The sequence below is a fragment of the Amaranthus tricolor genome, chromosome 10, assembly GCF_026212465.1.
Source record: "Amaranthus tricolor cultivar Red isolate AtriRed21 chromosome 10, ASM2621246v1, whole genome shotgun sequence".
In the NCBI taxonomy this organism is placed as follows: Eukaryota; Viridiplantae; Streptophyta; class Magnoliopsida; order Caryophyllales; family Amaranthaceae; genus Amaranthus; species Amaranthus tricolor.
Genome location: NC_080056.1, coordinates 98,149 through 220,044, shown reverse-complemented (window position 1 = coordinate 220,044; position 121,896 = coordinate 98,149). Strand labels below are relative to the sequence as shown.

General features: G+C 33.9%; 10 protein-coding genes across 13 annotated transcripts in view; 4 read left to right on the top strand and 6 right to left on the bottom strand.

Moving 5' to 3' along the window:
• Positions 1-213: 213 nt before the first annotated feature.
• Positions 214-4,201, top strand: LOC130825865 (alkaline ceramidase). The gene is made up of 3 exons (XM_057691312.1): positions 214-516; positions 1,688-2,043; positions 3,463-4,201. The coding sequence occupies exons 2-3, from the start codon at positions 1,790-1,792 to the stop codon at positions 3,974-3,976; spliced, it is 768 nt and encodes a 255-aa protein (XP_057547295.1). The 5' UTR covers positions 214-516; positions 1,688-1,789; the 3' UTR covers positions 3,977-4,201.
• Positions 4,202-9,789: 5,588 nt separating this feature from the next.
• On the top strand, positions 9,790-15,163 carry LOC130825935 (O-fucosyltransferase 1). The gene is made up of 9 exons (XM_057691388.1): positions 9,790-10,125; positions 10,220-10,379; positions 11,060-11,138; positions 11,257-11,327; positions 12,148-12,236; positions 12,591-12,714; positions 12,802-13,085; positions 13,360-13,489; positions 14,122-15,163. The coding sequence occupies exons 1-9, from the start codon at positions 10,118-10,120 to the stop codon at positions 14,737-14,739; spliced, it is 1,563 nt and encodes a 520-aa protein (XP_057547371.1). The 5' UTR covers positions 9,790-10,117; the 3' UTR covers positions 14,740-15,163.
• A 1,008-nt stretch (positions 15,164-16,171) lies between these two features.
• LOC130825937 (DEAD-box ATP-dependent RNA helicase 10) lies at positions 16,172-28,447 on the top strand. The gene is made up of 13 exons (XM_057691389.1): positions 16,172-16,501; positions 16,641-16,770; positions 17,838-17,907; positions 18,105-18,167; positions 18,356-18,430; positions 21,222-21,341; positions 21,665-21,706; positions 21,789-21,863; positions 24,568-24,711; positions 24,855-24,992; positions 26,569-26,680; positions 26,753-26,841; positions 27,828-28,447. Exons 1-13 carry the CDS (start codon positions 16,363-16,365, stop codon positions 27,972-27,974), a joined length of 1,344 nt encoding a protein of 447 aa, XP_057547372.1. The 5' UTR covers positions 16,172-16,362; the 3' UTR covers positions 27,975-28,447.
• Positions 28,448-28,863: 416 nt separating this feature from the next.
• On the bottom strand, positions 28,864-40,507 carry LOC130825938 (uncharacterized). Its single transcript, XM_057691390.1, has 9 exons — positions 40,073-40,507; positions 39,900-39,992; positions 39,710-39,814; positions 39,422-39,574; positions 38,918-39,016; positions 38,711-38,839; positions 31,170-31,349; positions 29,895-30,011; positions 28,864-29,336 (listed from the first exon to the last, which is right to left on the bottom strand). The coding sequence occupies exons 1-9, from the start codon at positions 40,358-40,360 to the stop codon at positions 29,172-29,174; spliced, it is 1,329 nt and encodes a 442-aa protein (XP_057547373.1). The 5' UTR covers positions 40,361-40,507; the 3' UTR covers positions 28,864-29,171.
• Positions 40,508-42,332: 1,825 nt separating this feature from the next.
• LOC130825517 (uncharacterized) lies at positions 42,333-48,490 on the bottom strand. The gene is made up of 12 exons (XM_057690786.1): positions 48,046-48,490; positions 47,806-47,953; positions 46,896-46,991; positions 46,624-46,700; positions 45,791-45,870; positions 45,315-45,375; positions 44,505-44,572; positions 44,294-44,375; positions 43,196-43,279; positions 43,032-43,109; positions 42,821-42,940; positions 42,333-42,715 (listed from the first exon to the last, which is right to left on the bottom strand). Exons 1-12 carry the CDS (start codon positions 48,211-48,213, stop codon positions 42,539-42,541), a joined length of 1,239 nt encoding a protein of 412 aa, XP_057546769.1. The 5' UTR covers positions 48,214-48,490; the 3' UTR covers positions 42,333-42,538.
• A 175-nt stretch (positions 48,491-48,665) lies between these two features.
• On the top strand, positions 48,666-49,841 carry LOC130825520 (small ubiquitin-related modifier 1-like). Its single transcript, XM_057690788.1, has 3 exons — positions 48,666-49,241; positions 49,317-49,463; positions 49,536-49,841. The coding sequence occupies exons 1-3, from the start codon at positions 49,134-49,136 to the stop codon at positions 49,644-49,646; spliced, it is 366 nt and encodes a 121-aa protein (XP_057546771.1). The 5' UTR covers positions 48,666-49,133; the 3' UTR covers positions 49,647-49,841.
• A 187-nt stretch (positions 49,842-50,028) lies between these two features.
• LOC130825519 (PLASMODESMATA CALLOSE-BINDING PROTEIN 3-like) lies at positions 50,029-53,968 on the bottom strand. Its single transcript, XM_057690787.1, has 3 exons — positions 53,533-53,968; positions 53,396-53,429; positions 50,029-50,689 (listed from the first exon to the last, which is right to left on the bottom strand). The coding sequence occupies exons 1-3, from the start codon at positions 53,879-53,881 to the stop codon at positions 50,434-50,436; spliced, it is 639 nt and encodes a 212-aa protein (XP_057546770.1). The 5' UTR covers positions 53,882-53,968; the 3' UTR covers positions 50,029-50,433.
• Positions 53,969-57,364: 3,396 nt separating this feature from the next.
• Positions 57,365-64,491, bottom strand: LOC130825748 (ubiquitin carboxyl-terminal hydrolase 2). Of its 2 annotated transcripts, none has more exons than XM_057691141.1 (3): positions 64,255-64,491; positions 61,043-63,939; positions 57,365-58,047 (listed from the first exon to the last, which is right to left on the bottom strand). In XM_057691141.1, exons 2-3 carry the CDS (start codon positions 63,823-63,825, stop codon positions 57,798-57,800), a joined length of 3,033 nt encoding a protein of 1,010 aa, XP_057547124.1. In that variant the 5' UTR covers positions 63,826-63,939; positions 64,255-64,491; the 3' UTR covers positions 57,365-57,797. The 2 variants fall into 2 exon arrangements, with proteins under 2 accessions (XP_057547124.1, XP_057547123.1); XM_057691140.1 differs by having other exon boundaries at positions 61,043-63,855.
• A 4,775-nt stretch (positions 64,492-69,266) lies between these two features.
• Positions 69,267-97,975, bottom strand: LOC130825169 (uncharacterized). The gene is made up of 23 exons (XM_057690252.1): positions 97,426-97,975; positions 97,286-97,347; positions 96,601-96,738; positions 96,240-96,515; positions 91,496-91,582; positions 90,597-90,698; positions 90,402-90,467; positions 87,458-87,562; positions 87,325-87,386; positions 86,648-86,692; positions 83,700-83,773; positions 82,577-82,644; positions 80,504-80,572; positions 80,318-80,418; positions 80,160-80,241; positions 79,977-80,055; positions 79,816-79,903; positions 79,578-79,731; positions 77,407-77,586; positions 77,264-77,323; positions 73,971-74,284; positions 72,002-72,095; positions 69,267-69,531 (listed from the first exon to the last, which is right to left on the bottom strand). The coding sequence occupies exons 1-23, from the start codon at positions 97,868-97,870 to the stop codon at positions 69,478-69,480; spliced, it is 2,805 nt and encodes a 934-aa protein (XP_057546235.1). The 5' UTR covers positions 97,871-97,975; the 3' UTR covers positions 69,267-69,477.
• Positions 97,976-105,447: 7,472 nt separating this feature from the next.
• The window catches only part of LOC130825953 (uncharacterized), a 21,485-nt gene continuing 5,036 nt past the window's right edge, over positions 105,448-121,896 (bottom strand). For 2 of the 3 annotated variants that reach the window (XM_057691406.1, XM_057691408.1), the window contains 8 exons: positions 119,158-119,276; positions 118,858-118,898; positions 115,751-115,839; positions 113,242-113,419; positions 113,046-113,162; positions 111,190-111,234; positions 107,623-107,745; positions 105,448-105,908 (listed from right to left, as the gene is read on the bottom strand). In XM_057691406.1, the coding sequence (XP_057547389.1) occupies positions 105,771-105,908; positions 107,623-107,745; positions 111,190-111,234; positions 113,046-113,162; positions 113,242-113,419; positions 115,751-115,839; positions 118,858-118,898; positions 119,158-119,276 (850 nt within the window). In that variant the 3' untranslated portion in view covers positions 105,448-105,770. The remainder of the gene's footprint in view (positions 105,909-107,622; positions 107,746-111,189; positions 111,235-113,045; positions 113,163-113,241; positions 113,420-115,750; positions 115,840-118,857; positions 118,899-119,157; positions 119,277-121,896) is intronic. The other variant, XM_057691407.1, reaches the window with a different exon arrangement.

Here is a 121,896-nt window from a genome sequence, read left to right as displayed (position 1 = left end):
TTTATGTATGAGACGCATTTTAATATAAGACCATATAAGAATTTTTTTTTAATTTATAAGTGTAGTAATTAAAAATTTCAAGTAAAGTTAGTGTAATTTTAAGATCAAATAATTGTACACAAAAAAGATATCAAATAATTCGAACTTAAAAAATTAATTTTTATCTGAAAATAAATTGAGTTAGATGAGTAGATGACATCCTCAGATGTGAGATGACGTCCTTAACTCCTTATATGATTGACAAAGACAAAAGGAGACTAATTAAAGAATTAGGGTTTCATCCGATCCCAATCTCAATCCCACTCGCTCTCCACTCTTCATCTATCTTCATCTCTGCTTTCTCGCCGGCAAAGTAAATTTAGTCGCCGGCGATTGTGCAGTTGATTCCCTCCATTGATTTTTCTTCATCCTCCTTTCTTTGCTTGATTGTTAGTTTTTCTATTTCATAGAGATCCATCTTTTAACTATCGGTCATTACTTCTTTAGAAGAAGATCTGAAATTCTACCTCATTCTAGGTATTTCTCTATGTTTACCCTTCTTTTGTTAATTTCTGCTTAATTTTGATTTTGCGTAGATCAATTTAATGTTAACTATTACTGAATTGGTTAAGGCGACTTATTTGAAAAAAGTATTTTCCGTTGTCTTGTATAATTTGGTTGATTTAGTTTTTTTTTTTTAATTTAAACTGGAATTATAATTTGTAATGTTAGGAGGTTTTAATCTTTGTTTACTTTTTTAAATGAGTGAGTAGCGAAAACTGACAATGTGTAGGCTGCTAACGCTTAACTGTTCATGTGTTTTGTTATCAATTTGTTAATGTGCAAATATACAGACTTGATTGGAAACCGAACAAATGAAAGATCAAAATTTTGAGTGCGTCCTAGTTAATTTCTGATGATGTATTGGCTAATCATTTAATATCATTGATTTATAATCTATTTATACTTTTATGATGAAATAGATAGATTTAGATTTAAGATGCAAATATGCCTGTATGAAGTTATGAGGTGTAATTTGGTCTTGTAAAAAGAAATGCCCTAGATGCTCAAGTGAGGTAGTGTGACAGATTGGGAGTTACGAAGTCCTAGTGTATATATTTTATGTGTAGTATACGCAACACTCCATTACCGCAATGCCGCGATGCAGCCATTAAGTGGCTCCTATTATGGCGGGGTTTGGGGACCGGATGTATGCAATTTTACGCTTGTTAGGAATATCAAAAAGGTTGTTTTCGATTGACCCTCGGTAGCAAAATTTCATCAGCAACAATGTTTTAAATTTTGCTTGTTTCAATAAGCAATTTGTACAATTGTACTTTGCGGATTATAAAATTGCATAGCAGTGGTACTTTTGTGATTATCACTATTATTGTTGTCCTTCAATGTGGTATTATTGTTGTCTCAACCTACTAGTCCTGTTATAGTGATGTTTCGTGCTTGTTTAATGCTTCAAAACCTTGTAGGCAGTTGTCCACGGTACATGATTGGGCTTATCATGGTAATTTTTGATTTTAACATCAGTTGACTAGATTGATGTGAGTTGTATTAGTATTTATGGAAATCGGAATATGAATCTATTTAATGAGATAGATTTTGGGAGTTATGCTACCGTCCCCATCTGATGGTATTGAGGCTTTGGTTTTCAGGTATTCATTTATGAGATTCTTACCTGATAAGTTTGTTGTAGGTTATCGTAACTACTCGAGGAAAGGATTGATTATTCATATTAGTTTGGGGGAGCAAAGTACCTATTTTTGCACATTTTCAGGGACCATCTAATTATTGAATTATGGACGATGGAATTTCAAGCTTCTGGGGTCCTGTGACATCTACCACTGAATGCTGTGAGGAGAATTATGTTTATTCATCTTTTATTGCTGAGTTCTTTAACACAATCTCAAATTTTCCTGGCATCCTTTTGGCACTTTTTGGTCTTATAAATGCCCTGAGACAACGTTTTGAGAAGAGGTTCAGTTTCCTTCACATGTCCAACATGGCATTGGCAATTGGTAACATGCTTTATCATGCTACTCTGCAACGTGTGTAAGTCGAGCTTCAATTTTTCGGTTCTATTTGTGTTGCTTAATGTTTTTTTGGTTCTTGAGCTATGGTAGTTGTTGCTATCAATTTTGAGAGCAGTCCTGTGGGCTGTGTAAATTTCATTTTCTATTTGGATTTATCTATGTGAAAATCCAGAATATAAAATATGTCATTCAACCATCCTATGTGCAGGTTTCTTAAGATGATCCATAGATGATTAACAGTGAGATATCATTTATGTGGTGTATGAAAATGATTATATGTTAATTGTTGCCTGTGTGTTGGAAGGTGGTCGGTGGAACTTCTTGTACCATTTTATCTCCTCTTTGTACTTTATAGCTTATGTTCTGTTTATTTTAAAGCGTCTTGACTACTTTGACCTTAGAGCCCTTTAGTTTCTCTAACAAGTAGATAAAAGTTTGAAGAAAAATTCGATGAGATTAGAGAGATGTAGGAAAATTGACACAATTTTTATCTTTCCATTATAAGCGGGCACCTGCTTTGAAGATTGAGGTGGATTGGGGTTTTGATTAGTGAGATGGGGTGGCCATAGAAATTTACATTTTGGTTGCAACTTTAGGGCTTTGTTACAAGCTATTTGAGGAATGGTCTTCATGTTTCCAAATGAGAAAATCTTTCTTAGTTTGAGTTCAAGCATACCTTAATTATTTGCTTTGTGTAAAGTTATTGAAGGATCTATAACAACACCAAACATGGACCCTAGTCACTCCCAATATCTAGGGGGTCAATATGTAATTAATTCAATAGTGCAAGTCAAAAGCCTTATACACCACTTGTAATCTCATGTTTCCAAATTTCAGCTAAGTGTTCCCTCATTAGTGTGATATATGATATTGTTGATCAAAGGAATTATGGGTTCATCCCAGCATGAGCTAAAAATTACATAATGAACAAGCAACGTATAAATGGTGTGAGTAGACTTTGAAATTCGTGGGCACTAGTAGAGTGGGAGAATGCACTTTGTTCTTGGTCTATTACCTTAGATCATTTATAAGATGCGTGGATAATTTTTATCTTGTACACTTATTTATGTGAAGTTGCATATGATGTTTGCTACCAAAAGTCAATAGAAAATAACCTCTTGTCAGTGTTATTACTAACAAGGGTGAGTTTGCGTATATTCAACCCCTCCAAACCCCATTCCGATAGTCATTTAATGGCATCGGGGGTAATGGAATGTTGTGTTGTGGTGAATAATTTTTCATTCTTTTTCCGTAAATAACCTTGGGTTCAGAGGATATAGACATGTGTTGTAGTTACCTAGTCCATTAGGTTTTTGTTGAGGCATTAGAATCACATTTTAATACTTCTTTTTTTTGAACAAGTAATAAATTTTGAGAGGTTATTGCTTTTAAGTTTGATACTGCTGGTATTTATTTATTTTGCATGATCTCCTGGCAGGCATCAACATAGTGATGAAACACCAATGTTTTGGGAAATGCTACTTTATCTTTACATACTCTACTCACCGGATTGGCACTATAAGAGCACAATGCCAACTTTCATATTTTTCTATGGTGCTGCATTTGGTCTTCTGCATCATCTAGTTGGGTTTGATATTGTCTTTAAGTTGCACTATATGTTACTATGTCTTCTTTGCATCCCTCGAATGTACAAGTATTATATCCACACTGGTGATTTCTATGCTAAACGGCTGGCAAAGTGGTACTTGGCCACATTACTGTTGGGTAGCCTGTGTTGGTTTGTGGATCACGAGTTCTGCAAGAAATTTTCTAGCTGGGGTTTTAACCCGCAGGGTCATGCTTTCTGGCACGTCTTCATGGGTTTTAATTCATATTTTGCAAATACATTTTTAATGTTCTGTCGGTCGCATCAATTAGGATGGGATCCTAAAGTGGCCTATTTCATGGGGGTTCTGCCTTGTGTGAAGATTCACAAACCGAAGACCCAATGAAAACAAGCTGTGGAGATAATAGATTTAGCATAGTTGTGTGGTATTGCATCTTTGAGGCTAAGACAGTGACTAATTTTTTGTTTCTTTGTAGGCATTTTCCGTTGGATGTAAATGATATTTTTTTTGTTTTGGATACATGTGAGAATCGTAAATGTATACCCCTAGTTCATGGTCTTGTACCATATCCAGTTGTTCCTCAGTTACATGCAGTTTTGGAATTACTAATTGCACACTCTGAACATGGTCTAAGTACGGAAATCTTCTTGTTGATAATATTGAAAACAGGGCCTGTAAGTATATCAACATCTCACCATGTTTTGTTGAAATGATCTGACATCTGATGTTCTCTACGTCATTGTTGTGATTCCACTACAGTTGTGAGCTGGATGAAGATGTAGGATTTTTGTATCACCTTCATCCTCATCCTGGTTGCAATTCAACTTGGTATCTTGACATCCTGCTGTAAACATTACTAGGGAATCGACTCGGAGCCAGGCCAAAATAATGATTTCGATGATCTTTTTTGCAACTACTTGCAAGTTGCAAGTCTACACCATCACAAATAAGCTGCTTTGTTTTCTAAAGTACAATGTTTTGATGGGATAACATTGCTCCCAATGAGTTGTATGAGGGGCATTTGGAATTTTGGATTGATATAAACCTCCTTACGCAAGTATTTGTCATTATATATTTTTTTGGAGGCCGTTTATGCTTTCGTAGTGCATATGGGTTACTTTATGTGACCTTTTTATGTTGCCTTTTAACAGTCCTTGGGTTGTGGGAGTGATATTTTGATGGATTGAGCTCCTCTTAATCAAGTCAAATTGTCCATACTACCTCTATATGTGTCTATGGAGACGTATTAAGGGGTATCATGGGTTCATGTTGTATCTCCTCTTATTCAATCAAGTCAATAGTTAAATAAGGTTTGTGATGAGCAAGTAAGATTTTTCATTTTTTCTTTTCATTTTTCATCCACGAAAGCGTTAATTGTAGCGGTTTTTACTTCTTAGATCTATTTTAATTGTTGACACAAAATCCCCAAAACTTTTTCTACCCTTCATTTGGGGAAAAAGTGAAAAAATTAAGACATAAAATTAATTCCCAAAATAAGCTTCGTAAAAACTTATTTTCCAAAATAAGCGTCTGTACATCTAGACCAGAGCTTCGGATAAGTCGCTGTTAGTAACAGCGAAAGAAGGAAAAAAAAAATTAAAATGCCTTAGTCGCTGTTACTAACAGCGACTTAGGCCCTTTAAATTTTTTTTTAATGAAGTAAAGTAGCCGTTGTTAATTAGAAAAATAGCCGTTAGGAACTTGAAAATAGCCGTTATAATGATGTTTTATAAATAGCTCCATCATTTCCCATACTTCATTATATCAATTCTACATCATTCTTCTTCTCTTAGTTTGTAAAGGTAACATCATGTATTATGTTAGTTTTACTTTTAATTTTAAAATGTTAATATAATTTTTGAAACTTCACTTACGTTACTATATTATATGTATTATGTAGATGTCAAAGGGGCATTGTATTGAAGAGCTTTGTGATTGTGGTTATGAAGTTGAGATTAATACAAATTGGAGCGACTTTGATCCAGGGCGTGAATTTGTTGCTTGCCCTTTCTACTTGGTTGACGGATTAGGATGCACATACTTTAGATGGATTGCTCCGGAGGGTACAAAATGGCAGAGAGACTTAATAATACGGCTTAAAAAGGAAAAAAAAGAGCTTAAAGATGAGGTATTTAATCTAAAGAGACAAATGGATGATATGACGCATAGGAAAGAAGAGACTGAAAGGATTATGAGAAAGTTTAAGAAGCCTTCATAGTTAGCGACGGTAGTTTAACTTAACGAATGAAGTATGTAATTTGATATGAATTTGTTGAACATGATTGCAATTGTGTTGCATTTCCGATAGCAAAATCCCTATTTGAATATGATTGGTTGTTTGTTTTTGATTAAATTCATACTACATTCTTGGCGGAATGATTCATCGCCGAAAAGACTGAGTACTTAACATCAAGACAACGATAATAAACGTTTGCTAATACAATTAAAATATATACATGTACACATATATTACAAAGTATACACAAAAGTCAATATGTTACAAATTCTGAATATGTACAAGTGTTGAATATATACAAAATGTCACTAATCTTCAAAATATACAAAAACTATTGTAATGATTCGCCTGCATCGTAAGGACACTAGGGTCGAGCGGGCCTGGAGCTGCTAGATCCATCTCTCCTGCAATTCAACAATAAGTAAGCGTTATGTATTCTAAAAATAATTAAGAAGTACTTAAATTGTTTACTTATGTTATTTATTTGTTTGATAATCTTTAACGTTTATATAATCAAATACAGGTACTGTTTACCTTGACGTGCAAGTTCTAGTGTTGTGACCGTCACTACCACACCGTCGACAAGCGTTGCGTCTCCGCGATCCTTCGTCCATTTCGTTCGTGATCCTCCTGGACTTAGGTCTTCCTAATCCACGCATGTGATCTGGATCGTGTAGCACCTCAACACCGGTGTATTGAGGCCATGACCTCTTATCAATCAACGGAAAGAATATGGATTCATATGTGTTGACATAGCTCTGGGTCGTGTAGCAGAAGTCCACAAAACGCTCGTAGGATAAGTGTCGTTTAATACATACGGCAAGAACATGAGAACAAGGTAAGTGATATATGGAGGGTTTGTTACAAGTGCATTGCATCTCTCTCATATCCACACTTTGTATGTTACCACCCTTAGCGGATCCTCTATTACCGCGTCCAGTCTTAACTTGAAAAAGGCCTCGTCTGTAGTCAAATGCGATGATCTCATGGTAGTTTGCCTTCTCGGTGTTACGAGTGATAATTTTAGTCGCGTGTGAAGTGTACTTACTTCCCCCAATTAGCCATGCATTTGCGTTCTCCCGTCTTTTAACAAAGTAATCATTAACACGATAGAAGGTGAACTCCACAAGAGTAGTTATGGGCAAGAAACGTACACCCTTCATCACGTTGTTAAATACTTCCGCTAAGTTGGTATTAGTAACACCGTATCTATATCCTCCATCATGACATATTGACCATTTGCACATATCACCAACTTCATCAATCCAAAAAAGAGCCTCTCGGTTAGCAACACCAATGGCCTTCAATCCCTCGACGACCTTATTTGGTTGTCTTTGCTCAGCAGTCCTACCATACATTTTCTTCAACTTCACATTACCCATTTGACGATTGAAGTTGCTTAAAGAACCACGCGTTGGAAAGTTCTAATACTAGGACGGACATACACACCGACATCATTATCTTCCTTAAAGAACCACTCAACTACGTTCCCGGGGTTTGAAATTTGCAGTGCCTTCAAGAAGCGTGGAAGAAGAGAATAAGAATCTTCCCATGTACCATAGATGGATAGAAGGGCTTGCTGTTTAGCACACCATGCCCGCTTATAGGTCACTTCGACACCGAATTGGTCTTTTACCATTTGACGCACAACAGAGACCTTAATTGATGGATCTTGAGCAACACAATTTCTAATAAGATTGTTAATCACGGAAGATGTCAAATGAATGTGTCCAGCTGACGCATTTTCAGTACTTAATACACACCCCCCATGCTTCCCCTTATATGTAACAATCTCCCATGATGGTGAATAGGAGCTCTTTCTAGCCCTAAGCCTCCAACCACACCCTCTCTTACACTTCAAGGTGAGCACGGTTTGATTTGAAGTCTCAGTTCGGTACTCAACGTTTCTACGAATATGATACAATCTAACAGCGTCCAACAAGGCATCCTTGTTATCAAACATCCATAACCTTTTGAAACTCTCCTTCGTCGGTGTAGGTTGTATCACAATCCCAAGACCTTCAACAGTTGTCCTCAATGTGTTCATCTAGAGGGGGAACCAGTGCATAGGATGTAGGGGCAACGATTGTTGGAATGTTTTCTAAAGTCATGTCATTAGCTAGAGCCTCCTCGTCAACACCCACATCATCCTCAGAAGGAGCTTCAACGAATTCATTACTCTCACTAATAACATCATCTCAAGGCTCATTTGTATCTTCTAAGTTACAAGTATCATCATTTGTGACTTGAAATTGACTTTGATTGGGTTCATTAGAAGGATAAGAGGAAGATGACATAAAGGGATTTTGGGTTTCTTGGGTAGGGAAGGGCGTATGAGAAGGAGCAGAAGGAGTTATATTCATGAATGCATTTGTTTCCACAACATTGATATCTTGATTCCCTAGGGGTATCTCTTCTACATATAACTCTAAAGAAGGACTAGGGGTAGACATTGAATATACCCACATTGCATCTATAGCCTCCTCATCCTCAAGCGGAAAAGCTAACAAATCTCCACTAAGATTGTACTTAAAACTTAAATTGACAGTACTTCTTGTAGTGTCAATGCCAATCCTAGAACATATAAAATGTTTAAATTCATTCAAATCCATGTATGAATTGCATGCAAACAGTTTACGTCTTCCCCCAACATACTTAACATTGTTACTAGTTGATCGAATTGAACCATTCCAAAAGCATACAACAGTCACACGAAATGAATCCATTTCTACAACAACACATACAAAATCAACATCACCATCATGTTCATAAATATATGACCACTATACATTTTAAATTCAACAACAAATTCTCGAACAAACTTTTAATTATGAAGATCAAATTCGAATAACAACTACATTCGACATATTCGTAGAGTTTAAGTGTAAACGACCACTATACATGACATACATTTTAAAATCAACACCAAATAAAAAAATTTATAATAAAAACGTACCTCAATAAGCTGTAGATCAACAAGAATTAGTAAATTGCAAGTTTATGAACCTACATTAATGTAAAATTTGATTAAAATTCAGCAAAACCAACATTGAAAAATAAACCCTAATTTTTCTAAAATTGAAAAAAAACACAAAAAAAATACCTTACGTCGATGTAGGAAGCTTACAGAACTAATTAGTGGTACAAATTTCGAATTTCATGACTTTAGTTGAAGGATTGAATGTGATTTTAATGGAGGAAAAACGAAGCAAATCTCGTGAAGGGTTTTGTGAAACTGGAAACTGGAAAGAGGAAGAAGGAAAAAAAAATATAAAGTCTCAAAGTCGCTGTTACTAACAACAACTTTGGGGTTTTCTTTTTTTTTTTCTCTCTTTCGCTGTTACTAACAGCGATTTTATCCGAGGCTAGGCTTGGATGTACGGACGCTTATTTTGGGAATTAAGTTTTTACGAAGCTTAGTTTTGGAATTAAGTTGATTATTTGTCTTACTTTTTTCAAATTTTCTCATTTGGGTCCCAAAAGAGATATTAAGATGAATATAACATTACTCAAGTCATACAAGCTCTTCTCCCTGTGATTTTATATGACCTTTAATCATTCTTGATTTTAAGGGGTCTAATTTATAAATGTACATTGAGGTGTTGGACTGGCTTTGGGCATGACATTTTAGGTTAGATCATTAAAAAAACTTATGCGTATGTAAATATCTTTCAATTCTAGTTTCATTTTCATCCATAGGATCGAGTCAAATTATATTCCATTTCAATCGATCAGGTCAAATTTAAATACCCCAATCAAACTATACCCCAATCAAACTCATAGTAGGTGAGTTTATGCCCCTAATATTCCATATTAAATTACTAGTTATGATATGAATGAAATTAACCCAAAAATATTTGTTGAATCTTAATTAAGTTTAAAGTAAAAACCATTATAATTTTAGATTAAATAATGAATGTCAAAAATAGAATCGGTTAAATAAGAATTTTAGTGGGAAACTTTAACTTAAACTAGACCCAACTTTCTTCAAAAAAAAAAAACTAGACCCAACTAGAACCAAAAACTAACCCATGCGCCTCGGCTTGGCACAGCGAGCGACGCTCTTATTTCTCAGTTCCCGCGTCTAAAAGAGCGTGTATTACAGAGATCACCACCGCACCGACAACACGCATCGGTTCTCCGCCAATTCCTACCCGGGCTCACTTGTATCCCCACTTTCTCCGACGCTCTTTAAACCTAGCTGCTAGCTCACCCAACTTGTTCGTTCAGGATTTCTGCATTTGATTTCGATCTCCTTGAATTCTGCGCGAAATTGCACAATCGAAAGTATGAGAAGGTATTTTAGCGCATCAATGAATGTACTTTTTTTGGTTCAGATCTCCTAGTATTTTCTGCTTAAGCTGTTTCTGTAATTCCAACTATACGTTTAGGACTGGAGAAATGGGACAACGAAGACGGCAACTGAAACAGTGGAGTGGAGGAATGAAGGGAATGGTAGGGAAGCTTGCAGTTGCCGCATTTGTCCTTGTTTTTTGCAGTTTCTCTCTCTTTTCTTCGAGGTCCACAATCCGATCTACCACTAAAACTGAGGTCAGTTTCAAGTGATTGATTTTTGTCTAACATTAAATTCTGAATTCAAAGTATTCGTTTAGTTGTGTTGTGTTCGCTGGGATTGTTTATGATTTTCACGGCAGTTGCTGGAAAGTGATACAAGTATTTAGGAAGTGTCCTTAATAACACAGATTTTGCAAAGTGATAACAAATTACATGAATAGTTAACTGGTAACTGCTTTATTTCCTTAATATAATTTGCAAAATTAGTATGTGTCATATTGACTTGGATTATTCTATCTCTTAGTGTGTGTTTGTGCGAAAATTAGAAATATTAGGTTCCATGAAATCCACTAGAAAATTTGTTATACTCTCTTGATTGTATACATCTAAAACATCTAAGAACAACTAAAGTTCAGCTGGAAGTTAATGAGTAGCTTTAGGGATTTTTTAAACCCTTAAAAGTTGTTGATTTCTGCTTTCTACTGATCTGCAAACTGCTCCGCAAGTTAATTTCAAACTTGAATTTTTCGGCACAAAATTAAAATTTCCAAAAGAGCAGGATTTCTTCTATTTTAAAGTTTTTAGAGAAAAAATTGAGGATTCAGGCAATGTTGGCAATCTAATTTTGCGCTATTTAAAAGTAACGCTTCCTTCTTTCATTATATTATATGATAATTGTTGCTGGAACTTTGAAATTATGCTGCTGCATCTGTCAGGTCAATGTGGAGAAACTTTGGCAAACTGCGCCTTCTGATGGCTGGAGGCCGTCTTCTTCACCTCGTTCTGATTGGTCTCGTAAGCTTCTTTTTCTTGCGAGATGAGCTATATACTTAGATTACTACTATCATTTTAAGGTTTTAATTTTGTTTTTCACACTGACGCTTTCCTTTTCACTTCTATTTCAATGCTGCAGCACCTCCGACTCACACTAATGGTTACCTGCGTGTTCGATGCAATGGTGGCCTGAATCAGCAGAGGAGTGCAGTAAGTTCCTTCAATAACTTTCTTTTTTTCTGAATTTCGTCTATGACCCTTTTGGGAATTGCATATGTTCCTTAATTTTCTTGTTGATTACTTCTGCAAGCCCTAGGTTGTGTTAAAGAGTCAAAAGACTCGAAACATGTTTTAAAAATACTCCCCCCCAATTGGCGATTGCTTGCCCAGTAAATTTTGTCATTCACATATTTATCTTAACTCACGGTTCATTTTAATGCTTTCGGATAGCAGTGTTGAGGTTCGAATGGAAATATATACATAAAAAAGTTAAATTGCTTAGTGTTCATTTGGAAAATAGGTAATAGACTAATTGATCAGGCTATGAGCTACTTGATTTTTTCCATGCAGTTTTAGGAAGATGGTATGTTACTGCCAGGTATCTTAGGTTCCTAACTGATTGATTGCTAAGATTCTCGTAGCATTTTCTTGGTTTTGTCTTTCTCCTGTTGGCTTGAAATGAGACATTACCAATGACTTGTACTGGCTTTTAGTTTTTCCATGAAATTGAAGGTGCTAACTACAAGTTCTCATCATATTTTTTATTACTATCATACTATGATATAAAAGGTTTGGTTATGCCATCATATGATATTTTCTGTTGCAAGTTTGTTATTGGATGGGTTTAGTGCTTGTGTCGTTGAATTCAAATGTTGTACATATTTTGATTGCTTATTCATTACGACATCAATACAATTGTGAGTTTGGCTCCTTGATCACAATGTATTCTCTTACGTAATCTTGAGTACTTTTTTTGAACTCATTATAATGTTTTACCTACCCAACTTTCTCTTGTTCTGAACTTCTGTAGATTTGTAATGCTGTTCTTGCTGCTCGAATCATGAATGCCACACTAGTATTACCTGAGCTGGATGCCAATTCTTTTTGGCATGATGACAGGTATATACTTGATTGCTCTTTCTTTCTTATATCTATTCGTGCTATTATTTAGCAGAACATCTAAGTAATAAAGGAAAAGGATGAGTAGAGGAGTATGTCTAAAAGGTATTCCGTTGCTTGGGCTAATGAAAGAGGGAAAGGTAAGGAGGTTGTTTTTTCATGTCTTTCTTTTTTGAAGTATATAACGGAAAGAAAGAAAGGAAGGATGAAAAGGGTTTTCTTTCATCCTTTCTTCTTCCTTACCATATGCTTATGTATGTTTCCATGCTGCTTCCTCTCTGGTTTTGTTGTGTGAATTTTCAAAAAATGAAACACATCTTTTTTCCATGTAATGATTCTTTCTTGTGTCTGTAGTGGGTTTCAAGGCATCTATGATGTGGAGCATTTCATCAGGACATTGAGGTATGATGTGAATATTGTAGAGAGCATTCCAGAGATTCGTAAAAACGGAAAAACAAAAAAAGTAAAAGCCTATCAGGTATGTTTTGTAGTTTGTTTGCATGAAATCTAAAGCAGTAATGTGTATGCTACTCTCATACATGTTTTGCGTTTTTTTTTTATTCAGATGCGCCCTGAGAGAGATGCTCCCATCAGTTGGTATACAAATGTTGCTTTGGAGAAGATGAAGGAGCATGGTGCTATCTATCTCACTCCCTTTTCTCATCGTCTAGCTGAGGAAATTGATAATCCTGAATACCAGAGGTTAAGGTGTAGAGTCAATTATCATGCCCTGAGATTTAAGCCGCATATAATGGAGTTAAGCCATGCAATTGTGAATAGATTACGTGCACAAGGTCGCTTCATGGCAATACATCTTCGTTTTGAGATGGATATGCTGGCATTTGCTGGGTAAGTCATCTTTTTGTGTTAATTTTTGAAATTGTATACAAGATGAATATCATTTTGAGAGATTTCTCATCTCTGTTATTTTGCCTCTATTCCTTACTTAGAGTAGGTTTTTGTTGATGAATGCATATTGCCTTTATTGTTTTAAATATGTGTTTAAAAGAGCAAAAAGGACTTTTTACATTCGTTGTAGGACAAACAACTATTGCTGTTAATGTTTGGCACCTAGAGACTATTTGTTATAGTCTTCATTACAATTTTGGATCAAATTTTCTAGGTGTTTTGATATATTTACCCCCAAGGAGCAAAAAGTATTGAGAGATTATCGGGAAAAGAACTTTGCCCCCAAAAAACTAGTCTATGATGAGAGACGAGCTATTGGAAAATGTCCGTTGACTCCAGAAGAGGTATGTGATAAACCCAAAGTCATTTTTTTGTGATCTAAGTTTGCAATTGATGATTGAAATTTATGTAAAAAGATTAGCTAAGAAATCTGAGATCATTTTCCTGGTCTTTTCCTGATTGTTGAGTGAGAGAAGCCTTCTTTTTGACACTCCTGAGACTTCTTGCCTCAAACTCAAATGAGAAAGACTATATTGTGATACAGAGTCAAAAGACAACTATATTGAACAGAGTAACAGTTGCTTAATTTGTTGGATCACATTCGTAATGGAATGTGTAACCTGTTGAGTATTCTTGTTAGTGTCTTCTTTTCTCACGATTACAACTCAAAGCACTCCCACATGTATATACGTTGGTGTTTTTCATTGCAATCAGAGTAAAATGCCTATGTCCAATATAGAGGCTGCTGGTTAAAACTTCTTTTGGTGACATAGGTTCGTCTATATAATTTACATATCATCAAGTTTCTACTGATTGCTAAGCTTTGCCAAACTTATTGAGTAAAACTGTAATTTTTACTTTAAAGAATGAATTATTTAGCTTTTTCTGACTGTAACTCATCACTTTCTGGAAGAACCTTTCAGTTGATTTTCTAGCCTTTTCTGGTAACTACAGTTCAGCGATCTTCATGTTGTAGGTTGGCCTTATCCTACGTGCTTTGGGCTTTGATAATTCTACCAGGATCTACCTTGCAGCTGGCGACCTTTTTGGTGGTGAACGTTTCATGAAACCTTTTCGGTCCCTTTTCCCGCATCTTGAAAACCATAGTACTGTTGATACATCAGGACAGCTGGGAAAGAACACAAGGGGTTTGCTGGGCTCAGCTGTGGACTACATGGTTTGCCTCCTTGCAGATATTTTCATGACCACCTATGATGGCCCAAGCAATTTTGCTAACAATCTCCTAGGGCACCGCCTTTACTATGGCTTTCGAACTATAATCAGGCCGGACAGAAAAGCTCTTGCCCCAATTTTCATTGACCGAGAAAAGGGGCACTTTGCTGGTTTTGAAGAAGCTGTGAGGAGTGTAATGTCAAAGACAAGCTTTGGTGGTCCCCATAAGCGTATATCACCTGAATCATTCTACACCAATTCATGGCCTGAATGCTTCTGTCAAATGTCAGCGAAAAATCCTGCTCATAAATGCCCGCCAGAAGACACTATGGAAAAATTACATAGCCGATTAGAAAGTGAGGTTTTCGGTAATCTTTCTGCAATGGAGTCAAACATAACTGATTCTGGATCTTGGAGTTAAAGAAATCTTTGATTTTGACATCTGAGGTCATATAACTCTGTGACATCTACTAAATTCTGAGAGGAATAACATCGTAGGCAGCTTTTCATTCTATCACGTTATTAGTGCCGCAAGGAACATGGAGATCCAATTCAGATGCATTGAGCAGGGTGAACGTTTGCAACATGGAGCAGTTGAAAATGATCATCCCGGAGTGTATGGAAAAAATAGGGAATTATTTGATTAGATTTAGAATGTGCAAGCAAATTTGTCAAACTCAAGCGTAATTTTGTTTTGTATAGTAGCAAGCAGAATGGCCATAGGGCGAAAGGGTTTTGTGGATCATCGTCATTCATCGGGAAGTATAGTCTCGAGTGTTTCATTATATTCTTTTCTGAAATCAGCACAGATGGGATTAATTATAGAACTTATTGCTAAGTTGCTACTTCAATCCTAAAATAGTTTAAAATAGCATAAACATGCCTCTTTGGCATCAACACTATCCTTTGGTACCTTCTTCATTGAGGAGCTGCAAGTTGCAGACTTGGAGGTGCTCTCCTTTATATCCTACGTCAAAATATTTGTGTTCATTTCATATGTTCAATTGTTGCTTTTTATCAAATTTCAAAACACATTTTAAAAATTAATAAAATTAATTATTCCTATCTATCCTATATCTGTGTCCATTTGATATGTTCTATTGTTAAACTTTTTTAAATTTCAAAACATATTTTTAAATTTCAGCATGTAAGAAAGAAATGAAATTAATTATTCTTATAAAGAAATGAACTAAAGTTAAAAGTGAACATAAAAGCTCTCGCCCAAAAGGTATGAGTAACATGAGGAAATCTAATGATATGCCAAATAAAATATTCTTTATTTATTAGTCTTAATTCTTTGGCCACGCTCTTCTTTATGCATATGAGTTGCCGCCGTCCTTTTCTTTTCAGATCCCGTTCATAGTTCTCAGTGGGCGGAATACACTGAGTATGACGATAATGAGTCACAATTCTTTTTAATTAAATATACTTTAATATTTCTATTTGTTTTATTCATAACAATTCATTTAATTTTGAGTCTTAAACTAAAAGGTCAGTATATTAGATTTTCAAAACAAATAATAAATAAATAAAAATTAAATCAACAATAAAATAAACTATTAAAATTTCCTTTTTAGACTTGTTTGGAAAAAAAAAATTAAATCCCAACACTTACATCTTTCTTATTCTAAAATTCTCAATATTAAAATATTATTTGTAAAAATACAACATTTTAATGCAAAAACTATATATATATATATATATATATATATATATATATATTTATATTTATATTTATATTTATATAACTACTTTTGAGTTTAAACATATATATATATATATATATATATATATATATATATATATATATTTATATTTATATTTATATAACTACTTTTGAGTTTAAACCGACTAAACTTTAGCTATACTACTAAACGCCTAATTATACTCAACTCCCCTTTTTAACTTATTCTTAATAAAGAGTTTTCAAAACCCTACGCTACTACGACTGTGGAAGCCCTAACCTTCGAAACCCTAATCTTCGAAACATTAAAACTGATTTTACCATTGGGGTCTCTCTCTCAGGATTGCAGAGCAAAGCATAATGGGGGAAGAAAATGAAGCAGAAGTGAAATCATTTACGGAACTTGGTGTAAGCGAGGAGTTGATTGAAGCCTGTGGTGCATTAGGATGGACTACTCCTACCAAAATTCAATCTGAAGTCATTCCTCATGCTCTTCATGGTCAATACTTCTGGGCTTTTTACTTTAATCTAGGTTTTTTTTAATTTTTAAATTTAGGGTTTTATTTTAATTTAGAGTTTTGTTAATTAATTGAATTTGTCTAACTTCGTTGTTTTTTGGTTTATGGATGAATCAACAGGAAAGGATATCATTGGGCTTGCTCAAACTGGGTCTGGTAAAACGGGTGCCTTTGCATTGCCCATAATTCAGTCGTTACTCAATACCATCCCACCTCCGCCCTTCTTTGGATGCGTTCTTTCACCTACTCGGTCAGTTTCACTTTATTTTTTGGAGAAATTGTCAATAATGCAACCTATACTTGATCCGCCGAAAATAAACCCACTTATTATTTATTCTTTAATGAACTTACTTAATTGGGTACATTGCTCATAGCATTCCTAGCAAGTGTATAACCGGTAAAAAACGGTTAAAATTTCTTTTTATTTTTGAACTTTTTTTTTTTTGACATTTTAACCTCCTTCAACTGCATTTTCTTCTACCTGTAATGTACTCCAACTTTCACCATTTTTATGTACTCCATCTCCATTAACATCTTTAAAATCATGATGTACTATTTTGCTCGAAGAAGTAATCAATGGATTTTCTGATTTTTTTACTTATTGCATTTGTTTGTAGCATCTGTCATTATGCTTGCATTACTTCCATTCATTACAGGCCATTATGCAATTTAAAGTAATCAAAAAATTTAAAATTCTCAACATTGCATACTTCCATTCATCTCCCAAAAATAGAATCCAACTTACATTAGTACATTGTTTACATTACATACCAATAGCAAAAGATGAGGCATTACATCATGATTCTAATAGATGTTCAAATAAACATTGAAGGTAATCAAATCAAAAAAATCAATGGAATTAAAATTACTTACCATTTTGCAGAGAGTGAAAGGTTAACTCGTTAGCAGCAACAACAATGGAGTTTTATTGCCTTTAAAAATCCCATTCAGTTGTTAATGTGTCTTAAGAAAATGTCTTTAATTAAGGGAGTTAAAAACTGAGTTCATGATGGTGGAAGAGAGAGCATGAGTTAATGTGGGTGGAAGAATTAAAGGCAAACTCATTTTTTGATAATTAACCGGTGGCAGGTAATCTAGGAGTGCTATGAGCAATGAACCCCATTAGGTGGGTTTATTAAAAAATAAATAATAGGTGAGTTTATTTTTGGCGGATTGAGCATAGATTGTATTATTATTCACAATTTCCCCTTATTTTTTTTAATTTTGATTTTTTAGACAGATGAAGTTTTGTTGGTTTGAGTTAATGGGTTCTCTGTTTCAGCATATATAGTATTGTTTGATGTGCATATGATGTAGGGAGCTTGCAATCCAAATTGCTGAGCAATTTGAAGCTTTAGGAGCTAGCATTGGACTACGAACTACTACGGTAAGATTGGCTTGCTTTTCATCATGTCACAATATGAAATTAGCGAATGTTGCATAGTTGAGTTGATTATTTGTTTGAGGTACCCAATGAAAATTTGATTGTAATGGCCTTCTTTGCATTGGATAGTTTGATATGCTTGAGTCTTTTGTTTTGACGAAGTTATACGACTCCTTGAATTCTAACAGTTCTTTTTACAGCTTGTTGGTGGAGTGGACATGAACCAACAGCAAATTGCTCTCGCCAAACGTCCGCATATCATAGTATGTGCTGCTAACATTTATTTGTTTTTTTGATATTGGAGTACTTGATTTACTTTTGCATTGGATTCATGTATATGTTATCTTGGTTGAAAAAACAATTCAATGGAGTCCCAACTCTAGAGTCTATAATTTTTGGCCTCTTTCTTTCCTTATTAGTTTCATCTGATCTATATTCCATGTGCTTTCAGGTGTCTACACCTGGTCGTCTTATGGATCATTTGACCAATACCAAAGGGTTCTCACTTCGTTCCTTGAAATACCTGGTAATATTGATTTTGTTGCAAGTCCCAAACCCTTATTTGTTTGGATTGTGTACTTTGTTCTCCTCTGTTCTCGTGTTTTATAGCTCCAATTGAATGCATAGATGATTTTTTTTCATGTATTATAGAAATTAGGCATGCATCCATGATCCTATTTGTGTATTGAGCAATACCTTGATCATGTTTCCTCTTGATATCTTGAAGGATGATTGTAGAAAATCACATTGACCTTACATTACTTAGATGTTGGTGCAATATATGATTATTTATAATCGTTTGTTTAAATATATGGTTTTGGGAAGAATGGGAAATTACTATTGACGTTGATGGAATGCGTGTTGTGAGGCTTTATAATGGTTGGAGATTTGGAGTGTGTATATAATGTTGCAATCAACTCTTTAGAAATTTGTAGTTTGTGTTCGTGTACATAGTAACACACTGTCAACTTTCTAACGTCACTGCTTTTATCCCATTAAGGAGAATATGGGAAATGTAATTGGAAATAGATTTTAAATATTTTCTTTTTGTTTTCAAAATGTCTATGCATACCCATTTGTCTTACAATTGCTAAATTTAGTTATATTCCTTGTTTATTTTAAGTTGAATTTTATTCTCATTGAGGGCTTTGTGTTCTTGCCTTCTGGTTTTAGTGAGAAAAATGAGTTACTATCATTGGTGGCCTAATGTTTGATATACAAGTCAATTACAAACAATAATGTACTTAAAAATGTTGTATACATCGACCTTTTTTGATGTAAGAGTTTTGTCTACTTGGACTCGGGTATGGGGGGATCTTAGTATTCTGTACTTTATTTTTGAATATTTTGGATACAAGGACATCATCCTAGTATTGGATACGGGTATTGACATATGCCAAAAAAATTAATTTCTTGAATAAAATGTAAAATATTGAAATTGCCTAAACATATATAAAAAATATTTCATTAATATATATAGTCAATAAAATTTAATGTAGGATCAATTGACCATCCTTATTCTTGATTGGACTTTAGAAGAATTTAAAATATTGAAATTGCCTAAATATATATAAAAGAGTGCAAACCAACAATGGAGAAGGCGTGAAGAATGATGATGATTTCCATAAAGATAAATTTGGTGAACTTTCTTCAATTAGGCGACCATAAGCCCTAATTTTCAACCCTTGATGCTGCAAAGTTGGGGCTATAATTTTCAGATCTAGTCTAGGGATTTGAAAAATTCATAAACGCTAAACATGACAATACAAATCTAATCTATTTCTTTTGGATGTCGTACCTATGTTCGGTGCAGTGTACTGGATGCATATCCAGCGTACTGGCCACCAGTGAGACGGCAAAATTGGCAAGTTTTAGTAACATCGGTAGCAACCAATTTTAAGTAAACGCGAGTAGTAACATTTTTTTTTTCCACATGGTAGCAATTAAGTATCACATTTATAAAAAGCGTAGCAAAATCAGTCAAGTATTTGTTAAAAATGAATGAAAAACCAAATATGCCTATATTATGTATTTTGAAAATAAAAAAAGAAAAAAAATCCCAAACAACCCAACCCCACCCAACACCATCAAGTTACCCACCACCACCCTTGTGCACTGGGGCACACCTAGCACCACAGAGCCTTACCCACCTTACCCCTTCCATTTGCGTCCTCCATTCGCACGTAACCATCATGTTTTCCAACATTAACCGGCCTCGTCACCCATCGCGACCATCACTTTAGCCACCACAAACGCTACAACTTAGGCACCATTATCCGCCAAAAAACTCGACCACTTCTAACAATCCCTTCCTCCATCTCGAACTGGATGCTGCTTAACCCACTTTGAAAAACAAGTTTGATGCTGGTAGCTCCTTGGATGAAGGATGTTTTGGGGTGTAAGTTCAGGTTGAGGGTGGTGTTTTTTTGGTGGGTATTGGGGGTACAATGGTGGAACAATAAGGAAAAACGACTGCACTGGGGAAGGGGTTGTGAGTTGGGGAACTGTGGGGAAGGGTCTGGGTGGATGAGTTCAAGGGTCTGATTTATTAACATAACTGAAAAAGGAAAAAACTTTATAAAACCTTAGAGTTAATGAACAATGCTAACTTTAACCTAATTTGCAATGACTTCTATAAATCTAAAACCTTGCTACTACCATGTGGAATTAACTAAAAAAAAAATGCTACCACTCGCATTACCTTAAAATTGATTGCTACTATGTAGAATTTCCCTTATAATATTTAGCTCTTTATGTTTTTTAAACATTAGTTCATACTATGCTTACTTTTTACACAAAGATGTAAATATTGTCGTGTATGTGTCCAAATTACTGTACAATGTCCTCATGTCTCGAAATTTAACGATTTGAGGAGCCAGAGAGCGTCTTGGATCTACTTTTAACAGACACCAATATAATTTGATGGGGAGCATGTCTTATACCAATAGTTTTCTTTATTTCAATTAAATTTTTGGTATTCATGCTTTACTTGATGTTTCTTTACAATGTTATTCGATTAACATTATTGGTTCATTCCAATGTTTCTTGAATGAAGTTGATGGGCAAAATAGGTCAGAGTTTTGTATTTTGTTTTGGAGTTTTATACATTCTTCAGTAAGAGTTTATATCTCGCTGATCTTTGCCAAACAATGGAGCAATTTGCTTATGAGTTAATTTTACATTTTCATGTTTGGTGCAACTTGCAAATAGGCAAGTATCATATCATGCGGATGTTTTCATTTAGTATCATTGCTTCTTAATTCTAATTTGACAACTAGTTTGCATGTGTACTAATGATTGATTTTCACTAATTGCAGGTACTGGATGAAGCAGATAGATTGTTAAATGAGGACTTTGAGAAAGCTCTTGACGATATTTTGAAAGTTATTCCTCTTGAAAGAAGGACTTATTTATTTTCCGCCACTATGACGAAAAAGGTACGTGACATACCACTTATGCAATCAAGATGTGTATGCTCATTAGTCATTACATCTTTTGTCCATCATGTTTGATAGTTTGTAGTAACTAGTTTTAGTGACAAGAAAGAAAGTGAATGGAAATAAATTTAAGTTGATAGGGGACAGGGTGTCAAAATTTGTGATCACCTATCCTTGATGTGGCTTTCACTTGTTTGTTCTCCCAAATTTTCTTAATTTACTGTATGGGAAAAAGAAAAAGATAGTACAGGTTCTATTTTATATTTTAGGTGATTAGATGAGGCTCTTTCCTCTCATCTATTTTCATGCCTTTAATTTTGCAGGTTAAGAAGCTCCAAAGGGCATGCCTAAGGAATCCAGTTAAAGTGAGATTCTGATGAGCTATGTGAAAAAGATATTCTAAAGCTTGTACATTTTCATTCTCCCTAATGATTTATCTTTTTTCAGATTGAGGCAGCCTCAAAGTATTCTACTGTTGACACTTTAAAGCAGCAATATCTTTTTGTTCCGGCTAAATACAAGGTTTGTCTCCTTCTGAATATCTTGATTGTTATATAATGAGTGAGAAGCTATCTGGTGGATTTCTGGGACTTCCTTTCTTGTTTTGGCTTTGATAATTGATGAACGACAATATGAGAGTATGTTTTGCAACATGTTTGATTAGTATTATTGGAGTATAAGAGAAATTGAGTAGTTATTGTATGAATCAAACACAAAAGCCTCAAATCAGTGTTGGATGTGAAGAGTTATGTTCTTTCATTTTATTATACCGTGACTAGAGTATTGGTCGAGGCCCATTGGGGGGACAGGATTCAACCCTTAGATATGCAAGCTTTGAACGGGACGAGCATTAAATTGGCAGGTCTTTAAACGAGCCCTTTATTTATAAAAATAAACGGGCTATTATTATTATTATTATTACTATTATTACTATTAACGAACTTTTGCAAAAGATCAGTGGTAGCAAATATTAAAAAAAATTCCACAAAATAGCATTGTACTTTTGGAATTTAAGCTGTCGTAACATTAATGCCCAAAAAATGTTAGATTAAACGTTAAGTTGTGAAATTTTGTTTTTACCCTTGTCTTCATCTTCATCCATGGTTGTAAATGTTTTCGCTTTTTGTTTTTGAAACATTTTTGGTTATTCTCAGAATCGTGGTTTGAGCAATGTGTATGTGAATTGCATTTTGTTTTGTTTACATCTTCATCAGTTTTTGTTTGGGTCTTCTGTTATGATATGCCATTGACAGTCTATTTTCTGGCTCTGTTTCTAGACATTTGATCAAATGTTAGCTAAGTTCTAATTAATTTTGTAGTTTCATTTCTGGGTTGATAAAGGAAAATTTTTTTTTGGGAGAATGGATTCCTGTAGGTTTAATGTTTAGCTCAGATGGTTTCTTTTCTTTAGTATTTGGTTGGTGTATTAACTATGAAGAAAACCATTTTGTGGATTCAAACAGATGACCGAGAGGGAAACCATCAACCCATAACAAGCCAACTCGTGGCTATTCCTGATAACGAAATTCCAAGCATTCATAACTCTTTCAAATATCTCTAACAAATTCCAACTATTTCCACCAAACCCAATTCAAAAAAATCTTTTATTTTAATCATAGTGAATGATCTTTTTCTTGTTGATCAATAAGAAATATTCAAAATCTTGAAGAAATTGAGATGAGTTTTTTGAGTACTTTAGTAGGAATTTTGGGTTTTTTCATTTGCTTTACTAATTGGACTTGTTGTGGGGTTTTTCTTATTTGTCTATTCTAAACCTGATGATGTTAAGGTAATGCATTCAAACTGTTTGGTTATTTGATTCAATGAATTATTACTGGGTATCTTGGTTTTGATAGAATATACAACGTATCTTAGATTATTATTTACAACCATGGGTGAAGATGGAGAAGATGGAGTACATGGATGAAGGAGACAAGGGTAAAAAAGAAATTTCACAACTTAACGTGTATTCTAACGTTTTTTGGGCATTTTTGTTACGACAACTTAAATTCTAAAAGTACAATGCTATTTTGTGGAGTTTTTTTTAAGATTTTCTACAATTGACCTTTTGCAAAAGGTCGTTGCTATCATATATAATGTCCCTTATAAATATTATTATTCGCTTGAATCATGATACATTACTATGGAATTATAATCGTCAATAGTCTAATTATAATTGACAAAAACAAGTAATTAAGCTATAAGGTATTTTACACAATACATGTGTATTTTCTATGGAAATTTAGAAGAACAAAATTATAAACAGGCCGGGTAGGGTCATAGAGCATCTAGAGGGCTCTACCCTTTTGAGCCCGTTTTATATTTTATTTGCCGAACCCATTATTATATGATACTTAAAAGGTGTCATCATATAAATATGTCCCATATTTCATATTTGATTTACACCTCTTATAAAGGTGCAATTGTGCAAATATTAATTTGTAGTTGAATGAGACAAATAACAAATGAGGTGAGAAAATGAGTTGATGAAATTTATAGAGAATGAAATTATGGATGAGATTAAAAGAGAATTGTGGGGACCATTGCTAAAAGAAAAAAGGGTGCAAAGTAAGTAGGACAACCTAAAATAGAAATTTGGTGCAAATTAAATGGGACAGGAGTATTAGGGAAAAGGGTGATAATGAAGTTTCGCCACTAGTTATAACTTATTAGGACGTTTTTGAGTGAAAACGTTGATAATGTAATTTCCATGGGTTAAATCATGGTCAATAGGTATGTTTTAGGATAAATTTGTTTGTAGCTTTGTTTGTTGATTTATCTGTTTGGTGTTAAGGTTTTGGCTATGACATTGTTGATGTGCTTGGGTTGTAGCGGTTGTGTTGTAATTTATGTGTTTTTTAATCCATTGTATGGGACATGCTTAGTCTTATTGTTAAGATATTATGTTACTTCTGCTGATTTAAGGTCATATTAGTATATTACTTTGTTTTCTACCTGTGAAATTTTAAACTTTTTTTTTGCTATTTTTCTTGCTCTCACACCCCTTGAGTTTGCCCCTTAATTAAAACTTTCTTTTTAATTTGCCTTTTCGAGAGTGGGTGGAGAAAGAGTGTGTATTGGATAGATAGAGATGCGACGTAATGATCATAGTAATAATAGGGGAAAACACAAACATATACGTTTATGGAATATGGGGCAAACTCAAGGGAGAGATAATATTTTGCTAGTGAATTTCAATATGTTGTATGCTGTGTTATATACCCAGGAGTGTTATCTCGTTTATATTCTGATGGAGATGTCTGGAAGTGCAATGGTTTTCACTCGTACATGTAGTGCAACTCTTATTTTATCTGTCATGCTCCGAAATCTTGGTTTAAGGGCTGTTCCAATCAATGGAAGAATGACTCAGGTTTGCTTCCTACTTGTGTACTCTTGCTTGTTTTTTTATGAAAAATAAGTACTATTAATATTTATTTCTTTATATATTTGTCTTATATTTTTTTAGTTATATCATATTTGTCCTTTCTAAAATAAATTCTCCTTGTGTTGTAGGCAAAACGTCTTGGAGCACTCAACAAATTCAAAGCAGGAGAATGCAATATCCTCATTTGCACTGATGTAGCGAGTAGAGGTCTTGATATACGTTCAGTGGATATGGTGATTAACTATGATATTCCTGCTAATTCCAAGGTTAGTTTTTTCTTGCATGTTGTATGTAGTCTTAAGTTCCGTGAATTATGCCTATTTTCTTTTCCTCCAAATCTCCAATGCTTATGCTGTTATATGGATCCTTGATGGATTAACCTATGTCACATGATCGCTCACTTCCCTAGCAAATCCCGATTTGATTTGACTGTTCTACTGTTCTCGTTTGTGGGTCAAATCGCGTGAATAATCAATTTGAATCGGTAAAGTCTTTGACTTGAAAATGAAGGGGCTTTATTCTGAGAGAAAAGAAAGACATAAGCTGACTTACAAGGAAAGAGAACTTGTGGCATCCCTTGATTTCCAACTATCCCGTCCAAAATCGATATGCTATAATTATTATAATAGGAATTGTGTGGTTGTCTATTGATGCACCCTATGGAAGAGGCGCTTAAAAAAGAGAGAAAGTAGATTCAATAGAGTATTGGCAGCTTCCTTTCTTGAGTAAATGAAATTGGATTAAACTCTAATACCTTCTCCACGCAAGAGTTTTTATGTATTAAAATGAAACAAAACCTAAAAACTTTCTCCCATTCCAAATTCTTTTTTTTTCTTTTAAGTTTTTATAGTTTTTTGTATTGGGAATTTTGGGATGTACATTATTATGTGACAAGGGCCTTTAATTCTTCTATCAGCTTGATTATAATTTTTCTTGCAATCACATTTGTGTAATATGGGGAGCAAGACGGACTCTATTTTCATCAAATACTCTAAAAGCAGAATTTGACGCAGGATTAGAAATCATAATTGCAGGGATATCCTTTGCAATTTTCAATAATATTGGATATTTTATGGATTTTTCTTCAATATTAAAACAATCTTGTGCAATTTAAAATTGATATTAGAGATAAATATTATTTCAACATGTGAAAAGGATGAGGATGAATAAGGTATACAACTATTATATTGACTATTGATTAGTAATGCATTCACTTATCATTGAGTGGATGTTAGGTTTGTACACATGAAAAAAATCTTGCATGATCATATGCGTTTACTATCTTTTGTATACCATTAGCAAGTTCTCATTCTTCATCGGCTATACCTATTTACGACTTTACGTACATTCATTATGTAATATAATTGTGTTATGACGGGATAATATTTAATTGTTTTTAACAAATCATGGGTCGAGATCCAACAGGTTTGACAATTTAACTTCCAATATTTCTTTTTAATATATTTTGGTTATATAAATGTTAGTACCTCTTCTCAACTTGTCCTATCTAACCAGTTAGCTATACTTATGGGATCTAACGCATTATTTTTTAATACATTCTTGTCAATATAAGTGGATTACGTGAGCACCTCATCTTTTTTTAATTAAGAAAAGATATTAAACAAAAAAATCCAAAGTGTACTTAAGGGATAAGTTTCATCCATGAAAGTACTTACAATATAACCGTTAGTTCAGTTCGATAAAGATCCCCCAAATAAACATTCTTCAAAAATCCAAAAGCTTTCATCCATAAAGATTATAAAGATCCCCCAGATAAACATTCTTTAAAGATGTTAGTATACTTCGATTGCATCTAATTGACGATGCCATTATGGATTTCAGGATTACATACATCGGGTTGGAAGAACAGCTCGGGCTGGAAGGTCAGGGGTTTCCATCTCATTAGTAAATCAATACGAACTCGAGTATTTCATCCATATAGAGAATTTGATAGGTGAGAAGCATTTTGAGGTTTGTGATATGCAGTCTTTATCTTTGTGGTCTTTGTTAATCATGTGAGTTACAGGCAAAAAGTTACCAAAACACCCTGCCGAGGAAGAGGAAGTTCTGATCATGTTAGAGCGTGTTTCTGAGGCGAAAAGGATCGCAAATATGGTATATATGTTTACACTGTTATTTTTGATTTCTCTATTGTTTTAAAGTGATGATTTTTCAGTTCCCTGTCTTGTTATGTTTGCCTTCCTGTTTATGCTAGCTAGAAGATATTCAACGTGTTAATTTCTGACCCTTGATCTTCTGGATAGACTGAACTTTAATGAGTTGTAACTAGACTGTTTTTTTATGTTTTGTGTAGAAGTTCTTTTGAAAAACTGCTATGACAATAGGACAATAAAAGAGTAGATGAGAGATGACTAGCATATGGGTGTTTTCCAAAGTTGGGTGACTGGGCAACTAGGAAGAGGCTCCTTGTGACAAAAGTAGAATTTTTTGATTTGGTCTTAGTTTACACGGGGAAGTTTGTGTGGATTGATATCGTGCACATTGCAAACATTGTAACTTATAGGCAAAGTTATGTGATATACAAGTGCTGAAAAGAAAGTGGTATTTTGGAAACCTGGAGGGGTGGAATTAAGCTTTTAATGGAGGACAATGCTTGTGGTTTCTTTAGATTGCTTTGTCTGAGCAGGCTCATATATGTTAGCAAATGATTTCAACTTACTGTTGTAATAGATATAACTTATATTAAACTTTGCATGATGATGACTTCAAAACTTCATTGATACAGCAACTTTGAGATTTGGCGAGGCTGAGGGCCAGCTTAGTTGATGCTTGGTAGCTACTAGCTACCTTTGTTTTCCGTATTATTTGTTTCGGATTATAGTCATCAAACCACGCTGTTCTCTGGGATATGTTCGAGTCATGTGAGGGAGCCTTGATAAAATTACCTCATGGAACTTTTTTGTCTGAATTATTTTCATATTCTCGATAACGTTTATGTCAATTTGACGTGTTTGTGCTGGTCGAATGAAAAATAATGTCACCTTGAGAAGTTCACCCATCTTAAAATTCAGTGAGAAATGTATGCTGGTGTTTCATGACTAAGAAGTGTTTTAAACTGCTCAATTTGTTTTCACTCACAGAAAACCAAGGATTCAGGGCACAAGAGAGGAAGAGAGATGGATGATGAGGAAGGGGAGGAGATTCAGAAGTACTTGAACAAGGGCAAGAAAAGTGGCAGCAGAAATGGCAAGAAAAGTGGCAAACCAGCCAAGAAATTTGGAAGATGAACTTCACCTGATTGGTTTCACCGGCTTTTTTGTTAGAAACATATTGGAGCTTTTAGTTTATTGGCAAAAGCCAGAGATATCTAATGTTATTTAATTCTATGGAACTAAAGAGTAAGATTTGGTTGTTCATGAAGCCAGAGATAACAAAACTGTGCGAAAACTGTAACTGACTTGCCAATGTGCCGCCTATATTTTTTTCGGCATTTTAAAGGCTTCAAATAATCACCGATGCACATAGCCCACAAACATCAAATTATAATTAAATAGCCCATTTAATTTAATTATATTTATGTAGATATTGATTGTAATATAAATATTTGATAATTTTAATTCTTAGAATTAAGGATATTTATTGTGAAGGTTGAGTTAAACAAAGTAAAGAATCTAAATGAGGCAAGTAAAAAATACGAGAAAGGTGCCACTGATCCTAAACCCTCATATAGTCATATGTCCGTACTCTACTTCTGCAATTAGTTCTTCATTCACAGTCGTCAATCTAGTGATTTTAGTTTCTTTAATTTGAGTACTTTCTAAACTGTTTGACGTATAGATATTTTGAGTTTATATTATCTTATTTGATTAGTTGCATGTTCTATGTACAAGCACGTAGTATTATGTCAAAGTAATCTAAATATGAAATTTAATTCAAAAAATATACTTCATATCAAAGTTGTATAATGTAAATATGCATCTCAAACTTGTTCAAGCTAATTTTTTTCCCACACATAAGCTATTTTACACATATATATGTTAAATGTGCAATTGTTCAACTCAATGCACATCTTGGATTCAGTTCCGAGAATTAAGCTCATAAATTGAATGCCACTTTGATAGCCGATTTCCAAGTTGAATGACACTCAATAACAGTTAAGTCAATAGAGAAGAAGCAAAAGCAAAATCAAAATCTCAATAAGAATACATCACATTACAAAGGATAAATCACATGAATCACATTAAATTGTAATCATTTCCTATTTTTGTTTTTCAGGAGCAACAAGTGACAATGAAACTCATGTAAGAGTACAACACTAAGACAATGTTTTAGAAATGCTTTTAAACAGACATTTACAAGGGCGGTAAGGATAAAAACATAAAAAAAGGTGATCTACAATGTGCACAAGTTCAAAAAAAAAAAAAAAAAAAAAAAAAAACAAAAAGAATGTCATGGAAGATGGAACGAAGCATAACCAGAAAAATCTAGCTAGAAGGAAGAGCCCTCAGCTTGTTTGCGACATAAAGCAGATGACTGATATTGGTTGAAGGATAATTCTGCAGGAGCTTGAGATTGGAAGTAAAGTCACCAGCAAGAAGCCGTCTCCGGATGAGAATTAGCATCGCGCAACAGATCCTTAGCAGTGTTTCCTGCCAGAGGTAACTATCAGCTGATAGTCTTTCTAAAGCTACAAGAATATATGTTGCATAATGCAACTTTTAGCAGGGATGATATTACACAAGGTTAATCATCTAAAATGCGCTGGTATGAATGTTAGAAATTGTGGACATACACACATTATTAGCGTCTTTCATACAAGTGTAATTACTATTCTCGTGCTGGTAGATTACAAGTTCAATACAATCGAGCCCTATAATATCGCAACCCCATATTGCCTGTTAAGTTGAATTTATTTCTAACTTTTGCATTTCTTTGCCCAACAAGTCAGCAGTTTATGATTACTCTGCTACAAGACAAGGTAGTTCACACAATAACTTGAAACAGGGCATATCAATTATCTGTTACTTTTAGACCCGCTGATTCATAAAAGAAAACTGGAGAGCACAGTTCATACATGCCACCTACACTATATTAAGTACTTTAATGTTAACAAGACGCAAAAACCAATCTGCTCATTAACTCGAGTGTTCCACTGCAAAATACTACACTAGGAAAAGTAAAATCAAGTATATTAAAAATCAACACACCTGTGGCCCTTCAGAATCACTTAATAGAGTGTCCCAAATACGAAGGCTGTCAGCGAAGTCAAATTCTTGAGTTAAGAGAAGAGTTATCCATCTAAATGCATAAAACTGGGGATTAACCTGTCATAAAAAGAGAAGGCAGTTAAGCATATATTAAATAAGGTTAAGGTGTCGAACAAGCTTGCACATCTAACTCGCAAGTTGCAACATATGCTTTTCCATTCAAGGAATGATTTATGTTCTATGCATTTAAACGAAACACCGGCAGTTGACCTCGTAGGACGAACTATTATGAGATTGAAAGTAGAGTATGAGGTCATAATAATGTCCAAATCACGACATCAAAATAATGTAAACTAATTGGACCATTGGATGAATGCAATTGTTTGATAGATGGGAACGACCAAGTGGGTGTGTAAGTGATATGAACAGAATAGAGATAGCATAAGGAGCAGTGCTAATAAGAACAGGTAAGTGGCCATGTGGGAATGTTGTCTTCAAAGTCTTGGGAGTCTTTGCAAGTCCTTATTTTCACAACCCTTCTTAGAGGATAAGCTTCAATTAGACATGCTGCTGTTTGAGTATTCAGTTTGTTTATCGGAATCATGTTGAAAATTTTCTTTCTTTTGAGAACATTACTCTTCTACTTATATTAAATAAATGTCTTCATTCAGTCTGCCAGTGGCTATTGTCAATCTGGTGGCTAGGCAATATTAACTATTAAGAGTAGTGATCAGCAACAGAAGAACCAGGTACTCAACTCCCATGTATGAGAAAGTGGAAAGCAGAGACATTTTATTTTTAATCTATTACACTGCCTACTTACACCTCGAATAAATGTAATAGAAATAATGAAACCTTGATTCCATTCTCATGTAATAGTGCACTAATTTCTTTCGTGAGATGAGAATATCAGTGAAGTCATTGCTTAAAAATAGCATAAGAATAAATTCAACTACAAGTCTGCAACATCACCACCAAACACAATACGGCTCCACCTCAAATAGTCGATGAAAGTCAATATTCATGTGCATGTATCAAAGATTATGATAATCCTGAGTTATAAAAATTCAATGCAATGCTATAACAACATGCTATGCTATAACAGCAATGGTATGCTATACTAAACATTATGCAATGCATTTTTATATGGTTCCAAGTTGAAGCCCCTTTATAGAAGAAAAAAAACTCAAGTGAAATAAAATTGAAGGATGCATTGGACATACATGAAGCTTGGAACAGCAATTTGACCCCTTAAAAGTTGTAGTTGCATATTACCTTACAAGTGACCTCCAAGTGACGCCAAAGCTCTTCATCGTGTTCCTTTAAAAGCAGTGACAACTTTGTGATTGTGGAGCGGATTCCAACTACACTATTATCAAGTTGCTGACAGAAATTATCCCTGAATCCACTAAGCAACTCGACGAAACAAAAGAAGGTATCTGCTTCAGCAGCAGCCTGCAGAAATACAGAGAAAAAATTCACAGATAACAACATGGAAAAACAAGACAAGAGAGGTGAGCCGAAATCTTGAAATAAAAAGGAATTAGAAACTGAAGAAGGAAAGAATGGACATAAGATGAAGCCAAGGAACAAAGAGAAAAGGAGCTTGGAGAAGACTGCAACTGTAGAAAAACAGAAAAAGATGCAAAGGAAAAGATAAAAGAAAGGATAAGTAAACAATTTAGAGCAGAAGGAATAGTAGAGAAGAGAAAATCCAAAAAGAAGAAAGTCCACCCAAGGGTTTGCACTAACTATCACTTCAGGTTATCAAAGTAGGGATTAAGGATACAACTCAAATCATTAGTGTTAGCTCCAATTCCTTGTATAAAAAGAAGTAACACCATAAGAGCAGATCATAAAGACAAGCATACCACATAAGTGGTTAATGACGCTAAAAAATTTCAAGATACAAGAAGTTAGCAACACGATTATGTTACATGTACATAAATCATGTGGCCCCCGTATAGGTAAGGGAGCATGAGTAGGTCGTTGGATTTGATCTTGTGGAATAAAACATAGCTAAGTTGTTAACTTTATCTTTTACCTCATATTTTAAATAATTTAGAGCCGGCGCCCGATGATCCTGATTGAGTACCCCCCCCTTTTCAAGGATCAACGCTTTTGTGATATATGGGGAGATGAGGAGATTTTCTGACTCCATGATAGCTCAAAAGGACCCTTAGTATGCCTTGGCAGTCACAACATATTGCATATGTGAGCAATTTGGAAACAGTGAGGAGATTTTCAGACCCAAAATATATCGATAGGACCTATAGAGAATGTGGGAGAAGTTTTGGAAAAATTCTGAGTGAGCGCCCGAGAAAGGTAAGATATATCCCATTTTAAAGACTATGATTCACGCTTTCAGGGTGTTTTGACTAATTTTATGACAATGTGAGAATACAATATAACAATAAAGTCAAAACACCCTAATCAGGTAAAAAATAACGCCTTGGAAGTCGCACCACAGTGCATATGAGACCAATTTAGCTAAAGGACTAAGGAGATTTTAAGACACCAAATATCCCAAAAGGACTTACAAAGAGTGTGGGAAAGGATTTAGGAATATTCTAAGCCAGCGCCCGAGATAGGTCATAAGTACCTTATTTTAAAGGCTATAACTCACGCTTTCAGGCTGTTTCTAAAAAATTTTTGACAATGTGAAATTGCCATATAGTTATCCTCATTGGATTTCCACGACCCCTAGAAAACTATGAATGGAAACAAATACCACACGATGAGCTCCAAAAGACCCTTTGTATGTCATGTATGCCTTGACAGTCACACCATATTGCATATGTGAGCAATTTGGCTAGAGTGAGGAGATTTTCTAACCCCAAATATATCGATAGGACCTATAGAAATGAACGGCATCAAAAACTCCACATGATGGGCTCAATAACACCCTTTATATGCCTTGGCAAACGCACCACAATGCATATGAGAGCTAGAGTAAGGAAAATTTAAGACACCAAATATCCCGAAAGAACTTTAAAAGAGTGCGAAAAAGGTTTTGAGAATATTCTAAGCCGGCGCCCGAGATAGATCATAAGTTACTTATTTTAAAGGCTATAACTCATGCTTTCACGCTGTTTCTAAAAAAATTTTGACAATGTGAAATTGCCATATACGATTCCTTATTGGGTTACCATAACCCCTAGAAAACTATGAATGGCAACAAAAATACCACACGATGAGCTCAAAAAGATCCTTTGTATGTCTTGGCAGTCACACTATATTGCATATGTGAGCAATTTGGCAAAAGTGAGGAGATTTTCTAACCCAAATATATCGATAGGACCTATAGAGAGTTTGGGAAATGTTTTTGGGAAATTTTGAGCCGACATCGTGGATCGGTCATAAGCACTCAAATTCAAAGTCTATAATTCACGCTTTTTGTGTATTCTAAAAAATTTCACGAAAAATGTGAGAATGAAATATAACAATCCTCATTGGGTCACCACGTGCCGTAGAAAACTATGAATGACATCAAAAAGTCCACATGATGATCTCAAAAACACCATTTATATGCCTTGGCAGTCGCACCATAGTGCATATGAGAGCAATTTAGCTAGATTAAGGAGATTTTAAGACACCAAATATCCCGAAAGGACTTACAAAGAGAGTGGAAAAGGTTTTGGGAATATTCTAAGACAAAGCCCGAGATAGGTCATAAATACCTTATTTTAAAGGCTAACTCACTCAGGCTTTCAGGGTGTTTCGAAAAATTTTTGACCACGTGAAATTGCCATATAGGAATCTTCAATGGGTCACCACGACTCCTAGAAAACAATGTATGGCCAAAAAAATTGCACACAATGAGCTGAAAAAGACCCTTTGTATGCCTTAGCAGTAATACTATATTGCATATATGAGCAAATTAGCTAGAATGAGTAGATTTCTAACCCCAAATATATCGATAGGGCCTATAGAGTTTGGGAAAAAATTTTGAGCCGACATCAAAGATAGGTCATAAGCACCTAATTTCAAAGGCTAATTCACACTTTTTGGGTGTTTTGAAAAATTTCAAGAAAACGTGAGAATAAAAAATAACACCCCTCATTGGGTTACGACGTGCCGTAGAAAACTATGAATGGCATCAAAAAGTCCACATGATGGGCTCAAAAATACCCTTTTTAAGCCTTGGCAGTCGCACCACAGTGCATATGAGAGCAATTTCGATAGAGTAAAGAGATTTTAAGACACCAAATATCTCGAAAGGACTTGCAAAGAGCGTGGAAAATGTTTTGGGAATATTCTAAGCCAGCGCCCGAGATAGGGCATAAGTACACGCTTCAGGCTGAATCTAAAAATTTTTTGACAGTGAAAGTGCCATATCGGAATCCTCATTAGGTCACCACGACCCTAGAAAACTATGAATGGCAACAAAATACCACACGATGAACTAAAAAGACCCTTTGTAAATGCCTTGGCAGTCATATGTGAGTAATTTGTCTACAGTTGGAAGCATTGTTACCAGGATCAAGATACGATCCGGGTCGCGGAGCGGGATCGGGGACGCAATTCACTAGTGTTAGAAATTTGAGGTGGGAACAAAACGAGTTTGGATCGAGTTTTTTAGGGTCGCGGAACGATTTATTCCGGATCGAGGTACAATTTCGGGTTGATCTCATTAAAATAAAGTACTTTCTACGTTAAAAGTAAGATAATTTACAACTAAAAAAAAGAAAAAGAAAAAAAAGAAAAAGATCCATAACTCACGTTTAGTTTTATTTCCCAAGACTAAGTTTTAATATGTTGGTTTGAAAATGGGCTTTAATCTTTAGTAGTCCAAAGTCCCAAACCTAACACAAAGGAGTAATAATTTAAATCAAAACAAAAGAAAAAAAAAACCTAAGAAATAACTAGATGGCGGCTGAACTGAAAAGGTCATCTTCATCAATGAAATTCACAATCTCTCCATTGATGCCGAGTTAATACTCATTAATGGTAGTTTTTTTTCTTTTCTTATTTTTTTATTTCTCTTTTTCTTTTCCTTTTCTTTTCTCCTTCCTGTTCTCTTCTATTTTTCCTCTTTCTCTTCATTGTTCTTGTTATTTGGTTGCATTTTAAGGCTGAGATTAGATCGACTGACATGACGAACCAGATTGCGTCCTCGAGCGATCCAGATCGTGAATGACCCACAATTGGGATCGAATGATTTGGATCGAGGTATGCCTGCCAAACCTTCGATCCAGGCTACACTAGTTTGGAGATTTTCTTACCCTTAATATCCCGATAGGACCTAGAAAGACAGTGGGGAATGTTTTGGAAAATTCCGAGCCGACATCCAAGATAGGTCATTAGTACCCTATTTTGAAGGCTATAATCACGCTTTCAGGATGTTTCGAAAAAATTGTATGAAAATGGGAGAATGCAATATAGCAATCCTCATTGTGCCACCACGAGTCTTAGAAATCTATGAATGACAACAAAAAGAGCACGTGCTGAGCTCAAAAAGATCCGTCATACCATATTGCATATGTGAGCATTTTGGCTAGAGTAAGGAGATTTTCTAACCTTAAATATATCAATGGGACCTACAGAGAGTTTGGGAATAGTTTTGGAAAATTTTAAGTCGACGCACGAGATAAGTCGTTAGTATCGCTTTTCAAAGGCTAAATTCACGCTTTCAAGTTGTTTTAAAAAATTTCATGACAACGTGAGAATGAAATATAACAATCCTCATTGTGTTACCACGTTCGCTAGAAAAGTTTGAATGGCAACAAAAAGACCACATGAATGGCTCAAAAAGACCCTTTCAATGCCCTTGCACTCGTGTGAGCAATTTGACTACAATAACGACATTTTCTTTCTCCAAATATCTAGGACATAGAAACATTATCAGAAAAGTTTTGGAAAATTCTGAATCGACGCCAAGATAGGTAATAAGTATCCTATTTAAAGGCTATAACTCATGCTTTTAGGGTGTTTCAGAAAATTTTATATCTGTGAGAATGCAATTTAGTAATCCTTATTGGGTCACCACATGCCCTAGAAAACTATGAATGGCAACAAAAGGACCACATGATGAGCTCAAAAAGATCCTTTGTATCCCATGGCAGTCACACTATATTGCAAATGTGAGCATTTTGGCTAGAGTGAGGAGATTAAATGATCCCAAATACATCGATAGGACCTATAGAGTTTGGGAAAAGATTTGGAAAATTCTGAGCCGACATTGGAAATAGGTCATAAGTAACCCCACGTCAAATGCTATAATACAAGCTTTCAGGGTGTTCTGAAAATTTTTATGACAATGTGACAATGAAATAACAATCCTTATTTGGTCACCACGTACCCTAGAAAACTATGCCTGGCAACAAAAAGAACACAAGATGGGCTCAAAAAGACCCTTTGTATGCCATAGGCAGTTATCCCGAAAGAGCCCACGAATAGTGTGTAAAAGGTTTTGGAAAATTCTAAACCGGCCCCGAGATAGGTCATAAGTACCCCATTTTAAAAGCCTATATAATTCACGCTTTCAAGAAATTTCAAAAAAATTGCATCAAAATGTGAGAATGCAATATACCAATCCTCATTGGTTGACCACGTGCGCTAGAAAACTATGAATGGCAATAAAAGACCACATGATGGGCTCAAAAGTCCCCACATTGCATATCGAGCATTTTGGCTAGAGTAAGCAGATTTTCTAACCATAAATATATCAATAGGTCCTATAGAGAGTTCTGGAAAGATTTTGGAAAATTATGAGCCGATGCACGAGATAGGTTGTAAGTACTCTTTTTTGAAGTCTAACACGCTTTCAAAGTGTTTCGAAAATTTTCATGAAAATGTCACAATGAAATATACCAATACTCATTAGGACACTTGTGCCCTAGAAAACTATGAATGGCAACAAAAAGACCACATGAAGGGCTCAAAAACGCCCTTTGTATTCCTCAGCAGCCATATTTGAGCACTATAACTAGAGTAAGGAGATTTTCTTACCCCAAATATCCTAATAGGACCTAGAAAGCCTTTGGGAATTTTTTGGGAAATCTTGAGCTGATGCCCAAGATAGGTCATATAAGTACCCTATTTTAAAGGCTATAACTCACACTTTTGGGTGTTCCGTAAAATTTTATGACTATGAGAGAATGCAATATAGCAATGCTCATTGGGTTACCACGAGCCCTAGAAAACTCTGAATGGCAACAAAAAGACCACAAGATCAGCTCAAAAAGACCCTTTGTAAGCCTAGGTAGTCACACCAAATTGCATATGTGAGCAATTTGGCTGGAGTGAGGAGATTTAAATCCCCAAATATATAGATAGGACGGATAGAGAGTTTGGAAAAAGTTTTGAAAAATTTTGAGTCGAAACCGAAGATAGGTCATAAGTACCACATTTCAAAGGCTAATCACGCTTTCGGGGTATTTTGAAAATTTTCATGACATAGCAAGAATGAAATACAACAATCCTCATTGGGTCACCACGTCCCTAGAAAACCATGAGTGGCAACAAAAAGTCCACAAGATGGGCTCTAAAATACCCTTTGTATGCCTAGGCACCACAATGCATATGAGAGCAATTTAGCTAGAGTAAGGAGATTTTAAGACACCAAATATCCCAAAAGGACCAACAAACAGTGTGGAAAAGGTTTTGAAAGATTCTAAGTTGGCGCCCAAGATAGGTCATTAGTACCCCATTTAAAAGGCTATAATTCACGCTTTCAGGATGTTTCAAAAAAATTGTATGAAAATGTGAGAATGCAATATAGCAATCCTCATTGGCACCACGTGTGCTAGAAGAATGGCAATAAAAAGATCAGATGATGGGCTCAAAAGTCCCTTTGTATGCCTTGGCAGTTACACCATATTGCATATGTGAGCATTTGGCTAGAGTAAGCAGATTTTCTAACCTTAAATATATCAATAGGTCTTATAGAGAGTTTGGGAAAGGTTTTGGAAAATTCTGAGCCGCCACACAAGATAGGACATAAGTACCCTTGTTCAAAGGCTATAATTCACGCTTTTAGGGAGTTTTGAAAACTTTCATGACAATGTGAGAATGAAATATAACAATGCTATTGGGTCACCACGTGCCCTGAAAAACTATGAATGGCAACAAAAAGACCATACAAAGGGCTCAAAATGACCCTTTCTATACTTTAGCAGTCATGTGTGAGCAATTTGACTACAATAAGGACATTTTCTTACCCAAATATCCAATAGGACCTAAAGACTGTGGGAAAAGTTTTGGAAAATTTTGAGTCGACGCCCAAGATAGGTAATAAGTACCTTATTTTAAAGGCTATATAACTCACACTTTTAGGGTGTTTCAGTAAATTTTATGTCTATGTGAGAATGCAATATAGTAATTCCCCTTGGGTCACCAAGTGCCCTAGAAAACTATAAATGGCAACAAAAAGACCATATGGTGAACTCAAAAAGACCGTTTGTATGCCATGGCAGTCACACCATATTGCAAATGTGAGTAATTTGGCTAGAGTAAGGAGATTGAATGATCCCAAATACATTGATAGGACCTATAGAGAGTATGGGAAAAGATTTGGAAAATTTTGAGCTGACACCGAAGATAGGTCATAAGTACCCCATTTCAAAGGCTATGATACACGCTTTCAGGGTTAAATAATTCAATATGATTAACTAATGATCAATGAAGAATGCTCTGCAAAATTATTTTGAAGTGACAAAATAAGCAGACATGTTACTGATTGACGGATTTGAAATTTGTCAACACAACAAACATTAGACAACCAAATGACTTTGCTCTAATTTTATGGGTTTCATCATTCTAGTTCTCATGTTTCCCAGTGACTAAAAGATAATTAAAGAATTATATATACTTACAGCATTTTCCTCATCTGGATCATTTCTTAAAACATAGAAGAGGGGTGCCAATATCTCATTCATTCCTTGTACATATCGTATACCAGGATTTAGCTTGGCAAACACAATCAATACGTTCATCAGTGCTTCCTATAGTAGAATAAGAGACGTATTATTAAATGGACAAAATTTGAAAATTCCACTAAAGAATCAAATAGATAAACTGACCTGGTTTAATTTTGCAGAAATTGTGTCTCCAGAGAAAAATGGCATATCTGGGTGAGTTCTTTTCACATCCCGATCAATCTGCTCAATGATCTCTGTATCCTAAGCACACATTGTAACAATCAGTTTTCTTATCTTGTCGATGCATTTTTTGAAAGAAACTTGATCCGTACAGAAAGAAATTCATGCAAATTTCACGGCATAACAATAGGATGAAACTAAGTTATACAAATGAGCAACTAGCCAGAGCAGGAAAAAGATCAAGTGTGTATACAAAATAGAATCAAAAAAAGAATTGTAATTACAAAAGATATCTTTCAGTCCAAGTACTAAACTCTCTATCTTCCAATATTTACATCAAGTTAATGACTATCTGATCATCAATAAGAAAAGTAGCACCAGCCTCTTTCAATATTTTCTAATCCAGGCTCCAAGTCAAACTATTAAGCTACAGTTAAGTCAACAATGCGAGTAGCTAATGTGATGGTGGAAGTTTAGTGAATTAACCTGAAAAAACTGATTCCAGAGACTTGATTTTCCAAGGCTAAGAGGATGCTCATCCTGATTAATTTCTGATCTTGAAAGTACACAACGACTTTCACCTTTGAGTTCCTGGTTATCAGCAAGTGATGACTTCTCCAGCTTCCTCGAAATTTCAGACTGACTAACCACATAGACATTCAGAAATAGGAAACTAAAGTTGTTCCCGAAAAAAAGGGTGACATTGGATTTTGAACTGGCTATAAAAAAAGTACTTCAAAAAATAGGAGAGGGAATAGGAATAAGGATGCGTACGGGAGACATCAAGAGGTCATCCTTAAAATGCTTGTATTGGGACCTCTTCTTGGCTAATTCAGAAGGCCACAATGTCCGATCACTAGGGAGATACCCTAATAGGAGCTGCCAGTTCAATACAAAGCTTTAATCATTTACATAATTTCATTCATAATTAGATATCCAGATAACATAGTAAAAGGAAACGTACTTTCCAGACAGTAGAGCGGATGCCAGGAGCATCAGGAAGGCCCATGGATGCAAGCCTCCTTACTTCCCTCATATTAATCACTTTCTTTGATAACTTTTTGAAATAGAAGTTGGAATTAGGTTACGACAAAAATTGAAAAAGAAAAATAAAAGGAAATGGAGAGAGAAGAAAACCTCGACTAAGAGCTGAGCTTGACGAGAGATCTCCTCGGGAGAAGGTTGAGAAGTAGATGAAGTGGAAGTGCCATTAGAATGTGAAGAGTCAACAATTGCAGACGGCGGAGGCGGTGGTAGTGGTGGTGGTGATGGTGGTTTGACTGGAGAAGGAGGCCTAACGATGGATTCGGACACAGAGAGATCCAGTTGAGGTTCGGAGATGGAGATAGTGGAAGGAGGCGTAGACCAAAGAGAAGAATTTAACCATTCTGGAACCTTCTTCTTCTTCTCCTTTTCATTCACCATTTTTTCTTTCACTATGATTGATTTGAGGAAGAAGAGAGAAGAAGAAAGAATTTTGAGAAAGAAGAGAGAGAGAGAGAGAGAGAGAGAGAGAGAGAGAGAAAGAACACGTGGTTGTGTTGCGGGGCAGGGCTCAGGGGAAGGTTTAACCAAATTCAAGCATGCATGTTCTTAATCTTACTAGCTTACAGCGCCTAACCTTCTCCAGCCTCCAGAGACCAGGGCCGTCCACCCACCTGCATTATGATTTTAATTTCCACTATTAATTTACACTTTTACTGTTATCAATTTTTAACCTTTTGTTGGTTACACATTCATCAAAAACCTCTTGTAATTTTGTTCAAATATAACCAACAAACACAAATGTACGGTGACGTTTTTTTAAAAAAATTTGTTGTCATACGATAAAGTTTATGAAATCTCATTCAATTACTTATAGCCATTTGGAATTAAAATGTTGTTATACTAATATATTCATAATTATCTTTTATTGTCTAATTATTCTTAACATGCAACATTACTTTTTCTCGTTCTCATAGAGCAAGGATTATAAAAAACGTAACATTATATTAAACTGTCATAAGACTCTAGAGTAATAGTTCTATTCGAAATAAAAACAATATCAAAGCCAATTATTCTTGAAATTTATTTACAAATTGTTACATTTCTAAATTTTTGTTACAAATTTGCCCTTATTTTAAGAAAAATATTATATAATACCAAATAATCATTTGATATGGGCATGATTCCAAGTTCCAACAACAAAAACTTGAACAAAATAAGTAAAAATATAAAAATTCTCAAAAAAGTATGAGGGAAACTTATTTTCCAAAATAAGCCCGTAAATCTTCAAACTTAGGTAAGGAGGTTATTCGTTGTTACTAACAGCGAACAAAGAACAAAGAAAATAAAAAGTAAAAAAAATATTTTACCCTGTTAAACCAAGGCTTCCTTTGTTCGTTGTGTAACTTAGTTGGGAGATTTACGTGCTTATTTTGAAAAATAAGTTTCCCATATCTATTTTAGAAATTTTTTCAATTCAATTTTACTTATTTTGTTTAAATTTTCTTTCAGTAACCGTCTCTTACCTCAAAACAAAAGGACTTATTTTGTGAAATTGTGCATTAGATGCAAATACAAAAGGTGACTCACATAGTCACATTGATATTGCACTACCCTAACTCATTTGTCCCTCTTTGATGTTTAATGATTGCTCATCTTAGATTTTTCACCTTCTTATACACTAGTTTGAATCTTGAGCCAGTACATGAATTTTTATTAAATATTTAAAATTTAAAATTAATAAAATATATACTAATAGTGGCTAGTTCATTCAAAAATACATGTTTCCTATGAGTAAACTAAATTGATTTGATTGAAATTTTTTTGACAAATTTATTGCATTTATATTACGCCAATTGTATGATTGTAATATATCTCATCTCATTTTAAAAAATATTTTTGAAATCTAACTTTTAATATACATAATTGTCCTTTAGCATTTAAATGGAATAAAATAATTTGGAACATGAGACATATTATTTTGGATTTCTCTTTCGGTACTCTTTTTCTCCCATTTAATTTACATTAATTTTTTTTAGAATTGCTCATTCATTTTGCATCATTTCCTTTTTGGAAATAAACCCCACCAAATACTTTTATTCTTAACCACATATTTAAACTCACTTTTAATATTATTCATACAATTTATTCTTTCTTTTCATTTTATAAACAATCTCACATTTTTCCATACTTTTTTTAAATCATTATCTTTCTTTTTGATTCAACCCCGGTAGAACAAAAGGTGTATATTACTTCCTATAAATTAGATAGATTTGTTTCTTTGGTCGTAGTATTTGGCCGTAAAACTCATGTTTAATCATGAAATTCCATTTTACCCGAAAAAAGATGAGCCAACAATGTAAAATAAGTAGAAGTTGTGCAAGAAAGATTGAAAGCCAAGTAAAGAGAGCAGTGAAGCTGGTAAAGTGATGTAAATTTTTGCATAAACAGAATTGTTAAAAGAACACAGCACGTTGGATCAAGTTGTGAGCTGCTACAGACAACCAAAAGATATAGAGCAGAATGACACATACCAATCCAAAGCTAATTGCATTTACGTTATATCAGACTCAAACTAGTATAAAAAGTAAAAACCGGTTGGCTGTGAAAGTAGGACCTTCAGAGAACACCAAAGTGAGGATTCTCAATGGCAGATTGCAATTCTTTCCCAGCAGAATTGAGCACAGCTAAATCAACCTTTTCCCTAGCCAGAAACAAGAATTCTCCATCTTCTGTCTTCTCAAATCCACACAGCTCAAGGAATTCAATGCCTCCCTTCAATCCACCAACTCTATCCTGCAATAACCAACGCCATAAAACAAGCTCATGTTAGACTACTAAACCATTAGCTGGCGGCTCAAATCAGTACAGATACAACCCAACATTTGATCATGCCGTTACCTGAAAAGCCTGGTTGGTAAGTCTAATTTTCCTATATTTTTCCTCGTCTGGGTGCTTCACCACATTGCCTGCGTAAGTAAAAAGTGTCTGGAATGCTTTTTTCACCCTAGCATCCTCGTCCTGGTTCAGCAATTGCAAAAAAAAGACAAAACAGTGTTAAGGATAATTAGGTTGCTCATATCACTATTTTATGCATCAAAGACATACTTACCTTATGATTTTTCTTAAGTGATCGAAGGCATTCTCTCATTTGCTCAGCTTTTGTTACAGGCTTAACAGGCAAACTGATCTGCAGTTCATAGATTTGCACATCTTAACATAGCAAATTCAAATTTTACTAACTTCATAACTATGCTCTTCTAGACAAGTTTCCACCTTTTTCTCCTCAACAGCAGGTGCAGAAGGTTTTGCAGCAACAGGATCCTCTGGAGGCAAACCAAGCTTCCGCCTTCTCTCAGCCTGCGGAAACATGACACTGATTTGGTAAGGTAACTGATAACTAATTATGAGTCCCAGGTATTTGACACAGTCAACAGAAGTAGAACCACAAATAACCAGGCCATGAACTTCAAGATGGTGCTAAGGTACAAGCTATCGCAGTGATGCATCATGCATGATAAATATGAAGTGAATCTCTTTTTTTCTTCTCTTCCATCCTTTTAAATCTTCCCATCCTAGCTTTTATGTAACCTTGGGTCTCGAGCTCACATACAACATTCGAGTGGGTTTGATACAAACAAGCAAAAATCGCAACAACCAAACCTAAAATTAGTTCCCCTGAGGGCAGTAAACCAAGAAACACTGGATACTCATAGTCATATATGAAGTGGAAACTTTAAAAAAAAAAATAAAAGGACAGATAATGAACAACTGCAATAACAGGACTTGAAGGCAGCGCCAAGCCTAGTGCAAAAACACACTTTCAGTCACCTCTGCCTATATTTTGGTTGCATTCAGCTCAAAAACTTTTACAATACAATTGCTTTACGGTGATGTGAATAATATTTTGCACTGAGGCACACTGCGGTGCAAAGACAACAAAGAGGAGAGAAGTCGAATTTTCCTAAAAAAAATACATGAAAATTAAAAAAGACGAGATCCGGAAATACCACACATACACACAAACCCCGGTTATTTAACTGCAAAAGTCGAAAGAATTACTCTTTCGCGCCCCCCCCCCCAAAAAAAAAACTTTCTCTCAATAGCCAATTTTAGACCAAAAATAAAGGACAGTTAAATGTTAATCTTTCACCCCTCCCCACTTTTCTTTTAATAGTCAATTTTAAACGATATGGAGATATGGACACACGCAGCAACAGCAATTCCCTACCTTGAAAGCACCTACCAGAGTGAACAAGTCCACCAAAAACACGTAGATGGAACATCAACATACAAACATAAAAGCTCGTCCAAAACGTTCTGGTTACCTTAAACAGCTAAAGTTATATAATAAGGCAGGTAAGGAGTCAGAACCTTGTCTTCTTCCAATTTCTGGCGAATTTTTTCTCGAGCTCTTCTCTCTTCCTCTTTCTCCGCCTTTCGAAAGGCTATCAAACTGCCAAAGAAATATGCATCAAGTCACACACTGAGCATAAAGGTCCTTTCTGTAGCAGTAAATGAATCAAAGCAGATCATGTAATTATTTTACGAGATGAGAGATATGAGATATCAAATTACTACAAACCGTTTTCTCTCATTTTCTTCTTCAATACGCTTAGCCTCAAGTAGTTCCTTTCCAATTCGAATCCTTTCCTACAAAAACTCCAAACAAATGTCAAAAGTGTGACAATGAGCCAATATATCACTCAAGCTGCAACAGGTTTCATTTTCAAGAAGTTGTAAACTGACATTTTAAAAAATTTTAGGGGACACAGTTTTCAGATATTTTTCAATGCTAAGCTTCGCAAACTCTCACCATAGCATCAGCAAAAAAAAAAAAGGGAATGTATAGAAAATATAGGATCGCAGAGCACTCACTAGTCATTAGACATTATCTTTACTGTGGGCGTGTATATGCAAAATGAAGCACAATAACGAAAAGTACTGGTGTGCTCAATTTATAGTTCCCTTACCATTTTGAGCTTTTTCACCTCTCTAACTCATGTAATTACCTATTACCAACAGCTGAATATACAAGGTATTTCAGGCTTTTGTTACTCCAGTTTCAGAAATTGCCAAAAAAATACTCCAGCTTCAGGTTCATTAAAAACATGGTGTTTTATCATTATCAAAAAAAAACAAAAAATTGTGTTATATCTCAAAGATGGTCAATTCAATAATATTTTTGAAAACCAACTTATTGTAGCTTCCCCTATCACAATAAGAGCAAGTCATTAAATCTGATTATGAACATTAGAAGACAAGCATATTCAGAAAATATATTATTTATTAATAAAATGCTTTGTGGATAGAAACTCTCACCCCCCCTTCACTCAAACATATATCAGCAGAACAATTTATTGTCATAAGTATATCACACCACTAACAGATGTACCTTTTCTTTCTCTCTTTCCATTTTCCTCTCTTCCTCTTCCTTCTTCTTGCGAGCCCGTTCTCTGGAAAGACAACATCAAGAAAAAAAAGTTATGAGGCATATCAAAACAAAACAGATTATAAAATTTATAACAATTTTTGAACTCGCTACAGTCCATTACAAACCTCCTGAAAAATCCCAATTACAAATGCATATTTAACAAATCATATGAAAGAAGACAAATTAAAGATAGCAAGCTCATAAGGAATAGCAACTTGGATCAACCGAGCACTTTGGTATGAAAGGCTGAAAGAAAGACATAGATCTTAATCCTAATTTGGGCAGCTACTGGAATTAAACTACATGCAACAGCTCAAACAAACCAGAGAAAGACAAGGGAAGCAAAGTAGCAAACCCGCTTTCAGTCCAGTGTTAGCCATCCAGTTATCAACTCATTCTAAGGTATAGTATTAAAGGAATGAGAGGTCCACAAATACCTTAGCTCCAACAATTTTATCTTCTTTTCTTCCTCTGTAAGGGAAGGTTTAGGAGGCTCATTTTTACTACTGGCGAGAACCTGAAACCAAATGTAGAACCAATTTATAGCAATCAGTGACAAATATTAAAGTAGTTATTAACTAAAAGGGACGAAAACAGTAATTCCATCTATGGCAATAAGATTCAATGCAATAATATCGAGACAAAATATAACTGAAAGGATAACGGACCCAAGGGGACAAAACTCAAAATATTTAGCAATGTAGCACTTATTGGTGCTAGAGAACCTATCCTCCCAACTAATTAGAACTAATAAGAACCGAGTAATGAGCATGTGAGAGTATTAGTGTTGGGTAGAACAAAACACAATTGAACATGTTCAGAATTATATTGAAAATAAGTTGGGAAGAACAAGCCATAGAATTACAAATAAAACATGAATTACCAGAAAAAACACTTCACATGAGTGGCATGTTCAGGATAAGTCGACAAAAGAACTGCTCGGAAGGATGTTTAGGAACAACTACATTGTTCAGTGTATAATATGCCAATAAACAGCCAAGGAAAGCTCCTACGAATTGATTTTATGAAACAAAATTGAGCTGATGCCAAGAAAACTGTTCTTTAATAAAAGGATAAATGAATACACGACAATCCAGTCTCGAGGAGTTGGTAAGAAAGGCAAAAACATCATTGTGAAAAATGGCCTGAATGGCACGTAAGCTTCCATAATTATCAGCTAATAATATGAAGTAGCAAGAAAAAGAGTATAGGACAGCCAAGACAAAAAAAACACAATATATTTAGCTAATTTAGTTGACGGCATGCGTACCATGGGCATCTGATCTATGTCAGCATCATTCTCGTGTTCAACTATCCAATTTACTGCACTCTCAAGGCTTGAATTACCTGCATTTAAAACAGGTATGTTCAATAATAACATATCACAGCTATATCTCCAACCATACAAAGGGAAGCATATGCCAGCCAAATTATCAATCATCCAAATTTTGACTTTTAAATCTACGTGTAATAAATGTGTTCAAATTTACCGAAGACTGCTCAACAAATCAGGAAGGATGCTTCCCAACTCGTGAATCATACCTGAGCAATGAAGTGCACGGGTAGCTCTTGCAAGTGAAAATCCCATTCCCTCGAGTTCCTCGAGCAGTTTTTTATCAACCTCAGGAACCACCATTTCTGTGAAGAGTAACAAACTGACATTGATTAGATAGATACTTAGATTAAGTTATACAGCACAGCAAGCCAAGAGCAATCTACAGTGTAGTACTGGTACTATATTAAGCACATAAAGTTTAATTGATAGATGTTTGAACAAATTAGGATCTCAATTCTCTTCTAAAAGCTGGTATTAGGTTAACTCCAGTCAACGTAACTAATTCAATGCAAAAATCTGCCTAGAAAACAAAACGAAAAGGATATTTTCTTCTTCTCCAATATAAATCAACATCAAAATCATCCCAAAGCAACAATTGTACTAGCATTGTCTCTTTCCTATACAGCGAAGTAAAGCATCAAGTTTTTAAATTAGTTCCAAGAAAATATTTCTGCACTCATCTCCAATCCAATATCTTTGAAATGTTCATAAACAAGGCAATGGATATCATCAGAAGAAAATACAAGAGAAAATACAAGCTACGAATATGGACAGTCTTCGTTCAAACGATTAATTCCAAGTAAATATCTATCCAAAGAACAAATATGAAGAATTTTTCTTCCGCGCCAAGATGACTCAGTAACGCGGATAGAAAAACATCAATATCGTCCAAGATCAATAGTTATATTAACAATTAACATTGTATCCGGAGTCATTCCGAAGTTCTTGCCATACTTGTTAGCAGAGAAATATCCAAATTGAGTTAATTGGAACTAATGGGGACACGAGATCAGCCAACAATTGAAATTAAAATTGAATTGATCAAATGCTAACTAAAAGGTCCAATACTACATTTGAATAAGGTGTAAATAAAAGAAGAAATAGAAGAGAATGTACCTTCCGATGAAGCACTGGCGCTAGCATCAACGTCCATAGGAGTAGAATTATAAGTGTTGGGTGTTTCTAAATTGATGGGTTTGGTAACTTCAGAAGTCTTATCCACAAAGTCAATATGGCCGGTTCTTTTGGTATGCAAATCAGTCTCCTGAAATTGAATAAAATCGAAATTCAAGATTGAAAAACCCTAAAATTAAAAATCCAAACAAGAAAAGAAAAGAAAAGAAAATAAAAGGTTACAGTTTTGGATCGGCAAGGTTTGCCGCAAGAAGAGCAAACAAGACTAAGAACGGGTTCAGTGGATTCAGAGAAGTTGGAGTGCGAAGTAAGCTCGGCATGTTCTTGAGCTTCCTCTACAGATTTGAGGAGCGCTCCACAGTCTCCGCACTTCAGCGACACGCCTGACATTTTCAAGATGATTCAAGTCTTGATTATGGAAATCCAATTGAGAGCTATATTCCTCCGATGTCGACGATCAGACCTTTGTATAAGTAGTTGTACAATTTAGCGACGTTTGCTTGAGAATTGAGTTTGCTTACCAATCCAGTCCACACCATGAAGCCCAAGGAAGTCTCCTATTCCATAATCTTTAAAAGAAAATTTTTTATTTTTATTATTTAAAAGTAAAAGTTGTTTAAACTTAAAATTAAGTAATTAACCCTATTTCAAATTCTTATTTGACACTCTCTCACCATAAGACATATCATTCAAATAATATTGTGATTTTCTTTTAAGTATATTTATTTATATAATCAATTCATACATAGGCTAATAATATTGGCATATTATTAATACTGTTATTTTAACTATATATGCTAAGATTGTTGACACTATGTCTTTAATTATATTGATTAATAATATTTGTTATTTTAACAGTATTTGGTATTTCTAATTTACCTACTAAATGCATATAAAACATATTTGATAAAACGGATAAAATAGAAAAATTGCTATCGTACCACTTTTACTACCCGCTATATATGGGCATAAATAATTATTACAGTATTTCCAAATATAAAAGTGTGATACTAATTGTATTTATTAGTTTGAGTAGTTGGTTTTGTTAGTGGTAGTGTTAGGCCATAGGTGTGCCAGCTTTTTAATTTCTTTGTATCATTATATGTGTTTTTGATAGTGCCATTATGTAGGAATAGGAAATTGTTGACATAATTGAGCACTACAAATGTTAAAAAATAAAAAAAATAAAAATTTCCTTGGGCCTTTGATCTCTGTGTTCATTAAAATCTGGCATTGAAGCTTGATGTGCACTCTAACTCTAGTCTCTATATATATGAGTGATTCACCTCTACAACATCAAAAAAGCAACAATGAGTGACTCCATTTCAAGCGATAGCGGTTCTACTTTTAAGAAGCTAAAGACAGAGGAAGCTCCTTCTCAAATCTCTAAATTTGTGACTATTAAGTTTATCAATCAGGTCTGCTTTCTTTTCATTATTTTTCATTTTTAAATCGTTATCTCATTTTGCGAATACTTCACATTGAAATGGTAGGAGAATGAGGAAACGTTTATGAAGGTGTCGCGCACAATGAAGCTAGGAAAAGTATTGGATGGTTATTGTCAACACAAACAATTGAAAGAGCAGATAGACTTTATATACAATGGTTACCGTATCAATCGTTCTTTAACAGCTGACCAGGTAACGACATTTTGTTAGTACTCTATGACTAGGATGGATTGATGATCAAAGATGTATGCATGTTTTATGTAGGTTGGCCTTCAGGATGGAGATGAGATTGAAGTCCTAGCCAAAGTTTACGGGGGCGGGTTACCCGTTACCATTTTGTTATTGCTGATGTTGATTACTCTACTCTACTGCTAACTGTGTAGTCCTTATAATTGTTTGCTTTTGCTAGTAGGAGTGAAAATCATATTCCAGATGTAGTAGTACTGACTTGCTGTAGTAGTAATTTGTTTTAGTATAAATCTCAAGTATTGGATGAAAGCATTATTGGTCTTGCTAGGAATTATGTTCTTGTTACTCTCTAGTCTCTGGTAATACTATACAAATTTTGAGACGTGAAAAATACTCTTTTGTCCTTTTAAATATGCTATTAAAAGTAACAATATAGGAGAAGTTCACCACATTATCTTTCACGAAAAGATAAAAATAAAAATGATCCGCCTATAACATGGTAATTTAGCAAGAAAGGAGCATTTCTCATACTTATGAATATGATGGACAAGTAGATGAAGATTTGGCATTTGTGAAAGTTAACATTTAACCATTGCAAGTGATATTCAATCTTATAATTAGGCAATCATTTCCATGAATGCCTACAGTCATCACATCACCGGTCGCCATTCACCATTCACTATTCACCGGTGTAGTAAGCTTTAGCTCCTACATTTCCGAAACTACAATAATGTTGAAATCTTAATCTCAAAATATGAGATTGGCTTTTAGCTCCTACGTATCCAAGACTAAGGAAATAAAATAGCAATAAAAGAGAAATTACAAGTTCATCATTTGGATGGAACAACTTGAAGCTTCAAACAAAATTGTGATGATGCAACTTTCCATCTTCTAAAGATAGATCATAGATCTTTTCAATAAATGTGTCAACACCCCCTTCATTAATATCCTTCCTTTTCTACCCTCGGCCTCGTTAATAGGCTGCAACTCGTAGCAATAGAAACAACAATATCTCCAAAAGAAGTGATGTAGCAACGAATGAAAACTTAGGGGCAGCTGTTGAGTCATCGACTGTAGGAATTGGTGGGGTCATATAGTTGGGATTCACACCATTACCAGTTCCAGGAAAACCACCCAAGGTTGTGGGTGAGGTAGTCATGGGGGTGAGCGGTGATGCTGTTCCATACGGGTTTTTTGGAGGTGAATTATTTGTTATGGTCCCTGCAGTACTGCAAAGATCCAGAACATTTAATTTGTAACACTCCAACAAAGGCAATTACATGCTAAACTGTTTCAATGACATACAACTATAGGCAATCGATGGTAAAAGTAAGCTTGGACAGGCTACTGTGACTTTGTGAGATATTTATATTGCAAGGCTTCTTCTAGACACAGGGCAAAGGAAACACAGTATCCTGCAAATGTGCATATTGGTTTCTTTTTAAGGTAAGTAGGGTGTTTTTGATGCAAAATTATCCGCATCGAAATTATGCAAGGACTAAGCTCAACCTTTAAGTGGTATTAACATTGAACACTGCGGTTAGCCTAGAGGGCATATAAATTATATTGGAAAAAAGTGAGTTTACACCTTTCATCAAGAACATGGCAGTTGAAAAATAAGCTTTAGCACAGGAATTTTAATATTAGTCAATCAATGTTTAGCGTTAATCCCTACACCGCAAACCAAACCATTTTAATATGGTTTAATTCGGCGTGGTTTTCATTTTCCCATTATCACAATACATGTAAAAATATTAACGAAAACAATAAGACAAACCAAAATAACAAAAGTTTCGGATCAAAAACTATTTGACATGTATATTGGACAGGACACGTATTGCAATTTAGTAGAATGAGGTTACAAAATAGAAGGGAGTATACAATTGGGGATTGTGGTTACAAATTGGACCAAACTGCAATTTTAAATAACTTACAAAAAAAAACTGCAATGTAACCACAAACAGAAGAAACGAGAAAGGGTGAATAGTGATATACTCCTACTAGTATTACTCTCTGCTACACACAATGATGCTGTTGCAACTTGCAGTAGTAGAATGTGAATAATGATTATGAAATGAGAGAAAAAAGAAAGTACTTAAAATAGAAAGGACTCCAAAGATGGTGTGATGTAGAAGTACAAGTGCATGCTAAGCAGAGAAGTGAAAACACGCTACAGCCTAAAATGGTGAATGGTCCAATACTACGCAGATGCAGTATCCCAGTACTGCCTGCAACAAGGCATCTGCAACAGGACAGGACACTATTTATTTAGAAGAAAGAGAAACAATGCAAGTGTGACACACCATTTTCTCTCTTCCTAATCTTAAGTGAGCTTATCCACACTAGTCCATTGCAGTTTGTCGGTACTCGGTAATTCTAATTTCTCATATAAAAAAAAAAGGCTAGCTAATTCCAAGGTAAAACAGATTTAATACGGGTAAAAATATCAAATTACAAGTGACCAGACCAATATGCTCCTCAAAGAAAGAGAGTGTCACCCACTCACCCCACCACTGAGGCACTGAGCAATGCAAAAGCTTTTTTTAAAAAATCCCATGAGTTCAATGGTGGATATTCAAGGTACGGGGCCCACTGCACACGCCGATGCCATGCATACCAGGACCCCACCAGACCTTGTCTTTGACCAACATGTGAACGTTGCAGGTAAACTCTAGTGGCTTAATAGTTAGTACTACTACATCCGTTTTAATTTGCATTAGAAAGGAATTGAATTATTTCTAAGAAAACAGTAATAAATGAAAAGGGAGAATAAATTATATTGATGAAATTAAAAGAGAGTTAAAATATATGAATGAAATTAAAAAAAAGTAATAAACCTACATTAGTACTCTATAGTGGATAGTAATACTCTTATATTCAAATTCATAAGTATAGCATGTATTAGGCCTGTAGAAACAGCACTCATAATAAAGAAGCCTAGTTTTCCAATTTCAACTACTATAATTATCCAAAGTCATCAATTCTAAACCTAGCTTGGCTTCAAGTATGAGTAGCTACTAGCTATAGCTACCAATAACAAAGAGGGCTTGTTGGAGTTACTAATTCTCCAATAATGTTGCCGGTATTGTTTAAAGTGATTTAAAATGAGAATCTAATGCCACATTATATAGTATAATAATTAATACCACCTCCTACTAATTTATTAGTCTCATTTAGTTTTTTACATTTACCGAAATACTCAATATCTCTAATTATTCTTAATTAAAAATTATAAAAAATTGATATTAATAATCTTTGTATAGTTATATTGAGATTTGAGACAAATCAAACGAAATTCCACATAATTATATTTTATTTTATAAATTAAGAATAAAATACAAATTAAAAGTGATAAGTAAATAATGATAAAAAATAAATGGAATTAATGGACAAAATAAGAGGGAGTAATATATATATTTGTTTCAATATATTTACTTAATATTCAAAAAATATGAATTTTTTTTGTTTAATATTTATTATTATTATTATTATTATTATTGTTGTTATTATTATTATTATTATTATTATTATTATAAATTCATTGAAATTGCAAGATTTAAGTCTTAAATCTCTGACAAAGAAGTACTAGTAAATTTTTCCGGAGAATGTTGCAATTTTAACGTGAAAGAGTACTATTTTTCAAATATAGAATGACACATGTTCAAGCAAAAACAAAATCGATATTCTATAATCAATCACAAACTACAGGCACAGGACAGCAAACTAACAAAGCATTCCGATTAACACGATTCAATAAGTAAAGCAGAGTCAAAGAGAAGATTCCCTAAACAAATATTCTACTCACAAATAGAGTACTACTGAAACTATTTTTTTTTTTTTTTTAATCAAAACTAGACAACATACTCCAGTTCCAGATTGAATTGGACGCAAAAAATATATATAAAAAAGAAGGGAAAAAGTAAAAGGTAATCCACCTGGGAGAAGCAGGGTAGACACAAGATCCATAACCTGTGATCCAAGCAAGGCAAATATAATAGTATTAAAAAAAAAGAAAAAAGAAAAAGAAGGAGCATTGAAAGAGGAATGTATAAAGAAAAAGGATGATACAAACTCGGATCAGTCTGAGCAAGGGTGGCAGCGCCGGAGAACGAACAAGAAGAAGCAGCCATATGATTCCGCTGGTAAAAACTATTGAAGGCATAAGAGGCGTGTGCTTGGAGTGTATTTGGCAGAAAACAAAGACCGGACTGCTGAATAGGGCCGCAGTCGGCACCAGCAACACAGGCATAATCAAGTGCTGACTGCAACACATCGTCGGTGGCACCACTGCGAGCCACGCACCAAGCAGCTTCCACACCCATCTTTTTAGTTTGAGATATGAGTACTAGTGTTAACACCATTACTTTAACAAAACCAACGCGAACCCCAACCCCAACCCCCTCAACGGGCTCTACCTCCATTTGCCTCTCTTTTTTATTTTTATTTTTTTAAGTTTTAGAGGATGGAACAAGCTAAGGAAGTTATAAATAATCAAGTATATAGTGAGAAACAAAACAACATGCGCAGGCCAAACCGGCTTTTTTTTAAATATCAATACACCCTAAAACTTACCCCATTCTTACCACCCCTCGAATGAAATTACGAATTTACCCCTGAAATTTAAAAAATTACAACTTTACCATTGGACTTAAAATTTCTTATTTTTATACTTATAATAATAATAATAATAATAATAATATTTAAAAAAATAAATTAAATATAATAATTAAAACAAAAATAAAAATTTAATAATAATAATAACAATCATAATAATAATAATAATAATAATAACAATAATAATATTAATAAAAATTTTTTAAAAAATTATGTGCGACTGCACCTAGGTACAGTCGCACTTTTTGCGCGACTCGACCTAGGTACAGTCGCACTTTTTGCGCGACTCGACCTAGGTACAGTCGCACTTTTTGTGCGACTCGACCTAGGTACAGTCGCACTTTTTGTGCAACTGGTATTTTTTTTTTTTTTTGAATTTCGAATTATAAAATTTCTTTTGTTTTATTAATTTATTTTTTAAGTTATTTTTATTTAAATAATAATAATAATATTTAAAAAAATAAATTAAATATAATAATTAAAACAAAAATAATGATTTAATAATAATAATAATAACAACCACAATGATAATAATAATAATAATAATAATAATAATAATAATAACAAAAATAATAATAATAATAATAATAATAATAATAATAATAATAATAATAATAATAATAATAATAATAATAATAACAATAATAATATAAATAAAAATAATTAAAAAAAACTATAAAAAAAATACCAGTCGCACAAAAAGTGTGACTATACTTAGGTTAAGTTGCACTTTTTTGTGCGACTGGTACTAAATTTTTTTTTGTTTAATTAATTTATTTTTTAAGTTATTGTTATTTAAATAAATGTTGTAATAAATTATTTTATTTTAATATAATATTATATTATGATAATGTTATTATAATAATTAGTTTTGAATTAAAATAATTTATTTGAATGTTTAATTATTTATTGATATAATAATAATAATAATTTATTAATTAAAATTCAGTTGTTAATTAATTTTAAATTTTTTTATTAATTTAGTTGATAATAGTGTTATTAACTCCAATGGCAAATTTGTAAATTTTTAAAGTTCAGGGGAAAATTCGGGTGGCGATAAAATAAAAAGGGTGGCGACAAGTAGTAATGCCCAAAACTTATTAGTAGTATCACTTTTTAGTTCTTTTTTTTTCGAACAAAATACATTTTCTAAAAATGCCTTTTTCTTAAGCCAAACTCTTAAGTATTTTCATTAACGATAGTAATATATTTTAGATAAGTACTTAGAAGATGTCTTATGATGAAACTATTTCTATTAGATTGACTTAAATACTTTTAATGTATCAAAGTGATTTTTTACAATTATTAAAATGTTTTATTATACAAATGGAAAATAAAGTATTTTAGTACATCGTTTTTTTCACAAATTCTAGTATGAGATAGTTTTACCATAAAACATGTCTTATTCTTGTATTAAATAGTTTAATAATAGACTCTTTTAGTTTATAGGCTTTTTATTTTTTGTCGTCTCACAGTGAGACAGTCTCATACAAGACTACAGGCACAAACAAGAAATAAAGTGTAGTAATTTTAACAAAAATTGAGTTGTTTGTAGTTTTGACTATTCATCCTAGATTATAAATTTAAAAAGTAAAAGATACAGATATTTAATACTTCTATAATTAATACTCAAGGACTTGATTTGGTAATAGATATTAAATGCAATGTTATAAAATTATAAATCAATATAATTAATGTTGATGTAATTTGAAATCAAAATATTTTGTAATTAAAAATGATTTATAACTTTCAAGGACCGCTCGATGTTTTTTTAAGAAATAATTACCTAGAATAATTCAACTTTTTTATGATTTTTCTATAATAATCCCACCTATTGATTAACCATGAATAATCCCAATTTTAAGGGGTATTTGCCTAGAGTAAATTTGGATAACCCGATAACCTGCTATAGTAGGTAATTCACCAAAAAATTAAATTGAATATTAATTTAAAATTAGAGAAAATTTTTGAAAATTTACATAAGAAATTCTAAATAATAAAAAAAATCATAAATGTTTTATGAACATTTTTAAATATTTTTTTCAACATTTTATTTTAATTTATCTTTTTTTAAAAAAATAAAACTTTCTATAGCAAGTCATCCGATCACTAAGTTTACTTTAGAAAAATATCCCTCAAAATTGAAGTTATTCATGGTTTATCAATAAGTCGAATTATTGTAGGAAATCATGAATAAATTGAATTTATTCTAGGTAATTTTACCTATTTTTATAACACGCTCCATGTTTTTTGTTTTCAAATTTTTATAGTAAATAGTTGACAAATTGATCAATTATTTCATTGACCACTATGCACTAGTTGAGCTTAGTTACATCTACTAATCGGATAAATTATCTACTACACATAGATTTCAAATAGTAGTGATATCCAGCTTACCAATAACAATATATTTTGGTAATAAATAGTTTAACTACCGAATCAACTAAGTTTTTTTTTCTCCAAAGCTCCATCTATTTACATCTCCCGATAATGTGAGATCTCATGAATCTCAGGTAATAATCCGCCTTCCTTTATAAAAAACAAATTCACATAAAAAAAAAAAGAAACACAAATTCACATCATGCACCAATATTTTTCTTTCCTTTTACCCCTTGTCCCCTTCCCATCTGCCCATTTCAATAATCAAAATGTACACTTAATAATGAGTAATGATTAATGAATGACTAAATCCTTCTTTCCCACCTTCCAATTTCCACAAGTAACACTTATGGCATTCTACCTTTTTAACCCCTTTAGACTCTAGTAATACTACTCCTATCTATTTTAGAAAAACTGAGAGTACAACCATTTAATGTATGTTTAAACCAAACAAACTGAGTTGATGACTCTTACGGTGCGGGTATAATATGCCTCATTGGATATGTTCACTACCCTCGTCCTTCAAACCCTAACTTATGCGGAATACTAGCTTGATGACTAAAACTCTAACTCTTAAACCAAACAAACTGAAAAAATTAATGATAATTGTAACTTTACTATAATTAATAACTGAGAACTAGACCTTGTCTCAATTAGAGCTAATACTTCATTTTTCAAGCGAGGTCTTAGAATCAAATTTCACCTAACTCTACCCTTCCCTCAACCTACCCTATAATAAAAAAAAACTAAGTAACAACTAATTGTAAGGCAAAACTGTATAGAACAATTATTTGGTCATTCCTTATTGTCTACTACTGCATTTAATTTGATGATGCATGGACAATTCATAATATCCAAACCAAAATGTATCAATCTCAAACATAATGTATTGCAGATTTGAGAATTAGGAATCTGGAATCTGGAATCTGAAAATCAACAAAACTGGCTCTTACATCGAATAAATTCATCCACAAAAGTTGTGAGCCTTGTGACTAACTAAAATTCACTTGGCTCGTATTTGATCAATATCAATAAATAAATACGATTTTGTATTTGTCTGTAATATTCAATTTCGTAAAATATGTAATACAATTAACTTATATTCAGCGATCAACTAATCAATCAACTTCAAAGTGATGAGTCCCCATCCCAATCCCAATCCCAATCCCAATCCCCATCCCCATCTCCAACCAACACATACCAAATCCAAAAATGGGCATCTTGATTCTCAATCTCATTCTCTTTCATCCACCATTTCTGTCTTCTCTTTAAATTAAATTTCCTCATCTCCCTAAGCGAAAGAAATGGAACACAAATTTTTTAACCAAAAAAGAAGTACCTTCATCAAGGCTTCACTTTCTCGTAAAACAGAATGTAAGCTTCACAGCGGAGAACCTCCTCCAAATTTGTTACACGAACACATGCATCACTCGCATAATACCATACAGAATGACCCTCTCCATTTTCTTCTTCTGATCTTCCTCTTTGCCTATCATTTCCTCGTACATACGCCACATAATGCCCATTTCTCATTGTTCCGGAATGCACCACCACTCCAATCAAACGATAAATGCAATTGTCTCTCTCTGTGGACCTGCAAAGTTTGGTTCTTCCGGTTACACCTCATATTTCAAATTTCAATTCAACACCACACCACATATCCAGAATAGATTTAACATGGGCTAGAAAGCATACACGTAGCATAAATTAGCAGGGTGTAATAAAAACACACAAAATTTAAGTCAGCACTGCAATGTGTGAAGCACAATTTACATGAACAAACAGATGATCCCTTACTCTCCAGTTTCCCGTAGTTCAGAGCCAGCTTTGTATAAATGGAGAAAGAAAGTCGAAAAATACAAGCTAGAGTGACGATAAACAACTGTACATTCAAAAATGACAAACAACATCTGTACATTCCAATTCACAGGGGCACTTAAGTGGAAAGTCTAAAATTTAATCACGCAATGACGATGTCAACGAAGCCAGGCTAACCAACACTAGAACACAGCTTCAGATGCTACTCAAATCCTCAAATTGGTAGCTCCAGCGCAAACATCTCGCAAGGGAAACTGAGAATAACTTGATTTGCCGCTTTCTTCTGCTATGATCTCCTTGTAGTCAGCTTATCCTATCTACACGCAAACAATTGTCTAACCAACAGGGAAACAAAACCTATCATACTAATCTTGCACAAGTTGCCTTCGTGGCCAATATACAGTAGAGTCCTAACTATTACCTCTAGATAAACACAGGCTATAGGGAAATTTGTTTCTGAGAGTGCCTAGAACACGTAACAAAATATTTAGAAAAAAACCAAGCACAAGTTATAAAACTCAGAACCTTGAACTTGAGAATCCAAAACAAGTGCAACAAAAGAACTACATTCTGATAAAGGATTCCCTTCCCTCATCATTACTTCAGGCTGCCTGATCGATGAATTTCAAGGGAACGGACATGTTCCCCTCATTGCCTAAAGATAAGCCAACAAACCTAAAGATTATAGAGAAGACCCCTTTCTAGAATCAAAATAAGATCTAAAATGACTTTAAATAAGAGAAATATGCCAGACCCATCCCTTACCTCCCATCACTAGTTTAAAAACTCGTACTAGAAGTAATCACTTTTTTGTGCAAGAGGGAATGAGGAAAGGTCAAAATTCAATACAAACGCTTCTGTAGGCTATGAATAAACTCAAAATATGCACTTAAGTAAATATTATGGACTTAAATCAACAGGTATCTGAGAAAACATTCAGATAGGATTCTGCTATATTGCTCCACATATTTAGGTTCGTAACGTCCTGGCGTCCTGCTTCACAAGCATATCATATACACAGGACAGCTAGCCTCTAGCTAAACTTTTCTCCTCCTTTATCTCCATTTCTTGAGGGGTTGAGGATACATTGGAAAAGTTGGGATGTTCACTTAGCAATATGGGCCCTAATACAATTCATACATGGAAACATAATAACAAACCATAAGAAAATTCAGAAATTGAGATGTAGAACATCCACAATTAAGTAACTTCAGCTTAAATCTTCCATTCCTACTACCACTAACCCAATGTTTATTTTCACTCACTAATTCCTCACAAAAAAATGAAAACAAACACTCCCTCTATTCCACTCATTTAGCATCATTTACTATTTTGCTCCGTCCCACTTATTTTGCATCATTTCTATATTTGGACAGTAGTCTACCAATTATTTTAATCTTATTCATACATTTTAACTTTCTTTTAATTTATCCTCACAATTTACTCACTCTCTCTTCATTTCTTAGCAAATATTAATCTTTTTCTTAAAAATATCACATTTTGCTTTGCTACAAGGGACAAAGTAGTACAGTCATCTACCTTGATCTTCTTTGTTCACTTCCATTTCATTCTCTTTCTCTGCCCAGGAAAGGTAAAGAAGCATCATCCATCCCGTATTTGGAGAGGAGTTGCTTATGCCATTCTTTATTGTTTTCAAGTTCTCTTAGAAAAATGATTCAAATCTCAGAATATTGTGGCAGTAATAATTGCAAACAGCACAGGCAAAATCCTCCATCCCCCAATCACACACAAAAACTTTCAGTTTTTCCACGGAACCAATGAAAGTTCACCTTATTCCTGTTAAATTAATACAAATGAACCTATTGTATCCTACATCAATCCACACCAACTTATAATATCCCATAAATAATGTTCCCATTTCACATCCTTCAATGAAAGACGAAAATAAATTTCCTACTAAATTAATTCATCAACTAAGAAAACTTCATGATACCCAATTTGGGATTCTCTCATTTGATACTTACTGGGTGCTTTCACTGCAAAGCAGATGTTTATAAATTATGCAACGCCATCATGCACTGAAATTGTCAAAACTAATTCTGAACTACAGTGAAATACACAAGCCAAGAAAGCATTGTAGAGCAAAAGAATGGGGTCTCAGACAGTTGTGTCCACCACAACATCCTAGCTATATGTGCTTCTTCAGAGTCTACAAACCACATCACGGTGTTTGCATTACTTCTAATCAGGTAGTTTTTTAAAATCCGAACGCTGGTAGCAAATCTACCTCCACATATACTTGATCATCGAATTAAGTCTTCTATCTCAGAAGAGAAAGCCTTTACTTCCTCTACCCAAAAGTAGAACTTTCAAGCAAACTATTATATAGCTACAACAACATTCCATTATCATATACACAACCTTATCGTTGTTAGTGAGAACACAAGAACACTAACGAAGACGTTGTTTCTAATTGATCCTTGGCAGCAAACATTATGTGCCACTTCACATTAACTAAAAGTGCGCATGATTTGAACCATTATAATATAGTCCATTATGATCCAAAATCAAAAAACTATAAATCCTTGGTCCCATCGAAATAAGGGACAAAATCTATATAGCTAAAGAATGGAAAATGTCTGGTCAAATAGAATCAACCAAGGCAATTTTATCAAGATCCTAATTGCAAAAAAAAAAAAAAAATCCAGGTGGATGTATAAGGAGCACAAACATACAGCAGACGGCAATACAAAAATTTAACTTCATCAAATCAAGCATGCAAAAGCAAGAGTCTGGAGATAGATGGGCACCTGTAATCCATAAAAGGTCCAACGTCAAGAAATTCCTTAAAGACAACATGGCCATTCAGTTTATTTAGACGGCCAACAGCATCTTGTCGAAATCGTTTTAAGTGAATAGTCAAAATTGAAGGACTCTTGCTGATAAGTATTCGTTTAGTAGCGTCTCTCATTACCTTAACACACTTCAAATCAACTTCCACTCCCTCAACTTCTCTTGATTCATGTTTCTCACCAAGTCCAGAAGGCCCTTCATCAGGCAAATGATTATTACAATGGAAATCAACAGATTTACCAACGGAAACAGCTGGACTAAAATCTGCACATTCTGGCACACATATTTTTTCTTTCCCTTGTGGCAAATTTAGACCATTGCCATTTATTGGCCTAGCATCAAAATTCATCAGTTTCTCATCCATCTCAATGTTAACATCGTTATGATTAACCAAAAAGACATTTGAGGAATCTATAGGATCATCACTTGCTGGCAAAACTTCAGAGCTCCAACATTTGTCATTGGATATGTCTGTCAAGGTTTCTGACCGGTTTTTCTCCATTCTCCCCCTTCGCTCATTAAAAAGTTTTGAACAATTTTCGCAATGCCAAGCATGCTCACCACACAGAAGCTCAGGCTTTATGAAATGTGCTAAACAACTCTCCACAGATACTGATGAAGTTGTATCATCAACCTCATCTGGATCAGACTCGGTATTGTTCCCCACTAGAAAGCCATTCCCCAAATGTTCACCTACCTGGATATTTTTCACACCTGTCTCGACAACCTCAGGCTCATTGAACAAATCACCAAGGCCATCAAAACCCAAAGTATCTTCTCCATAACCTACAACTGATGAAGAGATTTCCTTATCTATCTTCAACCCTTCCCCTTCAGTTGTACCATCTTCCTTGTAGGTAAGCAACAGTATTGCATTGCTCTGCACCTGCAATGGATGCTCTAAAGAGCAGGCATTAACTGTGGATTCCAAATTATGATTCACAGCCCTAAGGTGCACACTAACTTCACCACTCGACTTGGCAGGCTCAAAAACATCTTCGAAATTGTCACCATTTGTTTCAGAATCTTGTGACAAATTAGCTTCAATACTTGACATAGTTGTATCTTGCAAAGAAACAGTGTCGTAATTGCCACCCTCGCTTCTAAGATCTTGAGTAACAGAAAAATTCTCACACTCAACAGCCAAACTGGGATCATGTGACAACAATCCAGGTCCAACAAAATCCAACCAACACAAGCTATCAGTTTTTTGGCGATCATCTCCTTGAGGCACTGGTTCTATAAAATCCAACCATGACATATCATCAGCATCCTGAGAAACACGATGTGGCACTTGAGCACCAACATAGTCAGCATCATTGGAGTCACTACCCTGAGTCACCTTTGAATTTCCATGTACCACACTACTGGGTTCAACAAGGTCTGCTGATGAAGCACAGCCTAGAGAATTACCCTTCAAACCCGAGGAAGAACAAGTGCTGCTTGAAGTGTTGCAGCAACTAGGAGCAATCCCCACATCTCCATTTTTACTCGGTTTAGGGCGAGCTTTACCCCCTCTTTTGGGAGGCAGCTTTTTCTTCGTGCGAGCCACTGGTTGAACCTTCTTTGAGAGAGGTTTCTTTGTTGGCACAGGAAGGGACAGGTCCAGGAAAGGCTCATACACCACTGAAGAATGCCCACATTCAACACAGCAGACAGTGCTTGATGTTTGTCCCCCAAATATGGCATCCACAAATGTTGCACTTGCAAAAGGAGATTTTTCTTGTTCAGGGAAAGAACTTTTTGATTTGTTTGCATACAACTCTTCAGAGGACATCCCATCAAGCAAATAACGCAGCAATTCATGACTATCTTGTTGGTCACCTCCCCTAAACTGAGGAGCTTTTGCGCAAACAGATCCAAATAGTGATTTGGGGTTTATAACGTTTTTAACACCGTACTCAAGGCTAATTTCAACAAAAATTTTCTTTAAAGCATTCGTCAACGGACCCATGGACCCCTCAAATTTCAGTAAATATTCCCGTAATATATTCATTGCCAGAAGATTCTGCATGACAGAATTAAAAAAACAGGTGTTCCCGAGATTCACCAACCCTCTAATCAAATTGAAATCTTTACCATTCGCCACACTGACTACTTTGTTTTCCGATTTTACATCACTGACAACATTTCCACTTCCAAACCAGATATCTTCCACATCAACTGAAGGCGTTTTTGGAAATTTCTTTTTCAATAATTTGACAATATCCAACAAACCGTCTTCCTGCTCAGCTGAATCCTCGGCTTTCTCCACAGCAAGAAGTGTGCTGCAAGAAAAACACCATCTTAAATGAGGATTTTCTACTTGAATCACCAGAGGATGGCGACTCTGTCTCACATGTCTAAGCGCATGACTTTGAGGGCTATTTGGAAAGCCAACACCTCCACACAAAAATTTTCCACATTGTAAACAAACCCACGTGGCTTTAGATTCTGAAGCGCCCTTCTTCTTACCCAATTTATTCTTCCCTTTACCAGGCTTCCGGTCTTTGACGCTCTCTCTGCAATACTCACAGCAAGTAGAGTCGGCAGATTCAATATTGGATAAGACGCACTCGAGATCAACAGCATTCTCAAGATGGACACAAACTCTCCGGTCCTTCTGCACGACGTTCGCATCATCGGCAACTACAGAGCTCTGACTATCTTCTTCATGAATGGGTTTTGGAGAAAGGGCAAAACCACGCTTCTCTTTGTCCTTCTCTTTACGAGCCGCCTTCTTTTTTAACCTTTTTCCCATTATTATTATTATTATATCTTATAAACCACACTACAGAAGAAATGAGGGAGGAAAAGATCAATGCCCAAACCCAAAGGACTCAGGAACACATAAAAGGCAATTAAAATACTCCAACTGTACCAGACCAAAATCAAGTTATTTTACAAACTTATACAAGTCCAAATGAATTATATTAGAAGACTAAAAACAAATAAGTTCATCTATTCTTTGCTTCATACAACAGTAGACAAAACAGACAAAGAAATAAAAATTAAGATAAACTAAAGTGAAGGATGAGCAATTGAAAACCTAAATGATAAAGTGTTAAACAATACAGAGGGTTCAGTATCAAAAAAATCCTATAGATTAGAATCAGAAGGTAATCAGAAGCACAAAAAAAAAAGAAAAAAAAAAAAAGCAACAAAGCAAGAAATAGAAAGCAAAAAGTACCTGCAGAATATGAATAGATGGCGCGGCATAGAGAAGGAAGAAGTAGTCCTAAATAAATTGGGATCCAAGTATTAGTATAATAGTATTACTATGCTAATGAATGAACGAATAGTATTCTTAATCTTAATCTTAAACATTTAAAAGGAGGAGATGAAATAGGAATAAGAGGCGACAAGCCCTAAACAGAAACTGGAATAAAAGAGGACGATTGGGGAAAGGGAAAGGCCGAAAAGGAACGTCATATTAGACCTCAGATGGTTTATTAATCATCCGAGCAAAAAGTCAAGAACCAAATACCTCAAACGTTGAACCATGAGATGATCCCATTCCCATATAATTATCTCGACTTTTTAATAAATCACTTTAAATTTATAATAAATCACTTTAAATTTTATAAGATATCCTTTATTTCTATAAGGAATTTTTATTTGTCATTTTCAGTGTTTTATTTGTTGTTTTCATAAGAAACCTTTTTATTTATATCACAAATTTTAGACAAAAATAATCTTATTTATCCTTATTTTAACAACTTTTATAATGCTTATAGTTCTTACTAGGGATGGCAACGGGTCGGATCTGGACCGGGTCCAAGTGAACCCGAATCCAGATCCGCTTTCACGAACAGGATCCGCGGGTCCAGTTTTGCAAGACTCAGATCCGGATCCGTGGGTACTACGGATCCAGTACCGAATCCGGGTCCAAAACGGGTCTGACTTGTTTTTGCTTTTTTTTTTTTTTTGTATTTTTGAATGTGTTGAGATTGCAATAAAGCGATATTTATAGACTAATGTTAATAATATATATAATTTCACAATCAATCACCCAAAAAAACATTATACAACTTAAAATTGTCTTGAAAATATCCAACAAACACATTAAAGTTGTTTGTTACATAAATAAATATAGCCGATACACAATCTTTTATTCAAAATAACTTAATATAGTTAATAAAAGTCAATCATTCATGTTCTTAGTCATCCAATTTTCTCAATTTGTCAAAATTCTTCAACACTAACATCATCAAGATCCTACAAACCAAAAAAAAACTCATTAAGGGTCTAAATGGGTTGGCAAAGGTTCATAATAAAAGAGGAGTATCCAAGAAGTAAAGTGGTGTATGGAGATTACTACAATGCTTTGTCTTCGGTTCTGAGGGATGCAGTTGCACTGGGTTTTGATGAACAGAATGTGCATAATGCATGCTGTTGTGCCGCAGATCATCCAAATATATATTTTAATATATATTTAATATATATTTTAATATATATTTAATATATATATATATATATATAAAAAAAAACGGGCCTCCAGATCCGCGGGTCTGGATCTAGGTATTTTTCACAGATTCGGATCTGGACCCGTGAAATTTAAACCGATCCGGATCTGACGGGTCCAATTTTTAGGACCCAAATCCGTGAAAACTGATACGGGTCGGGTCCAATACCCATTGCCATCCCTAGTTCTTACATATCTTTCACTAACTTCTTTTAATATTTTTATATTTCTTATGATTTCCAAATGTTTTCAATTAACTTTAAAAAATATTTTTTTATAAGTTATGGTACTCATATTTTTTCATTAACTTTCTTTTAAATTGTTTTTTAATATTTATTGTCCCCACTATTCTTCCATCAAATATTGTATTCAATTAACTCCTCACTATCTAAAATATTTTATTTCTCTTAAATCCCGTGAATATTTTATGTGCGAACTTCATTAGGGAACGAAGGGAGTACTTTAAAGTTGTAAATGATCAGGATGTCCGTGGTCGCTTTAAGAATATAAGTAATTATTTTTAGAATATAAGAGATAATTTTAAGGTTATTAGTTATCAATATAAGGTTGTTAGCAATCATTTAAAGGTTATCATTTGTCAATACACAACCCTTAAAATGATCACTTTAAGAATGTAAGTGTTTAAGGTTCTAAATGATCAATTTAGAAATTTTGGTGATCATTTTAAATGATCACTATCACTAATAACTTGAAATTGTCTACTCGTAAGCAATAAGTTATCACTTAAAAATTTAAAAGTGATCACTTTAAGGATATAGGTGATTACTTTATGGTTATGAATGTGTTTTTAAGGTTATAAGTGATCAATATGAGGATACTAATGATCAGTTTAAGGTGATCATTAACAACCTTTCAATTTTCTACTTGTAAACAGTAAGGAAATATTTAAAAACTGTAAGTGATCACATTTAAGGTTTTAAATAAAGTAATTAGTTTAAGTTTATAAGTGATTAATTATAATTACTCACTTTAACGTTATAAATGATTAATTTAAGGTTATAAATGACCGCTTTAAGATTAAACTTAAGTACTTTTAGATTACAAATGTTCACTTTAAGTGATCAGTGCATGGTTATAAGTGATCCTTTTTATATTGTTTATTGCCTATTTACATATCACTCTTTTACTCATTTATTTATTTATCATCCAATTGTTTTATTTTTATTTATATTATTTTTTTTTATATTTATAATAATTTTGCTAATGGTCCAGCTTCGATTGTACGATGCAGGCTTATGGGTTCAGCTTTACTCAATTATTCTCGTTGCAGGAATATCTCTTTCTGGGGTCTTTCTCGAGCCGAAAGACTCTTTCACCGCATCTTTATTTTTTGGTATGAGTTGCCGTTTTTCATCCCTCTCATATCCTAATTATAGTTCCTATGAGTGGGATATATGACGACTATAATGACGACGATAATGATAATGATGATAAATGTTATGAGTAATCACTTTTAAATTTAAATGTAAAAGTGAATATTCTTATTCTAAATTTAACAAATATACTTGTTTAAATTTATAAGTAATAATTTTTACAATCAAAGCAACTAATTTAACATCCATTTTAATTAAAAAAAAAAATTTCTCTCTTCTATTACATTGTGTTTATTCTTCCCCTTAATACCCATCACCAACAATACCACAACAATCACAAAATATTTCATTGCTTATTCGTCTTTTCAATGTTTTGCTTCTCTCCTATTCTTATTCTTCATTATTAAGGCAATAGGTATATTTTTCAGGTAAAGTCAATGTATCTGGAAAAAAAAAAAAAAAAAAAATCAATTCTTAATACTCATCAGTCATCACCACCGCCAACATCACTACAATAAACACTTTAAATCAATCAATTACAATCATACTGTGATGACTTACCATCTTAATACTATTAAGTGCTCACTATAAAGTTCACATTAAGATCGTAAGTGATCACTTAATGCTTGTAAGTAATCACTTTAAGGTTATTATAACTAACATTTTACAAGTTTAAAACCTGTTAATGCTCACAATAAGGTTTTAAGTGATCACTTTAAGGTTAAAAACATCCAATACCAAGTCCTAAGGTTGGATTGTGCAGATTTGGTCCTATGTTGAGCAACCAAGTATGAGCAGAATCTTACCAATTAAACAAGGTTTTTTTGATCAATGGGTTGTTGGACAGAATATAGTAACGTCAGATGCATTAGCACCTGTTTGTATGCAGAAACATATGTGCACATTAGATTATAAGACGTGTGATAAATGAGCAGGCTTGGAAGAGGGTTCAGCATAGCAGAATAGCAGGTTGTGCAACAAAGAAAAATCAGCTTGCAACATGTGCTGATCAGTCCATTTAATTAACCATAGCAGCAAGTTCATAAGCTGTTCTGATTCAGCAGGCAGCAAGGTGACGTTGGTTCAGTTGTGGGGTATGTAGATCAAGATCATAAATGAAAGGAATCAAAAATGCGTACATACACTTGATAGGAGCTGAATTAATGATGTATAGTTACTAAAATGTATTAGTTGAGTTTCTTCTATTTGTAATTGAACTCTAGGTTTTTAAGAGTTAGAAGCATGTGAGTTTTAATTAGTCACATGTCTATTTTTGTATTTTAAAAGCCATGTGATGTGCATGTGCTTAGTCTTTGATGTTTGCCTATATAAGCAAACATATACTCATTGTAAAATTAGATTTCTAGGTTTGTTATCAATAAAGAAAATCAGAAGTAATTCAGAACAAGGTGTTCTTGTTTTTCAGAAAGTGTTGTGTGTGCAAACTTTCTTCAGGGGTGTGAGTGAAGCATCTCATTGGGATTCTAAGGTTTGTGAGTGAAGCAATCCTCAGTACACCAAGAACCTACGCAAGGCAAGGGAGTGAACCTTGAATTGTCTAGGAGGAAATGAGGGAATTGGTGAGTGAAGCCAAGGCTCTTCTGACCTACAAACACATAATCTGTCTAAGAATCAAATTCTTGGTTCTGATTGTGCCTATCAGTGATTGTATTGCACATTCCATAGGAAACCACATTGGGTTTCAAAGTTGGTTTGTGTGCCTTCCTTGCAATATAGAGGACCTAATTAGCCTCAGTTTTGTATCACCTTATAAGCTTAAAGTGGTCACTTACAATCTTAAGCTAATCACTTAAAACCTTATAGTAAACACTTACGGTTTGAAATTGATCATTTTTAATTTATAAGTTATACTTACAAGATGATTAAACCATGCTTTAAATACAAAAAAGTCGTCACATCACCAGAAAATACACCTTTTCTTATATGGTGGTGGTGTTATGAAATATATATTTCTAAAGGCAAGGTACAACATAAGTAACAACCATTTGCATTATAAAAGCATTAGAAATATATGTATCCTAAACAATTGGAGAGGGAATACGAATGGGAATTGAAAGGGATTGAAAGTAAATAAGAAAGATTTTGTTAATTTTCAATATGAAATATAATTCTGATTTATAATCAATTTTTGAGGGAAGCAGTTTTTTTTTAATTTTATAAATTCCAATCATTCTTATTTCTTAAAATAAATCTGCTTTTAGCCCAACTCATATCAAGTCGTGTCACGATGAAAGTCTTAATAAAGAATTTGCTTGTCACTCTCAGTGATTTGCTTGTCAAAGCTGAGGTGAGGGTTCAAGACTTCAATTCCCTAATTCCGCTTGTTCTCATCAAACGAAGCTTCAGGTTCAGGTTCCCTCTTCCATGATCAAAATTAAAACGTCAAGAACTCGAGGCAAATTGCATATGAATGTAACACCTTTCACATGGTTGTCATACATGATGGTTCAATAATCATGGTCAAAACATCCATACATCAAGCAGTCATGCTACATTTCTTTACATCAACAGGTTCGATGATGCAATAGGTGGCTCTAAGTATGCAGAATAAATGTAATAAGGCATCTTTTCCGAGAGATGTATTTGGTTTCCATCATAGTAGGAATTCACGTACACGCACTGGCTTCTTCACTGCATTTGTAAAACCCTGCAAACAAAATACACGTATGAAGTAATATTACTATTAAGATACATCGTTGCTCGTACAAACAGGACCTAGGTTTAATAACAAAATGTATTCCAAGAACTGAAGAGAGCTACGAGCCAAGAATCATCTCGTTTCAATTAAGTGATGCATTCTGTCATTTATCCTCACTTGGTCCAACCAAACAAAGGCAGCTTTATTTGGTTATAGGCTTAAGGTTGAATTATTGAACATCTCAACCATTGATCCGACATGAACTAATAGAACTCGATAGCATTGTATAGATTGAGAGACATAGGCAGATAAACTATTTATTCATTACACAATACAGAGCCGATTGCTATCAATTAGTCACCGTCTTTTTGGAAAGAAAATATTAAGACATAGGGATCCACAATTGGTTCAAGATGAAGAGCCATGGTGTATGTTTTTCAAATGACAGTCTTGGTTGATGAAACTAAAACAAGTGTCAATTACAAGTAGGAAGTAAGGAGGCATAAGTTAGAATTTTGAGGTTTGAATTGAGGCAGAGTAAGTTGGAGGCTGGAGTGCAAATGTAATACTCAAATAGTCACATGAGAAACAAAATTATGAAAATGTAGCAATTTTAGAGGATAAAGAATCACCGCCGAGTGTTTCAAGTACCTTGGGGTGAATTTTTTGATTATAAGTGAAGTCTTAGTCATACAAATCCAGTGTGGGTGGCTCAAATAGAGGGGATCAATATAGACATTGTGCAATTGAATCGTACCATGAAAAAGGCATAACTCTATAGGACAACCCATCAGACCTACTTTATTACGCTTTATTTATATGTTACAAAATGTTGGACATTCAAGGAGCATATTAAAGAAATAGGAAAAGCTGATATGCTGTATGCATGTGTTGTTCATTGACGTGAATGCACAGTATTTTAAGGGATGAAATTTGAGACGAAGATACAAGACAAATGTTCGGGGTTGCAATGTCCATGGATAATTTGAATGATATTTAACATATCTGGTCTGGACTTTTGTGACAAACATAAGACGCTCTAAGGTACATGGAGAGTTAGATGGAAAGAGACTATACAAGAAGTCGATATAGATCAAAGATGCTTAGCTTATAAAGGTACGACTCACAGGTAGATTAATGGGATGCGCTTGCAGAACCGTCTTCTTGTCTCAATCCCCGGAAAGCAATTTCATTGGTACACTCTAAATTTGTGTCTCTTGGTCTTTTTTCTTTAGACACCCTTTCTTGAAAGAGATAGTGAGTTGATTATCAATCTCTTATCCATACTCAAAAACACTCATCTCTCTTTGGAGTCTAATAGGAGAATATGGAAGTATGATCCTTCTACGTCATTTTCATGCGCGTCTTTCTACTCTTTTCTGTGATGCCTCTGATAAATTCACCTACTTACCCTATGGATACACTCATTTGGAAGGCCAAGACGCCCTAAAAGATCAGAGCTTCCTCGTGGTTGATGGTGTTTATAAAACTAAATACTCTAGAAAACTTGCAAAGCCAACATTCATTATGCCCACAATGGTGCATCAATTGTTTCAGTGATATGGAAGACAACAATCATCTCTTCTTGCATTGTAGTTTTGCTAGAGGATTGTGGATCAAATTGTTTAACATCATAGGAGAGGCTTGGATTGGGTATACAAAAATCTGAGACTTTCTTCTAGTTAATTATTATGGTTTTGGAGTTAAAAGAGACCTCAGAATATTATAGAGCTGTTGCATTCTTGCTATTCATGGGGCGATATGCATCGAAAGAAATATACGAATTTTAAATGATAATTTCCTTAGGTTAAAAATAGTTGAGAAGAAAGTTAAGTTTTAAGCTTACTTATGGGTTAAAGCAAACGAGTTGTTTAAGGATTTTACTTTAGATGATTTATGTAGGAGTGGCAGATTTTGTTGTAACTAGTACTGATTACCGTGGGGATGGTTGAATTAGGTTGTATTCTTACTTTTTATTTTAATTAAATTTTTCTTTATCAAAAAAAAAAACTACATATTATATCCTAGATAAGCGGCAATCACACCGGATAGTTAGCAAATAATAAAACAAGATTCATTCTTTTACATGTCAATATTAAAACTAGTTCATCCAAGTCTCACTATCACAAAATGGCTTTCATTCATGGTCAATCCGGATGGGTGTGCGCTTGACCTTTTTTTTTAGTCGTGGTAAGGTGAAAAACCTTTACAATACTGTCGCATGTGATAATTTGCAATATAGGGAAAAAGAACTTTAAGGAAATCCTATTTCAGAAGCAAATCATTTAATTTATAGGGAAAAAGAGCTTTAAGGAAATCCTATTTCAGAAGCTTTTAGCAAAGCCCTTGTAGGCTACGAACTTCAAATTTGCATATGTTTTGCACTATTTTCTACAAATTACCCCCTTTTGCAATTGATCTAAGTTTTTTTATAATGATGTATAAACTTCTAGTGCAGCATTGGCAGTTTGAAACGTACCTCGTTGAATTTGAATAAGAGATTATGCACCTCTTTGTCTACTTTGGATAGCTTTTCTTCAGTACTATCTACATTGTGGCTCAATTTTTTAAATCTAGCAAGAGATGTTTGAAAGAATTAGGACAATTTCTCCAGACATTCCTCGCAAAAAAGAAAAGGCATAAAATCAACTGGCGCCACATGCTAAGATAAACATGGAAAATCCCATTAATTTGATCAATAACTACAAAGATACTACTATTTAAAGGACAAATAAGAAGATATTGTAAGTCTCCAACCAGACTAAAATCTTAAATAAAAATCCCATTAATTCGGATGTACATAAAAGCTTCAAAGTGCACATATTCCGATGGTAATTTTGTAAATAATTGGACACTATCTAAAAGGTGTACATATACATGCTTAAGATGTGAACATATTTGAATGACATTTCTGTAAATAATATGAACTTTTTTCTTCATAAAAATATGTACATCTATAAGATAGTATGTACAACTTTTGCTAAAAAAAATGTTTATCACAGTCTGATTTTCAGTTTTCACCACTTTAGTTGTTTTCATACGATCATGCCCATATATATATATATATATATAGGAAGAAGTTCAAGTGAGAACCATCCTTATATGAGAACTGTGAGAACAAATCTGTCTGACGAAAAAGTGTTACTTTTTTTTTTTAAAATAAAAGATAGTACTTTTAGGCAAAAAAGTGTTACTTTAAGAAAAAAATTCTGGAAAAAAATTCACAAAAAGGAAGAACTAAGCTTTTCTTTCAAATAATCACACAGAAGCTACACCAAGATTTTATCTTACTATATCACCTAGCTATTCCCCAAGGCGGAAAACAAAATCATAGAAATAAAAGATAATTTTTGGAGTAGCCTTAACTCCGAGTCCCTAGTAGTCTTGAAAGGAGAAAAAAGATAACAATAAATAAGTTGCCAAATCTTTTTGGAAAAAATTGACAACAGTGGCTGCTCCACTCAAAATAATCTGAACTATGTACAATGTCTTCCCAAAACACTCCCAAGTCCCAGTTGATTCGAAGCATCACCCTCTTCCTCTATGCTTTAGTGATTTTATTTGTTATCACTTCTTTCCCTTTGCTCAAAACCAAAGTTGACACCAAGCTTCCACAACGGTATTTCCACAGTTAGCCTCCTATCCTTTTACTTGAAACAAAAGGCCACAACCTCACTGACCAAAAAAATTGAAAAATGGTTTGATTTGACTAAACTAACAAATTCAATTTTCATATGCCATGTAAATCATGAATGTAAGAAACACAAATTTTCGATGTCTAAGATCTCACAAAATCATTCACATATTTATGTCGCCTAAGAGGGCACCATTTCTCTACGCAAGGGAAAAACCACTGCAATGGCAGAGAAACACAACCCAACCCAAATGTAGAGAGAATCCTATTAGTGTTGAGATTTATGAATTATCGTAGCTTTCCTTTGCTAAGCATTTGACATAGCCATTTCTCCCCTCAAGATTATGCTTTTATGCAAACCCTAGCTCATCAGTAGTTGTTACTTGTTCCAATCAAGCGACAGAGGACAAGAGTCTGAAAAAGTCCATGATTGTCTTATTTTCATCGTAAATGAAGGATGTGAAACCCACCATTCAAACACATTGATCTAGTTATTTGACATTCTCTATGGTACCATGACATTCTCCTTCAACTCTTATTTTCTAATCCATAACACAAACAACCTCCAATCGTACTTTCAATCATTTTAACACGCCCTTGTAGGCATTCAACAACAGCAATGTCAAAGTAGTAAATCTAGATAGCCCGGATGGATAAAAACTATTCCCCATGAATTCTTTCAAGTCCATAAAAGAAGTAAGGGTACAGGAGAGTCTAATTCAATTACTAAATTTTGGTTCAAAACACAACCTTTTATTCTTTTTTTTTTCATTCAAATGAACGACTCTATTCGATGATAAAAATCGCATGATACCTGCCAAAGAAGTTCATAGAACCAGCGGAAGGCTTCTTCACATTTGCAGTGAATTTAAGCTTCATAGCATCACCTAAAGTTCCACCAGACCCCAGGGATGATGTAAATCTATTGACATTAGGTAACAAGATGTCCTTGGGTGACACATCTGTCAATTTCTCTTTGTTGTAATAAACACATGCAGCCTCATGCACTTTGGAAGGCTCCGAAGTGCCATTGTGCTGATTCTTAGCAGCATTGAGTTCCCTTTTGGAGTTGTCAGTTGAATGCCTGAATTTAGATAAGCTTTCTTGGACTATCTTGTGTTTCTCAACCTATATCATTTGGATTCATGGTTAGATATAAAACCAGAAAGAAAAAAGATATCAAGCATGAATTGAAATGCATTCAATTGATGAATGGAATAAGTCCTAATAATAAGTAGCCATCAAAAAAATAGGCCCAAGGTCAAGCAAGCCTGATAAGGGTGATCTTTTTCTTCGCTTCATTCTCCCACCGTCCCAACCCATTTCGAATTTGTGATCACACAATGTTTATCTCCTCCCTCCTTTCTATATTTGTTTATCTTCCTTTTTAATATAGTCCTCTTCCTTGGCTTTTGACTCTCTAAGCCCAACCTAGGAGAGAGCCACTTGACATCACAGAAAAAAATTCAGTTGCTGTGATTACTGTAATGGTTGCGCTATCGCGGACGCAGCACATTGCGGTGTTACGACTCGTTTTGCATAAATCACAATTTGAATTGTTAACATAAAAAATCATTTTATCATAGTAATTCATGTTTTCTAGGAAAAAATACTTTAGTTAAGCTTATAATAAACCTTTTAGAACCTAATACACTTTTTTAAAAAATAATGGTTGATATGTTAGAATAGTAGCTTATAATTGCGGTTACTCAAAGATTTTAAATCACATGTTAAGTAACAGAGTTTTACGGTTTTGTAAGCTCAAAATCCATTATAAAGCAGGTGTTACGTAACATAACAATCTCTTTTTATTCCATGCTTGGGATTGAGGTAATGGCATATTGTTGTAATCTTTGATTTCTTTTTTCAGATCCTTCACTTTTTCTGTTCCCTTTCCTTCTCTAGTCATAAAGAGTTGTATTTGTTTTTTTTTTTAAATTGATTCCCTCTTGACCTATGTTACATGGAATCATGGACTTTTCATTTTACCTAACATACTCATGTTTGATTTCTGGCTATGGGTATTGGCTACGAAACCACTGCATCTCATTTTAGGCTGAATCAACAAAATCTCATAAAATGACTAGGTCACATAATTGGATACTCAAATCTACAATTTTATCCTACGCTTCTGACCAATCCATGAAACATAGCTCTAGAATCTTTTTTAAGAAAATCGTTTCCAGTTTATAGAACTTTTATAGTTTGCCACTTATTAATGTACTGGCACGCTCAGCAATTACTCTTTTATGGGGGGTGAAAGTTTTGAGTGATGGTACAACCACAGTGAGCTTGAAAATATAAAGACAAAATTCTCGAAGGTAATACACTGCTTTATTGTGGATTAGAATGTTTGGGCATATAAGAACATAATGAAGATGGGAATAACCAATCTACTTATCTACTTATGTTGCTATCGATGTGTAGGCCATGATAACCTGGAGCGTGGGTTGTATCCCATTCAAATTGTCACAAAATGTCCTTCCCAGATCGCTATGAGGCACGAGTCAAATCACTCAACATGTTGTACTTAAACCAAGTATTAATTAATACTATAGTTCTAGATTTACAGAGAAAGACTCGAAGAAAGGAAAAAACCATCAAAGAAATAAAGTAAAGAACTGAAAAAGCCTACTTAAAAACAAACATTTAAGGGTCTCTTTGGTATCATTTCGATTTTAGAGTAAATTATTATTCCAGAAAAACAAAATCAATTTCTTTTCCAATTGTCATACATACTTCAACACTATATCTTTGGAATTTATCAATCTTGTAGCTTTAGATATAGCTATGAAATAGGTCTAGATTATAGAAAAATTCTTTCATTTTGAATATCTAACCTAAACCCACGCTCATAGGATCTGGAAATTTTGAACTCAGAGTTATTTTCACCATATACGATGGGTGGAGGAAAAAAACACTTAAGATACTATTTTAGCATCCAAAACGAGAGTAATATGTCTAGAAAAGGTCATGGGTTAAGATGGATTTAGGTTCGGCCAACGTTATCGAGTCTAAGTTAGTCTCAAATCTATGGACTGAATTTAGTTAAAAAGGATTAGAATTATCCACATTCTTTGGGTATGCGAATTCATTGGGTATCAAAAAATAAGAACAAAATCTTTAAATTAGGGTCAAATATAGATCCAAAAAGGTTTAAATAGGTCACCGACTCATGGACCTAGGCCAACTCTATTGGTTGGGTCTAAGTACAAGTTAGTAAAAATTAGTCACATGTCAGGTCATCTTTGGGTAATTGGGTTTGAGTTAAAGGGTTGAATCACAATTGGATAAGGTCAAAGTTTCGGATATGATTCGAATACAATAGACCCACATCGATTATTTTTATGGGACCAAGAAAAAATTGTGACCCATCGCGTCAGATATGATATAAAACTTTTGAATCTGAAATGGCTCAAAAGAACTTTTGAATCTGAAATGGCTCACAGGTCTGTGGGCTCTATATAGGGTTCAAATCTATAAATTAAGTACGGGTTGAGTTTGGTTTAATTGGTCAAGTTTAGTGTAAAGATATTAAAGTTAAATATAATTATTTTTATTTGACCAAGAATCGTTCCTAACTCAAATAGGACTTTTACATTAAGGTTGAGTTTTAGGTTAAAGTTTGGGGCAAGTCCAACTAAGTAATAGACCCATGTCATGTGATTGAAGGACAAATTTACCAAAACATATATTATAAAACCACAAACTGTGTTGTCATTTTTCTATTGTGGTTTTGTAAATTGGACAGAAGTTGTTTTTATGGCGAGTCTAAGTTGCATACCCCATGCTCTTGGCAAGGTCATGTCATGTCAATAAACAATAATAAACAACACACTGGTTAAGAGGGGAGAGGAGGAAAAGAGAGAGAATTACTAAGTACGAGAATCATAAGATAAATCTAATTGACTTAAGTATTTAACACTCTCTTAGACTTAAGGAAGAGGATTAGACATAGGGCATGAAAAAAGTTCGTAAAATTGTCAAATTAAGATTCATAAGTGCAAAGCAACATGAATTTTCCATCACAAAAAATGTTTTTAGCTACATATTCAGTATTAGAAGTACAAAATACTCAAATGTAACCTTTAATTACCACTCTCTTACCTCATACACGAGAATTTTCTTGACAGCCGATGAAAGTTCACAGTGTCCTGGTTTGTAACCCTGAACAACATAAATTTTATGTGAAACAAGAATGGACGAAGTCTAAAAGGAAGCATCAAATCAAAGTTCGCAAAGGTTCCTACCTTGAAGGTCATGAAATCCTGAATGGGTGGATCCAAATTCAATGGCGAGGAACCCATCATATCATCATTCATTATTTTATTGGAGTTTGTGCTCTTATACGTCAAAGATAATGAAACCATAGTGTTGATTAATTGAGCCAAATCATTCTTCTCTTTCTCTGAAAGTAAATGCACAGCGACCTGTGCCAAAAATAAATAATCTCATTTACAATCCACATAGAGTTCATCAGTGATGAAACCCAACAAAAGCTAAAGAAAAGCTTGGCTTCAACAAGTTAGCAATAGCTTCCAAAATTTCACCTATTTAAGTTTTTCAATGTACTTTTATTTATTTCCAATATAAGTTCCCACATGGCTAAAATTGTATAAAAAAGTAATTAGAAAGATAGCAAATCTTTTCTAATGGATTTTCCCCTATTACGAGTATTGTATTTCTCTTTGTACCCTGTAGTAAGATCTATGTTACATGGCTGGTAGGGTACATCTAAATCATCAATTTTTTGAAAATAAACATGGTTTAAATTTTACCTAAAGCAATATGCACAAGTGTGGTACCAATGTCTAATAAAAAATTAGTGCACAAGGGAAATAGAAGAGTCCATCTAACATATGATTAGATAGCTAATCTCATAGTGTAAAAATGTGGTAACAACCGCAATCATGGTAGTGACAGGATGATGTGGTTACTATAGTGCCAAATATTGGCTGAATGCATGAAATGCATGAAATATCCCTTGAAACAGCCCAAAAGATATTTTTTACTGCTTTACAATGCAGGATTCATCCTTGGTTTTGCACTATGGTTGAGCTGGAATTTCCGGCACAGAAGCAGCAAAATCTGACAAGAACCACTAGCAATGACCTGAAAGCGTTAGTGTGGCATTACAGTTGCAAAAAGGCTCACTAGTTGTTGCAAGGGGAGAAAAAGACCGGAGGCATAGAGCAATATTGTCCTTGACACTTAGTATCCATTGAAGAGACATCAAAAAATTTCGTTGTTTATATATAAGAGTTAAATTAAGATCAGCTCACTTTTTCTTACAAGAACCCTCCTCTCTTTAGAAAATAGTCAACCTTTTTGCAATAATAAAACCCTGCCGAATATCATTAATTGCAGCTTCTATCTAAGCTCCATCTTCAATAAATTTCTAGTTAATCATCGTTCAAGAAGATCATCTTATAGTGAACTTTCTCCAGTATATTTTCCATCTCCCTAGAGTGTATTTCAAAAATCCCATAAGTAGTCATGTGTCAACCTCTTCCATTCTTCTTTATACAAGTCAGTTCTTTATTTTTTTCTACTCAACTTACATCACATTCAATTACCCCAATGTCATTCATCAAACCAAGTTAAAATTAAAAGAGATCCTTCCTTCAACTTTAAAAAATGGAAATCAAATCTAATCTTTTGCCTTAACTCCCCCAAACTGGATTCTTTGGAGTTGGTGTTCCTTGCCTAAAAAAGACAATGAATTAATGATCCTTGCATGCTCAGCAACTTTTCTGCCTTTGCCTAGATTGCAACCATCACCTTTTAACAACCCCATATTGTTGGGAATAAAGAATTGGCATTTTTGTGTCTTAAAAATTTTGATAATATTTAGAGGTTTTGTTTAGGTAAGACGTAAGTTGCATAGTTTATCTTTAGTTTTATTCTTTAATTGTTTAGATTAGTGGTAGATGTCATGGGCTCATGACTTTAAGTATGTGATTCTCGTTTAATTGAAACAATTATCTTGTACGTTGTTCCTACTTGTCTAAGGCCAGAGATTGAGGACTTGTACAAACTTTTTAATCCTTCATTAGTTATATTCATTTGTAAGCGTTGTTAAGATGGTCCGCTTATCAATATATGTATGTTAGGTTATCAAGTATGTTAATCAGTGTAACATGATCCGCTAATTACCTCATGAATCAAAAAAGGCAAATTATGTTTGCTTATGGACTATTTTTGAGCCATTTTGAGCGAAGTGCAAATTCAAAAATTAGCTAGTGAAATTTGTTACACTGGTGCTAATCAAGTAAAGGGACAACAAAAGAAACACAGCCACACATTCTTTTTCAAGCAATGTTATATAACAGAAGAACACAGTGCATCCAATTACATCAAAACCTAGAGCAGAAGTCTCTAATTTGTTCAACAACGATAAACAATTAGGTGATGTATTTACCGGCCTCAGATCAGATGGAGAGAGAATATGCAACAATGGAGAAACAGTATCTTCAACAAAAGAATTCAATGATAGATGCCTTGAAACACAAGGTGCAATTTTAGATTGCCAAGACCGCAAACACTCCATCTTTTCTGTAAGTAACGAACGATACCTGAGTGTTATACCAAGATATGAGCAAAGAGTAATAATAAATATTTTAGCTACATTATGATAATTTTTGCCAAGAAACAAATACCTTTGAAAAGATTTGGGCCATTCAATAGGTTGTGATTCCACACGGGCCAACAGCAGATGAGTTGTGATAGTGATAAAAGAATAATACACTGGAAAAACCATGGAACGTCTATGTAAGGCACGTGAAGAAATTCACTACAATAAACCAAAACACCATATTACCAGATAGTGACATATTATGTGAACGGGTAACACAATGATGGAGTAAGTCGGAAACACCAAGAGCATTCAGGCAATGTACCTTCAAAAGAGGACCAAAGTCAGACATTAATAACAATTTAACTGTAATATAAATCTCAATGTATGGTTGGAACTCAAGATTCAAAGCATATAAACAAGGGATACCGTCTTTTGCAGCAATGGATCATGATAAGGAATCTGCAAAAAGTTCTCATGAATACCGTCAAAAATTAAATCATAATCACCCCTGCACAAGCATGGGTAAAATTGTCATTCCATCACAAATAAGAAGAGCATCCTATAATTACAAGCACATCACCTACCGATTGGAAACCAAAGAAAATAATGAATCAGGTGAATCATAAGTCTTTCTCAAGTCAACATCACATTTATGACTTTCCTTAATTTTCCTCTTTTGGAATACCTACAAATAAAGGATTAATCAAAAATTCCAATTTTTGAAAGCATCAACCAAGATTGAAAGGAAAAAAGGAACTACTTCTAATCACCTCTTTCCAAACGTCAAAAACACTTTGTGTTAAATCCTTTCGACCAATTACTTGAGAACTTAACGCTACCTAGGATACATGGTCACAAACAAGTAAAGATGAGAAGCAGAATTTAATTACAAGAATATGATTTCCTCTACATCAGCTTTGCAATATACATTTCATGAATTATATCGTAATAAAGGTAAGGGTGTAGGACTCAACAAAGTTCAAAATATTGACACACAAGACGCAGCGTGAGATTCAAACAGATAATGGGACAAATAAATTATATGCATTTTTTATTTATTATTGGACATTCAAAAATGAGCAACTTAAGACAGAAAGAAAATAGAGTTTTAAGTCTTTTAACGTTTGTCTTAAGAAGAAAAGAGAGAAAGGATAAACAGTAATGATAAATTTATACTTATTTATTTTAAGTTATAAGCCACTCAATGTTTGTAGAAACTACATAGAAAAAGCTTATTATCGTCAAAACCTACCTAGAACATATTTTTTCTTTGTCAAAACTACCTACAAAATTTAGTTTTTTTTGTCAAAGACTACCTACTAACGTTTTTCATCCAAATTTCTGGTTTTTTATCTCACGTGAAAATCACGTGACTTTTTTGCATAAAATCCCATTCCAGTTCTAATTGGCAAGCAAACAGAACCCTAATTTCGAATAAAGAACAGTTCTTCATCTTCTTCCTTCTTTTTCCATTAATATCATGTGCTCAAGCTTTGAACTTTGTCCTTCATCTATGCTAAAAATTGTTCATGTACATACCTGGTGAAGGAATCAAGGAATCATGAAGAGAAACCTAAAGTTGAGTGGATTTGGAATGACTGAAATTTTCCAGTACAATTGGAATGGCAGATTTTTGCAGAACCCTAATTTGAGTGGAAGGTGAAATAAGAAATGATGAGTTTGAGAAAATAAAAAATTGCACGTGATTTTTAGAAAGGCAAAATATTGCTGGTTTTGATTTCTTATGTTTTGCTTTTTCCTATGTTTAAAACTAACGAATATTTAACGGTAACCGTTAATAGGTAGTTTTTCAAAAAAAATTGTTCTAAGTAGCTTTTAACAAAAGTAAGCTTTTTCTAGGTAATTTCTAACAATTTTCTCTTACATTAATATAAATATATCTTTAATACTGAATACTTTGATTACATCAGTAGCACACATATATTTAGTCTAAGTAGTTACACTATTACTACGTTACCCTAATTCCTCGCTATTTACTGACTTCCTCTAACATTCTCTACCATGCCATTTCCAGTTCATTACATAGGTATCCAAACAACCCATTCTGTGGTGAGCAAAGAATCTCGGAGGACGTCCAACGAATAATGTGCAAATTAATAGAGGCCTTGATTGGACAACCAAAATAGAGGCAGAAGAAAAAGTCAGATGCAAATGGATTGAAAAGATAGAAGAAATCCTTAGACAAGGAGTAAAAGCCAAAAACACTTTAGCACATTTATTGCAAGAAGATGAATGAGGAAAATATGGTTACTCGTGTTAAGAAAAATTAAGTGGAGAAAATGAGAAGGAGGGAACGAAGAAGAACACGAAGGAGTTAAAGCCAACGAAAAAGTCCTGGTTGCCCAATTTTAACATATTTTCATGCCTTAACCATGCATTTATTATTCAGGATCCAGATCGTACCGCAAGCTTACACACGTGTCTGGGTAACATGGTTGTATACTGAGGCACTGACAAGTCTAGATCGAAAGTGTGGCATAATACATTACTAAGATCAGTTTTCAATTCTCAAACCATTCTTGAGCTGCCACTGGAATGTGTTTTAGTTCCAATGGTGATGTATTGAAAATTCTTGTAAGCCAACCAATGGGCAAGTCCATATGTGTTTCTGCCAAAAGAGTCATTTCAGATTTTATGAAATAAGTTTTTTCTGTGTTCCCCACTCCAACAAAAAATCCCCAACAATAAAGGAAATTGCTTTATAAATATAAGTTATTCACAACAAGTTTTTAAGACAAAAAAATCTATGCGCTATCATAATGTATATGAGGTCAATGGAATAAAAATAGATATGTTCAATCAAACAGGAAGCAAGGGGTTACCAAATTGAGAGATTCCTTCTTTTTGTGGAGAAACTGAAGTGTGTTCAAACACGAGCGGACATCACATTCTGATTTCAATTTAGAAAAGAAAACTAGGTCACCCCTTGGCACACAACAACGTAAATATCAAAAATAAAACTTTCCGAAGAAAAATTAAAACAAAATATAAAAATCAAGAATAGAATATTTAATAAAAATAAATCAGCCCTTTGGCTAACTACAAGACATTGAAAGACCGAAAAATCTCACATGTCTGACACATGAGACGAACTCCATAGAGCTAAATGCCCTTAAGAGGGTTGTTGTGAGAGATCCCCTCATAACTAAAAAAAGCGTGAATATTGAAGCATCAATATGAGTATAGCAAGCACGAGTTGCACTTTTGACCTTCTGGTTGTAGTCTATATCATATCCAGAGGTCTAAAACTTCCTCGTTTAACTTTATAATTTTAACATTATAAAGTTGACAACCCCAGTTCCTAGGTCTTGTCCTTGCTTCACACACCAATAAATATTTTTTTTAGCTTCGGAAAATCCTAGTCTTGATCAAAACGATGAATAAAATGCTATTACCATAAATGCCAAGCACTTCTCGTCTAGGTGAGGTTTGGGGGAAAACAAAGAGGTTGTTTCTGATTAAGACTTAACTGTAATTATCATTTGCAACTTCTCATAAATACGCGCAAATGATTTAATGAGCCATTTTACTATAGTTCACAATAAACTAGAACCAAAGAACTAAAATTTTTGGCTCCATTCAGTCTGATTTAGAATGGACATAATTAGAAAAGATGAATATGATATGCCATTATATGTCATTACCCCAATGCCAAGTGGTTTCCGCCTATGCAAGGTTTGAGGGGATTAAATGTACACAATCATATCCTTCTAATAAAAAAAAAGTGTTTCCGATTGACCGTGTCATTAAGTAAAATTAATGACAAAAACAAAATATAAACCTATAGAAGTCAATCAATAAACAGATTACTTGACCAACAATTATGCCCTCGGGAAGAAAGAAGAGAGCCACAAAGCATGAACATCAGAGAGTAGAGCTCCACTAAATTCTATTTTCAGTGAAAAATTGCAGGACATGCACAGGCTACCACAGACAAACATGCACCTGTATATTCAGCAAGAGCAGCTAATGCAATGGAACCTATTCTCATTCCCTCCCTTTTACAAATGTACTTCAGCCTACAAAAAGCATATTGCAATATCAGTCACTTCACAAACACTGATACAAATAGAAACAATTATCGCATGAAGTACTGAAACAAGAAAGCTCATTTGAAAGTGTATAACATATATGTTGAAGGATCATGGTACTTATTCAAAATAAAGTCAAGCTATTGATAGCAAGGTGTACCACATCCAGTCAAGCTAACTTGAAGGCAAGGTAATAACGTATTTAAGAAGACCATCAACCTCATATACAATCTTCTTCTTATGCCATTAGGGACTTTAAACTTTAAAGTCAATTTCCACAAGGTTGCACGTGTTTCTACTTTCAAGTCATTGATGGTTTAAAAGTAAAAAGTGGTCAACAGCATTCAGCATGAGTCACCTTTGTGGGGATACGCCCTTAGAAAATCAATTTCCAGGTTGCTTAGGCCCTCTTTGTTTGCTGTATCCAGAAGCACTGCAATGTTACTTATTCAAGAATTCCTAATGATTTGGAAGAAGAGTTGATTTTGAGACTTATAAACATCATTCTGTTGTAAAGGTCTTAAGTGGGGAAATTATGAGATACATACTACATAGGACACAGCAAGAGTGGCTCCTTTCCAGAAAAGAGCTTCTGTAAATTCTGTTGAAGTCTTTTGTTCATCAAAGTTCCGCATCAAGACTCGAGCATAGCTAGCTTTATACCCTACATGTTCTTCAAATAAGGAACTCATACATTGCAAGTCCTCAATGAGGGAGTCTACTAAGTCATTCTGTTAAGAAGTTATTCACTCATTCTTTGAGAGTTCAGTATAAATGGACTAAAGGTTTAGCCCCTCAGTAACACTTGATACTTCATGATTATTTGGGAAAGTTGCTTCATGATACTTCAAGGGCATGTGTCTTTCTAAAGTCTAAACGCTCTTGCATATTAGTGAGTCCTCCAGGATGTCTCTTTGATATAACTCTTTTCTTATAAGGAAAAATATATAAGTAAATAAAGAATAAGATACAAGGTTAGGGATGATACATCTCAAGAAAAAAAAAAAGAAGAAAATTACATTAAGACTCTCTATTCATTCCTACAAAGATCATCTGGAGCAAAACCTGAAAACAAGCCATTGGACTAAGCCCAAAAAGTGGCTCGGAACTTGGCTCTCTCCCAAACAACATAATTCTTTGTAGAGTGCTAAGAAACGAGTATATTGTAAACATATAATATTATCTTATACTCCTACGTGAAACTGTATCAATAAATATGATAGTTTAACTGTTTATATTATAACCTCTAACAAAAAAATTGATCAATTAAATATGTCACATTGTAATTTAAACTCGCAATAGAAATTGGCATTTGGTAAAATGGAAATTGATCAGGTTCTCCCAACATGCCTCTAAGAAAAAGAACAAGGCTTATATGTCTTCGTTTTAAACCTGTCTCTCTCTCCAGCGTATCTCCCTCTAGTCCGTCCTTATAACTTTTAGATCTTCCACTTGCCATCACCATTATAATTACCACTGAAAATTTCCCCAAAAAGAGGACAAGATAGTACCAACACCATCTTATTTTCCAAGGGACAGGGAGATTTTGAGCATAAATTCAAATAACGGTCACAATCAGCAAGTCAAAAATCCATAAGAATTTTTGTTATGGAGATTGCAACATTTAATTTGTTTCAAGGTCATTTTGTACTTTTTTGAACATTCATATTTCATGCAAGTGAAGATGGGTTAGGACTTAAGAATTAGGTAGTGCAGCTTTCTTCTAAAATTTCATTTTTCTTTAAGAAATTGTCTTACAATGTATCAAAAGAAGTTAATCACTTACATTGATAGTTTGGGGTAAGGAAATGTAGTATTGCTATTGATAGTTTGGCAAGAAGGTTGAACATGAATAGATTGAGATAATTAATCTTAAGAGTATTCATCCAGTTGATTGTTTAGTAGAGCAATTATGGGATAAAAACTGTAATAGTGATATTTTTTCAATAACATTTCCTAAATTATGAGGCCAAACATATCTAGTGTAAAAACAGTTTCTAGAAAAAGTGCTTTTGAGAAGTAGAGTGTATATACTATGATAGTATATTAGAAGCTTGGCCAAACAAAGCCCCAAAAGCTCATCAGATATACCTTGCATGTAGAGCTAATATAGTATATATCATCTCAGACAAACAAAGATCAAAGTATTGTTCGAAAAATTTAATATTAGGCTTTAGCCAACAATAGATCACCTCTTCTTAAAAGAAAACTTCACCCTCCATTGAGCTCTAAATTAATTGATGTGTGACATCACCATCCATGAAAGGGGGAATAACCTAAGCTTCTAAGAGACACCCAGTAATCTTACTTAGATCTGTCAAGAAGATCATGAATACGGGAAAATATTCACACTGCTCCACATTATAAACATCAGGGGAATTGATAAGAGTACGAGGAAGGAAGGTAATGAGTCAAAGAAGAGCAAGACAGTTAGAGAGAGGGAAAAAAAAAGCTAAAATTATTATTAGTACACTAACAGATATAAAAGGTCGCATGTCACCAGTATTTTGAGAAATTTGGGTATTAGTTGGGATTAGTGTGGATAGTTGGGATTATTTTGGGAAGATGGCCAATGGATGGGACTGTTTAAGTCAATTTTCCTTTTTTATTGAAGTTGATTTAGCCATTATTCTTGCTGCTTTTAACATAACTTTCTCAATTGTTGAGACAAACTGTATCTGCTGCTATAAATTATGACATGTTACAAAATTATAAAAAACAAACAGAAACATTTAAACAAAAGGTATGCTTTAAAAGTTCTATTTGGAGATCTACGGCTGGCTGTTCAGACATCACAATTCACATCTTTAACTAACCCTATATTCATGCATTATTGAAATGTTTAACAACGGTTATCATTACCTGCTTACCACGCGATTCACAGTTGGCTTAGCAAATACATGAACCCTACAAGGCCAGTTTCTTTTATCAATAATATAATATCATCAAAATATTATATTAATAAAACTACATCATGCACACAAGGTAATAAAAATAGCAATCGCTATATTTCCTGTCCAAAATATCAATCAGTATATACTCATCGGTTGAAGTGACAAATCGTTATACCTTCTGCCTGTCTTTTCCAAGTTCGTCTAATATTTATCCAGTCTGACCTCGACCACATTGTTGTGGACCTTATTCTCTATAAAATGATAAGCTTGGGACAAGGTCTTGCACTTAGTTTTAATTGACTACCTTTTCATGAAAATTCTATGAAATTATAACCAATACTCCAAATTTCAAAAAGACCACAAAAAAATTATTTAAACGATAATTCCAAAGAAAATTTTATAAACCAAAAGAGAAAAGTAAATTGTTGAACTCCTAGTAGTTTCTGGCATCTAACTTCGAATTGGTAGACATAATGGTAGTATGAAAATTATAGCAAAATAAAGTTGTTGACTCACATTAAGCTACCTAATTATAACATGCAGAAGCTAGGAAGATAGAATAATAACATAACTCCAAGAATACAAAAGATAGTATGTGAGACAAAGGTTATATAACTTGAATTAAATGTAGAGGAAAACATTTACTTCGCTACATGACGTAGAGATCTTAATGAAGGAGCATAGAGATCATTGCATATACATATCACCTGCAATCATATCCATTCGTTAGACTACTATAGTCGTTTATTTTCTGGTTCAGAATTAAAATTGATCTTACAGGTCGAGACAATGAAACTGCTTTTCGCCCTTTGTTCAATGATTTCTTTTGCCCTTCTATGGTAGATCTTTCAATGCCCACGCCAGACTTCTTTTCAGCTGCTACCTGAAAGATCAAAGCAATTAATAGTAATGATCTTACAAAAGTAGCTTACCATGTCACTAGGGACACAATGATAAAGTCTGCTTCAGTTTCTCTAGATAAAGTATGCTTCCACAATATGCAAAACTTGCTACAATCCTGACTACAATCATGATTTTTAAGATGTTGTCTAACAAAAGGGCCAAACCAAGAGAGGTATAAGTATAACTGATATAGCTATTAAGGATTGACTGACTAGATTCAGTTATCTTATTCAGTTGTATCAAGATCCTATAGTTCTTCGAGTGTCTTGCAAGCTATAATTGAATTCCAGTTTGAACGGTGATTGATTGATTTATACCGTAGATCAAATACATTTGGAAAATAAATAACTTGTTATCAGGACGTACTAGATCCAGTGTTACGACAAGATTGAGGAACAATTCATGTCGGAAAACAGAGTCATGAGTGCAATTCACCATTTTAAAAAATTTAGATTGGATTGAAATAAAATTGGGTCCAGATTTTTGGGTTACGGGAACGTAATATCGCAAATTGAGCCACATTTGGGGTCGATTACCTTTATGGATTAATAATATAAATATGTTTAAGATCAACCACCGAAGCAATTCGGATTGAGAAAATAATTACACGAGACGGCATGCTGGGAAGATCAACCACCGAAGCAATTCATCATTTGAGGAGACTGATGGAAAAGTATAAGGAGCGAAAGAAGGATTTGCATCTGGTGTTCATTGACCTTGAGAAAGCGTACGATAGCATACCACAAAACATAGTTTGGGATAGCCTCAAGAATAGAGGTATGTCACGAAGGTACATTGAGGTAATACACGACATATATGACAGAGTGTCGACTAACATACATACACCGGTGGATATGAGTTATGACAGAGTCTTTCCCAATTAAAGTGGGACTGCATTAGGGATCAGCATTAAGTACTTTCATTTTTACGGTCATTATGGAGGAAATCTCTAAATCTATATGGGAGACCATGCCATGTTGCATGCTTTTCGTTGACGATATAGTTTTGGTCGCAGAGACCAAGGAGGAGGCTAATAGTAAATTGGAAGAGTGGAGGGAAGCCTTGGAAAGTAAAGGGTTGCGCATAAGCCGTACGAAGACAGAATACTTGCGATGCAATTTCAGTGGGACAGAATCGATAGGGGAGCCAGAGGTGACCATAGGGGGAGAAGTTGTTGCATATACGTCCAAGTTCAAATATTTGGATTCGGTGAGGAGATTGATGGAGACGTTACTAATCGTATACAAGCGGGTTGGCTTAAGTGACGAGCTGCAACCGGGGTGCTTTGTGATAAAAAGTCCCGAGGAGATTAAAAGATAAATTTTACCGCGTCGCAATTAGGTCGGCGTTGTTTTATGGGACAGAATGTTGGCCCGTAAAGAAGGTTTTCGAACGAAGGATGGAAGTAATAGAAATGCGTATGCTGAGGTGGATGTGTGGTAATACTATGATAAATAGGATAAAAAACCAGGAGTTCAGGGAGAAGTTAGGGGTTGCACCTCTCTCCGCAAAGATGCGGGAGAACAGGTTGAGATGGTTTGGGCATGTGCAGAGAAAGACCCATGACGCCCCAGTCAGAAGGATCGAATGCATCACAGTGGAGGGCAAGAGAAATCGAGGAAGACCTAGGAGAACGTGGGAGGAACATATTAAAAGTGACCTGAATGAACTTCACCTCTCCAAGGACCTAACCAGTGATAGAAGCAGTTGGTGGCGCCTTATCCACGTCTTAGATTTTTAAACCCGTACCTTTTACCCATCGTTTGTTATCGTTCTTTGCATTTAATTATCATTCTTTACCTCCTTTACTTTTATCCTTATTGTTAGTTATTCGTACGTATTTCTATTTATTCTATTTGTAAGTTGCAAGTTTCTCTCTCTTTGAAGACTTTTCTCGAGCCAAGGGACTATTTGACTGCACTCTCCTCTATGGGTATGAGCTGCCGTCTTTCTTCCCTCCCCAGACCCTGACCATAGTTTTCTACGAGCGGGATACACTAGGTATAATGATGATGATGATATGTTTAAGATTACAACAACTAAACAAGTAAATAATCAATGTTCTTTTAGTATAGTCCTAGTATATACAAGTCACTATAAAAGTCCATGTATTTATTGTGCGTCTAAAGCCCGCTTATCATGCAAAACTTACCCCCTATAAAAGGTGAAAAAATGGAAAAGCTATCGCAATCTGCAGGAACACGTTGATTTTCGTGTGTACAAGTTAGTAAAAAAAGAAAAAGGTGTACATATGAGTAAAAGGAATTCTTTTTTAAAAACATTAGCCTTAGAGTTCATTTCTCCTCTTTTACTTTTAAGAGGAGCCTCCAGCACTTTTGTTTTTTATTTCTTCTTCTCTGTTTTTTCATCTTCCTAACGACAATTCTCCCCTCTTAATACACAATTATCTCCCTTTCACCAATTTGTAATCAATGGCTTCAAAAGAAAAATGTTGTTATTGAACGTACTAGGTCAGGTCTATAGAAAAAAGGGTCTAAGCGGTGTACACCACCAACTTGGGTCGGGATTGACCTGCAATTAGAATTGAATGACCTGGATTGCCGTTCGGTAACCAAACCTTCCATCCCGGCAACACTATTTAAATCATCAGTAAACATACAATATGCCACTACAACATAAGCTTACCATCTTTAACACATGTAAAGATCAGAGCTTTGTCTATAGGTTGTTCCACTTTTATCATGAAGATGTTAGATGTTTGACAAGAAACTCGGTGTGCTGTTAGCACCAAAACTCTTTCAAATACCAAAAAATGTAATCGAAAACTAATAATGATAGGAGGGTAGAAAAGTTCTCACCATCTTTAGTAAGACCTCAACTGCACCCTTTCCATCCCCAAGTGCTCCATCAATTTCATCAATCACCTGTTAAGCTCATATTGTTTAAATGTTTGGTGAATAAGTAATGTATATTTAAAAAACTCAGAAGAAAGAAAATATTATAGCTCCTTCAATATGTAGAGAGCATAAAAAGAACTACATGAATGCAATTACCAAACATTTGGGTTTTGAGTAATCCATGACCGAGTTCATTTGCACTGCATCCAAGATCTTTGCTTCAATTGAAGTTGATGACCGGTCATCACTAGCATTTATCTACATTTATCAAACTCAAATGAAATAATGAAAACAAAAACACCATGAGAAAGTAAAATGCAAAACATTTGTAAGCACAGTGCAAAAACAAGGTCACGTTGCATTGCATCGACCGAATTGTAAAGGTATTCAAAAAAACAATCCCCATATTTCCCGCATTGAAAAGGTGTAAAAAATCGGCTTTGGGATATTTTAAGAGATATTTCATGATTTTGAGCGATATTTAGCATTTTGATAACCACATCACTCTCGTTAACACATTTTCGCTCCGTTACCTCGGCATTTGTCATAAGCAATGTATCTCACAATTTTAATCAATAAAGCGAAGCCAATTTTTATTCTTCTATTGAATACTCCTTGCAGGAAAAGACAAGGGGTGAACTTAGTTTTATTCAACTAGAAAAAAAAAAGAACAAAAATTAAGCTATAACGGTCTACAAAGAGTTACATCAATTTTGTATTGCACGCAAATATGAAAAAAAAAAAGGAAAGAAAGATACATTACATGAGGATAATAACCAGATGACAAGTCTTAGCCATGCACAACTCTAAACGCAAAAGGTACAACAGATATACTAAATTGATTTAGGGGATATCAATTTGAAGATACATAAATTGATTTTCAAAATATGGAGATCAAAATCATTTCAAAATAGGGAGAGTAAAATCATATAATGTACAAAAAACAGACAAGCAGAAGGAATCATGAACAAGAAGTATCCAAACCACATTAACCGCCTATAGTTTATGAGTACCAGACATTTTCAACGATGAAAAAGTAGATACTAGATAACAACCTCCACAACATGGTATCCACAGTGTTTAGCAGCCACATGTGCAAGAGTTGTCTTTCCTAATCCAGGAGAACCACAAAGCAAAAGTACCTGCAATTATTCAGAAATCAGAACTTAAAAATAGCTAGCCACATTAAGCAGAAAAACACAGGGCAGTGAAAAGTTAAAAAAGTTAACTATTAATCCAATTGAAATACTAGAATATTTTTTTCAGTCCAAAACGATTTATTAATGTCGCCTATCATATTGATAATTGATGCAAATCAAAACCACTCAGTGTGAAAAAACATAAGTGCATGTCACTAAAAAGATCAATAACATAATTTTATTAAAAAAATCATAGAAAACATCTTTTTTTGATCACACATTAAATATCTTAAGATATAGGATTTGATTGAACTTCACCTAAAGGGTTATAGAGAAGAGGGAGGAAAAATAGAACCTTCGCACTAGAAACAACAAAGAGGTTGTTTATGATTGACCCTTCAAATCAAAAATCATTTGCAATTTCAAATAAACAAATTATATTTGGCATAAACTCTCAATAAAATAGTTGCATAAGAAAAATGGTGTTGTCTCGAGTACATATTATTTCTCAAACAAATAACATGTTTATTGGAAAGGGAACAAAATATGTTGTTCAGTTTGTATTTACCAAGAACTCAACCCTCCAACCATAAATGTATTGCATGCCAACTTGATTTTAAAAAACGCGCCTCAAACTCGGGATTGACTGAAAACGCCTCAGCTAGGTGAGGTAAATCCCACTACATGAAGCATGCACCTTGATACGTTTCATGGCTTGTGTGTCCGGTGCACATCCTTGTTGAGTTGGGTAGTTAAGTTAAGCTTGTTTGTTTGAAAAAGACATGAAACTCAAAACCTAAATTTACTTGAATATGAAGTTCGAGAAATTGTTGTTTCCATTAAGAAAAACAAAACAATGCAGTAAAGTAGGTGTAATAATAGAGCCTCCGCTCGTAGTGTTTAATGTTTATGGCATATTCACCAGGATAGGCTCCCTACCAAGGATAGTTGTGTGCTTTGTCAGCATGGGATTTAAGATAGAAATCATCTCTCTAATAGATGTAGTTACATTTAGGAAGTACATCATTTCCTCTCCCATTTCATTCAGTTTAGATGGCCAGACTCCTTTGACAATGTTGTTCTAATCATGAACAAGTTGTGTAAGACGAAGCTGACCAAGCCCGTGCTCACTGCTATGATCTGGACTGAGATGCTTTATCAGGTTTGGCTGCATGAAAATTCTCAAGTCTTTGAAGATCGTCAGATGTCACCTGGTCAAGTGGCTCATACAGTCATTTTTTGTGTTGCTGCTAGGTTAAAGGATGATAGGAGGTATAGCCTTATTGTTTAGGGTTGGTTTGATCTTGTGCCTTTTGTTGTTGGTTTGATTTTGGTTTTTGATTGTAGTGGTTGGTTGTTGCTTTGTAATACACTCAAATTTGGGGTGTGTTTGATGCCCGAAACAGAAGCAATAAAGGAGGAAAACCAGACAAAACACAAAGAACAAAAGAACAGATGATAGCAATGTAGCTTCGAGTGCTACAGAAGCTCCACACAAGAACTATCTTTTAATTTCCACAAAATATATAATCTATTTGTTTATTACATCCAAGAGTATTTATACTAACAAGCTCTCTAACTAACTAATTAGCAAAATAACTAAAATACCCTTTTAACCAATATATCACATGTTTCCCTTTCGTGTTTAGGGACATATGTTTCCCTTTCGTGTTTAGGGAAGTATTCCTTTTATAGCCTAGGTTGTAAAAGGTTTTTTGAGTTAATATATTCCTTTTAATTGCCACAAAAAGGATAAATTACCTACAACAATCCATTTTCATTATCTTCTTACAATAATCTCACTTATTGATTAATCATGAATAATTCCAACTTTAAAGGGTATTTGCTTAAAGTGAACTCGGGTAACTGGATGACCTGCTATAGTAGGTAATTTACCAAAAAAGTAAATTGAAAATTAATGTAAAATTAGAAAAAAATTTTAAATTTACAGAAAACTTTCCAAAATAAAAATATTAGGAAAAAAATTATAACATTTTTACATTGTTTTTCAATATTTTATTTAATTTTATCGTTTTCTAAAAAGAAAATTTCTATAGCATGTCATCTGGTTACCGGGTTTAATTTAGAAAAATACCCCCTAAAGTTTGGATTATTCATGGTTAATCAATAGGTGGGATTATTGTGGGAAAATCATGAAAAGGTTGAATTATTCTAGGAAATTTTTCCAAAAAAAAAAAAGAAAATTTGGATATGCTTCATATTCTTATTTATAATAGTTATGTACTAAGGTGGAGTTCACCGCAATGATAACGAATCTTTCCAAACTTGTTGCTATTTTAATATGAATGTTATTTTGTTTTAAGTATTATATATTTTCAAATTTGATTTTTGAGCTTTCGAATGAAAAAGTGTGACTTGGTTGCAAAAAGATCACGCCTTCGCCTTGCGCTTAGCACAAAATGATTAACTCAAAGTTCTTGAGAGCACTGATACTTAATACCTCAACTTCTAATATTTATTTTCCAAGATCTACCGTAATATGGATTTACCGATCTAGGTGTCATGTGATGCAGTGCTTTGAATATCATGCCGAAAGTGGAAGATAATTGTTTTCGTAACGATTAATCTTGAACTTATTGTACTTAACTCAATGATCAGTAGCACAATATGAAGCAAGAACCCATGAATAACAAAGAGTAATACATCACCCCATCATTCTCTTGCAAGAATTTTTCAATATTAACAAGACTACTTATTCCTTCCTCAAGGAGAATCTTCATTCAGCAAGCAGATTCTAGGTCCAAAAAAGCATAACATCTACAAATGGTTTCCACAAAGAAATTGCAATTCTAACACATAGAACTACGCAGTGAACAGTTTACTTCAACTAAACCAAGGAAGCATGTATGATAATTTCATATTTGGCATTGCTTAAAAGACACACGCTTGATAATAAGTATACATAGGAGTAGGAAGCTAGATAATTCATTGGTTTTGGATTGTAATAGAGGGCAGCAATAAAATTATTATGTGATAGTGGTGTGCCCCTAACGTTTAAGAGTACGCTTTATCAAATAATCATTAGACCAACCCTAATATGAATAGAATGTTTTGGCTTTTAGAAAAAACTGTTGTAAGAAAATGCAGGTAACAGAAATGCATATGTTCAAACTGATAATTAGACATAATTTGAAGGATAATATGTGAAAAACGACGACGTAGAATTGTTTAGGCATTTGAGGATAAGATGAGAGAAAATCACTTAAGTTAGTTTAGGCATGTGCAAGTGTAGTGTGTAGGTGAACTAGTAAAATATAGAAAGTTAGTACTCAAAAGATCAGGAAAAAAAAAAAGAAAAAAAGATGACCTCGAAACATAAGTGGAAAATCATAAGAATAGAGCAAAAAAGGAAAATTTATAGTGAAAAACTACTGGATTGATATCTGGTTCATGTATGGACCCCAAATTTAAAAATCTAGCTTTAGCATTGTGGTTGTTGTTGATTTCGAATTATAATGGATTATAATAAAATAAATCCCCAAAACCATGTTAGTTTCATGATACATAAAGGTGTACATGATGGCTACCAAGGGTAAGTAATTGTAATGTGAACATTAAATTCTAAACCTAGTAGGCCACCTTCTTCATTAACTTATGTTCCATTTTTATTATATGAGTAGTGATCATCATTATGATGCAAAAGCTCAGGTTCATGGTTCCGTGAATATTAACAAACACTCTCATTAATTAAATAATGTCATGCAACCATTCTAGAATTTATGCTAACAAATGAAGATTTTGATCTCTAAACATTTTTAGATGTAACCACATTGATAGATGCGGTGAACATCCAAAGTTCCAAACAAAGTGTCATTCAACTACCAAAAACAAAAGTGTTTGATATTAGACCTCATACAAGGATAAACATTATTATATAGATTTACAAAGATATGGGATGCACAAGATTACTCTATCTATAGAACAATTAAAATATAAGTAACAATATGAAGTTATGGAAATTATGGGAGAGGGTAACTGATCATCATCTCCCAACATGCACAAGCATTTCCTTAAAACCAAATTGGTTTATTTCGAGACGATCTATCATGGGCAATTAATTAAATTTTACATAGTTAAAAAAGATTTTTTTTTTAACTTAATTTATATTGATGTTAAGGTGTATGGAAAAGTACCAAGAGAAGTAGTTTGGTGAAAAAAATGTCACGTAAATGTGCAACTATAGTCCAATATATGCCTGAGCATAAACAAACTAACGTTAGCACATGTGAAGGAGCGATCGAAAAATTCTCAATCATGATTGGTATACATGATACATCAAACATATACTTTGAACCTTTTACCTAGATGAGATAAAAAGACCTACTCAAGGAAAGTTTCATTGCATGTTGTACAATGATAACATCATACTCGTGGACAAACTATAGATCGCGTACATGATAAGTTAGAGATGAGAAGGCAGGGGATAAAGTTAGAGTGTTGAAGTTCTTTTGGTTCATATACTCAACCCCATATTGTTAGGATTAACCTTTGGCATTGTTGTTTACTAGAAGTTTATGTAGCACTCATCTACATTCACATAATGAACACGCAAAAGATCAAAGTCATGGAACACGCCACTCATTGAATAAGGAATACCATTCATGCATTACCAATTTTATACGAACATCTAAAAGCTGACCTTCTGATCTGGTGTCCCTGAAACACTCTGCATCTTAGTTTGTGATACATCAATGCTATTCAGCGTATTCTTTTCCAGCTCTGATGTAAATGAATTTTCCATGTACTTTCCAAACGGTTTAGGTCCTCCGCTCTTCCCCAGGAAATTTGCACTTGAGCGTTTCTGATGGAGGGGAATAGAAGAATGTCGTCTCAACGCACACAAAACCTCTTCTTCAGTGTCTCTAATGTCATTACCAAAAACACTAGCGTCCCATTGTTTAAACCAAGAGAGAACCTAATGCAAAAATTTACCAAGAAAAAAAGTAAGAACGAAAGCAATTAAGTGAAAAGTCCATAATATAGCAAAACAGTAAAGTTACCTCTCGATTTGTTAGCTCGTCGCTAAGAAGTTCGGTAAAAGATCTTGGAGCATATTTGTTTACCCAAAGCTCCTCAGTCATTATTGATGTATCTGAAGATGATAAAGGGTTCAGCACTTCAGAACTATCCTGCAAAGCCTACACCAACATAAATAAACAAAAAAATATGGTCACTACAATGAACGGAATATTCAATTTCACAAAAGTTTGTATTTGAAATCAAGTTTCAACCTAGGTTGTGAACTTGTGAAGGAGCTATATTGATGGACATGTACACGCATACTCAAAAGCTTTTAATAAATTTTTTTTGTTCTTTTGAAAAGGGACGCGAAAATGAAACAACATTAAATCCAAAGAAAATGTTAGCCCTCCAAGTCTGAGAATGGCAAACATTTCTCAAACCTAATTCTTTGTTTGGATCGAAGGAAATGGAGGAAAGGAAGGACGGAAATGAGTGGTTAGATTTTCCTCTATTCGGATACCAAATAAGGAGATGAGAGAAAGGAATTGGAACTTGGAAGGATGATATCCTTCACATAATGTGAGAACATCTCTCCAACAATGGAGAGTTTCGGAGGAAAACTTATCTATACAAACACACTCTAAAAAGGCTAAAGTAAGGACTTGGGTAGTGCTACTAAGCAAGTAAAAAATATGAAAAATCACTATGAGGATATGGGATTACCTTCATAAGAGCATCCTGCTCCGCTTTCTGTAGTAACAAACAAACTGATTCTGAGATAATACCTGTAAGCAACTGAGTCAGGCACGACGAACTTCTAATAAACAAAGCCAGATAAATTCGTAATGGGACTGGAGACATACCGCTAAAATTGGGAGGCATAGTGAATTTGTTAACATTGCTATCACCGAATGAAATATTTTTTTTATCTATCTTGGCATAGATTCGTTCGCCAGAACCGGAGGGTGAAGTGACTGGAACATAATCGCCGTCAATATCAGAGGCATAGCGGGACAAAAATTTGTCGTTGTCGTGGTTAGGAATCCTAACCCTAACCCTAACACAGTCATCATCGTCAGATCGAGGACGTTTCTTCTCGTTGGAGGGAATCTGAGAGTGAAATTGTAGGTGGGGATCAGAATAAAGTGATTCTTCAGTATCACAATGTTTAGCTTCATTCTTATATTTGCCTTCGTCAATACTTTCTTCTTCTTCTTCTTCTTCTTCTTCTTCCAATTCCACCGGATAATCTTCCTCCTGCTGCTGAAACTCCAGCCATTCAAGCTCATCTAAGTCGGGAAGTTCCATTGCTCAGATGAGGAATTAGGAAAGGAATTGGTGGCGGTACAAGAATTATACCCCGAGTCACAAATAGCCTGTGTAGAGGACGAACTTTCAAAATAAATACTCCCTCCAATCATACAATTTAATATATGATATTCAATTTTAGCGGTTTTTTTTAGAAATTCTTAGCAATTTTTAGTTATTCGTAAAACATGAAGTATTAAATAGAATAACAATCTTTTATTGCAATAATGATTATTTAAAATTTATTTGTGCAATTTAGCCTTATCAGTGGTATCTACTTTTGAAATGATTTGCAAAATTTTTTACACAATTTTTATTACGATATAAACAAATATCAACATTAATCTTACTTATTTAAAATTAATTTTCTAAAATCCACCCATATCAATTGTATTTATTTAATACATTCAAAGCTGTACTAATTACTAATAAAAATCTTATGATAATCAATATTAAGAACCCTAAAAGATGTTTATGACACTTTTGAATTATATTAATTGGTCAATTTAATCCATATATCGAACGCGTCTCACATGGAGATTGTCTCGTACATTACTTTGTATTCGAAACAAATACCCTTATGTTGTGTTTGAGAAAAAGTAATTCATCTTAAATTATAGATCTCAAATATGAAATTATAACTAAAGAATTTAAGAATAACAAAGGTTCGGAAGTCATTCTCAACTCTGAATTTTAAGTACTTTAAAAACAATGGTGGAATAAAACAAAATCCAAAATTGAAAATTATTTATCTGCCAAATAATAAATTTGAGCTAATTCTAGATTTCTAGATGAAATTATCATTCCCAAACATGGCATTAGGTTATTTGGAATTCAAATATATTTTAACAATCTTGATTGTTTTTCTTATTTCATTAGTGTTCTTTATATATATATATATATATATATATATATATATATATATATATATATATATATATATATATATATATATATATATATATATATATATATATATATATATATATGTATATGTGTGTGTCTATATATATATATATATATATATATATATATTAATTGTCTTTTATCAATTTTTTAAAATTTATTGTATCAAATATAACTATAAATGTTAAATTTAACGGCTTGTTTTGTATAAGACCGTCTCATCATAAGACATGCTCATATAATTAGCCCATTTCTTTAATTGATTACTTTAAGATCATAAGTGATCGTTTTAAGGTTATAATTAATCACTCAAAAACTCTAAAATATGATTATTTAAAATTATAAGTAATCATTATAAGTGATCACTTTAAGACAAAACATGTATATTTGGCCAGCCCAATAGAGATGGTCTCACCGTGAGACCGTCTCATGTAAGAATTAGTGTAAATTTAAACTTAATGACGATAATGTATATACTTGCACCATTGTTTAAAAATTATATTTTTTACATACGTAAACATTTAAAACTTCGTGCATTACACGAGTTTTTACACTAATTTAATACTAAATATTTTTAATTCTGCATAATTTAAAATTATAAAAATTTAATATTAATAAAATTTACATTGAAACGAATCAAACAAGATCTCACTTGATTATATTTTAACGTCTAGATTAAGAATAAAATACAAATAAAAAATGATCAATGAATAGCGTCAAAAAATTAAATAGGACAATTAACGTGAATTGGAGAGAGTATATGTTTAAGTTTGCATTGAGATATGCAAAAAAAATAAATGGAAAAAACAAATAAAATAAACATAGGGAGTAAGATACTTAAGATAATTGTCTCTATTTGTCTGAGTCTACGATCAGTGAATAAATCGAAAGTTGGTGAAAAAAATGTAGATTAATAGTTTAGTTGTTGTTACTTATTTATATTGTTTTATATAATTTATTTGTTTTTCTTTTTTTTTTAGTTAGTTAATGATAAATTATAGTTCTTGCTTAATATGCTTATATTTTTTTCTTTTGATGAATTCAAACTTGATGAATTTCAGTTTTTGATAACTTTTATTTTGAAGTATTTGAACCTGATTATGATCTAGATGTTATGTGCACTTTGGAAAAAAAAAATAGAATTATAGTTATAGTATGTGAAATTGAATATGACTTTGGTCATTCTTTTGTTTTCTATGAAACGAATTGTGAATTGTCAAGAACATAATTTAGGGTTTTTTCTTAATGATTGAATATGACGGTAATGGTGATGGAGATGGAGATGGAGATGGTGATGGTGATAATAATTTGGTGTTTATGCGAATTACTCCCTCTGTCCGTATAATTTGCATCAAAGAAAAAAATATTATTTTTTGAAAAACAGGTAGATAATGCAAATAAATGAAGAGAACGAGTGAATTGTATAGATAAAATTAGAAGAAAGTTGTAAGATTAAAAGGAAGTGGTGGGCCATAGTCCAAAACTAATGATGAGCAAATTAAGTGAAACGATCAAAATGAAAAATGTCGCAAATTAAATGAGACGAAGAGAGTATGTAAAAAATCACATCAAATCATGTGGACTACATAATATTTTTAGAATGCAGAAATACAAACAAATAATAAGAATGTTGAGTATATTGATGATAAAAGCAAATTATTTGAATGAAGTTCAAACATATAACTTTAGATGAACTCGAAGGGTGGTAAAATACACACTTTAGGCTTTGCAGTGAAGAATTGTAATTGCAACAAAGTTCAAATATACCACTTACCTTTCTCTCACCTTTCTCTCACTAAATACTCTTCTGTGAAACAGTTTTAGGCGTGCAACTGGCTCAGGCCTAATAAGTTTTTTAGAATATTCTGACATGCTAATTTTAAGACGTAAAAAGACAATTTCAAGACTTAAAAATTCAATTTTAAGACTTAAAAGATTAATTTTAAAGTTTTTAATATCAACTTTAATGTTAGAGTCATCCTACTTTAATGTTGAAATGAGAATTTTAAGTCTAGCAATTGGTCTTTTAAGTTTTAAAATTAGTTTTTAAGTGTTGAAATTAACCTTTTAAGTATTAAAACCATCAAATTCCATAACTTAAAATGTCAATTGTAAATTCTTAAAATTGGTCTTTTAAGTCTTCAAATTGATATTTTAATTTATAAAATTAGTAAAAAAAAATATATACAATTGGGTTGGTCCAATAAGACGCGTCTCACAAGTGAGATGGTCTCACCCAAGTTTTTGTGTTCACCAGCTGGTCTTGGACAAGACGACCTCATAATGAAACCGTCAATTTGGGCCGGCTCAATTCGCGCGTCTTACAACCTGGGCATTTTTCTCATTTTCCGGGCATTTTCAATTTTGATCTTAAAGGTATTAATTTTGACCTTAAAGGATTCAATTTTGAAAATTAATACCTTTAAGATCAAAACTAATAAAATGCCCAAAAAGTTAAAATGTTATTACATGCGCGAATTGGACCGGTCCAAATTGACGGTCTCATTATTTAATATGTATTATGTTAATGTTAATGTATATGAATTATGTGATGTGTGATTTTATTACTATTAAAATTTATTAATATTGTTTATACTACTAATAAATTTTTTATCTTAATTGTTATACTCCCTCTTATTCCTCTTAGGAGTCTTATTTGACTTTTTACGGATTTTAAGGAATCAAAATGAAACCATAAGGGTAGAAAAGAAAGTGGTATTATAGGTTTTTAATGTAAGGATTAAGGAATTAATGATTACCTCCAATTTCAAGCATTTTTCTAGCCAAATTTAAAAGCTGATATTTTGGCACCAAAAGTCTGAACTTTTTTTTCAGTTCAAGACCAAAATTACATCGATCGTCTAATTAAGTCCGAAATTACATAAATAAGTCCTACATTAAAATAATTTTTGAAAATTACATAAATTTCTCAAGAGTACTAAAGAAAATTAAATACATCAGTTACGGTATCTCGGATAGCCTTCTCAATTCTTCAACAGCTTCGGTGTAGTTGCAGTCGTTACTGATCATGTGAGTGCGGATTTTTTTGCTATCATTGACTTTAGATTTTCCAAATTACCAAAACTGACGCATTAATAATTTCTTAAATAGCCACCGAATTTTAAACAACCAAATTTTCAAATTCAAAAAATTCATGACATTACCCAAATTTATTTGAAACCCCAAATTACAATGTCCAAAAACAAGGAAATCAGAAACTGCCACCAATGAAAGAAAGCCAAAATGATGTTTGGCGCCATTTACAGCTCAAAAATTTCAAAACACACAGCAAAATGAAAATGGGAGTGCCTACAACTTCCACAAGTTACAATTAGGCACCAAAAATGAAATGTAAAACAACAAAAGTTATCAATCATTACATGAAAAAAAGAAACAATAAATAAACCAAACACAAGTCATTAATTACACATCCATCTAAAAAAATGGCTCCTTCAAAAAACTTAAGTACTCAACAAAGAACACAAATAATGCAGAAGTTGCTGTCTACATTAAATAAGAAAGGCAAACAGTGCTAGGCACAATCAATGCACTTGCGATTGAGTTTCAAGTGTGTAAGAAAAAAATCACACGTTTGTGGAATGAAGTGAAGAAGCAGATTAGGAATAACAATATAGTGATTAACCTCAACAGCAAGAGAGTGGGCAAAAAAGCAACAAAGAAAATCAAATTCGATGAAGAAAAGTTTAAGGCCATTAAATATGAACTCAAGTGTACTCAACATTCAATAGCAAAGCAGATGGAGGTGTCACAAACAACGGTGTGTAGGTGGAAGAAGAACAAAGTCATAAGAAAGCAAACAAACGCAATCAAACCGACTTTGAATGAGAACAAAAAGCTACACAGGTTAAGTTTTGCATTATCTAAATGTGAATATGATGAAAAAAATGATGCATTCAAGTTTAAACCATATGCTAAAGTTGTTCACATAGATGAAAAACATTTCTATCTAATCCGAGAGACACAAACTTATTACTTAGCTCGGGATGAAGTAGAACCACATAGAGAGTGTCAATCTAAGAGGTTCATTCCCAAAATCATGTTCATGTGTGCTGTCACAAAGCCAATATTAACAACTAATGGTAATGTCTTTTTTGATGGAAAGATAGAAATATGGCCATTTATTACACATGAGCCAGCAAAAAAAGCTCCAAGAACAGGAAGAGGGGGGAGTTGGAAACAAAGCCAATACAGTCAATTACGAAAGAGCACATTAGAGCCATGCTTATAACTAATGTGTTACCAACCATAAGAGCAAAATGGCCTTAAGGTTTGTCAAAGCACATTTACATTCAACAAGATAATGCCAAGCCACATATAGCACATAATGACAGAGAATTTTTGGAGGAGGCAATGAAAGATGAATTTTATATACAATTAGTGTAACAACCTCCAAATTCCCCTGACATGAATGTACTAGATCTAGGTTTTTTTAGATCAATTCAAGCTTTGCAATATCAAAAAGCTGCTTACAATGTAACACAATTAGTTAGGGCTGTGAATAATGCATTTCAGAATCTAAGTCCACAATGTTTAAGGTTTGTATTCATCACTTTACAAGCTTGTATGATAAAGGTCATGAAAAGACAAGGGGGATTTGACTATCACATTCCTCACATGAACAAACAAAGGCAGCAAGGGAAGACACTTTATCAGATTACCTAAGTATTGAAAAATTATAGGTTGTTGATTAACTTCAACATTTATTCACAAAGCTAAGTACAGATAAAATAAATCAGCTAGTGGAACTGATTGGTTATGCAGGGGGATTGAACAAGGGACTATGCAAGTCATTGACAATGTTAACATGGGAATGTACAATTAACAGAAAACAACAACCAATTTCAACAACACCATCATTATTTTTGGGAGCAACAAAGCAAAACAAACATAACAGAAACCAACCTATAAAAAACAAAACAGCAACCAACACATATTTTTGGGAAGAAGTTATGCAACAACAGCAGCCAACATTTGCATTCAAATATTCATTAATGAAAAAATTGGTTGTTTCAGTACTCTCAGGTATACTTGTTTATTTTTTTGAAATCATTGAGTGGAAAATCGAACATCTTTGTGCTTTAAACGTTGGAAAACAATTCAAACCCCATTTGTTTGATTTATGGTGGCCAAAAATTGCTCTCACTTACAGATCACAGAGCAATGGAATAAAATGCATCAAAAAACGTTTAAATTAAAAATCATCAACAGTCAATATCAACATGTACCAACACGAACAGAAACTCACTTGAGAAAGGACTAGCTTATCAAGCCAATCTTCTTCTTCACAATCAGTATTAAAAAAAACAACATCAATGGAAGAATATTCACGATCAGGATACATATTAGGCTTAGGAATGTAAATGGATTCACCTTCAGAGTCAAGTTCTCTTCCCCACTTAGGATCAGTCTCAACAGAAGTTGAGTCATCATAGTAATCAAAAGACTCTTCCTCAAACGACTTCAGACCAGATCTAGGGTTTTCATCATCGAACCCCTTCAACTCAATCTTAGTAGGGATTTATAGGGGGATTTAGGGATTCTCAGATAAACACAAGTACGCGAGTTATTGTTTTTCATGGGTGAGTTGAATGGCGAGTTAGGGTTCTTCATTGGTGAGTTGAATGACGAGATAGGATTTTCAGATCTAGGGTTCTTCGCTGGAGATTTCAAAGGCGAAATGAAATTTGCCATAAGAAGAGATAAATGAACACGAAAGCATGAGAAGAGATAAAAGAACAACCCTTATTAGAGGATTACAGAGAGGGAGGGAGAGGAAGATGATGAAGAAAGAACCCAAAATTAGGGTTGAAGATAGAACACGAATACATAGAAGGGGGATAAGGATGGGTAGGGTTTAGTGTTAAAAAGGGAGGGAGTGATTAATAAGTGGGTAGATTAATTAGGTTTAAGATGTTTTGATTAATGTAAAGGGTGATCAATTAGTATGGGTAATGGGGGGTATAATTGAAAATAACACATACCCACTAAGGGCATTAAGGTCAAAAAACCATACTAAAATTGAAAATGGAACAATTAACGTGACTTGATCATAAAAGGAAATGAAACATATAAAAGAAATAGGAGGGAGTATTATTATTGAATAATATGATATGATCACATAAATAAATAAGAAAAATAATGTACAAATGACCTGTTAGTTAGTCTGTAACTAGCTCGCATCCTGCAGGTTATCAATTAATGTTACCCTTTTTGTTGTTCAATTGGAAAATTAATCTAATATTATTCCTTTTACCTTTAATCTAACTTAGGTTCGAAACAAGTAATAACAATTGAAGTAGATTGTTAAATGGATATACCCTGCCTTTAGCGTTCTCTTTCCTCTTCTCAACTAAAATCTCATCATCAACATCCTCCCAATAAATCCCACCCAAAGCAGGATTTAAAAATGATGAGAAAGAAGGCAAAAGCAAGAGATTTACTTATTCATGTTACTATCTTGATTCTTGAGAAGTACTTGACTACGTGATAAATAATAAATATTCTTCATATTCAAATCTTATTACTACTTTGAATTATTTTATTAAAATTATTTTTTACGAGATGTAGTAATATATTTTGATCATCACTATTTACTACCATCAAATCAAATTGTTTCAAATTAGGTTTCTATCTAGATGAAACATAGACTATTAGTATTACAATCTTCTCCATAAAGAATTAAAGAGATTGTTTCTTATTTGCGCTTAATAACATACATCAACCGCAATTTCACATAAATAAAAACATGATTTAACGTACGATTTTACTAAATTCTACTATAATCTAGAACTAAAAAACAATAAATTTTTTGACTCGATCGAAAATAATAATTTAAAAATTATTCTAATAAAAGATACCAACAATCCAAAATCAAGGATCAAAGCTCATATCCATGCACATTGTGGCCTGTGGGATGCGGCTCTCTACACCAAGAACAAACAATTTCCAAGAGAGGCAGCAGCCAGCAGCAGTCTTAAGCCGTTGTATTATAAGTTGGCACACTCAGATAAAACTTAGTATTCTTGAAGTCATCCAGCAACGGGTTGTAACCGTCTTTGGTTCTTGTTTTCGAGGGTAGCCCGAATTCATCCATGAAAGCAGAGGTATCAAGCTGCATATTGAATTTTGAAGGTTATAAAGGCCAATTAAAACTTAAGATCCTAACATATGAAAAGGAAAAGCAGAATAATAATGGGAGGGAAGGCCAGATTTTCACATTATCTTTTTAGACCTTTACCTAGACCTTTTTGGGCACTAGACATGTATCAAAGCCAATTCCTAATTTAGGGAATTAGATGTGAAAACAATTAAAGCTACTGCAAAGCCAAAAAATGATTTTAACGTCAAGGGGAAGGAGGAAAACGAAGAGGAGGGAAGTAGATAGATTTCCTTCCAAATCTCTCCACTTAGGAAACATCTGTTACTCGTAAAATGTGAAGGATATCATCCTTCTCCATATCCCTCCTCTCCTTATTTGTAATCCAAACATCTTTCTCAGTAAGAAAAAGTAAAAAAGTATGATCATAAACAACTAAGCATTTCTGAGAACTTTGTAAAAGCCTGACTTTCTTCTTTCCTTCATAGATAATAACCCTTCATCTTCCCTAACTCATCAGTCTCATTACTTTAAAATCAGAAATCAGTACTCCCTCCTTTCATCTTCTTTTCTTTCTCTTTAGTTTTTCTTTTTAATTATTCAAGCTTCAACTTTTCACACTGCTTCAATGCCTTTCTTCTTCATTTCTTCAACTTCTTTTTTCTTCTACTCTAAAACAGAAGAAAAAGACTAGTTCTTTATCTCTAAAATAGAAGAAAAACTGAAGCTTCAATGGCAAAAAAAAGAAACTACGCCGTACCCATGTACAATCCGGTACGCCATATTCTGGTATACATAGATGATTAAAAGGTGTACATAAAAGCTTAAATAATGCACATATTCTGGTGGCAATTTTGTAAATAATTGGCATTTTCTAAAAGGTAAACATAGATGATTAAAAGGTGTACATAACTCGGATGACATTTCTGTAAATAATATGAATTAATTTATTCATAAAAATGTACACCTATGTGATAGTATGTACACCTTTTGCCACAGTATGTATATTTCCGTCCGGTTACACCACTTTTCACAGCCACTACAACATAACCTCTTAGGTTAGTTGCAATTACAAAGCAATTGGCCTCTATTATTCCAATCGACAACAATTAATTTCCAAACCCTAACTCATGCAATCTCAAGTAAAATTTGTAATTTAATTTTGTAAATTGTGTAATCTTAAAAAGATCACTGATTAATTCTTTTATGATATTAACTACTTTTATGTAATTTTGTGACTCTTAAGTTTGTTTTTAGCGTGTATGTATGCATGTGTAATTGTTTGTTTATTGATTCCTTAATACTTGATGATAATAATTGTAAATTGACAACACAAACAAGTTCACAATTTTGCGGGTTAGTTGACAACACAAATCAGATCACAATTTTGTTAGAGATAAGATGTTTTCTTTATTTTGAGATACGGTAACAACTAATAAGTTAGTGGAGTTTTATTTACTTTTTTTGCGTTTTATAAGCATCATTATATCTCATGATTTATCGAGTAATACAAACATTAAATATTGGTTAGATTGGACTTTAAAATACATGTCTTAAAATATTGTGCAACTCCATTCCTAAAATCTTAGGTCCACCCCTGTTGACTAGACCTCTCCAAATTAAAGTGACAAATATCTATGGAAAAAGCAAGGGATATGATCAATGTTAAAGCAGAGATGTGAAGACTGGCGTTAGATTAAATAGCTTTCAAGTGAGATGCGCTACTTACAATAATAGTTCGTCTCTTTTTTCTATCCTTGGGAGGATTTTTGTGGCATGGCCATCCGGAGCAATAATGATCAATGCGTTCCAAAAGCCAAAAGTCCGTTGGAAAAAAGATATCGGCATCACCCTACAAGACAAAGATAAGAGAGAAGTATAAAGAACAGATGCATAAATTAGAGAAAAGAGAAATCATACTATATAATAAAACTGGAAATGTAAAATGGTGACTTCATAGATCATTGCCAAATGAAGCAATTCTGGACTAGTCAACAGGTCCATACATGATGTGGTTTATTGGTGTATATTTTTGAAGTAAGGTCATACAAAAGCAAGATAAGGTTTTATGGCATCAACTAGATGTTAGTCAAGGAGATGAATTCATGTGAGCGATACATAAAGATAGTACCTCAAGTATGGATATTGACTAGTAAATAAATAACTACCCTCCACCGCCTCTTTTGCCAAAGCCAAAAACATTGTTTCGTTCACGGGCATACTAGAGCTTCACTTTCAAACTTTCATGGTTAGATTTGACTACTAGGTGCAAGAAATGATCTTAATGGCTCCTTTTTTCTTGTAAAATTCTTCCAAATGTTTAGGATGAATTCAACAAGGTACTAGTTGAGGTTCCGAGGAAGGCTACCGTTGCTTGTAGTTTTCGGATGAGATATGAAAATGTGAGCTTTGTCATATTTGGGGCTTTAGAATCCAATCGTAAAAATAGTCTAATAGATAGCTACGTAGTAAAGCAACAAAGCTAAGCAAGGTCCTCACGTGATACTATACCTCATCCTAAGCTTCCTATTATGCTCACTTGTGCTTGATGCAAGAAGTATGAAAGGGAAATAAGTATAGAATCAACGAAGACATATGGGTCTTAGGTCATAGAAAATGAAGATAAAAGGATAGAAAATGTTTACGTGGGTTTGGTCGTGTGCAACGAAAATTAATAGTGCACCGGTCAAAAAAGTCAAAGATGTGCTTAAAAACGAAGAGTTGATGGGAGTGAAGAATGAATGAAGAAATGAGAATTGCGGGAGGGTTGGACCATATGACAATAGAAAGGAATGAATAAAGGAAAATATATATATATATAGATGATTCACGAAATTAATTTTCTTATTATCATCATCATACCCAGTGTATCCCGACCATAAAAAACTATGGTTAGAGTTTAGAGAGGGAAAAAAGGCGACAACCCATACCCATAAAGGAGAATGCGACCAAAGAGTCTCTCGGCTCATGAAAGAGATGAAAGAAACATAATCCGCAAGCTTGCATCTTACCACATAAGCTTGGCCTAAATACCTAAACTTGGTCGTACTTGTAACAACTTATTCACTAATGGTCACTTCTAACTCCCTTATCGGCAATGTAAATTAATTTTCTTAGTTGCAGATAAATACTCATATTGAATATTCAGAGAGATTAAGGAAAGGAGAATCTTTACAAAGAGTAATAATATGAGTACCTTAAACATCAAAAAAACTAAAGTAAGAATTATCAAATCGGAATGAAGGGAGCATTAGATAAGGTAAAATAAAGTAAAATCTTTCTTAGCATTAACTCTTGGCAAAGTTGCCTTTTTTATGTAGGCATAGCCGACTTAATATTATTAGCATTAACGCTTTGAATTTTTTTTGTCCTTTTTTGTCATCATTCTTATACTTGATATCTATAGGATGACAAATAGGAAACAAGTAAAACCTAATGACTTAGGTGTAGGGGAAAGTGGGAAACAACAATCATTTCTTTGGAGGGAAATAGAGAATTTATGCGAAAAATACAAAAACTAGAGGTGAAGGGGCTTTGAAGAAAATTAAGCTAAAAAAGTCCAATGAGCCAAATAGTTTAACTATTGAGGTAAGGAGATGCCTAGAGACGATCGGAGTAATTTGGCTAACTGATCTATTCAACAAGATTTGAAGGACAAAGAAGATGTCCAATGACTGGAGAAGTACTCTAGTGCCCATTTACATGAATAACGAAAATGTCTAAGATTGCTCCAACTATCGAGACATAAAACTCATGAGCCATACTATAAAGTTATGGGAACGAGTGACGTATGAGAGGATATACAAGAGCCAACTTAAATTAATGCCATGCAGATCTAAATGGAAACGGTTTATCTTATGAGACAAATGATGGAGTACTATAGGGCTAGAAAAAGAGATTTGCACATGGTTATTATTCACTTGAAAAAACCAGACGACAAGGTACCAAGAGAAGTACTTTGGTGGACGATGACAAAGAAGGGTATTCCCAAGAAATACATTAATACAGTGCAAGATATGTATCAATAAGTAAATGAATGTTAGGACAAGTGGAGAGGCTAGAGGATTCCTCAATCACAATTGGTCTTCATAAAGGCTCGGCCTTAAGCCCCTTTCTTTTTAAGGCACGAACAAGATATGACCAATAGAATTATATGTGAGTGGCAAAAATGGATGGCAACTACATGAATATTATGAGAAGGATGTGTGCCCCTAAAGCTATAGGGCAAGATTTATCAAAAGGGCATAAGACCAACGCTACTATATGGATCAAAATGTTATGTTTTAAAAAGGATCACGGTAAGAAGATAGTTGTAGCAGAAATGCATATGTTTCGATGGATGAGTGGCATACCTAGAAGGGAAAAATTCAAAAACAAAGATATAAGAAAAGCTTTAGGAGTTGCAAATTTTGTGAAAAAGATGAAATAAAATCGTTTAAGCTGAATTGGGCATATGCAAAAATGGGGTATTAGCAACCAATAAGGAAGATAGGAATGGTAAGCTTAAGGGATTCAAAAATAGGGCAATATAGATGGTATAAAATCGAAATGAAAGAAGAAGAATTCATGTGGATGACCATTAAAACTGATATATTATTCGTGTAGCCAATCCCAATCTCTTGGGATTTAAGATTTTGGAATTATTGTTGTTGTCATCTTTCATATAGTCAATGATATATGGAGCTAAACAGAATACATATAAAATTCCATTTGGATAGCATAGAAAATGGCTTAGTGAAAACAAATTTCAAAAGCTAGAACATGAAACACTATCATCAACATTGCACAAGTGCCTCTCAAGGTGGGGTAAGGAGAAGCATGGGAAGATGTCATATATTCCACCAAGAAAGACACCATTTTCAACCACACGTGTTAGCACTGCATTAGTCAAAACCCTGGACGCAAATATCAATCACATCAAGACTTTACAATGTGTATGAAATGTAAGATTTATCACAGTTCAACTTTCATTTGCCAGGTCTTTGTAAGTGAAAAGGGTGCAGCATGATGAATCTGTTAAGACTTGCAAGTCCTATTGTCTTAACTTAACATATCATCTTCTCAATAGTTTCAACTCATTCAATTTAGCCATAAGATCAGGCACACCGCATAATATTACACCTCTCATTCATCCTGGCGTTAAAGATGCAGAATTTCGATTCTCATGTTGGACAACAGCACAAGACCTTTTCCACCTGGAAACCTATCTAACTCAACTTTTTTAATGATATGAATCACAACTATTGAAAGAAGATTAAATGTAGAAAGAACATAAAAAAAAAAAAAACAAACAAACCTTGGCATCGAGGTAGCTATCATAATCCACATTACAGCCATCAATCTGCACAAAAAGGGTGAAAGGAAAGGGATACAAAGAATGACATTAGCTTTGTTTCAAAAGAAAAAAAAAAACCCTTGCTCGAAAGCCACAAAGACTCCCCACAACAATCTAATACAAAATATTTAAATTTATGACTTGATTTCTTTAGGTAACTACTTAAGTGGAGATAGCTAATGCATTAACGCCAAAAGTAAAAATGCAGAAATTAATATGAGATTTGTTTTGCAGAGCAAAGCTTTAGATTATAAATAAGGAAATTAGTTAGCAGAAAAATGCAAAAACTTACTGAGCCAATTCCAGGAAGCCAGTTTGTGAGCCATACTTATAGGCAGTTTTAACCACAAGATGCTCATGTTAAAGATTTTCCTTCTATGGTTTAGAGTTTAGACGTTTAGTAAACTAACAATATGGATCAAATACTACAAACTCATCACAGATCCAATGTGCAGGACAAAAATGTCACCAAACAAGTAATGAAACACAAAAGACAAATTTTAGAAAATTAGCTATAACAAATATAAATATTAAGATGAGATCATGACATTACACACTTCCTATGTTTCAAAAAATATCAGGACAAAATCATAAAACCCTAGAAGATCTGACATGTGTGAACTGAACTACTGAAGTAGGAGAAAATAGAAGAAAATGTAAGTAAGTGAGAACTTTAAGAAAGAGTGAGAATAAGTAGAGTAAGGATACTCAAAATGGGAAGTGTTGCAAGTAAAAGGACAAGGAAGAAGTATCAAACAAGTTCAAACAACAGATAATAAATCCCACATGATCGTGGCATGTCCAGCAAGAAGTTAAGAGCTATGTTACTTGGAATCGGATAAGAGTATCGAATACGGGTGCGGATCCTAGTGTCCGGTACCCCATTTTTGAATAAGGATACGGGGACACCGTCTTAATATTGAATACGGGTACGTATACGGAAAAAAAAATCAAATATATTTACTGGGTAAAGAAAATTGAAGTCTTCCAATTTATTACCATAAGCTACGGTTTTTATGGTCCACTTACCAAGCAATAAAAAACAACAAAACAAAATTTGTCAACAAACAACGTGTCTTTGGTGAAAAACAAAAAAACAAACAAGTATGGTCCACAGAGTTTGTCAACCATTAAAAAATAAAAAAATTGCCAAGAACTAGAAAATTGTAAGTTGTTGGCAGCTGTCCTACATGGCTTTTCTTATTTTTCATGCAACCTTCTTTTTTAAAGTAAGTGGTTGACCCAATTTCAAGGCTTCTTCCGATGCAAACCATTTACAGAGATAGTTTCTCCCTCTTCCCTCAAAACGGCAAAAGGCTCCACGAAAATTTCCGATGAAGGCTTTGGTGGAGGTGAAAATTAAAGATTCGGCATGCCACTACCATTCGCCACGTCCTTTCGATCAAAAACCCTAAAGTATCAACAGAAAATTTCAACAATGCCACATCCAAATCGTAAATCTAGCCATTTACGGTTTTTTGATTTCATTCCTATAGTAACCCTTGTTCATTTCGGCATACCAGGCACGTATCCGACACCAGTATCCGTACCGGCCGTACCGGACACCGGTAAGGTGGCGAAATAGGCGAGTCTGAGTAACATAGGTTAAGAGTCTAGACCATTTATTTACATAAATACAGTGGTCAGTGTGAGCAAGACTAGCTCAAGCAAGAAAGCACAACTGTAGCCAGTAAGAGAAATATAGGAAATACAGTTGAAGCAATTGATATATATTAAAGTACGAACAGATAATCCTGTTGAGTCTAAAGCAAGTAGTTAAGAGTCTAAAGCAAGCACTATGCAATGGCAAGTAATACCTTTGCTGACACAAGCGGAGCCCTTAAACCAGGTATTCTCACGTCAGGTAGGTAACTAAAATCTGAAGCAATCAACGACATCTTTGGTCGGGCACTATGTAAAGCCTCCATTAATTTCTGTTAAAGATTACTAGCCATCACATTTTCATGTCATTTGTAAATCGTGAAATGGCAAATTTTGTTTGATTATACTCACCAGACAACCAGTTGGTAGCCAGCATCGTCGAGATTTTGGAAAAACATTGGCAAAAATACTTTTGAAAGCTGTTGTCACACCTCTTGTTGGGCCATCAATCTCCTCACCCAATATTTCAATGCAAAACATAATGAGTCGATCTTGTAATCGTCTGTATGACTCTGAAAGAGTTTCCCTGCTACTTAAAATAAAATTAGTCCAATACGTGTTGATTCCAAACGACATCAGGTTTAAGAGTCACAAGGGTATTCCAGAAAATTACATACTGAAGACAAAACTATAATGGTTTGAATTCTATGCACAGTTGTACACAATTTCTCCTCAATTGGGGGTTCTGAGCAGTCAAGTATTTCTTATCTCATTCAAGTCGAGTCGGGTTACTATAGGGTGAGGCATGCTTTTCCGGCTTTTCTAGGTCATGTCATTATTGGCTCGCACATCAATGTTTTTAAGTTATGAGCTTTAAATTTTTGATCGAGTCTTGGACTGATTTTGGGTCATATCAAAATTTGACAAATAAGAACTCAAAGACACAAATCACATGGCCATTGCAAAAAATTATAATGCTTTGGGTTCAAAGCACACAATTCTCCTCAATGAAGCACTCATGTATTTTACTTGTCTCATTTATGAGAAAAGTGGTCCATCACACATGGGACTTGAAAGTTGCAAGTACAACTAGATGCAAATTTTACCAAATTTTACTCGTGAGTTTTACTTGCTGAATTAATGGAAGATGATGAATTTTTAGCTAATTCGACTAATTGTGTAGTGGTGAATTGGTTTGCACCTAAGAAAAGTGGTCCATCACACATGGGACTCGAAAGTCACTAGTTTTTGTGTGTTTGGTGTTTATAGGGAAGCTTGATACTATGGAGAATCTTCAAATTAAAAGATCTAACTAAGTGTTAAATGAATCTGCATAGACGTGTTATGTGCTTGGTAGATGGAGAGGATAATGATCACATCTTTTTGCATTGTAGTTTCACAAGAGAACTATGGGGCAAACTTTTTCAGATAAATAGAGATCATTGGGTAGCTCCCAGGAGGATTGGGGATTTCTTATTCTTTAGTCACTGGGTCTATAGAAATAAGTGGGAGTTCAAAAGTTTGTGGAGATGCTGTTATCTAATCCTTTGATCTGTTTGGTTGGAGAGGGATGGACAAATTATTAATGATCTAGGAGAAAGCTAAATTCTTAGCATCACTATGGGAAAAATACAATTCGTCTTTTTTGAGCACGTTACTCTAAATGATCTTTGTTGGACTAATTAGGAGATTGTAATGTAGATTTTAACCGACTTTTTTGGGATTACTCGTCCCTGATCTGTACCTTTGATAATTTCCCATTAATATAATTTTCTTAATCAAATTTTTTTCAAAAAGATCACAATAAGAAGATGAGGGCAGTTGGGATACGTAACTTTAAGAATAAGTTTAGAATGAGGTCATAAAACAAGGTCTTGGAATCGCAAACATTGAACACAATAACAAAGACAACTATTTGCGTTGGTTTGCAATTTGACCATGTGCAAAAAGGAATGAAAAATACACAAATTAGGAAAGTGCAAACTTGGAATGTGATGGATCTCATAAGGGTTAATTTTGATGTTCTACAAACCAATATCAAAAATTGATGAACGGAAACAATGCAATGTGATTGGCGATCTCTCATGTTCATTTGTTTTGGTTGGTGGAGTCATCCTTACTTTGGAATTAAGACTTTGACATCGTTGTGTTGCACTTAATGTAAGAAACTATGAGAAAGATTATGCTAGTTAAAATTACAAAGTTATTGCTTATACAAATCAAAATGACATGAAAACGTGACGAATTGATAGCGATAACTAACTTTGTTTTCTCTAGAGACACAATTTTAAAGTAAATGAATTCAAAAAAAATACACAAAACACCATCTCCAAAGGTAAAATAATGGCCATAATTAAGAATGCAAACAATATGGTAATAATTCACGCAAGTTAGGGGTTAAGTTTCATAAATATATGCTTCCCTACTTGTTTGTCAATGTTTAATTTGTTTCTTATCAGTTGCAACCTAGATATTTCAATAAATATAAAAAAAAGTATAAGATTCAATAAATAGATATTTTAGTTGCAACACAAGAGAAGACATCAAGTGTGGAGCAAGTGGGAGGAGAAAAAAGAAAATGTGAAAGGAAGTGGGAAGAGAGAGAGATAAGACATCATTTTACAACTTCACATAAAAAAGTGCATATAATTAAATGTGTCATTTTATCATAGTAAACCTAGATCTATAAATCTTTGGCTCCATATAGATTGGACAAAAAATGAGTAATATTAGCATATATAAAATGACATTTCCTATAATGGATTAGGAAACAATGCAACCAAAAAGAAACACATGAAGCATCATTGTTTATAGGATGAACATTTGACTCATAAGTCTCAAGTTATCAAAGACACTAGTTTAAATTACACTAACAAATATATAGGGAATACAAAAGAATTTTATTCATTTTGAAGCCTACCACTCAATTTGCTTCTCAACCCATACTTCTTCCCAAGGTGATGTTTGATTTTTTGAGTAAATAAGATCATGAGGAAGATTATCAAGCACCTGAAATGCATCAAGAAAAAGCGATTTGTTATGTATGTTTCTTTGCAAAAGCCACCCCAATTTCTAAATAAAACCCCTAGGACCTACTATAAAAGATATGAATATAGCTAAGTAAAACATTGAGATGTGGACATTAAAAGGCTCAATACCTACAAGGCTACAGGTTAAAGCCAAAAACTAGGAGCAACATTGTTTAATGACATAAACTATAATTGACATTCACATATCAAGCATAAACTATAATTGGGAATGTGTGACGACATACGATTCTCTATCATCTTTTCCTTAAAATTTGCAACTCCTAAACCCTTTCTTATATCTTCGTTTCGAATTTTATCCCTCAAGGTATGCTCATCCAACCATCGAAGCATTTGCATTTTCATTACTCTTATTAGACGCTCACCATTTTTGTCACCCATACTTAAATTTATGGGTCACATCTTATTAGATGTCCCCACTACTCTGAAATATGGACACAAGGTATTTGAAACATCCACTTGAAGCGATTTCTTTCTCTTTTAGCTTTATAGTGCCTCTTATTATCTCCTTTGTGTAAAAGTTACATACAAAGTACACTGCCTTGTTATGACTTAATTTGAAACTCTGACTCCAACTCTTGATTCCATCGTTTTAACTTCTCATTTACCCCATCCTGGTCTCATTTTATCGAATGCGTTATCGCATCTATGACCGTTGCAAAAAGAAAGGGGCTTAGAGTTGAGCTTTGATGAAGGACAATTGTGATTGGAAAATCATTTGTAGCCCCTCCACACGTCCTAACATTTATCCTTACTTGTCGTTACATATCTTACACTATATTAAAGTATTTCTTAGGAATGCCTTTCTTTGTCATTGCCTGCCAAAGTACTTATCTTGGTACCTTATCGTATGCTCTTTCCAACTCAATAAAAACCATGTGCATGTCTCTTTTTCTAGTACTCCATTTTTCTTATGAGATGGATTGCTTTCAATGTAGATCTCCCCGACATAAATCCAAATTGGTTCTCTGATATGGACGTACATCTTCCCATATACATCTCTATCACTCTTTCGCATAACTGCATAATATGGGTCATAAGTTTTATTCCGCGATAGTTTGAGCAATCTTTGACATCTCCTTTGTTTTTTTAAATACGCACTAAAGTACTTATTCTCCAATCATTGGGAATCTTGTTTGTCCACCAAATCTTGTTGAATAGACCAGTTAGCCAAGTCACCCCAGTCATCCTAAGGCATCTCCATACTTCAATAGGCATCTACATCTTGCCCAACCACTTTATTTAGACATTTTCTTCACAGCCCTATCCACCTCTTATTTTTATTCTTCACATAAATTATCTATTTTCATCTAAAGGAATGATTGTAGTGTCCGCTACAACATAAACTTGTCCTCCATTATATAACTCGTCAAAATGCTCCCTCCATCGATCTTTGATGTTCTCGTTAGGAACTAGACAACATCATACCTTAATAGCTATACCATCATCATGCCTCAATAGTTATAACATCAAGGCCAAACACTTTCTTTAGCCTAATTTTCTTCAAAGCACCTCCACCTATGATCTTTTAATCTTCACATAAACTCTTAATTTTCTTCTATAGGAGTAATAATTGTGTCTCTTACAATATTTTCATGGTCTCCATTAAATAGCTCGTCAAAATATCTCATTCATCGATCCTTGATGTTTTCGTCCTGAGCTAGAATGTTGTAAACCTTATCCTTGATACAATTTACTACACATGTCATTAGTTATTGACTGTCTCCTTTTTGCCATCATACAAATATATATTTTTCCTTCTTAAGAATCTAGTTTGACAAAAACCTATAAAAAAGTCTAATTTTGCCTCGCGAAACGCTAGTTTTGTATTAATTTTTAATTTCCTTATATATGGTTGCATAATTCTCATTCGTTCATTACTTGATGCAAGAAAACATTTTTATTTTCCTTGATCACTACCTTGACCTACTCAACCATGCCTTATTCTTCTTTACCAAGATAGTACTCTCTGATTTTTCCTTAAATGTCCTTAGTTATTCGAGTTTGATACAATCTTTCATCTTTATCCATGTATCCTTCTCACTTTAATTCGTCTCTCAATCATCAACAAATTTTTGGGCAAAAACCTAAGCGTATCTTTTTTCAATCTCTACCATCTAATCCTACATACCTATTTGGCTTTCTTTACCTTTAGTCTTGCTAGAAAACAAAACATCTAGAATAAGGAGTTTGTGTTAGGTGGTTACACACAAACCTGGACTAACCTAATCATTAAGGCAACTACCTCTATATATCAACCATGTCAAAAAGTATTCAAATTGGATTGCTTTTCTCTGGTTCTAAAAGCCACCAATTGATTATCTTTCTTCTCAAATCATTTGTTATCAACTAACAAATCGTATGAGTGTAAAATCCGAAATGTTAGTTTCATGGCCAAAACCCCCATGGAGGTTTTTGACACAGCTCGGCACCTCCAATATACATATTCTCATTCATTGGTATGCTTTGCACCATATCATCGAGATCCTCCTAAATTTCCCTTTTATGCCATGTTTGGAAACGGTGATTTCATTTGGAAATTTATAATTGGCTCAAATTTATTGTTTGGAAAATCAATAGTTTTCAAATTTGGATTTGGATCAAAATCCACCATTGTTTTTAAAATAGTTAAAGTTGAAAATTTGAGAATGACTACCCAAACCTTGTCATTCTCATTTCTTCATTTATGATTTCATAATTGAAATCCATAATTTGAAGTGAAGTACTTATTCCCAAACACTACAATAATCGATTTCAAAATCCCCACTTGTAGTACATAGGCACTTAGGAGATCCAAACTCTCTTTACCACATATATACATATTGTTTTGTATCTTTATTGGTTTTTTGCTTGTAATATTACTTTTCTATCTTTGTTCGTAAAGAAGGATAGTATAGTATGGGTGAGATTTTACGCATTGTTATGACATATCTCAAGAACAAGTTAAAAAAGGCAAGATAACAAAACAAAGTTCTAATACCTCTAGCATTATAACCCAACATGGCTCTTGTTGCACATCACCTACAAACAAATAATATATCAAATTATCGATTAAATTGATGGAAATAGATCTATGCAAAAATTACACTATAAGAGTTGAAGGGAATTACATTTAGACAATACAAGAAAATAACAAATAACACAACTTCTCAAGACGGTACAATAACACATAATCAACTTAGAGATTTCTCTTTCAAATGCTCCTTATAGAGGCAAGATTAATTATCAAGTGAAAGTTAATTAAGTTCAACGAGAAAACTAAAATAGGAAAAGAGCACACCCCATCCATTTCGATCTGAAGCATCACGACATTCAACCATAAATCTGGATTTGTGGCTATTAACTTGGCCAACGGTTTCTATTTGCTTTTCAGCTAGAAAGGGACTAATCTCCACTGATCTGCACCAAAGAGATGGATGAACTTCATCAATTCTAATATGCCTTATAAATAGATGGAAATATCTAACCTTGTAGGGTTCAACATGTTGACACATTATAACTCTCCTATCCTATTATTTTAAAAATGGAAATGGAATCCCGAATTCCAATTAATATCACCCTATACTCCAATAGAAAATAAACCTCTTAAAATTATCAACAAAATTACCTTCAATTGTACCATAGCCTAGTTCAACTGCTTAATAACTAAAATGGTAACTAAGATTTATATTGAAATTTCCAAGAGATCATCGAAACAAAAAGAACCCTTTACAGACCTATTGATTTCTTGCAATTACTTGCATTTACTGTTAAAGTTTCATTAATCGCGTAGAATCTAATCAACAAAGGAACCAAATCCTTCATAATTGTTGATCTTAAGAATTAGGTATGGAAAAAAAAGGATATTGTTCGATGCCATTTTTGTTTTAGTGGAAGCAAAGAATCAAACTTGGGTTTACTCTTCATACCATGTAGAATTTAATGAACTAAAGAAAATAAGGGGTTTATTAAAGAAGAAAGCTACAACACACAAAAAGCTAATGCTGGAAAATCTTCTCATTAGTGATAAATTGTCACGAATCTTAAATAGAATAACAACTAACAACTAACTTTTTTTCAACTAAGAAAAAACTAGCTAGAACATGGGAAGAAATTGACCCAATAAAACTAGTCACTTACCTTGGTTTTAAAAAGCGCGCTTAGGCATGAGCCGCACCAAGGATTCCAGAAATTACACGCCACACGCCTTAGAGACTCAAGCGAAGCGCAGTACAAGAGGCGAGGAAGAGGCGTGCACCTCTTGTATGTTAGCTTCAAATTTTGCTTTATTTGAGTTTCAAGTACTAAATACTTACCTTTGCTTGATTTACTTGATACCCAATCTGTTTATTTGAATTTAAAAGAGAAAAAAGTTCCTTTCTTGCCCTAACCAAAGTAGATGAAGAGAGCAACAGAAGCAATGTTCTTCTCTTTCATAAGTGTGCTGCCGTCATTGAGCAGTTATTCTTCTTCTTTCCTTTTCTTCTTCCCTTATCTTATTCATTTTATTTTCACTCTTCTTTTTTCTTTCTGATTTTGATCACTTCTCTCTCTTTCTGTTTTCTTTCTTTTCTCTTGTTTCTTCTATGTGAGATTTTATTTTTATAATGCTTGGATTTCTTTTTTCTTTTTTATTCCTTTTATACTTCTACTCCTATCTTTTATTATAATGATTCATTTAAATTTTAATTTGTTTACAAATTAATCAAAACAATGATAAAAATATGGTGTATTTGATGTGAATTTAATTTAATTACTTAATTTTTCTGCCCATTTTGTTTTAGCGATCGAGTCTTAGCATACAGTTTTTTAGTTTGTGCTATTATTTAATTTTGTTTGTGTTTGTCTTGACATCAATGTATAATGGTTTCATTAACTCTTGTTGCATCTTCATACCCTTTGGATCCTGCAAGAGAATATGGTCAACTCAGAACTATGTTATTTTACTACTTTATATGCTAAAGTAGTGTTTATCTAACTTGTATATTGTAATAATATGAATTTCATGTTGTTTTAAGTACTAAGTATGTTTTAAAATTGATTTTGGAACCTTTTAGCGAAATTGTGCGCCTCGCATATGAAAAGCTCACCTTCCACCTCGGAAAAAAAAAAGACCTTTGCGTCTCCCGCCTCTTAAAACCCAGTCACTTACTAATACTTCCTCTAGATTTTAATAGTTGCTACAGTTCCAATAGCAGCTATTGTTTATAAATTGATTTTATTTGACATATAATTCTCTATTATGATGTAAAACATAATCAAAGAGATCTTGTTTGATTTGTCTTAATCCATATATAATATTAACTTTTTGGAATTTTGAAAATATGAAATTAAAGATATTAAAGATTAAATTGTGCATTGGATAGCATGAAAAAAAATGTAACTACATAGTACATATACTAGGAAGCAATAAAAGCATAATTATGAACCATAATTCAACAAGGTAAGGATTCGGAAGACTTAATGTCATAAACCGATACGCAAGGTAAACAAATATTTTAGGAAATTTTATTCGTCGCATTTTTAAAGATAGAATTAATTAGTATCTACCATCTTTCGTTTTTTTAATAGCACACTTGCCCTAAAAAGTTCACACATAAAACGGAGAATTTTAGCTTTTCAAAAAGAAAACACTAGTATAATAATCATTTCATCAATGGAGCACTTATATTACATAGTTTGTGTGCAACTCAAATATAAAGCACAATAAGTCACAAATTAATTAGCAAGAAATCAACAAAAGCTTCACAGATCTGTGATATCAAACAACTCAAATTAATTCTAAGTAGCGAGGTTTTGCAATTTTGTAAGCTCAAAATCCAGTATAAAGCGACCATTATGTAACATAACAGCCTTATTTTTATTCCATTGTTCTTGTTGCATAAAACAAAATTCGATGTGATATGATAAAAAACGAGAAACAATTATATTGAGTCTCAAAAACTTACAAAATGTAATATAATTTAATAGTCGTGAAAACGTAACAAAAGGAGTTAAAAGAACGGAAGATGACTAAAAAGCAAATCTAAAAAACAGTTTA

What these genes read in the sequence shown, in the direction of transcription:
- LOC130825519 (XM_057690787.1), bottom strand. Translation starts at nt 53,881, where the DNA reads ATGGAGGTAGAGCCCGTTGAGGGGGTTGGGGTTGGGGTTCGCGTTGGT. An exon ending in CCTTGCTCAGACTGATCCGA is followed by an intron (nt 53,430 to 53,532) that starts GTTTGTATCATC and finishes CTTGGATCACAG; the next exon opens with GTTATGGATCTTGTGTCTAC. An exon ending in GTCTACCCTGCTTCTCCCAG is followed by an intron (nt 50,690 to 53,395) that starts GTGGATTACCTT and finishes GGATCTTTGCAG; the next exon opens with TACTGCAGGGACCATAACAA.
- LOC130825935 (XM_057691388.1), top strand. An exon ending in ACCTCGTTCTGATTGGTCTC is followed by an intron (nt 11,139 to 11,256) that starts GTAAGCTTCTTT and finishes TCAATGCTGCAG; the next exon opens with CACCTCCGACTCACACTAAT. An exon ending in GATATGCTGGCATTTGCTGG is followed by an intron (nt 13,086 to 13,359) that starts GTAAGTCATCTT and finishes CAAATTTTCTAG; the next exon opens with GTGTTTTGATATATTTACCC.
- LOC130825937 (XM_057691389.1), top strand. Translation starts at nt 16,363, where the DNA reads ATGGGGGAAGAAAATGAAGCAGAAGTGAAATCATTTACGGAACTTGGT. An exon ending in CCAAACGTCCGCATATCATA is followed by an intron (nt 18,168 to 18,355) that starts GTATGTGCTGCT and finishes ATGTGCTTTCAG; the next exon opens with GTGTCTACACCTGGTCGTCT. An exon ending in TTCGTTCCTTGAAATACCTG is followed by an intron (nt 18,431 to 21,221) that starts GTAATATTGATT and finishes CACTAATTGCAG; the next exon opens with GTACTGGATGAAGCAGATAG.
- LOC130825520 (XM_057690788.1), top strand. Translation starts at nt 49,134, where the DNA reads ATGAGTGACTCCATTTCAAGCGATAGCGGTTCTACTTTTAAGAAGCTA. An exon ending in CTATTAAGTTTATCAATCAG is followed by an intron (nt 49,242 to 49,316) that starts GTCTGCTTTCTT and finishes TTGAAATGGTAG; the next exon opens with GAGAATGAGGAAACGTTTAT. An exon ending in GTTCTTTAACAGCTGACCAG is followed by an intron (nt 49,464 to 49,535) that starts GTAACGACATTT and finishes TGTTTTATGTAG; the next exon opens with GTTGGCCTTCAGGATGGAGA.
- LOC130825938 (XM_057691390.1), bottom strand. Translation starts at nt 40,360, where the DNA reads ATGGTGAATGAAAAGGAGAAGAAGAAGAAGGTTCCAGAATGGTTAAAT. An exon ending in AAGCTCAGCTCTTAGTCGAG is followed by an intron (nt 39,993 to 40,072) that starts GTTTTCTTCTCT and finishes TATTTCAAAAAG; the next exon opens with TTATCAAAGAAAGTGATTAA. An exon ending in TCCGCTCTACTGTCTGGAAA is followed by an intron (nt 39,815 to 39,899) that starts GTACGTTTCCTT and finishes TTGAACTGGCAG; the next exon opens with CTCCTATTAGGGTATCTCCC.
- LOC130825517 (XM_057690786.1), bottom strand. Translation starts at nt 48,213, where the DNA reads ATGTCAGGCGTGTCGCTGAAGTGCGGAGACTGTGGAGCGCTCCTCAAA. An exon ending in CGCCAGTGCTTCATCGGAAG is followed by an intron (nt 46,992 to 47,805) that starts GTACATTCTCTT and finishes TACTCTTCACAG; the next exon opens with AAATGGTGGTTCCTGAGGTT. An exon ending in AGAAATTGGAAGAAGACAAG is followed by an intron (nt 43,280 to 44,293) that starts GTTCTGACTCCT and finishes ATGTTTCCGCAG; the next exon opens with GCTGAGAGAAGGCGGAAGCT.
- LOC130825865 (XM_057691312.1), top strand. Translation starts at nt 1,790, where the DNA reads ATGGACGATGGAATTTCAAGCTTCTGGGGTCCTGTGACATCTACCACT. An exon ending in CATGCTACTCTGCAACGTGT is followed by an intron (nt 2,044 to 3,462) that starts GTAAGTCGAGCT and finishes ATCTCCTGGCAG; the next exon opens with GCATCAACATAGTGATGAAA.
- LOC130825748 (XM_057691141.1), bottom strand. Translation starts at nt 63,825, where the DNA reads ATGGGAAAAAGGTTAAAAAAGAAGGCGGCTCGTAAAGAGAAGGACAAA. An exon ending in GGACCTTTTATGGATTACAG is followed by an intron (nt 58,048 to 61,042) that starts GTGCCCATCTAT and finishes CAAACTTTGCAG; the next exon opens with GTCCACAGAGAGAGACAATT.
- LOC130825169 (XM_057690252.1), bottom strand. Translation starts at nt 97,870, where the DNA reads ATGGAACTTCCCGACTTAGATGAGCTTGAATGGCTGGAGTTTCAGCAG. An exon ending in ATCCATTGCTGCAAAAGACG is followed by an intron (nt 80,056 to 80,159) that starts GTATCCCTTGTT and finishes CCTCTTTTGAAG; the next exon opens with GTACATTGCCTGAATGCTCT. An exon ending in TCTATGAACTTCTTTGGCAG is followed by an intron (nt 72,096 to 73,970) that starts GTATCATGCGAT and finishes ATCTCTTGCTAG; the next exon opens with ATTTAAAAAATTGAGCCACA.